Source organism: Bufo gargarizans, chromosome 9 (genome assembly GCF_014858855.1).
Source record: "Bufo gargarizans isolate SCDJY-AF-19 chromosome 9, ASM1485885v1, whole genome shotgun sequence".
Classification (NCBI taxonomy): Eukaryota; Metazoa; Chordata; class Amphibia; order Anura; family Bufonidae; genus Bufo; species Bufo gargarizans.
In genome coordinates, this window is record NC_058088.1 from 12,520,859 (window position 1) to 12,623,228 (window position 102,370).

At 46.9% G+C, this 102,370-nt stretch overlaps 4 protein-coding genes across 13 annotated transcripts; 1 reads left to right on the forward strand and 3 right to left on the reverse strand.

Moving 5' to 3' along the window:
• Nucleotides 1-210: 210 nt before the first annotated feature.
• Nucleotides 211-13,297, reverse strand: GNL1 (G protein nucleolar 1 (putative)). 3 transcript variants are annotated; one of them, XM_044306473.1, is made up of 13 exons: nucleotides 13,119-13,297; nucleotides 12,815-12,946; nucleotides 11,047-11,215; nucleotides 10,381-10,517; nucleotides 8,916-9,067; nucleotides 8,196-8,267; nucleotides 7,766-7,973; nucleotides 5,674-5,769; nucleotides 5,390-5,587; nucleotides 3,431-3,609; nucleotides 3,169-3,319; nucleotides 2,939-3,079; nucleotides 211-913 (listed from the first exon to the last, which is right to left on the reverse strand). In XM_044306473.1, exons 2-13 carry the CDS (start codon nucleotides 12,885-12,887, stop codon nucleotides 651-653), a joined length of 1,839 nt encoding a protein of 612 aa, XP_044162408.1. In that variant the 5' UTR covers nucleotides 12,888-12,946; nucleotides 13,119-13,297; the 3' UTR covers nucleotides 211-650. The 3 variants fall into 3 exon arrangements, with proteins under 3 accessions (XP_044162408.1, XP_044162410.1, XP_044162409.1); XM_044306475.1 differs by having other exon boundaries at nucleotides 13,188-13,284; XM_044306474.1 differs by lacking the exon at nucleotides 13,119-13,297 and having other exon boundaries at nucleotides 12,815-13,096.
• A 391-nt stretch (nucleotides 13,298-13,688) lies between these two features.
• On the forward strand, nucleotides 13,689-32,477 carry ABCF1 (ATP binding cassette subfamily F member 1). Of its 6 annotated transcripts, XM_044305508.1 has the most exons (33): nucleotides 13,689-13,892; nucleotides 15,365-15,411; nucleotides 16,559-16,645; nucleotides 17,000-17,138; nucleotides 17,853-17,881; nucleotides 18,011-18,127; nucleotides 18,416-18,472; nucleotides 18,556-18,609; nucleotides 18,823-18,912; nucleotides 18,996-19,049; nucleotides 19,272-19,358; nucleotides 19,442-19,495; nucleotides 19,638-19,727; nucleotides 24,118-24,171; nucleotides 24,287-24,370; nucleotides 24,659-24,721; nucleotides 25,292-25,390; nucleotides 25,572-25,694; nucleotides 26,224-26,324; nucleotides 26,403-26,488; nucleotides 26,566-26,705; nucleotides 26,789-26,937; nucleotides 28,036-28,119; nucleotides 28,229-28,353; nucleotides 28,457-28,569; nucleotides 28,766-28,937; nucleotides 29,016-29,090; nucleotides 29,921-29,991; nucleotides 30,306-30,338; nucleotides 30,424-30,592; nucleotides 30,676-30,740; nucleotides 31,383-31,455; nucleotides 32,124-32,477. In XM_044305508.1, the coding sequence occupies exons 1-33, from the start codon at nucleotides 13,841-13,843 to the stop codon at nucleotides 32,294-32,296; spliced, it is 3,009 nt and encodes a 1,002-aa protein (XP_044161443.1). In that variant the 5' UTR covers nucleotides 13,689-13,840; the 3' UTR covers nucleotides 32,297-32,477. The 6 variants fall into 6 exon arrangements, with proteins under 6 accessions (XP_044161443.1, XP_044161444.1, XP_044161445.1 ...); XM_044305509.1 differs by lacking the exons at nucleotides 18,996-19,049; nucleotides 19,272-19,358; XM_044305510.1 differs by lacking the exons at nucleotides 18,556-18,609; nucleotides 18,823-18,912.
• Nucleotides 32,478-37,731: 5,254 nt separating this feature from the next.
• C9H6orf136 (chromosome 9 C6orf136 homolog) lies at nucleotides 37,732-52,099 on the reverse strand. The gene is made up of 6 exons (XM_044305995.1): nucleotides 51,881-52,099; nucleotides 48,213-48,698; nucleotides 47,361-47,449; nucleotides 47,034-47,234; nucleotides 38,236-38,305; nucleotides 37,732-38,154 (listed from the first exon to the last, which is right to left on the reverse strand). The coding sequence occupies exons 1-6, from the start codon at nucleotides 51,989-51,991 to the stop codon at nucleotides 38,023-38,025; spliced, it is 1,089 nt and encodes a 362-aa protein (XP_044161930.1). The 5' UTR covers nucleotides 51,992-52,099; the 3' UTR covers nucleotides 37,732-38,022.
• A 2,010-nt stretch (nucleotides 52,100-54,109) lies between these two features.
• Nucleotides 54,110-78,925, reverse strand: ATAT1 (alpha tubulin acetyltransferase 1). Of its 3 annotated transcripts, XM_044305566.1 has the most exons (13): nucleotides 78,477-78,925; nucleotides 76,626-76,831; nucleotides 73,919-73,979; nucleotides 73,681-73,772; nucleotides 71,529-71,589; nucleotides 69,765-69,878; nucleotides 69,390-69,491; nucleotides 68,837-68,882; nucleotides 64,222-64,293; nucleotides 63,876-64,092; nucleotides 57,036-57,133; nucleotides 56,134-56,170; nucleotides 54,110-54,415 (listed from the first exon to the last, which is right to left on the reverse strand). In XM_044305566.1, exons 2-13 carry the CDS (start codon nucleotides 76,718-76,720, stop codon nucleotides 54,205-54,207), a joined length of 1,206 nt encoding a protein of 401 aa, XP_044161501.1. In that variant the 5' UTR covers nucleotides 76,721-76,831; nucleotides 78,477-78,925; the 3' UTR covers nucleotides 54,110-54,204. The 3 variants fall into 3 exon arrangements, with proteins under 3 accessions (XP_044161501.1, XP_044161502.1, XP_044161503.1); XM_044305568.1 differs by lacking the exon at nucleotides 56,134-56,170 and having other exon boundaries at nucleotides 54,236-54,415; XM_044305567.1 differs by lacking the exons at nucleotides 56,134-56,170; nucleotides 57,036-57,133.
• Nucleotides 78,926-102,370: the final 23,445 nt, after the last annotated feature.

Consider the following 102,370-nt stretch of genomic DNA (forward strand, 5'->3'; position numbering starts at 1 on the left):
AGTGAAAACATCATCACACCAGGTCCTGGAAATCAAAGTGCAGAGGGTGCGTCAATTGCACGGAAAGCAGAGCTTCTAGGAGTAATGGTAACGCCCCCGTTGCTCCTAGAGGCTCATTTGCATATATTAAGACCTTCTTTTTCTCAGCAGTGCGGGCACATATGAACATGGGACCAACACAGATGCCTTCAGCTGCCAAGTGCACATGTAACAGGTCAGCCAGTGTCATAGGTACAAAGCTGCTGACAGATGCCCTTTAAAATAAGTACATTGTACAATATTACTTGAACATGGCGAATGGAGCCCCTTTAAGAAGATCTGGCCTAATGAGGCCTCATCTTGTGTATCAGATGCTCATATGTGAATTATCCATCTCTGCTGCAAATGAAAAGACCCAATAAAACCTTCATAAATCTGTACACCTTTGCGCAGTGGTTGCAACATATGGCTCCTCAGCATGCTGGGAGTTGTAGTTGTTCTGAAGGGTGTCAAATAGCAGAGCAATGCTATGGAGTGTACAGGGAACAGTCAAGGGGCACATGTCGACTTCTCCTTGGAAAGCAGATTCCTGTGCAGTAAGTGAATCAGGGGAAGGCCATAGTCTCACCTTTACTCCAGGACAGGCCTCCTAATGTCACAGCCCAAGCTCCTCAACACTCGTCTTCTCCGAGGAGCGCGTAGGGGTTGACATCAGCAGTTTTAGTTTTGACCCCCTTCTTAGCCTGAGGCACAGCAGTGTCTTCATCTTCATCTTCCTCCTCATCAGCATCTCGGTCACGTTCTTCCTCTTCTTCCCCCGAGCTGGAGATCTCCTCTTCTTCTTCTCCGGCCGAGGAGGAGCGATTCTCGGACTGTCCTCGTGTCTGAACAAGGGAAACCATTTCCAGTGTTTCCGGGTGTTTCTGCCAAATTTCTTTAAGAGGGAAGATTATGTATTATACACCGAGCTCGTCGTACTTCACAAAGAATCAAATGGTATTTCACTTGCCAATCCCAGCAAAATATAACTGTACATACATTACTAAGGCTCCATTCACACGTCCGCAACGTGTTTTGCAGATACACGGATCCGCAAAACACGGAAAGCGGCAATGTGCGTTACGCATTTTGAGGGCCGCACATTGCCGGCACTATTAGAATATGCCTGTTCTTGTCCGCAATTGCGGACAAGAATAGGACATGTTCTATTTTTTTGCGGAACGGAAGTGCGGACCCGGATGTGCGGATCTGCAATTCCGTGTCCGGGCAGAACATCGTGCTGCCCCATAGGAATGAATGGGTCCGCAATTCCGTTCCGCAAAATGCAGAACGAAATTGCAGACGTGTAAATGGAGCCTTATCCTGTACTGATCCTGAGCTACATCCTGTATTATACTCCAGAGCTGCACTCACTATTCTGCTGGTGCAGTCACTGTGTACATACATTACATTACTTATCCTGTACTGATCCTGAGTTACATCTTATATTATACTCCTGAGCTGCGCTCACTATTCTGCTGGTGGAGTCATTGTGTACATACATTACTTATCCTGTACTGATCCTGAGTTACATCTTATATTATACTCCAGAGCTGCAATCACTATTCTGCTGGTGGAGTCACTGTGTACATACATTACGTATCCTGTCCTGATCCTGAGTTACATCCTGTATTATATCCAGAGCTGCACTCACTATTCTGCTGGTGCAGTCACTGTGTACATACATTACATTACTTATCCTGTACTGATCCTGAGTTACATTCTGTATTATACTCCAGAGCTGCACTCACTATTCTGCTGGTGCAGTCACTGTGTACATACATTACATTACTTATCCTGTACTGATCCTGAGTTACATTCTGTATTATACTCCAGAGCTGCACTCACTATTCTGCTGGTGCAGTCACTGTGTACATACATTACTTATCCTGTACTGATCCTGAGTTACATTCTGTATTATACTCCAAGGAGATTAAATCCAGCGGGGCAAAGGTCCTCTTTAAAGCGGGCCTGTCCCCTCTCCTGACATGTCCGTTTTAGTAAATTATATTCCACATTAAAAGATAATTCTGGATCATCTGTTCTTATGACTGTGTTGCACCATTCCTTTATTATTCCTGCCAAAACTTCATGAATAGAGGTACTACTAGGTGTCACCCGTTGGGGGTATGTCCCTGCACAGTCTGACACTGGCGGCACAGATTGGACAGTGACATACTGCATGCGGACATGTCCCCAGTGGACAATTCAATTCATAAACTTCTAGCTGGAACAATAGAGGAATAGAACAACACAGCGCCATAAGAATGATGAAAACGTGGAACAGAATTATTTACTAAAACAGACACGTTAGGAGCGGTGCCCGAACCTAAACCGAGCTCTGTGCAAGGCACACTAGAAGGTATCAGTTATGAAGCAGGCAGAATTGTGAACACAGCTCTGGAGTATAAAGCTTAGTTCACACATTGCGGTTCCGTTTTTTATTTTTATCGTGGCAAAGACAGCACTATATACAGGCAGAAAACAAACTTTAAAGGGCATCTGTCAGCAGGAACAGGCGTGCTGATTGATGGGAACAGGTGTGATGCCTGATGCTGTCAAAGTGCAGAGGACGCGGCAATGGCAGAGACAGCAGAGTCTCTAGGTGTAACGGCGACAACCCTGCTGCTCCTAGAGACTCGTTTGCATACAATGAGTATTTAAGAGGTCAGAGATAAGTAGTCCTCATCTGAGCTGCCTGACGGGAAACAGTAAAAATACAGAGCCTGGTACTAGAGATTCTCAAGCCTGTACAGAGAAAAGGGGTAATATTTTTAAATAAATAAAAGACCATTTGTAAAAATAATTTTTAGGTCAAAATGAGTAAAATGCAATAGTAAAAAAAACTGCGCCTAAGGTGTACATAGTCTTTAATAGTGAAATCCCAGGGAGGGGGAAGGAGGTAAGGTCAGACCCATACCTTTCTGATGGGAGTATCCAGGTGGCCTCATGCACAGGCAAAGCCGTCCGTCCACAGCAAGGCGCAACAGACTGTTGGCGGCCCGGTACGTGTCACTGCGGGAGGCTTTTGCAGTCTTGTAGCCGCGTTTATCTGCCCAGGCTGTGCGTGGAAGGAGAAGATGAGACGTTTTGTCAGTAGTGCCTCAGGCCCTGCTGAGGAATGTGTGACATACATGGACGGTAACTTACTTTCACAGATGCCCCATGCGGTCCAGCCCTTGTCCCCTCCATCTGGATTGTTAAGCTTAAGGAGCTTGGGAACTGGTATTCGACAGGACAGATATCCTACAGAAGTATAGGGCTCCTGAATCTGAGCGATGGGGTAGATCCCTGCAAGCAGCTGGAAGCGAGACACAGTATAAATGACCTGACCATTTATGGGGGCGTCCCACATATATGAAAGGGGTTAATACGTTCAGTAGATACCAGCTCCTCGGATACAGATATTCACCTGCTGTTGCTTATCTATAAGAGAAGGGAAGATGAGGCCGGGGCAGTCGCAGAGGCGCACTGTGGGCGTCAGGAAATACGTCTGGAAGTATTTGGTGTGACCCGGCGTCCGGGAAACACTGACGATCTTTTTTCCGACGAGCCCATTGATCAGAGAAGACTTTCCCACATTTGGGAACCCTGCCAAAGAAAGAAAAATGGCGGAGGGAAGATAAGTGTTACAAACGTCACTTTTACACCAGGGTACTTCTATGAACAGATGCTGTGGGGCAGTGGAACATAAGCTATTGTTTTCTGTCATCAGCCACTGCAAGCAGGAGAGAGACTGGCTGCAGCATATGCCAATGGGGCAACTAACAGGAAGTCCAGAGAAATCTCCCCTCACAATCACTAATTTATCCCCGCATATATCAGATAGTGAATAGTTGAGCGAACTCGTGTTTTAAGTTCGGCGTCTAAAGTTCACGTTATCGAAGAATCGAGTTATGGATTCTAAATTCCGTTATGGTCCGTGGTAGCGGAATCCATAATGCGATTCTTCGATAACCCGAACTTTAGACGCCGAACTTAAAACACAATTTCGCTCAACACTAACCCACACAGATGTCAATGATCTTACTTCCATCTAGAAGTCGTCGCTTTATGATTGATGAGGGCCCAAACTCCGGGGCCCTCACTCTCCTGAAATGAAGGGGCTGCCGCACTGGTGTAGCACTGCATTCGCTTTCCTGACATCCCCCCTGTCAGGGTTGAATGGGGCCAGCTGTACAGTGGGTGGTCAGGGAAAAACAGAGACTACACCAGTGCTGCAGCTTCTTCATTGTTCGGATCCTTACCAAGTGATGGCATATCCTAGCGATATAAAGGAATCCCGTTTAAAGGGCATCCGTCAGCAGTTTTGTACCTATGACACCGGCTGACCTGTTACAGGTGTGCTTGGCAGCTGAAAGCATCTGTGCTGGTCCCATGTTTATATGTGTCTGTATTGCTGCAAAAAATGATTTTTTCATATGCAAAAGAGCCTCTAAGAGCAACAAGGAAGTTGCCCTTAAACCTAGAAGCTCTGCTCTCTCTGCACTTTGACAGAGCCAGGCATTATAACATTTTCACAGCCTGGTCCTGTCAATAAAAGTGCAGAGGTCGAGGCAGTTGCAGAGAGAACAGAGCTTCTAATGGTCTTCTGTTGCTCCTAGAGAATCATTTGCATATACAAAAACCTAATCTTTCTCAGCAGTGCGGGCACATAGGAACATGGGACCAGCACAGATGCCTTCAGCTGCCAAGTGCACATGTAACAGGTCAGCCAGTGTCATAGGTACAAAACTGCTGACAGATGCCCTTTAAAGCGGTTGTGCCAAGTTTTTAAGTTATCTACTATCCACAGGATAGGAGATAACTATCTAATCGCTGGGGGGGGTCTAACCCTTGGGGCCCCACTGATCACTAGAACAGAGGGTCCCGTTCTAATGGAGCGGCAGGTCGTGCGGCACTGTACTCGGCTATCTCTGGCGCTCCTATAGAGAATGAATTAAGCGGCAGTGTGCATGCTCGACCTGCTGCTTCATCAGAACGGGACCCCGGTTCTTGTTATCGCTGGGGGTCTCCAACAGCTAGGTATCCCCTATACAATTTTGCCCACAACCCCTTTAATTCGTTCTGCTTTTAGATGTGTTGTCCCTTTAAATGAAAACACTATTTTAATGTCACAATGGACTGATGGTCTCTTCAATTCCTTTAAATATTGAAATCCGCCCACCCATCATCTGACCGCTGTGGCTTCCAGTATAACTGGCAATCAGCTGGGGGGGAGCAGTAGAGGGCCAGCAGGCACTGCGGGGGAAATGCACTATTCCGTGCCATATGAATGGCCGGCCGAGTAATAATAGGGCTCACTGCTCATCCCAAGAGCTTGTACTTTCCCCAATGAGTTACTGGGTGCCCCGCTTACACATAGTCTCACCTAAACAGCCGATGCTCAGCACCCCGTCCTTATAGCGTTCTCTGCTGGGTGCCCCCAGTTCTGCATCAGTGACCTGCTGGGCGACAACTACATCCGTCTCGTTATCGTCCTTCTCCTCGTGGTCGTCTTCCACTCCCGCGGCGTTGAGCAGAGCAGCCGAGTTTCTCTCGATCTTCTCTCTCCAGGACGTCAGGTCGACTGAAGGGGACAGGAAGCAATGTGAACAGACTGGAAGACTCCGGTGAGGAGCAAAGTCGATGTCTGCGAGGTTAGGAAGTCGCTACCTTTTCCAGCAGTGATGATCTCACAAGCTCGCAGGAGCTGACTGGGGCCCAGGGCTGCGTTCCAAACCCGACGCCTCTTCCGGCGCCTCTTAAACACTGATAGAAGACAAAGAGATCGGAGTAAGAAGCAGCCACATGGAGATCAGTACAGAGATGACCAGAGGGGGTGGTTAAAGGGATTTAGAACACATTAAAGGGGTTGTGTCGTCTTGGACAATGGGGGCATATCGCTAGGAGGTGGGACTTGCACCTATCTCATAAACTGAGCCTTAGAAGTCACGGAGGGCGCACTGCGCACGCACAGGCACTGCTCCCATTCATTTCTATGGGGCCGACGGAAATAGTTGAGCCAGCTCTGGCACCCTCACCTTATCAGACAATGGGGGCATTCCTAGCGATATGTAGTTATCTAAGGGCTTTTTTTATGGAGGGAAAATTATTATTTTTTAGACATAATTATTTAGAATTAACAGGATGTCCCGGCGACAGTGAGTGGCAGGAGATCTGTGAAACTGGCAACACATGGTTTGATCTGACAGGTTTTCCTTGTGGATCAATAGGCGTCTGTGTTGTTTCTGGTAATGGCCACACCCCTTGCCTCCAGGTGTTGCTTATGTGGCTATTTAACCTTCCTTATTTATAGTTGCTTCTCCCACTATGCAGTGCGGGTTATAGCTTCTGTGCCTGTGGATTGTTTGTGGTTGGATCTCGGCTGAGTTCCTGGTGCTTCCATAGCCTCTTTGAAGTTAAGTCTTTCCTTTCCCTTTTGTATTTCGTTTGGGTTCTGTGTTCTGTTGCATTTCCCTATTGTTTGTATTAGGCCTGAAGTAGACTCCTGTTCGTCTTTCCTTTTGGAGGAACAGCTAGTCTCGTCCCTGCCATTGGTACCAGGGTCCTATAGGGCTATATAGGACTCTAGGTATTCCTGTGAATGAACTCACCTACCTTCCCTAGTTCTCAGGCCTGATTCCCTGTTTCCCCCTTCCCTTCTATGGTCAGTGTGGTGTTTCCCTCCCACACCGAAGCGTGACAATATAGTAGCGTTTAAAAGGGGTTCTCTGGGATATTGATGACCTTCAGAATAGGTCAACAAACATATCAGATCAGTGACACCCGGCACACTTTACATTACCACACCTGCATGTACAATACACAGGGATCTGTTAGGACCCTTTTATACTGGAAGGTAAATCGGGGACAAACTTTCAAATGAACGCTTGTTCTCAATAACTGTCCCATGAGAATTTGCTGGCCACTGGTTTTAAATGTCGACCTGTCCTCATTATCCCCCAGAATCGGGCTGTGCAAAAGTACCTTGAAGGGGCTGTCCACGAGTTTATTTTTTGTTTGCAATCCCTCCCTTGCGCCATCAGCGCTGCGGAATATGTTGTCACTATATAAAGATTATTATTAAGAGATCTATACTTACCTTCTCCAGCTCTGCGGTTCCTAGGCTGTCTTCACTGGACTTCTGGTCCCCACCCGTCAACTCCTGCGTGGACAGGGTCACGTGGCCTCATTAGTGACATACCCTCAAGTGGCATATGACCCAGCAGTAATGTGCTGCTTGGTGATACATCACTGAGGAGGCCAGTCATTGGCTACTGTGGCACACAGAACCCCATTGGTGTGGAAGTTGACACTGGAAGTGCAGTGAAGATGGCCCAGAGCTGGAACGGAGCAGGTAACTATAGATCTCTTCACGGGTACTGCTGAGGGAAGGAATAAAAAATAAAAATAAATAAATAAATTTATATATATATATATAATAAAAAAAATTTGGACAACCCCTTTAAGGCATACCTATTACTTACAGTACACAGCCCTAGGGGCCTTTACTAGGCACAGAGGTGTCACGATTTTTTTGTGCATTGCCAGGGCTTATAGGGACAGGACAAAAGCAGCCCCTCCTATCGCTGCACTGTGATCAGCACTGAATGTGTTACTGCCGGAGGTATAGAAGCCAGGACTGGTGACAATGTATGGGCACGGAGGGGTTAATGAGGCAAGGATAGAGATAATGCAGGTTTAGAAGGGCAAGAAAGCCAGATCAGAAGGCACAGAGGTGTGGAAGCACATGTCTTGGTCCCACCTGCAGAGGGGTCCTGCTCCTCGTCAGGATGTCTTGGGTAGGAGGTGAAGCAGACCACATGGACTTGTGGGAACTTTTCCTGAAAATAATGCTTCCAAGCTACAACCAGCGACGGGGGAGCCAGGTCAATCTTATTGAGAACGAGGATCAAGGATCTGCCTAGTTCTTGAGTCACATAGTCATAGAGGGCAGGGGAGAAATGTAACACCTGCCAAAGATACCACACATGCAGTACAATTTAAAGGAGCACTCCACATACAACATAGTGCCGAGGGGGTGGAGCATGACACCAGGATAGAAGACCAAATGCACAAGTCATGCTCCGCCCCCTTAGAACACACACTTGTTCTGGAGTGTTCCTTTAAATGCACAATAATAATGTATTATCTTCATTCCCAGATGCCAAACGTGCACAGTCCGCAATACTGACCGGGTGCCGGATGTCTGTTATCAGCAGGACAACGTCTGACATTTCAAGGACTCTCCACAGTTGGCGCCATGTCTAATAATTTTAAAAAATAAAATAAAAAAAGACTACAATTAAAATTGCCAATATTTTATTTGCTTGACAATTTTAAAGGGAATGTGTCAGACTATTGTTTAAATCGCGTTTTTATTTTGAAAGAATTTTTGATGATATTTTTAGTTTTTTATGTCAATATTAATAATAATAGTAATTCTAAAATCCTGCAGTTTTTGCACAGATCACATTACTGCAGTTATCTCCTTATGATTACAAAGGCAGATAACACCTCTGTATGGATCACCCTGCTCCCTCCTGACCTCTTCACAGGTCACAGAGCATGCCTAGAAAACTCTACTGTGGAAGATGGGGTCAGCCCCTGTCCCTTGTGTCCATGGCAAGATGGCCGCCCCCATAATCATGGACAGGAAATAGATCTCTTTTTAAAATCTACAAGCAGAAAATTAAAACAGATTCGATAACAAAAAGGATATGTGTCGCCACCTGGTTTTAAGTGGCAAGAAACATTTTGTGTGACACATTCCCTTTAAGGGGCTATTAAACCGGGTCATCTGTCCAGGTTGCTGCTTATGAGATTTCAAAAAAGGCGCCAAACTTAAAGGCGTTGTGTCACTTCAGCAAATGGCATTTGTCATGTCATTACCGCCCTTATGGTTGATATCTCACCTCCAGGTTGTGGTCGAAGTAGCTAAGCTCCTGAGGGGTGTGCTTCTCATAAATCTTCTGCAGATACTCCTTAAAGGCCCGTTCCTCCTGGGACAGCACGGCCTCCTTGCTCATCTCGTAGCTCCAGGCCGGTCTTTTTGGGAAGTCCAGCACTGTGAGGAAACCATGATTAGTCTGTGATAAGTCAAGATCCCGCTGAAAATGAACAGTTATTGGCATAGCAGCCCCCCTAGTGTAAGACCTGGGCATGTGACGAACATCTTCCGTGGTCTTCATATGTCTGGGCTGTGGGGTAGGGTGGCATAACGGAAGCTTTTTCTTACAAATAAAAAAAAATCCATGTTTTGCCCAAATCTACATCGTCTGCCAAAAGCACGTGGGAAAATGTGTTATGGTCCAATGAGACCAAGGATGAACTTTCTGACCAAAAGAAGCTCACACCCTCAGAGAAGCATGGCGGAGGCGGCAGCTGGGACTTTAGACAAGGCAGTGCCAAATATCAGTCTATTCTGGCACAAAACCTTCAGGCGTCTGATAAGAAGCTGAAGAGAAATTTCAGCCTGACAACGAACCCAAGCAAACCTCCACATCAACAAAGGAACGGCGTCGCCTGAAGAAGAGCAAAGTTTTGGAAAGGTCCAGCCAGAGCCCAGACCCGAATCTGTGGGTGTACCTGAAGAGGGCGGTATACAGGAGATGCCCTCGAAATATGACCGAAGTGGAGCGCTTTATTGACACGTCAAAGGCTACGTCAACAAAGTATCAGTTTCAGGGTGCGCATATTTATGCAACCGCATTATTTTAGTTTTTTATTTTTCCACTCAGTTTGTATTTCTATTGTCTTATAGGCGACATTAAATGTGGAAAAAGTTCTGAAATGATTCTTCTAGGTCTGATTATTTTATTTTTTTCCACAGGGGTGTGTAGACTTTTTAGAGACACTGTGATCCATAAGGCCAAATTCTACTTTGCATTACTATATTATCGTTGGTGGACCACAGAAGTCAGAATTCTGTATGCACAGGCTCCTCTGCGCTGTTACAGGCGTGCGCGCTGTGCAACTGCTGGAACAGTCGCTGACTGGCGTCCTGGAATGTCCACGCTCAGCATGCTGCCAGCATTGTGTCCATGTCCTCGTCTGAGTGCTGACACACCAGAGGTCGGCTTACACAGGAAACCCTTCCAACTCGGTCCTATACAAATACCATTAACAGAAATCTCTGAGCAGCGCCAAAGGGGTCCGGGCTCCCGTACAGAGACCTTCAGTTCTGGAAATGATTGGGGGTCCGAAATGATGGTCTTCACCAACATCACATCCTCTACAAGGGTCATGTTGACTGAATTTACCCAGTTTTAACTACATGCGATATATATGGGAGAATTGCTGAACATGCAATTCCCCAATACAATCGTTATCACGGGTCTAGATTATATCAAGACATCACTATAGTCAGAGAAGCATTACCTGAGCCCGGCCTGTAAATCTTCTCTATGTCCACCTCGAGTTCTGCTTCCTCCACTGGCTCCAATATCTTCTCTTGAGCGACTTTCTTCCGGTGTTCAATTTCTTCTTTGCTCTCTCTTTCAAACTGCAGTCTGAACCTGAAAAAGCCACGTTAGAGGGTATCACGTACAGACCATCGAGATCAGAGTGGTGGAGGTCGGATTCCCTGCACCCCCCAGCAATCTGCAGACTTAAAGGGGTTTTCTCATCTCAGACAATGGGGGCATATCGCTAGGATTCCATTCATTTCTATGGGGCCGCCGAAAATAGCCGAGCGCTGGCATGCGCGGCACGCTCCCATTCACTTCTATGGGAGAGGCGGGGATTAGCGCTTGGTGGTGGACGGACCCCAGGAAATCTGGGGTCCTCCAGCCACAGCGCTCCCTGCACCTATCAGACAATGGGGGCATATCCTAGCGATATGCTCCCATTGTCTAAGATGGGAATACCCCTTTAAGGAGCTGCAGGGTTCCGGCAAGTGATGCAGCGCCTTCACTGGCTGTGCCTGGTATTACAGCTCAGTCGCTTGAATGGGACTTCGCTGCAGGGAGCTTTAATGCCAGGCAGAGCCAGGTGACGCCTCCGGCATAGAAGTATTGCACTGGTGTGAATGTGTACATGGCAGACCTGTTGGGGTCATAGCATTTCTCTCCAGGCCTGAAGACTTGCGGCTGCTGATTGATTTTCCTCACTTGGGGGCGGACGTTCTCGCCGTCTGAGGTGTCTGTGTTCTCCTCGCCACGTTCTCTGCTCTGGCTCCGGCTGTTTGACTCGGACCTGCCGGCTTCCAGCGGCCCTGGTAAGAAAAGGTACAGGTGAGTCATAGACACCAAATGTCAGTACCGGCGGTCCAATCAAAACCTATGGGCTGCTATCCGCGACAACCAGCAAAAGCTATCGCTATGGAGGGCGTCACCAAGCTCTTCTAGACTCCTCATTGGAATGTAGGTATAACGCGATACTTGTCGTTCAGGATTCTAGGAAAGCTGGGCCGACCCCTGACCTCCCAAGACACAAGGAGACCCCGGAACCGTCAGCTTGCACTATGAAAAGATTCCTCCTGGGAATGATGCGATTTAAGTTTAGGAGGTTTTACCTAAATAAAGCTTCACTGTGCATCCTCCTAATAGACTTTGTGTTGCAATTTCTCACTGTTTTCAAGACCCCTGCTTGCTGTCAGCGAAGAAGATCACTCTCACTTTCACCCACAAGCAGAAATCTTGAACAAGCTGAATGTTTCTCCCCGCTCACTTTTGCAACGTTGCAGTATTTAGTCTTACACGCTACCATTAAGTTCAATTTCCAGTTTCAAGATCTCTGCTTGCTGTCAGTGTACCAGAGGAAGAAAAACAATGGGGGGCATTTATAAAGACCAGCTTTTTACGCCAGTCTTTACTCCTCAATGCGCTGCTGCATTCGGTTAATTTAGGATGAGGCACATAAGGCTACTTCTCCCGTTTTTGCTGGATCCGGCAGGGCTCATCAAAAAACGCTTCCGTTACTGATAATACTGATCCAGTTGAATTATCTGCATCTCTAAAACCATTGAAAGTCAACGGGGGACGGATCCGTTTTCTATTGTGTCAGAGAAAACGGATCCGTCTCCATTGACTTGCATTGTGTATCATGCCCGATCCTTCTAGCTCCGCATCCCAGGACAGAAAGAAAACCGCAGCATGCAACTAAACGGAATAGAAGGCATTTTGGAGCATTCTGTTCTGTTCAGTTACGTTTTGTTCCCATTGACAATGAATGGGGACAAAACAGAAGCGTTTTTCTCCGGTATTGAGACCCTATGACGGATCTCAATACCGGAAAATAGAAACGCTAGTGTGAAAGTAGCCTCAATTAGACGCGCCTCCGGCAGCCCCTCAAAGGAGTAGTTTTTACTCCCGTTTTCAGGCATAAAAGACAGTAAAACAATTTGCTGGAGCCAATGTCCCAGGCCCGCTCCACTCCCAAGTGACGACGGCGGTGCAAAAATGCCCAGGCGACAAAATATTGTCGCACAAAGATTTAAAAAGTTGCAAAAAATGTTCATAAATGACCCCCCAGTATTTCTCATATCCGGTCTAGTCAATAAACAGTCTGGGGGAAAAGAAAAAAAAAAAAGTATCCCGACCGTATTTATTGGAGACAAAATGGCCACACGGACCCTCCGTCTGGCTACCGTAACCCTACCGCCAGCGTACACACACGTCACGTTCAGGATCCGCCCACAGCCTTAGGTTTGTCATGGTTTTTCACGCTACAGTCAATGGCAGCAAGCAAAGACCTTGAAAACAGCGCAGCTTTAAAACGCAAATCACACGAGAAAACCGGAAAACTCCTCCTTATTCGATAAGTTTCAAGGGTTTATGAAATTGCGCAGATATCCTTGTGGTGTGATACGTACCGCGCTTCCGCTCCCTCTTGTCTTGCAGCTGCTTTTTCTTCTGCTTGCTGCTGAACGGCTTCTTACGCGGCATCTTTTACACTCAGGATCTGAGGCAGTTCTCGCAGGTGACGATGTTACTGCGGCGGATATCTACGTAATAAAGCGGTATGAGCTGATAACTGATATGACGGATACTGCCCCCTGCCTCTGCTCGCTAAGACATCCCCCCACCACCTACTAGTCGAGTAATAGAGATTTCCTCAGTAATTATCGAACTTTTCAGCCCCCCTATCAGATCTATATCTGTGCAGTAGATACTGACCCCCACAGCTGTGTCCACAGGGTTAGGCCCTCTACCTCGTCTTTCCCCCTGACTAATAGCTCCACTAACAGAAGAATGTTTCCTTCCTGGACGGAGCCAGTGCCCTCCGAGGCCCTTCCTAGGTGCACAGCCAGTAACCCTGCATTGCCAGGTAAGAACTAAGCAGGACAATGTGCTTCTATTCGCCCTAGAAACAGGAAATGCCCGTAGTGCGTTCCACGCCTCCACCGCAGGACGCATTAGCCAATGTCCACGCAGAAAGCGTGTCACGCCTCCATGTTCCGTTTCAATCCTCCAATGAGGAGAAGCCTGTACGCCATTGCCTGTCAAATGACTTCTGTCAGCCAATGACACTGAGGAAGGTCAGGGAAACAAGGATTTCATGCGTTTCAAGCCTCGTATTCCGGGAGGGTCGAGAGGCGGGTCTTAGCCTCGTTTTCAGTGAACCTTTAGCCAATCACAAACTACAGGGATTGAGAACTTTGCTTCCCCCAAGTCTAAGCCAATGGTGTGTCTCCTATCATTAGGATACAGCGGGGACCAATGAAAGGTGAAATGTGATTGGTTTAGAGGGTTAGCAGGGGGCCGGGCTACTGGACAGGCTCTGTTCGCCGGTCGGTAGATTGGGCTGCGCCACGTGAGTAAGCGGGTTTTGTCCTGACATCACGGGAGGGCAGTGACGTCATTTCCACGAGGGTTCCTAAAATTTTGACGTCGTTAAGATGCCCAGGAAGCAGGATTTGGAAGACGAGGAGGAACAGGGGAAGGAGACCGGTGAGTACACCCTGAAGGGGCCAGGGGCCCTCTGAGAATAAGAGAGCAGGGGGGAATGTGGGGTGATGAGGAGAACCGAATTAGGGGGAGTCAGGGGTCAGGTTGTGTTGGCGCCAGCTGGCCAACGTCCCACACCGATGGAGGGTGTCGCGTGTCGAAACGCGTTTAATGATGTAATAAGTCACATGACCTGATATAGCGCTAACAGAAGTAAGATTTAAAGCGATAGCTGGGGGCCCCATTGGGGGGGGTACCTCACCGCTGTTCCGGAGGCGTTTCAGCGGAGTGGAGGTCACGCATGCGCAGTAGGATGCCATTCAAAGTCGAGCATTAAATACTGATGTCTTGTGCGTCAGTCATGGAGGTAAGATTTGGATCACTGAAGCTATAATGTGGATAAACTGCCCCGGGAGAGGTGTTAGAACAGCACTGTAAGTGGCAGACCAGTTTCTCCAATTTAAAGGGTTTCTGTCATCAGAAAAATCGTTATGTAGCTGGCTGAGATGAGCGATGTGGTAATGTCCGCAGAACATAACTGTATGACTTATATCTCCCTACCTGCCGTCATTCGCGCTAAAAAATGACTTTTATAATATGCAAATCAAGGTGATTGACATCCTCGGTCTCCTCCGTGCCCCGCAAATCCTGCGTCGTCCGTTTTAGTATTAAGGGAAGGCGCAGTGAGTGAAGGACGGCGGCAGGCGAGGAGATATAAGCCTATACCGTTATGTTCTGCTGACAGTCGCACATCGCTCATCTCCGCCAGATCTGATGACAGAAACCCTTTAATGAAAAATATACCAGAGTTTACAAGCAGTCCAGCTGCTCTGACGTATTACTGCTGGCGTCTCCTACTTCCGTTATAATGTACACGGTCGCCTGTGGCAAGTATACGTCAGGAAAGCAAAAACATGTGGGGAGATCCTTGCCTGCGCTGATACACTGTAGCAAAGTATCAGGACAGGAGGGAGATTTGGTCTGTTGTAGCAAACTCTCAGCTGCGGGAAGTGCCTGGTCTGTCTGTTCGGGTTTTTGTCTGCAAAATATGGACTATAATGTTCTAAACTGACAGCAAGCAGAGTTCTTGACAATGATGAAGAATGGAAACCTAAATTATATGAGAAAGTTGCAGAACTTTTAGAATTTTCATAAAGCTGGATCGACCATTTAATGCGTCAGCGTGTCCTCCGTGGTCCCGCAGCATGTGTGCGTTGCCCTAGATAATTGGCACAAATGATTGCGGCGTCTTCCTCTTGGTGGCTACCTGCCACCCAGTGGTCCATAACGGGCACCCGCACCAGTGGTACTGGAGGGTTGTCAGGGGAGTATAGGTAGTTATTCGGGGAGGTGGGGCAGTACCATATATGACATGATTGACCCCCACACCTCCCTCCTCCGCTGACTCAGCCTCAGCCCATCCTGATAACGGACCCTCCTCATCCTCTGATGTCGCTCTGCTTTTCACTTTTCAGATAAGGTCGTGAAGAAAGGAAAGAAAGACAAGAAGGGAAAGAAATCGGTAACTACTTACCTGTCTCTTCTTTCTTTTTTTTTATCTTGTTGAAATGTCCATAAAAAATAAATCTAAACACTAGTGCAGAGATGGAAGTGTTCACATATAGTGATGAGCGAACTTCTGTTTTAAGTTCGGCGTCTAAAGTTCGGCTTCCGGTTAGCGGAGAATCCCGATCTGGATCCGGATATGGATTCCGACTTCCGTTGTGGTCCGTGGTAGCGGAATCAATAATCGGCCATTATTGATTCCGCTACCACGGACCACAACGGAAGTCGGAATCCATATCCGGATCCAGATCGGGATTCTCCGCTAACCGGAAGCCGAACTTTAGACGCCGAACTTAAAACAGAAGTTCGCTCATCACTATTCACATATCAAAATCATGGAGCTTAATTGTTACTGAGAGCACTAGGCTCCATCTTTTCCAGCAGAAGTGGTCACAGACTACTGCCAGGTAGACAAGGCTCAGCGGCCATCCTATAACAGCAGGTCTCTATGCTCCTCCTGTGTCAGCAGTAGACTGCGGGTATATAGCTTCCTGCCAGCAGAGGGCGCCACTGGAACAGGCAGCAGGAGAGTGCATGGGGGAAGACCTAGGAAGCTGCAAAAACTGAGCAAAATAGAAAACTGGGGATAGAAGTGAGAGTTGTAGACTGAGGAAGTGTGGGAAGGAGAGTGCTGGGACTACTGGGGACAGGGGGAGTGCTGGGACTACTGGGGACAGGGGGAGTGCTGGGACTACTGGGGACAGGGGGAGTGCTGGGACTACTGGGGACAGGGGGAGTGCTGGGACTACTGGGGACAGGGGGAGTGCTGGGACTACTGGGGACAGGGGGAGTGCTGGGACTACTGGGGACAGGGGGGGAACAGCAGAAGTGGAGTAGTGGTGTCCATGCTACAATTGGGCACCGCTTCTTAATGTATACAACCCATAGAACTCGGTGGAGTTTGGAAATCCGGATCAGTATCTACAGCTGCCGTATGAAATGAAATAGACACAATACAGGGCTCCTTGCAGACCTGGGTGACAGGCGCTGCTATAAAATTGATGGGTGTAACTGGGTGTGTTTGCTCCAGTCCTCTCCCAGTTTGTTCCCAGTAGGTTGGGTGAGGGGCCAGACTGATCATCTGTTTTTGCTTTTTCTTGCAGTTTTTCGAGGAGTTGTCAGCAGATAATAAACAGGCACAAGAGGAGGAAGCTGCCAAGGAGCGAGAGAAGGAACAGCAGCTGCAGCAGGTGGGATACCAAGCACCGCAGGAGACCCCAGACCTTCCCAGCGGCCGGGGAGCTTGGGGACTGCTGTTGGCTTACTTACTGGAATCAGACCACACACCTGCAACTACTTCCCCACTATTTTCTAGCTCTCAGCACATCTTAGGAGTTGTAGTTTCCATTGTTTGCAGACCACTATAAGTATAGTATACTGTAGTGAATGTGCACAGCCAGTCTGTGCAGTAATGTCCCCCTGGGTCACTGCTGCCACTGCCAAGTCTTGCCCAGTGCCACCTTTACTGGTGCTGAATGTCTGCAGAAGTCGTAAACTCAGTGACTGGTTGTGTCTGATCACCAGCTTAATGTTCCCTTCCACAGCAAAAGAAGAAAGAGAAAAAGAAGAAGGACCGGTGGAAACAGAAGGGAGGTGATGATGATGAGGAGGACGAAGAGCGGGAGATCGCCGAGAAGCTGAAGAAACTGTCAGTGCAGCCCAGTGATGAAGAGGAAGATCCAGGTATAGTAAGCAGCTAATCCTGTATTGTAGTCCAGAGCTGCATCCACAATTCTGCTCACTGCTGGAAACAGTCAGTAAGTAGGTCTGTTGTCAGATCCCTTACAGTTTTGCTGAGATTCTAGGGGACAGTGACTGGTAGAATCTTCAATGTGCAGACCCTGAACAAGCAAGAGTGCTGGTAGATTACAGCTCTGGAGCCTACACTATAATACAGGCTACATAACGTGCTAAATGATGCAGAGATGAGTGAGCTGTATATTATAGGAGTTGTTCCAACCCAATATAAAAAGCTGCCCCGTGGCCTGCAAATGGTCCTCTACTCACCTCGCCGGTCCCCTGGAGCTCATGTCCCGCTGTCCTCCACTTCCTGCTTCTGCCCCAGGAAATGGCTGGTAGTTCCCCCTCAGCCAATCACTGTCTGCAGCAATGACCCGCCTCGGCTAGTGATTGGCTGAGCGTCATTCCCAGCTGTTTGCTGTTGTGTTGAGACAGGATTGGGAAGTGGAGAGCTGCAGGGGATCCGTGAGGTGAGTAAAAGCGCCTTTTATTTTTTTTTTACCATTTGCATACTTTGGGACTTGAATAACCCTTTAATGCACAGCCTGGAGGATGGGTACCCAGAAAACAGTGGTCATTACTGGGTCATGGTGTAGGATGAGGAGAGGGATCCCAGTAATTGCCATCTAAAATCGGTTACTTTTCTCCCTTTTGCAGAGCCTGCCCCCCGACATGGTAAAAAACAAGTAAGTGTCCCCATCGACAGAAATTTTAGATTTTTATTCATTTTGCATAGAATTTCCCCTATGAAGAGTTAGACGGCGAGCGCCGCAGCCTCTGCCCTCTTGCCCTGATGCCATCTGGTTATTTTACAGCCCTCAGGGAGAAATATTTTTGCGGCCCTTGGTGATGAGGACAGTGAAGAGGAGGAGGAGGAGGAGGAAGAGGAGGAGGAGCAGACGACAAAGAAAAATAAAGGCAAGAAAGTAAAGGTAATGTCTGAGAAGTGATGTGGCCCTTGCTGTTCTGTGGTGGGCTCTGCAGATCCCCTTACACAATAGATGCAGGCCGAATCGGCCAGTCCCATCCGACGTCTAGTGTGTATGGGGTGTCCTGACTCTTCCCCATTGGAAGATATTGGAGGGAAGAAGGGGTCGGGAAGTTGGATCTCAACATGCCCAATCCTTTCTTCTTGCAGGAGATGAGCAGCTATCAGAAAACATGCGCACGCTGAATTGGGAATGTGAACTTATTACATTTGTTTTAACCTGTTCTCATAGGAAGAAGAGAAAAAAACTAATAAAAAGGGAAAGAAAAACGAAACCAGCAAGCAGAAGGTAGAGCGCAGGCCGCGGTATGAGGCATGGTGTCTGGATCTCGGCATCTTTCTTGATCTTACTGTTCATGGTTCTTATTTCAGCCACCCAGCGAAGAAAGTGAGGAGGAACTGCCGAAGGAGAAATCTAAAGGCAAAGTGAGTACCGCAGTCGGCCCCCTCCGAGGACCTGTCTGAGCAGTCGGCCCCCTCCGAGGACCTGTCTGAGCAGTCGGCCCCCTCCGAGGACCTGTCTGAGCAGTCGGCCCCCTCCGAGGACCTGTCTGAGCAGTCGGCCCCCTCCCACCACTGGCAGTAGCTTCCTTCTGTAAGGGTGACCCGTAAAGACGAGGGTATTTATTCTCCTTACAGAAACCCCCGCCCAAGGCTCCTGAACTCAGCGACGAAGAAGAGAAGAAACCGAATAAAAAAGGAAAGAAAAATGAAACCAGCAAGCAGAAGGTAGAGCGCAGGCCGCGGTATGAGGCATGGTGCCTGGATTTCGGCATCTTTCTTGATCTTAGTGTTCACGGTTCTTATTTCAGCCACCGAGCGAAGAAAGTGAGGAGGAACTGCCGAAGGAGAAATCTAATGGCAAAGTGAGTACTGCCCCCCCCCCCGGATCGGTCTGAGCAGTCGTCCCATGGATCGGTCTAAGCAGTCAGCCCACCCCCAATCCCCCCAAGGATCGGTCTGAGCAGTTAGCCGCCGTCCCCCCCTCCGAGGATCGGTCTGAGCAGTCGGCCTTCTTCCCACCACTGGCAGTAGCTTCCTTCTGTAAGGGTGACCCGTAAAGACGAGGGTATTTATTCTCCTTACAGAAACCTCCGCCCAAGGCTCCTGAACTCAATGACGAAGAGAAGAAACCGAATAAAAAAGGAAAGAAAAATGAAACCAGCAAGCAGAAGGTAGAGCGCAGGCCGTGGTATGAGGCATGGTGTCTGGATCTCGGCATCTTTCTTGATCTTACTGTTCATGGTTTTTATTTCAGCCGCCCAGTGAAGAAAGTAAGGAAGAACTGCCGAAGGAGACATCTAAAGGCAAAGTGAGTACTGCCCCCCCAGGATCGGTCTGAGCGGTCAGCCCCCCCAGGATCGGTCTGAGCAGTCGGCCCCCTCCCACCACTGGCAGTAGCTTCCTTCTGTAAGGGTGACCTATAAAGACAAGGGTATTTATTCTCCTTACAGAAACCCCCGCCCAAGGCTCCCGATCTCGGCGACGAAGAAGAGAAGAAACCGAATAAAAAAGGAAAGAAAAATGAAACCAGAAAGCAGAAGGTAGAGCGCAGGCCGCGGTGTACAGCATTGTGCCTGGATCTCAGCTTCTTTCTTAATCTTAAAAGGGCATCTGTCAGCAGTTTTGTAGCCATGACACTGGCTGACCTGTTACATGTGCTCTTGGCAGCTGAAGACATCTGTGTTGGTCCCGTGTTCATATGTGCCCGCATTGCAGAGAAAGATGATGTTTTAATATATGCAAATGAGCCTCTGGGAGCAACGGGGGCGTTGCCATTACACCTAGAGGCTCTGCTCCCTCTGCAGCTGAGATGTCCTCTGCACTTTGACAGGACCAGGTGTGATGATGTTTTCACTGCCAGGACATGTCCGTCAAAGTGCAGAGGGCGCAGCAGTTGCAGAGAGAGCAGAGCCTTGAGGTGTAATGATAACGACTCCGTTGCTCCTAGAGGCTCATTTGCATTTATTAAAACATCATTTTTCTCAGCAATGCGGGCATATGAACATGGGACCAACACAGATGGGTACAAAACTGCTGACAGATTCCCTTTAACCTCCTAACAGTCATGTTAAAATTGGAAAAAACCCTCCCAAAAATGTCACTCTTTTTATTGCAGATTTTTAATGTGTGTCTGCAGTAAACCTTGTTGGGGATAATATTGCATTTTTAACCCCTTAGTGACAATTCATTTTAGTCTTAAAGGGGTTGTCTCATCACTCATCATGGACAATGGGGGCATATTGCTAGGATATGCCCCCATTGTCTTATAGGTGCGGGTCCCGCCGCTGGGACCCACACCTATATCGAGAAGGAGCCCTGCAATTTTTTTTTTCAAAATTATTTTGTTTTGCGGGATTAGTTGTAGGTTCTGTAGGAACCTTTTTGGGGTGTGTATATATAGTGTATTAAATAACTTTTTATTGTATTTTTAGGGGGAAAGGTAAAAAAAAGCAATTTTTACATTATTTTGTGGCATTTTATTTACAGCGTTCACTGTGTAGTATAAATAACATAACTTTATTATGTAGGTATATTTTTCCTTTCCTCCTGCAGCCTGTCACCTCTGCAGCTGCTTCCCCCTTCTCCGGGCTGACAGGGAGGGGGTGGAGCTGCTTTAACTGCCCATATCTCTGGTGGGCTTAGTATTGTTTGAAAGCTGGCATTTCAGCAATATCTTCAGTATATGGGAAGATATCACTGTTAGAAATCGGGATGCAGTGAATATAGCTGAAAGTAAAAGCAGGTTTTACCCGCAATTATTCCCGACTCTATTTCTAACAGTGATTTATCCTGTTTAGCTTGGACTAATGCTGTCAGTTCCATGCTTCTAGCTGCTACCACTCACGAGATATCCGCAGCTAAAGCTGCCCTCCTCTTCCACTTCTGCTCGAGCACAGCTTAGGTAGAACAGTTAAATACTTTTCCCCTCGCCCATGCGACCAGGACCTCCCATCCAGGACAGGAAACCTGAGAAGATAAAATGGTTCACACCCCCACCACACCTCAGTTCAGGTTTCCTGTCCTCCGGATAGTAGGTACCTGAGGAGCTCTGGCTCCTTCTACATTTGGTTCTCGCCTTCGGGGGCTGGGGAGGTCCGGGTTTACCCTACTGTAAAGGGACCTAGCCATGGCGGCGTCAGTCTCCTTGGGGAGCGCTGCTTGAGACTGATCTTCCTCTTGCATTCCCCCTTGCCTCCCGGGGAGCCGATGTGTCCGTGTTCAGGCGGCTCCTGGTTTGTTGCTGCGGGATGCCCAGCGTCCCGCTCTCTGGGTCGTACTGCGCATGCAGCGCAAGGACGGCCTATTCCAGCACTTAGGTGCCATATCCGGGCGCTTTCCGGAAGAGGTGGAGGCATCCCCTGGCATGGATTAGGCGCTCTAAGGAGACCTATTGGTTTAAAGGAGCCGAGGCGCGGAATATAAATGGGCGGCAGGAGAAGACAGCCAGCCTTAGATGCACACAGTGCTGTGCAGTGATGAACCAGGTGATGCAGGACGCGCCGACCCCTGGAACTCTAGAACCCTAAGAAATCGTCCTGGAAAACGAAGCTTAAAGAGTGTGGAGCATGTAGAGTAGCCTTAGCTGCCTCCTACGTTAAGCCGCTATGTCAAGCAGGTATAGATAAGTTGGTTATGGAAGAGTCTCACAACTTATCTAGAAATATGAGAGCTTTAGTACGGTCAGAGGTTAAAGCGTCCATTACATCACTTGGTTCGAAGTCGCCCAAGGTCTCCAGAAAGATCCACCTATAATGAGGACTCTGATTCAGTTTTTTCGATGACGAAGAGGATATAGAATCTGGCCAGGCTCCATCAGAGGATTCTTTCACTTTAGATGAGGACTCGGCAGGGAGGGCTTTTTTTTTCTCTACTGAAAGCTGTCAAAGCCACCATGCAATTAGAAGATGTAAAACAACCTAAATCTATTGCTGACCAGGTTTTCGAGGGTCTTGGTCCTAGAAAGCATAGTTTTCCCCATTCATAGAAATATGGAAGCCCTAATCAAAAGAGAATGGAAAAATCCTGATGGAAAATGTTTCATTCCAAACTCAGTAAAGAGCAATTACTCATTTAAGGAATCGGTAGCAAGAATATGGGATAAATCTCCCACCATAGATGCCCCGGTGGCAAAAATAACTAAAAGATCGGCTCTACCTTTTGATGACTTAGAAAGTTTAGCGGATCCTTTGAATAAGCAGGCAGACGTCTATCTTAGGTGTGCTTGGTAGTCTGCCTCAACTTGTCTTAGGCCGGCCTATGCCACCTCTTGGGTCTCCAGGTCCTTAAAGGGAACCTGTCACCGGGATTTTGTGTATAGAGCTGAGGACATGGGTTGCTAGATGGCCGCTAGTACATCCGCAATACCCAGTCCCCATAGCTCTGTGTGCTTTTATTGTGTAGAAAAACCAATTTGATACATATGCAAATTAACCTGAGATGAGTCCTGTATGTGAGATGATTCAGGGACAGGACTCATCTCATGTTAATTTGCATATGTATCAAATCTTTTTCTTTTCTTTTACACAATAAAAAGATTTGATACATATGCAAATTAACATGAGATGAGTCCTGTCCCTGAATCATCTCACGTACAGGACTCATCTCAGGTTAATTTGCATATGTATCAAATTGGTTTTTCTACACAATAAAAGCACACAGAGCTATGGGGACTGGGTATTGCGGATGTACTAGCGGCCATCTAGCAACCCATGTCCTCAGCTCTATACACAAAATCCAGGTGACAGGTTAACTTTAAGACTATGACTAGATCAACTGGAGACTCCTATTAGAGACAGAAAACCTAGAGAGGAACTGTTATCTTCCCTCCCTACTTTTTATAAGGCCGCAGACTTCCTGGCGGACGCTTCTACTGATGCGATCTGGTTTTCCGCTAGAGCAGCTGCTATGTCGACTCTAATGCAGCTAGACAGGCTATTTGGCTTAAATCATGGAAGGGGGATCAGGGTTCCAAATCTAGGCTCTGCTCTATTCCATGTGAAGGGTCTAGGTTGTTTGGCTCTTCCCTTGATGACCTCTTAGAGAAAGCGTCAGATAGAAAAAAAGGTTTCCAGATCCTCAGAAAATGCCTTATTTTTATTTTTTTTTCGTAAGCCCCAAGTCGTTTTTACAAGACAGAGGGGTAGACAGAGTGACAGGAGAGAGTAGGATAGATTTCCCAAAATAGATTTAGGCCCAAGGATAAACAACAATGACGCCAGATCTCAGGTGGGGGGAAGACTGTCACTTTTTCTCCCAACCTGGAAGGCAATATCTAAAAAAAGATGGGTCAAGGGGGTGGTTTGCTCTGTCCCCAAGACATAGTAGGGGAAAGGGGTTCTCCTCCCTGCTTTTTTTTTTTTTTTTTTTTTGTAAAAAAACAAACAAATGGGACATACAGAGTGATAATAAATCTAAAGACGCTAAAAAAATTCCTGATTTACAAAAAATTTCGGATGGAGACAATAAAATCGACTGTAGATCTCCTCTTCCAGGATTGCTGGATGGCAAGCTTGGATTTGGAGGACGCATCTTATCATGTCCCAATCCACGCGTCCTCCCAAAAGTATTTGAGAACAGCTGTCTGGGTTCGGGGAGAATTACTACATCTCCAGTACAAAGCACTACTACCTTTTGGGGTTTAGTAGGCCCCCAGACCCCCCCCCCCCCCCCCACCCTGTAATTTTTCTTCAGCTTATGTTTTATTCTCACATGGGTGCCATCATGGGTTTTAAGCAATCATTGTTTTCCCATCACCCATGACGGCGCCCCAAAAAAATCTCCTGAATGGGAGGTCCTGGTCGCATTTGTGCCGTCATGGGTTTCAAGAAAAACAGTTACCGTTACCGCTAAGAGCAATTATTGTTTTCCCACAGCTTGAGCTGAGCTTGGGCAAAACAGTTAGGTGGTTAATGTTCATGGTTCTTATTTCAGCCGCCCAGTGTAGAAAGTGAGGAGGAACTGCCGAAGGAGAAATCAAAAGGCAAAGTAAGTACCGCCCCCTGCTGGATCGGTCTGAGCAGTCAGCCCCTTCCACCACTGGAAATGGCTTCCTTCGGTAAGGGTGACCTGATGAGACAAGGAATATTTATTCTCCTGACAGAAGCCTCCGCCCAAAGCTCCGGATCTCAGCGATGAAGAGGAGAAGAAACCGAAGAAGGGCAATAAGAAGCCAAAACCACCCCAGGTGAGATCCCACCCTGTGTGGCTCTCCTAACGCTTCACAGACCCTTGTCCCAGAATGACCACTTATCCACAAGATAGGTGATAATTGCTCTCGTTGGTGGGGGTTTTCGAGACTGAGAGGTATTCCATGTTCTCTGCTTGAATGGGGAGACATAGTCGATATGTAGTCATTTTGGGACAATCCCTTTAACTGCAGGACAACCCCCAGTGTATATGTCCTGTCGGCGTATAGACCATGCCTAAGCTTGTGAGGACTCGTATAAAAATGTATTTTGTTTGTTCCTTTCAGAATCGTTTTGTTGCACTGGAGGATGACGACTATGATATGGGAAGTGCTGGATCTGAAGACAAGGTGAGCGTGGCCTAACCATAAGGTCAAGGCTTCTGATAAGTGTCAGTCACTGGAGTGTTCTTCTGTTTGCTGATGAACTGTTAGATCTGCTATATGTAGTCGCCATAAGGGAGAGCTCCCTATAGATGTAGGTGTGCAGCTGTCATTGAGCAGTTGGCTCCCCCTAGTGGTGGCTGCATGCAGATACATTTTTGCAATTTAAATGGGTTGTGCCAAGATTTTTCACCTATTCACAGGATACGTGATAACTGTCCTACTGGTGGGAAGCCAACCACTGGGACCTCCACTAATCATGACAGTAGAGGACCCACGTTCTTCATTTGAATGGAGCAGTGGTTGAGCCTGCTCAGTGCCACTTCATTCAGCCTTTACATGGCTGCCATGGACAGTGCTCTGCTATTTCCATCAGTCCCATAGAGATTAGGTGACACTAAAGCATTTAATGATAAAGGTTTGTCCTTTTGGAGACCCTCTAGTGGGGCCCCTCCAGGTTTTGTTACGGGGCCCTATGGTTTGATGAGATGGTCGGCTGTGCAGCTTTGATATGCTGACACCTGCTTTGTTTGACAGTCAGCTGATGAGGAAGGTGACGGAGAAGAAAAGCCTGCAGCGCCTGAGGATCCTTTTGCCAACATGAGTAAGAAGGAGAAGAAGAAAATGAAGAAACAGGTCAGTCTGAAGAAGATTGTCCATGAGTCTGTAATCGGGGGAAGTAATGTGTTTATTCTGCTGCCGGCCATCATCAATAGTTATTCGTGAAGATGTCTTTGATTTTTGATGCTTCCCGATTTTCATGAAGTATCGGCCTTACCACATGGCTCGCCGTTGTTTTCTCCTCTCTGCCATACAGATGGATTATGAGAAACAGGTGGCCACCATGAAGAAGGCAACAGCGGCAGAAAATGACTTCTCTGTGTCACAAGCGGAGCTCTCGTCTCGTCAGGCCATGCTGGAGAACGCCTCTGATATCAAGGTACGTGTGGTGACATTGGTCCACACAGTGATGTTTGTGCCCTATACGTTCTGGGCATCACCAGCTTATTTGTAAGACTGCAGTGTCTTTTACATTAAAGGGGGTGTCCGGGATTAGATAAACATGGCTGCTTATTTGCAAAAACAGCACCACCCCTGTCTGCAGGTTATGTTGCAGTGTTGCAGCTTTGCTCTAATGGATTGAGCTGCAATACCGGACACAACCCACGGACAGGGGTGGCACTGTTTTTTGAAGAAGGCAGCCATGTTTTTTTTTCTTATCCTGGACAACATGGTTTCCAAGATCTCTGCTTGCTGTCAGTAAAATGAGACTTTCACTGTTTCCTGCCTGAAAACCTGTTCTGCAAACACGGTGCTCGCACTGGTGCAGAGCTTGTGAAAGTGCAGATGAATGTCTTCATTTTATTAAAAGCAAGCAGAGCTACTGAAATTGAATATATTACACATTCATTTACATTACGCGTCGATACATATTATATTAATTTTTATATATTTTTTTTTCCCTTCAGCTGGAGAAATTCAGTATTTCTGCCCACGGCAAAGAACTGTTTGTTAACGCAGACCTGTACGTGGTGGCGGGCCGTCGCTATGGTTTAGTGGGGCCGAACGGGTAAGTGCGGGGGAGGTGGATCTCGCTTATCTGTGTCCATTGTGCTTCTCTCACACTCAGTTTTCTTTCATCTGTCAGGAAAGGGAAGACCACCCTCCTAAAACACATTGCCAACCGGGCCCTGAACATTCCCCCAAACATTGACGTGTTGCTATGTGAACAAGGTAAGAAAAGTCGGGTGCCAGTGTGGGCGCCGTCCGCTGCCCGTTTCATCATGTCCGTCTCATCTGCCTGCCTGCAGAGGTTGTGGCCGACGAAACCCCGGCCGTGCAGTCGGTTCTCAAAGCCGATACAAAACGTCTCAAGTTGCTGGAACAGGAGAAGAAGCTGCAGGCCAGGCTGGAGAAGGGAGATGACAGTGCAGCTGAGCGGCTGGAGAAGGTAACCCTGGGGGGGTTTAGAGGGGGAGGATGGTGGACATTACATTGAGGCAATGTATGACTATGCGTTCTATCACCTCCCAGGTCTATGAAGAGTTGCGAGCCACTGGGGCCGCCTCTGCTGAAGCCAAAGCTCGTAGGATCTTGGCTGGTTTGGGTTTTACCCCAGAGATGCAGGATCGGGAGACCAAGAGATTCAGTGGAGGCTGGAGGATGAGAGTGTCACTCGCCAGGTAACATTGGGGTCGGCTATGTAAGATTGGTGCCTTCAGCCAATCATATGTTCCCCTTTAGGCCCCTTTCACACGGGCAAGTTTTCCGTGCGGGTGCAATGCGTGAGGTGAACGTATTGCACCCGCACTGAATCCTGACCCATTCATTTCTATTGGGGTGTGCACATGAGCGGTGATTTTCACGCATCACTTGTGCGTTGAGTGAAACTGATGAGCTGTGGGATAAAGGACCTGTGGTGACGTCAGATCACATGCTCCATCACCACGGTGATGGACCATGTGATCTGACGTCACCACAGGTCATTTAGCCCACAGCTCATTATTCAAGAAGTAAAGAGACCGGGAACTACGCGATCAAGAGGAGAAGGTGAGTTAACTTTTTTTTTTTTTTAACCCCTCCAGCGCTGTTTTACTATGCATTCTGTATTCAGAATGCTATTATTTTCCCTTATAACCACGTTATAAGGGAAAATAATACAATCTTCAGAACATCAATCCCAAGCCCGAACTTCTGTGAAGAAGTTCAGGTTTGGGTACCAAACCTGCGCGATTTTTCTCACGCGAGTGCAAAACGCATTACAATGTTTTGAACTCATGCAGAAAAATCGCGCATTTTCCCGCAACGCACCCGCCTCTTATCCGGGCCAAAAATAAGACGCCTGTGTGAAAAAGGCCTTATGCTGTTTTACTGAGACACTGAGGGAGAAGCTGCATCCCGCCCGCCCCTACCCCCCACCCTTCATCTTTACAATGGTTTCAATACCTAGCACCCATTCACACGGAGGACTTTGCCATCGGAATTTTGGCTTGGACACTGCGCCAAAATTCTCGCAGCAGTGTAGTATTTGCCTCCTTACAATGGGAGGCCTCGTGCAGTTCATAGACTGGTGTGCAGACAGATTCCACTTGAAGCTGCGGCAGGTGTCTGCTCCCGATTTTGCTCCATTCGTAGCCATGAGCAGATCTGCGGCATTCAGAGTGAACAACCGCAGCAGAAACCACGGTGGTTTCTGCCCAGGTATAGACTCCGATGGCAGTGTCTAAATCCGCCATGTGAACGAACCCTTAGTAAGTTGCTCTTCATATTCTTCGTTTCAGGGCTCTCTTCATGGAACCGACACTCCTCATGTTGGATGAACCAACAAATCACTTGGATCTCAATGCCGTCATCTGGCTGAACAAGTGAGTTCCTTGCTAAAATCTTCATCCGCGGGTCCATTGTCCTGTCCATTCCGCCAGTCCTTGAATGTAATGAGCTGATTCCCTCCCTCCTTGATGTTTCTGCTTCCAGTTACCTCCAGGGCTGGAAGAAAACACTCCTCATAGTCTCCCACGACCAGGGTTTTTTGGATGATGTGTGTACGGACATAATGCACCTGGACGGACAGAAGCTGTATTATTACCGGGGAAATTACAGTGAGTGTTCATGGGCCGAGCGGGATTCTGGGTCTGATCCTGTATGTCCCTTCCCTCACTATATGCTCTGGGTCTGAACCTATGTAATTGTTTATCCTTGCAGTGACTTTTAAGAAGATGTATAAGCAGAAACAGAAGGAGATGCAGAAACAGTATGACAAGCAGGAGAAGAAACTAAAGGACTTAAAAGCAGGAGGGAAATCTGCCAAGCAGGCGGTAAGAGGCTTCCCCTTCTTATATACTGGGGATGTATGGCAAAAAAATCTGTTTGCAGTGCCTAGTACCCCCCAGAGGTGTAGGGTACCCTGTATTACTTAACGCTGAATCTATATGACATACCATGAGATGCTTGTTGGTGGAAGTCCCCTTTAAGAGACAGTCCTGCTCACATTAGAGTGTTCTCCACCCTTAGGAGAAGCAGACAAAAGAAGCCTTAACGAGAAAGCAGCAGAAATGTCGGAAGAAGAACGCAGACGAGGAGAGCAACGAAGCAGCCGAGTTACTAAAGAGACCAAAGGAATACACCGTGAAGTTCACCTTCCCGAACCCCCCACCGCTCAGCCCCCCCATTCTGGGTCTACATGGTAAGAGGGACACCAGTCTGTGCTCCGTATCTTACACCAGGCCTGCAGGACCCTGATCTGTTCCTTGTGTTCGTGCAGGGGTTGATTTTGGATATTCTGGACAGAAGTTGCTGTTTAAGAACCTGGAATTTGGCATAGACATGGACTCCAGAGGTGAGGCTGCACGAAGGCCGTGTCGCATGACTGAGTACTTCAGAAGGCTCTTCTTTTAATTCTGTTTCACTCCTATCCTGCCTCAGGATGAAACCAAAATAACGTATTCTTATTATCCTGGGAGGAGCTTTCTCCTGTATAACTACCATAATACGGCTCCTATGTACAAGGATATAACTACTATAATACTGCCCCCTATGTACAAGAATATAACTACTATAATACTGCCCCCTATGTACAAGGATATAACTACTATAATACTGCCCCCTATGTACAAGGATATAACTACTATAATACTGCCCCCTATGTACAAGGATATAACTACTATAATACTGCCCCCTATGTACAAGGATATAACTACTATAATACTGCCCCCTATGTACAAGGATATAACTACTATAATACTGCCCCCTATGTACAAGGATATAACTACTATAATACTGCTCCTATGTACAAGAATATAACTACTATAATACTGCTCCTGTGTACAAGGATATAACTACTATAATACTGCCCCCTATGTACAAGGATATAACTACTATAATACTGCCCCCTATGTACAAGAATATAACTACTATAATACTGCCCCCTATGTACAAGAATATAACTACTATAATACCGCTTCCTATGTACAGGAATATAACTACTATAATACCGCTTCCTATGTACAGGAATATAACTACTATAATACCGCCTCCTATGTACAGGAATATAACTACTATAATACCGCCTCCTATGTACAGGAATATAACTACTATAATACCACCCACTATGGATAATATGCACTTTTATATCTGATAGTAATAATTTTTTTCTTTTTGTCTCGTCAGTCTGTATCGTTGGCCCGAATGGTGTGGGGAAGAGTACTCTGCTCCTGCTGCTGACTGGTAAACTGACCCCTGTGAGTATAGGGTTGGAAATATCAGCAGTTTTTGGTTTCCAAAGGTTATCACTTGTGCAGAAATTAGCAAAAAGCCATTAATTGTGTAGCGCGCCCCCCCCCCCCCCCTTGTTTTTCTTGCTGACAGTTGGGCTTAAAAAAAATATTTTATTAATACTAAAACGGCGCACATTTTGCTGCAGATCTCCTCCTCCCAGTAGGTTGTACATTTCATTATAGACCATCCCAGTGCACCAAAGCCACGTTTGGGGTCCTGTAAAACACGGACCGATATCTGCTGCTGGAAATTAACCATTTAATGTTCCTCTTCACAGACCAAAGGAGAAATGAGGAAAAATCACCGACTGGTGAGTCCTGGGGTCTGCAGGGAGGACACGCCTCGTCTCGCTCCATATGTGTAACGCTGCATTGCTTCTCCTCTTGATCCCATAGAAAATTGGCTTCTTTAACCAGCAATATGCCGACCAGCTGAACATGGAGGAGACGGCGACCGAGTACCTGCAGCGAAACTTCAACCTCCCGTATCAGGATGCCAGGAAGTGCTTGGGGAGGTTCGGCCTGGAGAGTCACGCGCACACGATTCAGATCTGCAAACTTTCAGGTGAGTGAGACACTTTCCTCCCATCTCCCCAAATTATCCCCAGCTCAGTGGTACTAATGGCGGGTTTAATGTCCTCCTTGCAGGGGGGCAGAAGGCTCGAGTCGTCTTCGCCGAGTTATGTTGTCGGGAACCCGATGTCCTCATTCTGGTGAGTGCGTGCGGACCCCAGATGGGTTTTGCACACGGTGACGATATGGTAGGATTATTTAAACATAATGAAATCCTGCATATACGTAGGTTGTAATATTTGGTTTGAAAGCTAGATGGCGACAGAGGGGACGTCATGTATCTAGACCAGCGGTCAGTAACCTTCGGCACTCCAACTACAATTCCCAGTATGCTCCATTCACTTCTATGGGGGTTCTGAGAAAAGCAGAGCAAGTATGCATGCTGGGAGTTGTAGTTTCACAACAGCAGGAGTGCCGGAGGTTGCCTACTCCTGATCTAGACTGCGGCGTGCCGTAATCATCTGCTTTGGTTTTCCCGCAGTACAGTATCCTGTCCAGAAGGCATGTTATGAAGACCTTAGTGGCGGGATCCTATTGGCTGACTTGTATTTTTAGGGTGTAAGGGTAACACCCGGGTCTTTGGCTTAATAAAAGGGATCTTCTGCCGTTTCGGGACTCAAATACCACAATGAGTCGTGTCTTCTCATTATTTTGCCCCTAGACTAAATTTTAAGATTTGGAGCATTGCAGACAGCTTATTTAGGGATCATACAAAAATTCTCCCATGACAATGGGATGAACCTGTGATACTGACCCCATCTCTTCACTACTGCCCCCTACAGGATGAACCCACAAATAACTTGGATATCGAATCCATTGATGCTCTGGCTGAAGCGGTGAATGAATATAAAGGAGGTAAGTGGTCACAGTTGTTAGCACTGGAGCTTCCCTTTAAATCTTTTGAAGAAAGCATTTGATTAAAGGGGATTTCTGGGAGTACAATATTGATGGCCTGTTCTCAGGATACATTATTCAGTATCTGATCAGTGGGGGGTCTGACTCCCGGCACCCCCTCCCATCAGCTGTTTGCAGAGACCAAGGAGCTGAGGTAAGTGCTGCAGCCTCCTACTAGGCCAGTGATGTCTCCTTCATCAGTCACATGGTCTAAGTGAATAGTCCCGGGCTGCAGTACCAAGCACGGCCACTATACAATGTACGGCGCTATGCTTGATAAGCTGTGAGGAGGGTCTTCCTCCTTTGGGACTAAACTATATGAGCCAGATCAGCAAGACCCTAATAAGTAGGGTGTCTCTCTGTCCATGCATTACTAGGGTGGCCATCCGCTTGAACTGCTGCATGTAATGCTGAATGTCACCTCTAGTGGCCACTGCAGGAAGAATGAGCAGCTGACAGCAACTTCAGCTGTTGGTCAAGGTTCTCGGAAGCTGGATCGCCACCACAGTTCTGATGACCTAGTCCTTTAGGATGATGAGGGCGGGAGGGCAGGTTTCTAGAAATTTGCTGTTGCCAAAGGACTCTTAAGCTCGATGTCTCATTTTTAATCATGTGCCCTCTTTGTATAGCGGTGATCAATGTCAGCCACGATGCTCGCCTCATCACAGAGACAAACTGCCATCTGTGGGTGGTAGAGGATCAGACTGTCAACCAGATTGAAGGCGACTTTGACGACTACAAGAGGGAAGTCTTGGAGAGCCTGGGTGAGGTCATGGTCAACAAACCCAAAGAGAAGGAGTGACCGGTCACCTCCAGCGTGCCATAACCATCTGCCCACCTATGGACCCCACTGTGGAGGAGAGATGACGGGAGGAAGGGGCCCCACGTGGAGGAGAGATGACGGCAGGGGAGCCCCTGCCGCTTTTTAAATCTCATTTTGCTGCCTTGTTATGCAGAGAAGACAAATAAATATTTATATATTGGCTGCGGGGAGGTCTGTGAACATTGCCTGGGGAGACGTGATGCTGGGAAGGCATGAGCTGTGTCTTCCCTGCATTGACCTATCTACAGATCACTGTTGATCTCCTGTCCATTAGATCATAGTTGGCAGTGTCCTGAACTACAGCCAGGTCCATAAATATTGGGACGTTGACACAATTCTAACACTTTTAGCTCTATACACCACCACAATGGATTTGAAATGAAACGAACAAGATGTGCTGTAACTGCAGTGGCGTAACTACCGGGGAAGCGGCTGCTTCGGGGCCCGGCAGCGTGTCAGTCAAGTTTAATCTTTTTTATTTTTATGAAAATTACCTTCCTAACGTCCCCAAGAGGTTGGCCCTCAGGCCGTTTGTGGCCCGTCTTTTTTTTTTTTTTTCTTTTTTCCTAAGTGCGCCCTAGTCTCGCGCATGCCCCGATGTTACTCACGTCCGGGCCCGTGCGGTGTCCTGGCAGCAGCCTCAAGTAATGTAATCGTGATTACACTACTTGAGGCTGCTGCCATGACACCGCATGGGCCCGGACGTGAGTAACATCAGCGCATGCGCGAGACTACGGCGCACTTCGGAAAAAAAAAAGACTAGGACAGCAGTGAATAATTAACAGCGGGGCGGTGGTGGGCTTGGCGATAATGGGCACGACAACCTCTTGGGCACGTTAGGAAGGTAATTTGCATATAAATAAAAAAGATTAAACTTGACTGACACGCTGTCGGGCGCCGGGCCCCTTATCAGCCGCTGCCCGGTAGTTACGCCACTGCAGGTAAAGCACATCTTGTTTGTTTCATTTCAAATCCATTGTGGTGGTGTATAGAGCCAAAAATGTTAGAATTGTGTCCATGTCCCAATATTTATGGACCTGACTATATATAGTATACTGACTAGTCAAAATTTATTTCCATCTGTTTCTCATATGACGGTAGTAAAGCTGGGTGACAACCAATAAGACCACCGTTACAGCCGCCCCAGAGGTGGTCATCCAGAACTGCAAGCTTCGCACTTTAAGACATTTGGGAGGTTCTGGTTAAAAGCTATGGGCAACACCCAATACCTTAAGATGTGTTAACACACGTGGAGGTTTACCAAGTTAAATGCACCTGGTGTACATGCTTTACACTAGATTAGTTTGTTTAGGCACTTTATGAGTTTACTCATTTTGGGTTAAAAATCTTTTTTCCAATAGATCTTTATTAAAAATGTTCAGCCATTTCTGAGATACAGGGTTGAAAATCAGTCTCTTTGAATCCCATCATTCCGTTAATGTGAAGCTTTTCCTCTGATGTAAACACTTAGAGAAATAGATCATTCCTTTTAGGGCTCATGCACACACCTGTTGTTTTGGGTCCACATCCGAGCCGCCTTTTTTGAGGCTCTGGTGCGGACCCATTCACTTCAATGGGGACGCAAAAGATGCGGATAGCACTCTGTGAGCTAGAAAGCACCTGCTTGATAAATCTCCGCCTTAGGCCTCATGCACACACGGATGGCGTCCGTGCGTGTTGAAAAGCACGGACAGCCTTTAATATAAATGCCTATTCTTGTCTGCAAAGCGCAGACAAGAATAGGACATGTTATATATTTTTTTCAGCGGGGCCACGGAATGGAGCAGCGGATGCGGACTGCACACGGAATGCTGTCGGCATCTTTTGCAGCCCCATTGAAGTGAATAAGTCCCCATCCGAGCCGCCAAAACAGCGACTCAGATGCTGACCAAAACAATGGCCGTGTGCATGAGGCCTTAGAGCTCAATTCTTACCAAACTGATAAGAATATGGCTTAAATAAGGAGTGTTTGAGATCCGCTACATATGAGCCGCCAGACGATGGGATGCAAAGATAATGGAAACTGACAGCCTGCAAACAGACTGATTTTTATAACCCTGTATGTCAGACACTGCTAAAAATGTTTTTAATAACGATCTACTAAAAACATATTTTTAGCCCAAAATGAGTAAAATGCAATCATACAAAAATTTAAGGTAGCCATATTAAGTGTGTGCCTTACTATTATCTTCCTGTTGTAACAGTTCTGAGACTTCCTCCTCTGGTCTTCACTACTGAGCATGTGCAGCACAAGTTCTTTTTAGGGTACATTCACACAACCGTGTGTAGTCCCTTTCTGTTTTGTGGTCCGCAAATAACGGAACCGTGTGTCTGCATTTTGCAGACTAATGACTTCTGTTTTTTACGGTCTTTAAAAAACGGAAGGAAAAAAAAGTATTAATTCATAGTTGTCAAGGAAATAGATCTGCAAAAAAACACGATGACATACGGAAACCATTCTGCATGTCATCCACAATTTGTAGATCCATTGACCTGAATGGGGCTGCGGACCGATCTGTGCGGACAATAGTACAAGCTATATATTTTTGCGGACTAGAAAGGCAGGAACACTGATGCGGACAACATACTGAATGTTTTCCACGCATTTTATTCACCCCTAGGAATGAATGGATCCGCATCTATTCCGCAAGCTGCAGATAAAATTTTACGGTTGTGTGAATGTACCCTTAAAGGGGTTGTCCAGTCTTAGAAAACCATGGCTGCTTTTCTTCATAAGCAGCACCGTACCCGTCTACATGGACACTTGTGGTACTGTCTGTGGAAGAAACCAGTCATATTTTCCCAATACTAGACAACCCCTTTAACTTAAGATCTTAGAGCAGCAGCATGAAGATACTTAAAGGGGTTGTCAGAGTTATGAAAAAAAATTATATAGCACTGAAAATCTGATGGGCAGCAATATATAACTAAGCTAAGCAAGTTTCAGGCGAAAAAAAATATATATATATTTTTCCTCATTTCCCTGGTTCTTTTCTGGCCCTTTGTTTACATGCATTAAAAACAATCTCTGCCCCTCCCCCTGCTCTGCTAAGGGAGTGGATACAAGAGCTGCCCTGAGTGACATGTCTGCCTGCTGGGAGAATCAGCAGCATCTGGTATGTGTAGGACTACAAGTCCCAGCTGTACAATGATGCTGCTAAGGGAGTGAATACAAGAGCTGCCCTGAGCGCTGGGAGAATCAACAGCAACTTGTAAGTGTAGAACTACAAGTCCCACCTGGATAGGCTAAGTTCACATGGGCGAGATTTCTGCGCGGGTGCAATGCGGTAGGTGAACATATTGCACCCGCACTGAATCCGGCACCATTCACTTCAATGGGGCTGTGCACATGAGCGTTTTTTTTTCATGCATCACTTCTGCAATGCTTTAAAATCGCAGCATGCTCTGTATTCTGCGTTCGTAACGCAGGACAGGCCCCATAGAAATGAATGGGGATGCGTTAATAACGCATTGCATCCGCAAGCGGGTGCGATGCGTTTTTCACTGATGGTTGCTAAGAGATGTTGTTTGTTAACCTTCAGTTTTTTATCACGCGCGTGAAAAACACATCAAAACGCATTGCACCTGGAAAAAACTGAAGAACTAAACGCAATTGCAGACAAAACTGACTGAACTTGCTTGCAAAACAGTGCGAGTTTCACTGAACGCACCCTGAGCCAATCCGTCACGCCCGTGTGAACCCAGCCTAATGACACTGCTAATACACACAGGATCTTCCCCCTACCTTCTTGTGCAATGCTCTCTCTAGTCTGTCAGCTCCAGTGCCCAGCATTGTCTCCTCACTGCTGCAGCTAGCCAGTCTGTGTAGCTGAAGGGGTTAAGAATCCTAGGAGAGAGAGAGAGCAGACAGCCTGGCAGTGAAGGGGAGCTGTAAACAAACTTTATCAGAGCAGGGAGAGAAGCTGACATCACAGGTCATGTGACCTGCAGTCAAATCTGAGAAACCAGCCACTGGAGATAAAGTGAGTTAATTGGAAAGCTGTTAGATTTACCTAGTTAGGCCAAATGCACACGCCCTGGATTCCTGCTGAGAGCAGGAGCGCACGGCGTCATTGGTTTCTATGACGCCATGTGCTTCATGCCGCCGCTGCACTACAGTAATACACTGGTATAGATCATAAGTGTATTACTGAAGCGCACGGCGTCATAGAAACCAATGACTCAGCAGGAATCCAGGCCGTGTTACCACGGACCGCTCACAGCTGTCTGCATTCGGCCTTAGGAACATAAAACAAAAAATAATAACTCTGACAACCCCTTTAAAGGATAGCAAATCCATATATAGAATTCTTTTTTTTATTACAAAGTGACAGATATGCTTGCTCACAGGCCCCAGTGGGAAGAAAAGGTGTGGGCCAGTGCTGGCTAACCTCTGGCACTCCAGCTGTAGTGAAACTACAACTCCCAGCATGCCCCATTAATTTCTATGGCATTTTGAGAACAGCCAAGCAAGTGTACATCTTGGGAGTTGTAGTTTTACCACGGCTGGAGGTTATCACAGGTGTGGGCAATGTAAGTTTTTTTTTCTTTAATTCTACACAACTCCCTCCCAAGAGAACCCCTTTAACTGCGGCAGATGGAAATATTCTGCGGTGTCCCACCGTTTCTTATCGAGGTAGGCCTTTGTGCTTTTCTTTTGGTGAGGAAACCCCCCCCCCCCCCCCCCCAACATCGTATGTTAAAGGGATTGTCTGGACGGTAAAACTCAATTACTGACCACAGAACCCGTCGCTCCAATTCCTCCTTGCTGGTCTTTTCACGGTGCGGCCAGTGATCGGGGTGAGCGGTCACATTCAGTGTCAAGAGGGCTGGGGGTCTGGGATGACTTTTTTTTTATTATGTCATTATGACCCTCAATGGAGAACCTTTTAGGCCAGTGGTCAGCAAGCTTTGGAACTCCAGCTGCTGTGAAACTACAACTCCCAGCATGCACACTTGTTTGGCCATAGAGGTGAACAGCTGGCGTGCTGATTCCTGTGTCAGGCTCTTAGGAGGTGGGGGATTGATTCTCTACCGATGGAGGAACTGCAATGTTTCTTCCTTTTCCTTGATACTTTCATATTTTTTTTTTATCACACTACATGACACAGAGGGGGCAGAGCCATAGTTAGGGGATATCCTCTGTACGCTCAGCTGAAAGGCTGGCAGCTATAATGTTATCAAATAACGGAGGCATCTGCTCATCTTTACCAGTCCGCATTTGCAGATAAACGCAGGCTTCGCTCCCTTTGGTGCATGACTTTCCAGCACCTGCTCTGGATGCGCCCTCTGCTGGAGATTTGCCAGATTACAGCACAGGGATATCCAGGTGGTAAAGGATATGAAATAATCCTACTGATCATCGGCGATGTGGATGTAATCCCTGCTCTGTTGGTACATACTGGACAGACACAAACTTTGTTATAATTTAATTATGTACAGTATATGTTACACATCCACAGGCAAGTTTAAGGTTGCGCATGCAGACACAGCAGTGCAGAGTATTTCAGGGAGGGAGAGGGGAGCCTACCTCCTCTTGAGCTCTGATACAGATAAGACTCTACAGCTGGAGGATGGCAGAACAGACTATGAGGACAGGCTTCTTCTACCCCTGGAGAGATGCTCCTGTGACGCCGCTGTCTCCTCCGCCGTGTTATGTAGGACTTGCTAAGGGGCAGCTGCAGGGAGGGGAGGGGGTTTGGGAATCACAGTTCATGGGGCAGTTTAGGGCTAGAGAGAAGATTTAGAGCAGGTCGATCTTCTCCCAGCCCCAGAGCAAGCAAAGCGGCAGCCAAAATGGTCTTCTTGGTTACAGTGATGGGGGACGATGGCATTACCTGGAGGGAGGGGAACGACGTCAGTACAGAAATCTTCAGGACTTAATCAATAATTAACAACGTGGGGATCAAGCCACTTACCCGGTCTAGCTTGTGTAGACATATCAACCCGTCAGGAGCGAGCTGGAAGGTGGAGAAGGCATCATATGTCCTGGAAGCGACAGGAACATATTCAGTCTGTGATCAGGACGTACCAATGCAGCTACTGCTTTATGCCAACAGCGCCACCCTTGTCCACAGGCTGTGCCTGCTATTGCAACTCAGCCTCATTCAATTGATCCCTGGCACGGCCCGTGGACACAGTTGGTGCAGTTTCTGGAGGAAAGCAGCCGTGTATTTCTTATACGACCCCTCTACACCTGCATTTCTATTCTTCAACGGGTTTGTGTGAATTACAATAAAAGATTGCCAAGTGGCAGAGAAGGGGTTAAAATAATAAAGCAAGTTACTCTGCTCCTGTTACGCCAGCGAGCCTCATTGGACTCCTCTCCCTCACAGGGCTGGCACACGCTGCAAGGTATGGCAAGTCTGTATTAGAAGGGCTGGCACACGCTGCAAGGTATGGCAAGTCTGTATTAGAAGGGCTGGCACACGCTGCAAGGTATGGCAAGTCTATATTAGAAGGGCTGGCACACGCTGCAAGGTATGGCAAGTCTATATTAGAAGGGCTGGCACACCCTGCAAGGTATGGCAAGTCTATATTAGAAGGGCTGGCACACCCTGCAAGGTATGGCAAGTCTATATTAGAAGGGCGCCTTCACAGGCTGCAAGGTATGGCAAGTCTGTATTAGAAGGGCTGGCACACGCTGCAAGGTATGGCAAGTCTGTATTAGAAGGGCTGGCACACGCTGCAAGGTATGGCAAGTCTGTATTAGAAGGGCTGGCACACGCTGCAAGGTATGGCAAGTCTATATTAGAAGGGCGCCTTCACAGGCTGCAAGGTATGGCAAGTCTGTATTAGAAGGGCTGGCACACGCTGCAAGGTATGGCAAGTCTGTATTAGAAGGGCTGGCACACGCTGCAAGGTATGGCAAGTCTATATTAGAAGGGCTGGCACACCCTGCAAGGTATGGCAAGTCTATATTAGAAGGGCTGGCACACGCTGCAAGGTATGGCAAGTCTATATTAGAAGGGCGCCTTCACAGGCTGCAAGGTATGGCAAGTCTGTATTAGAAGGGCTGGCACACGCTGCAAGGTATGGCAAGTCTATATTAGAAGGGCGCCTTCACAGGCTGCAAGGTATGGCAAGTCTGTATTAGAAGGGCTGGCACACGCTGCAAGGTATGGCAAGTCTATATTAGAAGGGCTGGCACACGCTGCAAGGTATGGCAAGTCTGTATTAGAAGGGCTGGCACACGCTGCAAGGTATGGCAAGTCTGTATTAGAAGGGCTGGCACACGCTGCAAGGTATGGCAAGTCTATATTAGAAGGGCTGGCACACGCTGCAAGGTATGGCAAGTCTATATTAGAAGGGCTGGCACACGCTGCAAGGTATGGCAAGTCTGTATTAGAAGGGCTGGCACACGCTGCAAGGTATGGCAAGTCTGTATTAGAAGGGCTGGCACACGCTGCAAGGTATGGCAAGTCTATATTAGAAGGGCGCCTTCACAGGCTGCAAGGTATGGCAAGTCTGTATTAGAAGGGCGCCTTCACAGGCTGCAGAGAATTCTGCAACTGAAAATCAGTTCCATTCATTCGGATTTCTGCAAAACCCCAAATCATGTGAACGGAACTGATTTTCAGTCGGGGAATTTTCCCTAAAAGTACTGACTGCCAGCTCAAATGGGGGCAGCATAGTAGAGCTCACAGGTTCCCTTAAATTATTACCCTTTATAAATAAATAGGAATTAGGGCACTTTCACACTTGCATTAAACTTTTCCGGCTGCCGAGTTCCATCCTAGGGGCTCAATACCGGAAAAGAACTGATCAGGCATCTCCCCATGCATTCTGCAGTATTTTCTCCGTCCAAAATTCTGGAACACTTGCCGGAAAAACTGATCCGGTTTTGCAGTCTGTGCATGCGCAGACCTTTAAAATGCGAAAAAGATAAATGCCGGATCCGTTTTTCCGGATGACAACCAGAGAGACGGATCCGGTATTGCAATTCATTAGTGAGACTGATCCGGATCGGTCTACAAATGGTATCTGTTTGCATACAGATTGCCGGAATCCAGCAACGCAAGTGTGAAAGTAGCCTTAGACTTACCGGTAATTCGGTTTCCAGAGATTCCCTCATGACAGCACCACAGGAGGTTGTTCCCCTTAGACCTTTTCGGGGGGACAGGAATCAAATGGTCCCCACCCACCAGGATGGATGCAACCGATTCATTAAAATCATCAGAAAATCTTATATGCAATATTTACATAGGTAGATAGTAAGGGAGGGAATGTACGGGATCTGTCAGGAGGGAATCTCTGGGAACCAAATTACCAGTTAATCTAATTCCTATTTTCCAGCTCATCCCTCATGACAGCACCGGACGTACCAAATTATAATTTAGGGGGAGGGGGAGACCAAGTCTCAGATCTTTATCATTAGATGAAAATACCATTCCATAGGATCAGGAATAAACCTGAGACAAACTTTTTGATTCTGCCAGAAAACTAAATCTTGATGACAGAATTTGTGAATCCAGTCGTAACTCTGAAATGTCTCTTTATCTGCAGCCTTGATCAATGGTCCGACCTCTGTTTATAGACTTAAATATTTAATTAGAGGAAGAATAATTGTCTTATCAGACATCGGCCATAAAAAGGATGCCCTTTACCTGTAAGTCTATATGGTAAGTACCATTGTGTAAGAGCAACAAAACTAAACTTCCCCTTAGTGCTGGATGCAGTGTTTTTTCACAAAATTAATAATTACTAATGTCCAGAGGACTAACTTGCACCTATTAATCCAGCACCTACTCCTGTACCTAATACTTAACTTTTTTTAATATGCTTCTAATAGTGTTCATTGTAACTTTACTACATATTAAAATTCCAGTGCATCGCAGTCCTTACTCCTCTGTTCAGTTTACTATTGGGGTTTTCACCACCACATTCCTAATGCAAAGCGCCCTAACCCCTGAAGACGCCGGTCCACGGCGAAACATGTCGCCCCAATCAGTATAAGGGGAATTGCAATACTGAACTTACACTATACTGGCAGCGCGCAGCCGGCTAAGAAGTAGTGACCTGCACCCTGCATTAGGAATGTGGTGGTGAAAACCCCAATAGTAAACTGAACAGAGGAGTAAGGACTGCGATGCACTGGAATTTTAATATGTAGTAAAGTTACAATGAACACTATTAGAAGCATATTAATAAAAGTTAAGTATTAGGTACAGGAGTAGGTGCTGGATTAATAGGTGCAAGTTAGTCCTCTGGACATTGTGTAAGAGCGACTCACTCTAAATGTAGCATCATATATAACCACTGCACTGAGTAATAGTTTACTGTAGACCCCCCAATTACTATAGACCCCCCCACTGCAGTTCATTCCCAAGAGCCTAATCGTTAAACAGCTAACTTCGGGTGTCTACAAGATATACAGTTGCAAGAAAAAGTATGTGAACCCTTTGGAATGATATGGATTTCTGCACAAATTGGTCATAAACTGTGATCTGATCTTCATCTAAGTCACAACAATAGACAATCACAGTCTGCCTTAACTAATAACACACAAAGACTTCAATGTTACCATGTTTTTATTGAACACACCATGTAAACATTCACAGTGCAGGTGGAAAAAGTATGTGAACCCTTGGATTTAATAACTGGTTGAACCTCCTTTGGCAGCAATAACTTCAACCAAACGTTTCCTGTAGTTGCAGATCAGACGTGCACAACGGTCAGGAGTAATTCTTGACCATTCCTCTTTACAGAACTGTTTCAGTTCAGCAATATTCTTGGGATGTCTGGTGTGAATCGCTTTCTTGAGGTCATGCCACAGCATCTCAATCAGGTTGAGGTCAGGACTCTGACTGGGCAACTCCAGAAGGCGTATTTTCTTCTGTTTAAGCCATTCTGTTGCTGATTTACTTCTATGCTTTGGGTCGTTGTCCTGTTGCAACATCCATCTTCTGTTGAGCTTCAGCTGTAGGAAAGATGGCCTTAAGTTCTCCTGCAAAATGTCTTGATAAACTTGGGAATTCATTTTTCCTTCGATGATAGCAATCCGTCCAGGCCCTGACGCAGCAAAGCAGCCCCAAACCATGATGCCCTCACCACCATACTTCACAGTTGGGATAAGGTTTTGATGTTGGTGTGCTGCGCCTCTTTTTCTCCACACATAGTGTTGTGTGTCTCTTCCAAACAACTCAACTTTGGTTTCATCTGTCCACAGAATATTTTGCCAGTACTGCTGTGGAACATGCAGGTGCTCTTGTGAAAACTGTAAACGTGCAGCAATGTTTTTTTTGGACAGCAGTGGCTTCCTCTGTTGTATCCTCCCATGAAATCCATTCTTGTTTAGTGTTTTACGTATAGTAGATTCGCTAACAGGGATGTTAGCATATGCCAGAGACTTTTGTAAGTCTTTAGCTGACACTCTAGGATTCTTCTTCACCTCATTGAGCAGTCTGCGCTGTGCTCTTTTATAACCCTTTCCAGCTTTATGCAAGTCAACAATTCTTAATCGTAGGTCTTCTGAGAGCTCTTTTGTGCGAGGCATCATTCACATCAGGCAATGCTTCTTGTGAAAAGCAAACCCAGAACTGGTGTGTGTTTTTATAGGGCAGGGCAGCTGTAACCAACACCTCCAATCTCATCTCATTAACTGGACTCCAGTTGGCTGACACCTCACTCCAATTAGTTCTTGGAGATGTCATTAGTCTAGGGGTTCACATACTTTTTCCACCTGCACTGTGAATGTTTACATGGTGTGTTCAATAAAAACATGGTAACCTTTAATTCTGTGTGTTATTAGGTTAAGCAGACTGTGATTGTCTATTGTTGTGACTAAGATGAAGATCTGATCACATTTTATGACCAATTTGTGCAGAAATCCATATCATTCCAAAGGGTTCACATACTTTTTCTTGCAAATGTATGTAAGAAAACCGAGCCGAGCTGGCAGCACTGGCACATTGCAGCATGGACATCAACTATGAGGTAACCAAACTGCACCGTTAACTTCCTACCGGTCCATGACAAGCTTGGGATCCCGAACCAGGAGGTGTTGGTATGAACTCAAGGGAGAAGAAAGGAGAAAGAATCCTCCCGACGAAACCGGGCCAACCGAGAACCCACCTGCCCGCATAGCTTCAAGATCAGAGGCAGTTTTTAAGGGTTTCACAAGATCTTTACATGGCACTAGCCAGGAGACACAGGGACTGAGGAGTGGCAAAGGGTTATAGGACCTGAGCAGCGTACATAGCCGCAGCGTATACGTGTGAGCATGGCTGTAAGTGTGAATGTGGACAGAGGAATGCACAGTCTCTATTGCCATTTCGCAGCTCCCTGGGTTGGCGTGCAGTGAGGGGTGTCTCCTTCCCGGAGACGACAGAGGTGCCCTTGAGGTTATGGGTATTCGGTGCAATGAAGGCAGGGTCCCAAATGTTCATGACATCAGCACCCTGAGGTGCAAATAGATAGAATAACATAGAGAAGAGTTTAGTTGGGCATAAGTTGATTTAGTGAAATCCTTGACCTGAGGTAGATATACCAATTTATTGCTGTAATCCATACAAGAAGACTTTCCAGCCAGGATGGCGCTGCCTCCTATTATAACAGGTCTGGGTAGGATCTTTACCACATTTCAGTGCTCTGGTCACACTAATGTTCCTTAGCTTCAGGCTGACCCATACTATCTCCAGGTGTAGAGTATACTATACCCTATAACTCACAAGGCCCGTACACGTATATGTCTTGTACTCCTTGAATTACATACAATTTCTAGTAATATTGTTCCCGGAGGAATGTGGCTCCAATACAGCTTTGCGCTAAACTGTATATCGTAAACAGGCTACTTCTGTAACACTGAGTCCTTACCTGAGGTCTTCACATTAGGACCCCTTTAGCTTTAACTTAACTTCCTGCCTCCTACCTTGTTACTTTTATGTTTCATGACACCAGTGGGAGGCCCGCTTCCAGGCACAGAGGCCCTGAGGCGGCCCGCTTCCAGGCACAGAGGCCCTGAGGCGGCCCGCTTCCAGGCACAGAGGCCCTGAGGCGGCCCGCTTCCAGGCACAGAGGCCCTGAGGCGGCCCGCTTCCAGGCACAGAGGCCCTGAGGCGGCCCGCTTCCAGGCACAGAGGCCCTGAGGCGGCCCGCTTCCAGGCACAGAGGCCCTGAGGCGGCCCGCTTCCAGGCACAGAGGCCCTGAGGCGGCCCGCTTCCAGGCACAGAGGCCCTGAGGCGGCCCGCTTCCAGGCACAGAGGCCCTGAGGCGGCCCGCTTCCAGGCACAGAGGCCCTGAGGCGGCCCGCTTCCAGGCACAGAGGCCCTGAGGCGGCCCGCTTCCAGGCACAGAGGCCCTGAGGCGGCCCGCTTCCAGGCACAGAGGCCCTGAGGCGGCCCGCTTCCAGACACTGTGTACATTTTTCCTAGATAAGCAATCAAGTCAGACGTACTAAGCCAGGTTGCTAGCCTGAGAGATTTAAGTCTGCGACCTTGTGAATTAACTGCAGCCTGAAAATTTGAACTCCACATTTAGTCCTCATTAAAGAAACAGGTGATGCCACTATCATCTGAGCTCCCATTTAGAGCCACACACAGATTCTCAATTAAAGTAATTAGAACTGTTGAGGCAATCCAGCTGGTTAAACACAAGCATGGTTTACTTACCAGTCTTGCAGTATGTGCTGCCAAAGCAATGATGTCATGCAGCATCTGCCAACACCTGCATATGGAGCATTGGTAAGGAGACAAGGCCCCATCCAGCTGCCGACTGTTTCAGGAACAGCAGATCTAAGCTCCATGAACCCATAGCCGTCCATAGTGAGGTCACCACCAGCTGCATTACCCACTCATCAGGGTTAAGAGCAAGCCAGAGGGACCCACATAAGGGGTTTACTGGCACGGCCACTTTATAGGATAGGAAGGATGAGGATGAACCCACCGATCGAACCCAGGCCATCAGAGAACCCACCTATAGGCTCAGACTCCGCCAGGTGGGCTGATGAGGGACATCTTCCCTGAGAGGTGTTAGCAAAGCTATTCGAGGTCTGGAAGGAGAGGCCGGACACACCGATCCTAGTCCAAGCCTTACCCTTAGGTTCTAAAAGTTCTTGTAGAAACTCTTCAACCCTAGAGCAGGGAACCTCTCTGCATCTATCCCCTGTAGGGACAGGAAGAACGCCGGAGGGTGGGGGTGGGAAGGACCCTTTAACCTCTCTGTTTCTTGACCCAAGAAGGTCGAAGGGGAACAACCTCCTGTGGTGCCGTCATGAGGGATGAGCTGGAAAAAAAAACCCTGTCCGCTTGAACACAGTGGAGACAGGTGTCGTTACCCTCCACATAGTTAAGACCGGCAAACTTCAGCTGTCTGAATCATGACTGATCCCAGCGACAGCTGCCTTGGCCTTAGAGACGGCAGCATCAGCCACGGGGATGATGGGCCTCATTTATTAAAACTATCTAACAGCTATAACAACCAACCAGAGCTCACCTTTCATTTTTTGAGAACATTTCAAAAAATAAAAAGAGAGCTCTGATTGGTTGCCATAGGCAACTGGGACAGTTTTCCTGTTAGACAGTTTTGATAAATGAGGCCCAATGTGTTAGACTGTGGACGTCCAGCGCTCAGTCGTGGACAGCAACTACCACCTCATCATCCTCAACCATCTCAGCTCTATCGTTGGGACCACCAGTAATTTCACACTCGGCAAACTTGCTGTAGAAATTTCTCCCTTTCATGTGAATGGGGCCTGCAGTCAGGACAACCCGACTCGCAGATATGGAACAGATTTTCAATTGCAGAACTTTCTGCAACAAATCACTTGTGTGTGAATTCACCCCAACACCTGAGGAACTGAGCAGAAAGAATTAAAGGGGTTGTCCGCTTTTCCTATAGGATGACCCTGCCAATCAGCTGTGTGAAGAGAACTCAGCGTTGGGTTCTCTTCACCATTTACCTGCTCCCAGGGGACATTGCAGAGGTGATCGGTGTAATTACAGCGTCCTCCGTCCCATTGGGAGCCGTGCCATTAAGGGTCCATTCACACGTCTGCAGTGTTTTGCGGATACGCAAAACACCAGGCCGGCACCCCAATATAAAATATCTATTCTTGTCCACAGCTGCGGACAAGAATAGGACATGTTCTATTTCTTTCCGGAGCCGCGCGCCGGAAATGCGGATGCGGACAGCACACTGTGTGTTGTCTGCATCTCTTCCGGCCCCATTGAAAATGAATGGAGCCGCACCCATTCCGCATAATTGCGGAACGAATCCAGACCCATTATACGGACGCATGAATGGACCCTAAAGTGAATGGGATGGAGGAGCTGTAACCATACTGCTCGCTGCAGCAATGTCCACAGGTAAACAGTATGAGTGCTGCGTTCTCTTCATACAGCTGATCATGGGGTTGCTGACAATCGATCCCCCCCCCCCCCCTGTCGATCGGATATTGATTACCTGTCCTGAGGATAAGTCATCAATATAGGAAAAGAGGAGAAGTCCTCAGATAATTGAGCGTCATGGGAATATCTACTGGATCAGCCAGAAAAGTCGGCTCTGTTGGAGTCCACTGGTTTCGGGGTACCCACTCTCAGCAGGGACGTGGCCTTGTATACTTGGTGACTCTACATTGTCATCTATGGGAGATGTGGAGAGTGACCACTCTGCCTGATCCCCTATTTGCCATGGTGTAATGGAGCGTGACCACGTGGCCCTCCAGATCCTGTCTTCTACGAATCTACCCTATACCATAATGTATCGTCACCCGCTCACCTGTACAATTCACTCTTTTCGGTGCGGAAGAAGTACATGAAGAGGCCGTGCAGAGGGAGGCCGGTGAATGACCAGCGGGCCTGGATGGTATTGTTCTCCGGATGGGACGTCAGCTTCAGCACGGAGATCCGGGCGCTGGTGAAATAACACAGGAGCAGCAGCCGGGTGAGCGTCAGGAAGAGCTGGTACTTCACGAGGCCGCTGTGAGAGAGACACGAGACAGTGACTTGTACATGAACGGCCCCCTCTGTACATGGTGGATCTATGGTGGGCATCAACGGTCCCCAGATGTGAACCAGACATGACCTACAGCTGCTCTGCTCTTACCGAAAGTGCACGTGCAGCATATTACTGACAAACTCCACGTCCTTTCTGTATAATGAGTAATTTGCTGGCTTCCATAGGAAATTTGGCAACTGCAAAGCAAAAGGGAAACCGTCAGTAATGGAATAATCGTGCAGTCAGTGACTGGTCCAGAGAAACCCCACCAATAGAGAAGAACATTAATAGGCTTGGGTTCTCCAGGTGGATTTGTAGTCCGGCACCTACTAGGGACTGACCAGTGACATTCCTAAAAGCAATGACATCCAGGAGTGCAGTGCGGGGCCCCACGGTCCACGAGTGACTACATGGCCCCAGCTAGGTCTTACCCCCCTGTCCTTGTGACACCCCAACTGCTCCCCTCAGAGTCGCTCTAATCTATTACAAAGAGTGAACGCTTCATCTGCTCATCCAATTTAAAGGAATTGTCCAGGCTTGAAATAAAATGGCGGCTTTTTTCCCCCCAGTAACAGCGCCACCCTTGTCCGCAGGGTGTGCCTAGAACTACAGCTCAGCAGGATTCACTTAAGGGGGGGTTATCCAGGTAAAGATAATGATGACCTATCCACTGGATAAGTCAGCATTATCACATCGGCGGGGGTCCGAGTCCCAGGAGAGACAAAGCAGGGACTCAGACGCCCGCAGATCAGCTATTTCAAGGACGTCATATAGATTAGGAAGAGGGTGCGGCGATCGCAGCTGATTGGCGGGGGTCCCAGGAGTCGAGCCCCCGCTGATCTGATATTGATGACCTATATTAGACTGTAGGAGGAGAAACGGACGTCACGGAGGAGGGTGCCCCCAGCATAAGAGTTTGGGGGTCGGGGGCCCATCGATTTTCCCTACTTATGAACTCACCTCGTGCCGTAGCTTCTCGTGCATCACTGCCAAGTGCTGCTCCATGTCCGACTTGTCACTCCCCGGGACTTGGCCGGTCCCATCCCTCCTGCTGAGTGTAAACGCCAATAACCCTTCGTGTGCTGGTGGCAGGGGTAACACCATGGCCTGGTACGGGGTCCTACAGACTCCAGGTTCAAACAAGCTTCTGAAACAGTCCAGCTGCGAACTGCTGAGGTGCCAGCACTCTGGGTCAGTAGGGCACACGTGGCTGGGCTGGGCGCGGGGGAGGTACCCTGGTAGTGGATGTGGAGGCCATGTCTGCATCAAAAAGTCCTGCGGTGGTTCTTGGGCTTTGTCCTGCTCAGGTGCTGGTGGGCGCTTCTTGGGGCCTACGGGCCGGAGGAGTGCGGACAGAGAGGGAGCTGGCGGTGGCAAAGGTCGTCTAAGAGGAGCAGGGAGGCGGGGGCAGGGCCGGAGGTCTCGGTACAAGATGGCGTCTCGAGCCTGCAAGAAAAGGAGAGGTCACTGAGGAGACGACAGAGGGGCGACTATCAGGAAATTACAAGCAGGCAGGACTACATGTAGCAGCAGAGCTCGTCTAGGGGGTTATTTTAACCCCTTAAAGTGATTAAGCAAATGGCATTTATTGTGTAGAGAAAGTTAATACAAGGCACTTACTAATGTCTTGTGAGTGTCCATATTGCCTCCTTTGCTGGCTGGATTTTTCCCATCATATTATACACTGCTCCTTTCCATGGATATGACCACCTCTGCAGCACAGATACGAGGCGGTCAGGACGGGAGCTGCTGCGCATGCCTGCCCATGTGCGCTCCCGAAGTCCCGGCCACCAGAGAGGCCTGCACCTTCTCCTATAATCTGCAAGCACGACCACCGATACTGGATTGCAGGGTGGCCGTAACCATGGAAACAAGCAGTGTATAATGTGATAGAAAAATGAATCCAGCCAGCAAAGGAAGCAATATGGACAATCACAATACATTAGTAAGGACTCATTCACACGGGCGTCCTGGGTTTGCTCCGGATGCGTCGCGCGTGCACACAATTTCAGTCAGTTTTGACTGCGATTGCATTCAGTTGTTCAGTTTTTATCGCGTGGGTGCAATGCGTTTTGCACGCACGAGATAAAAAAACTGACTGTGGTACCCAGACCCGGACTTCTTCACTGACGTTTGGGTTCGGTGTTCTGTAGATTTTATTATTTTCCCTTATAACATGGTATAATGTCCATTGAGGGTTAAAAACTTAAATATTAACTTGCCTCCTCCACTTGTTCACGCAGCCGGCATCGTCTTCTTTCTTCTTCTTCTTTCAGGACCTGCAAAAGGACCTTTGATGACATAATCGCGCTCACCACGTAGTGAGCGCGATTATGTCATCAAAGGTCCTTTTGCAGGTCCTGAAAGAAGAAGAAAGAAGACGATGCCGGCTGTGCGAACAACAGGATTAGGCGAGTTAATTTATTTTATTTTTTTTTAACCCCTCAAGGCACATTTTACTAAGGCTACTTTCACATTAGCGTTTTTGTTTTCCGGCATACAGTTCCGTCCTAGGGGCTCTATACCGGAAAAGAACTGATCAGTTTTATCCCTATGCATTCTGAATGGAGAGTAATCCGTTCAGGATGCATCAGGATGTCTTCAGTTCAGTCTTTTTGACTGATCAGGATGGAGATAAAACCGCAGCATGCTACGGTTTTATCTCCGGCGAAAAAAACTAAAGACTTGCCTGAATGCCGTATCCGCCATTTTTTTCCCATAGGAATGTATTAGTGCCGGATCTGGCATTCAAAATACCGGCTCCGTCCTTCCGGTCTGCGCATGCACAGACCGAAAAAAGGTGAAAAAAAATAAATGCCGGATCCATTTTGCCGGATGACACCGGAAAGACAGATCCGGCATTTCAATGCATTTTTTTGACTGATCAGGATCCTGACCAGTCTTACTAATGCCAGTCGGTTGTCATACGTTTTGCCTGATCACTCTGCTGCAAGTGTGAAAGTAGCCCAAGCATTCTGTATTAAGAATGCAAATTATTTTCCCTTATAACCATGTTATAAGGGAAAATAATACAGGGAATACACTTTAATGGGGTCGGGGTTGCTCATCCCTATCATCTCCCAGCAACCATGTGTGAAAATCGCACCGCATCCGCACTTGCTTGTGGATGCTTGCGATTTTCACGCAGCCCCATTCACTTCTATGGGGTTTGCGTTGCGTGAAAAACGCACAATATAGAGCTTGCTGCGATTTTCATGCAACACACAAGTGATGCGTGAAAATCACCGCTCATGTGCACAGCCCCATAGAAGTGAATGGGTCCGGATTCAGTGCGGGTGCAATGCGTTCACCTCAAGCATTGCACCCGCGTGGAATTCTCACCCGTCTGAAAGGGGCCTAAGGGTCTTGTATTACCTTTCTCTACAAAAAAATGCCACTTGCTGAAGTGAGACAACCCCTTTAATGAATGCCAATATGCCGTTTAACAGACTTCGTTAAAGGTGCTAAAATGTAGGATCACGGGTGGTCTGACTGCTGAGACCCTCACTAAATCACAAAAATGGATGTCCCCGGGCCCTGTGTGACTGAAGCGGTGGTGCCCACGTGTGTCGGCCGCTCCCTGTGTATGACACTGAAGGTGTCCTCGTCAGTGTCGCAGAAAGGAATGGAAGGGTGGTCAGGCACGTGCACTACAATTGCATTCAGAAAAGAGGACTTGGGGGGCCGCTATCCCTTGTGACCCTCCGAAAACTGGGTAGAAAAGCACGTCTGAGGACGATTCGTTAATTAGGTTGTGAACGTACTGACAAATACAGCATTTGGGCTGAACATCTCCAAGTCCCAATGCACCAGACACATGTGACGGGGGCGTCACAGCCTTACTGACGAATACAGGGCGAGCCGCACCGGGGGCAGAGGCTGGCCGGCTGCTGGGAGGGGACGCCCGCACTACAGGACATATTGGGGTCCTTTCACACTGTTTGGCGGAGGATTTCCCAAAGCGTGTCATTGTCTGTACCAGGGATCAGCAACCGCCGGCGCTCCAGCTGTTCAGAAACTACAACTCCCAGAGTGTGCTCCATTCATCTCTATGGGAGTTAGAAGAGCAGCCAAGCATGTTTACATGCTGGGAGTTGTAGTTTCACCACAGCTGGAGTGCTGATTCCTGGTATCCGCCACCCATTTTTTTTTTTTTAAAGCATACGGTGTGGACCGGTGATGGGGTCCATAGATACGCGCTTGACGCTTTCCAAGTGCATATAGTTCGCGAATGGACCAAGCCCGTCCATACAGATGGCCGCCTGGCGTCTAACGCTCAATGCGCCCTCCAATGGTAACCTGCATAAACCTGCCCCAGCACAGGGGGCATCATGGGGGGACCCCCTCCAAGGTCTGTTTTGGGGGGCGCACAATGACTTATCACAGCAATGAAGACCCAAATACCAGGACTACATCAAAGTGTCCCCGTTGCCCCTGGCAACCAATCAGCGCTCAGCTGTCACCTTCCAACATGTGCTGGGAAAATGAAAGCTGGATCCCGATTGGTTGCCATACGCAACAAGGCTCCTGCCTCAGCTCCGACCTGTGGTCCCCAGTCAGGGTAGAAGGGGTTAATGTGACCTGAAGCTGCACCCTGGTGAGAGCAGCGGACACGGAGCACTCCTCACCCGCATGCTCTCCTGGAGTTTCCCCGCCGCTCCTCCAGCACCGCGGATCCCGCTCTTCCAGCGGCTGCCGAGCCCATGAGCTCCGCGGAGTCTCCTCACACACAGCGCCATCACACCCAGCACAGCGTCCCCTCCAGGCGGTGACCTGTACACTGGCGTGACGTCACTCCACTAAAACCGGCAACCGCCGAGGACAGAGCGCACCCGAGGAGGAGGGGCCATCCAATAGCGGAAGACGATGTAAATCTGCACCAGCCAATCGCACTGTTAAGCTCTCTGCCAGAAAATCCTAACGGGCCAATCAGAGCACGGAGGTGTGACTTTACAGTCCAATTAGAGAACCGGTAGCTGCCTGGTATCCGCCCTACACAGCTTTTGACCAATAGAAATGCAACGCTCAGCGGCACTTCCGCGGTCTGAGTTCTGGGTCTTACTCTAAAGCCGCCTTACCATTGGCTACTGCGTTATGTCAATATCTTCAGGGCGCTTTGATTGGTTAATAAAATAAACGGGGCGTTACGTAGCGCGCAGCCATCTTTAGTGAGGGCAAAGCACATGTCCTTCACTGACAGCAAAGGGGAAGGACACTGAGTGAATGGATGCAGTGTGGTGCGGGTGACACGTGAGGGGGAATATGGTAACCCGTGCATCCAATATATCTACAACTTGGCTGCAATACCCGCCTCAGCAGATTGTGCACTGTAGACTCCAGGAAAGCTGGGTGACAGCCTGTATGAAAAATAAAGGTTGTCACCCAGGCCTAGCTTTCCCAGCAATGACTCGGATTAAAGAGGTCCTTCATAGCTTCTACCCTTCAGAGAGTCTGCAGAATGATCATGGCTTCACAAATACTTACCATTCTGTCTCGCCGCCGATTCCGCAATCTGGGCGCTAGTCACATGACCGCCTGAGCCCCGGAGGACCCCTTTAACCAGTTCAAGACGGCGCTATTTCCCCCTCCCAGTCCATCAGCAGACCCATTCTTGTTTCTTTAGGACACGTGGAGTGGCGTGCGATTAAAACCTTTTTTTTTCTCTGTTTATTTGGATAATTAATAATTTTGCGTCTTTTTCGGTCAGGGCTTTATTTTCGTATTTAAAAGAAATGTAAAACAAAGGGGGGGGGGGGGAATAAAAGGTCACATGATCCCATCAGTGGGACCGGCGCAAGAAGCGTTGTGGCCGTCTCCTCCAATAAGGGGGCACAGCGACCACTCGCTGTAAAGTAGAACTCGCTCAGTTGCCCATAGCAACCAATCAGATTCCTCCTTTCATTCTTCACAGCTCCTTTGGAAAATGAAAGGTGGAATCTGACTGGTTGCTATGGGCAACTAAGCCAGTTCTACTTTACACCAGTTTGATGAATCCCCCCCCTCCCCCTGCGGGCACTTGATAAAACATCATTATTACCGGTCAAATCCGGGCATCCGTCATCATTATCAACCCTATTTAACCAGGCATACTGCCTTGCTAGGGTTGATCCTGATGCGTAAAACGATAACTTATTTAAGTCGCTCCTTTTTCCCGTTCCAGAAAAGTCACTTTTTACCAGTATGTAAACAACCAGAGCGCCTCCGACCCGTACTTCTGCGCCGCAGTCTACACTATTGGTGCATTCGCAGTGCATCTGGCCTCTGCTTTTCCAGCAGCGCAGAAGACAACTGCGCATGCGCCGACGATGTCATCCTCCACCTGGAAGAAGAGGCTCGGAGTTGATTTGGATAGAGGATGATGTCATTAGTGCACGCGCAGTTTTCACCTGTGCTGCTGGGAAACATGCGGCCGTACTGTAGACCACGGCAGAGGCCCGATTTTATAGAACCAAGTGAGGAGCCTGGTCCAGTCAATCACGGGGGGGGGGGGGGGGGGGGGGGGGGAGGCGGCGGCGGCGGCAAGAGGTGCTTCAAGGGGCACCGAAGACCTAATTTAGATAATCGGTAAAAAGTGACAAATCAGGAACGATAAAGTGGACAGACAGAAATAAGGTTTCGTTTTTACTCATCAGGATCAACCCTAGCAGGCATTATGCCTGGCTGAATAGGGTTGATGCTGATGACCGATGCTCTTATTCCCATCTTGGACATTGATGGCAAATCACTGGGATAGGCGCGAGTCAAACAATGGGCCAACCCCTTTAAATCATAACATTCTGGCTGCCTGCAGTCACCACTAGGGGGAGCTCACAATTATGGAGAAATCCCTGGACTAATGACACGTACAGTACAGATTATTAGAATGATAAATAAAAATGGTTTATTCCGATATAAAATATGAATTTATAATAAAAGTGTCCGTGCCACGTTTTATCCTCTGGGGTGCCCTCCGTCACCATGGGCGTGTTCCCCGCATCTCCTGCTTCCGCTTCACCCACTGTGCGTTCATGACTGTCCCCAGCACAGTCCATGATGGTTTCTCCTTGAAGTCATCGGGGCTGTAGGGTTGAGTCTGCTCCAGGACTTTTATTGGACTTTTTACGGCTTTGTCTGGCTGATTATTCCTGGTTAGGAGGTCGTCTCCAGCCGCTCCTCTGTGACCCCTGCAGAGAGGCCATTACAGACGGTAATAAAACAGGGAAGGGGCACAGCCTTTACACGTGTAATACTGGGGGGACTCTTTACAGTGTCCCCCGTTTGAACAGGATGGCACTGACCATGCTCCACTTAAAGTGGGCTTCCGAAACAAAAGACAAATACAGCACTCGGCCACCTCCAGCCGTCCTATCCAGTTGAACAGAGCGACGGTCGAGCATCCAAATAGGGGATCACTCCTCTCCCCCCCCCCCCCGGATTGGTGGGGGGTAACACAGTCAAACCCTCAAGGATCAGACACTTATCACCTAATTTGTGGATTAGAGATCAGTTTAATGGGGTTCTCCGGGAACCTCTGCAGCCAACTGGCTTCAGCAGTGACGTGGCCACAAATAGCACATTACAGCTGAAGCCAGTCATTGGTTGCCGCAGAGCACGTGACCATGCCCATGCTGTGCCAAATGTCAACACAGCAGGAACTGGAACATGGTCACAGCTTTGGCAGCGTGGAGGACAGGAGTGGCGGGGGGCAGGTAAGTATGAACCTTCAGTTTGGAGAGGCAGGCTGCAAAAAACAGAATTTTCCTGGAGAATCCCTTTAAATCTTGCAACTAACTCCGACTACCTGCAACCACCACTAGAGGGAGCTTACTCTATATGACTTCTCCAGAGCTGTACTAAACTTAATGCAGTGAGCTCCCCCTACTGGTGGCAACAGGTGAACAGAATTTTGATCATTAAAGGGATTCTGTCACCTCCCCTCAGCCAAAAAACGATTTAAAAGCAGCCATGCAGCACAGCTTACCTGGATTAGGCTGTGCTCTTTTATCTTGAAATCCGTCCAGCAGTTACTTAAAAAAACGACTTTGATCAATAAGGAAATGCGTCCTGAAGGTGCCCAGAGGGGCGTTTTTTTCTTCCTAGTGAGCCCAGTACCGCCCCTCTTTCAGTGCCCAGCCCGCCTTCCTTGTACTGTCTAACCGCCGCCCCCAGCCTGCCACAGCCTCCCCTCCCTCTCCTCCCCCTCCCTCACGCCGAACGAAGTCTCGCACAGGCGCAGTACCCACTGAGGGCTGCGCCTGTGCGATCATCAGGAGACTGAGGGCGGCAGCTTCATCTTCGTCACTGGGCATGCGCCGAGCCCAGTGACGTCCGATGCTCGCTCTTCCCTCAGTCAGCAGGGAAGAGCGAGCATCGGACGTCACTGGGCTCGGCGCATGCCCAGTGACGAAGATGAAGCTGCCGCCCTCAGTCTCCTGATGATCGCACAGGCGCAGCCCTCAGTGGGTACTGCGCCTGTGCGAGACTTCGTTCGGCGTGAGGGAGGGGGAGGAGAGGCTGTGGCAGGCTGGGGGCGGTTAGACAGTGCAAGGAAGGCGGGCTGGGCACTGTAAGAGGTGCGGTACTGGGCTCACTAAGAAGAAAAAAAACGCCCCTCTGGGCACCTTCAGGACGCATTTCCTTATCGATCAAAGTCGTTTTTTGAAGTAACTGCTGGACGGATTTCAAGATAAAAGAGCACAGCCTAATCCAGGTAAGCTGTGCTGCATGGCTGCTTTTAAATCGTTTTTTGGCTGAGGGGAGGTGACAGAATCCCTTTAACTTTTTTTAGTGCCAGGCACCGGAGCAGTGCCATGGTTTACCTTAGGGTGGGAAAAACAAGTCTAACCCCCCCCCCCCCCCCCCCCCCGCCCCAATAAAGTGTATTATATCAAGTGACTCTCACCTTTCTCCTGCTTCTTTTTGCTCTTCTTTAGTGTCCACTGGAGGAAGAGGATAGAAATATAGAATATACGAGTCAAATCACCTCTAAACACAAAGGACATAGAGGAAAGCAGGCGCTCATCCTATGTGCCGTAGAATGACAGCAACAAAGGGCCCATATCCTGAGAAGTGCAGGGGCCACAAGGCTCCTGTGAGCCCCTGAAACCCTTTGGTTCTGCAGAGATTTTCATTACAGGAAATATTGGACACAGCGGAGAAAAGCTTAAAATGATTGTGACGCCACCCCATAAAAATCTGTCACTATATCATCTAACACTACGACATCAGGTCATAGTAATTCTTTAATGTTAGTGAGAGAAAAATTTACTTGCAGTACCATGGCTGACCACATGGTGTGCTGTTCAAGAATGCTTTGATTTGGGCACATGTGATAATGTACGACAGTGCCACCTAGAGGTGGAAGTATAAAGTGCAGGAATTTTAATATTTTCCTTTTCAGCAAAATACTATACTATGTATCAGTGGAGGTAAAATGTAATCAGGCCGTTATCCTCACGGAGGATTGTCTAGGCTAGATTCAACAGTAGCAAACCCTCAGCTGTGAGAAGTATCAGATCTCTGTTGCTTTTGTGTCCATTCAGTGACAGCAAGCAGAGAAATACAATTTTTTGAGGAAATTGGTGAATTTCAAGGTGAGGAATAGTACAGAGTTGCAGATATGTTCATTATACAATGATTAAAGGGGTATTCCCAGATGAAGGCTTCACCCCTGAAAAGAAAAGGGGTCCCCCGACCCACCTGCGGCAGGAGGCTCCCCGGGCTTGTCGGGGCTCAAAGGTCATTTTGGGAATTCCCTCATCATTTGTATACGTGTGGAGGTGTATAGTATGAAGCTGCACCTACCTGTAGGTGGCGCCCTTTTCAGAAGCGGAGGGGAGGGACACGTGTGGCGGCTGTAGCAGTTCCTCTGAGCCATGAGTCCGCGGGAGAGGTTCATATCGCTGAGAGACAAAGCGACAGAGAGAGGGGCAGGGGAGGGATTGAGCAGGAGAGGGAAGTGGCGGGAAATGAAAGCGGAGCGACGTGAAATGCATGGAGAGCAGAGGACTGAAGAGACAAATGGCGTCATCAGCCCTGACAAGTGTCTGGAGAGACGTCCTCTACAGGTGACAAGACATCGATAAACACAGTCACATACTCAACATTCACAAAAACGGGCAGACAGCAGCAAAGGATTCTGGGAAATTGCTCTTTCCAATAGGAAACGGATGTAAAGTGGGTTCTGTACCTTTGATTACACTAAAAATAATGATATTGATGTACTTGCGCTTGCTCTGGGATTGCCATAGCAACCTCAACAGGCAAACATCCTGTCACATGACCTGCCTTGATTGTAACACATTTAGAAGAGTGGATGTGCATGCAGAGGACTTAGCTTAAGACAGGGCCCCAGGGCAAGCACAGCGGCGCGGGCCCCAGGGCAAGCACAGCGGCGCGGGCCCCAGGGCAAGCACAGCGGCGCGGGCCCCAGGGCAAGCACAGCGGCGCGGGCCCCAGGGCAAGCACAATAGTGCAGCCATGAAGAGATCAGGAGGCGAATAAGGTGAGTGAGTATTACAAAGTGTAAGAAGTTTTTAAAATAAAATTTACTGAGCTACAGATTTTTAAAGTACAGTCCTTCCAGGCACCTGTTTAGGTCACCTTTAAAGGGTGAAGCCCAAACTCCCCGTTACCAGATATGTAACCTGCTATATCAGCAAATTAGTCAAATGATTATATGGGCTGTCTGGTATTTTACAAGTGATAGTCTTTCCTTAGGATAGACTAGAAATATCTGATTGGTGGGGGTCCGACACCCTGCCCCCCGCCGACCAGTTGTTTTGCAGTAGCTCCGGTGCCAGAACTACAAAGCTCCATCTACTGTGTAGCGGACGGAGTCGGTAACTGCAGCGCTGTTCACATTGAAATGAATGGGAGCAACTCTGCGGTAACCAACTCCATCCGCTACACAATGGGCGCAGCTGTGCAATTCTGGCACCTGAGCTACTGTAAAACAACTGATCGACGGGGGGCAGGGTGTCGGACCACCGCCAGTCCGCTATTTGTGGTCTAAGGATAGACCATTACTTGTAAAATCCTGGACAAAGCCCTAGGGCACCAATGCCTGCAGTTTAGCACTACAGCTTATGGGTCTTGTCCAGCGTTATTTATCTACAGAATATCAAAGGGCCCTTCTCGGTTACATGTCTGGGAGTTCCCCTTTAAACATTACATTAGGGAATTTCATTTCAGAGGAATTGTCCATTACAATTTAATAGAACGGCTCAACTTCCAGGAGGAAAGCAGTCAGATAATATTCCTGCTGGGAAAGTGACCCAAAAATGGGACCTGGGATTGGTCTGACCGCAGGGTCTGCGCGGTCACCTCTACTATGACATAAATACATATCAGGCTCCACCGATGTCTTAGAATCCGTTAAAATTGTATGTAGACTTTTGTAGACACAAGATAAAAAAATGAGCATGCATCAATTAGAAATGTCCATTTAGTGTACACGGCTCCTAGGCAGACCTATGCGTCTCCATGGTTACGCTACAAACAAACCCTGATCCTACAGTCGTCTTCTACTCCATTATCTCCTGACCGCAGGACCAGACTACACGGCGTCTGCTTGTATTCTGCACCATGGAGTCACACAATTAGGCTCCATTCACACATCCGCAATTCCATTCCGCATTTTGCGGAACGGAATTGCGGACCCATACATTTCTATGGGGCCGCATGACGTGCAGCCCCGATCCGGAATTGTGGACCAGCACTTCCGGGTCCGCAATTCCGATCCTGAAAAAAATAGAACATGTCCTATTCTTGTCCGCAATAGCGGACAAGAATAGGCATATTCTCTTAGTGCCGGCAATGTGCGGTCCGCAAAACACACACGGATGTGTGAATGGACCCTTACTTACAGGGGAGCTTGGCGGGCTGTGGCTGATCCGCGGGGATGCTGGGAGTCGGAGTCAATATAGTAGACCTGAAATACTCCTTTAAGATACCCACTCACATTAACTCAGAAAGTGGAGACTCGCCCTCCGCCATTTATCTTCTGGCGGCCTCGCCCAGACACCCCCACAAGGCCATCTTTCCGTCTAACTTTGTGCATGACCATTACGGAAAAAACACCGAGCACTACACAGATCTCTTCATCATTTGCCTTCTTTATTGATCCAATCAAGTAGAATATGAACCGCCAAACTGTGCCCACCAGTCATCCCGCCGAACATGGAAATGGGCGTTGGGCACTGGCTGGCGCTTTAATAAGCCCTTCTTAAAAACGGAACATTGCAGAATTAAGGATATTATAAGTGTATAAAATGGTTAAATTAACATAAAAACCCCAACACATTCTTACAGCGGAGAGGACGGGCGTCCAGGAAGGGAGGGGGGGGGGGGGGTCACTGCTTGTCAATGGTGGTGGGATGAGCCAACGGCGACACCTAGTGGCTATGAAAAAAGGCTGTTCTACACACACAGAAAATACTGTCAGGGCATGCTGGGAAATGTAGTTCTGCAGAAGGTTGGAGACCTGGCGTGGACAGATTAGCGGGTAGCTCCCAGGGGCACAGTCCCCACTGCTCCTTGCCATCTTCAGATCCTCACAAGTGCAGCTGGCAGAGACTATAGCTCCCAATGGATGGCATCAAGCTGGAAAGGACATGTGTGAGGAGCCCAGTATACAGCCCCCTAGTGGAAGCTCCTAGCACGCAACAGTCTGACCCAGTAGAGACGTCTTATTGTGTGTAACGCTGCGGAGACGCTTCCGGAGTGTGACCGGTCTATAAAGCAAGGTTCTCATCCCCCTCATGGCCCAAGTTACGAAAATCTCTGGAGAATATAAAGTATTCTCTGAAAGTGCAAAATAATTAGCCCTTATTGTGGATCTCCGACCCCCGGTGTAGGAGGGATGTCATGAATACCAATTAATGACCAGGACGGACAATAGTCCATTTCAGCATATACCCCAGCAAGCAGCGACCTGTGGTCAGGCAGGAGAAGAAACTCTTCAAATTTAAAAATATAGGTTATTAAAGGGGTTTTCCGGGATTTCTGATAGTTCATCCTCAGGATAGGACATTACGGATTTTAGACGCTCTATGACACACATCTTTCATGCTCTGACACCTGTCCATGGAGCTCCATTTTGCTTCTTTCTGGCTAGTCTTGTCTCTTTCATGGAGTTTAGATTATAGGACAAAAAAAAAATTAAAAAAAATCCATATTTTTCTGTAAAAGATTTTTTATTTTAATGAGATCCTTAAAGGAGCATTCCAGGATCTTACTATTTGGGGCTTACTATCTCTCCTTGCGGAGAGAGCGCCTTTAAGGGGTTGTCTCATCACAGACGATGGGGGCATATTGCTAGGATAAGCCCCCATTGTCCGATAGGTGCGAGTCCCACAACCTATATTGAGAACGGAGCCCCAAAAGTGTCGGAGAGCGCATGCGCAGCCGCCATCCATCAACTGTCTATGGGGCCGTTGAAAATAGCCAGGTTTCCGTCGGGCCCATAGAAGTGTATGGGAGTGGTGGCCGGTGATGCGTGGTGCGCTCCCATTCACTTCTATGGGGAGGGCGCTTGGTAGTGGCCGGACCGGAGTCCTTCAGCCACAACTTTGCGAGGCTCCGTTTCCGATATGGGACCCGCACCTATAAGACAATGGGGGGCATAGCCTAGCGATATGCTCCCATTTTCTGAGATGAGACAACCCCTTTAATCAGCGTGAGGAGGCTTATAGGCCATGCATGCTCCTCTGGAATTCTGGGAAGCAAATGAGCTCTAAACAAGCTCTGCCTCTAATGCCACCAGATGTACGGCAGCTATCCTATAAGTCAGGCATGCTCAACCTGCGGCCCGCCAGCTGTTGTAAAACTACAACTCCCACAATGCCCTGCTGTAGGCTGCTCGGGCATGCTGGGAGTTGTAGTTTTGCAACAGCTGGAGGGCCGCAGGTTGAGCATGCCTGCTACAAGTCAATGTTTGACCCTTTATATAGGCCTTGAGACATGACTCGTATATTAAATAAGCCAGTACCTCATCTGCAGACAGCTGTGATTGCCCCTAGTCAGTGCAGAGCAGAGTACTGGCTTAACTGGGATTTTACTACTGATGGCCTATCCTGGTCTGACCTGACACCCTCGCCGATCAGCTCTCTCAAGACAGTTCTGCCGCCGTAACTCCACAGCGCTGTCCATGGTGTAGTGGAGGGAGCTGGTTACTGCAGCGCTGATGCTCTAGGGCCCCCGCAGAGCAGCTTATCGGCGGGGGTGCGGAGTGTTGGTTCCCCGCCAATCTAATACTGATGGCCTATCTGGAGGAAAGGCCATCAATAGTAAAATCCTGGACAACCCCTCTAATAAACTTTTTTTTTTAGGAATTTCTTGTCCGGCATAACCACATCTTAGTGTTTGTACGTCATTTCTCTGCCCTCCTCACACATAGTCTCTGATCCTCACACGACCTCCTTCTTTGCTCTCCTCTGCGTCTCACACGGTCGTCTATGGTCTCGATTTCTCACGTGTCTCTCCCCTACTCTGGAACGCACTATCGCAGAACATCAGACTCTCCCCCAACTTTAAAACCTTCAAAAGCAACCTGAAAGCCCAGGAAAGCCTGTCCCCTGCAATGACCCTGCTGCCACCGCACATCCAGACAAGCAGCTTCTGCCCTCACTTACTGTGTCCTTCCCCTCTCGCTTGTAGATTGTAAGCTCTCATGGTCCTCTCCCCCTCTGTCCGTCGCTGAATCCATGCAAATTGCGCTCGTTTTCCTTTTATATTCTGTATGGAAACCTTTATCACCTGTACAGCACCGACCACTTAATGGCACTTTATAATAAATAATACGAGACATGAGGGGTAACACATCATTAACCCCAAAAAAAAACACCAATTGGGCCCGACCGCCGTCCCCTCCTAAGCAAAAAGAGCCCACAAGCACACCAATAGCCAGGTCATTTCCCAAGTAGTAAGTTGGATGGAATTACTAATCTTGGTGGGTTCGGGACAATAAATAACATAAAAATGTAAAAACTAATATTTATTCACTTCACCAGGACACGACAGATTAACTTCTAAATATGAAATAAATAAAAAACCTATCTGCCTGTAGTATGAGAACCATGGCGCCACCCTGTGGTGGACAACGCTGACTGCATGCTCCGGATGGCTATTGTGCTCTGTACATGGCAGTGTATGCCACCGGCCCTTCCCTGCTGCTCGGATACAGTATAATGACTCCTTGGCAATACTCAGTCTTCCCCTACTGGGACCCCCGGCGCTCAGCCATAATCTATGGGGAAACCTGGCAGTAACTGCTCAATTCTCCTGCAGTGCCCCTAGAGGGGAAAGGAAGAATTACAGGGTTTCCATTCAAATCAATAGGTTGTCTGCGTAACGCCAGACAGGACGAGAGATGCTCTATGTAACTGCTCTGAACAGAAGAGACCCCTCTGGGTTTGTTTTAGCGTAGACAACCCCCTTTAATAACCACCGAGTTACGGAATTGCCAAGTCAGCAATGCAAGTTGTTTTCTAACTGGACAATTTTCCATTAGAAAATGCACTAAAATCTACTTGCATATACAGTTATGGGACCGACCTGCCATCTACGGCTACCATAGATCACGACGGGCTCATTTCCTCACCATTTTCAGGCAATGACCCCATGGACTGACCTCACGACATTGGCTCCTCTATATGTCCGACTCTTCTGACAATTTCTACAAAGTTCTGCAACGTCGTTCCTGTTTTTTGTTTTTTTTTCTCCCCCCTTGTTCCCAAAGTGAAAAAAAAAAAAAGTTATAAAATGTAAAATCCATTGAGAACCTCAGACGGGAATCGTAGGAAATAAAAGAAATTCTCAAGGAAACCAATTTCCAATAAGGAAATACTCATTAACGCTACAGTCACTGGTACTGTGCAGGTCTATGGGGAATGATGCAGGGGGGGGGGGGGGGGAACATACGACGGCGATGGAGATCGGATTGTATAAAAGATCGGGTTAATGGTGAATGCTCTGAGGGCGGCTGAGGGAGCTGAAGAGAGGAAAGGCAGGGAAGATAGAGGAAAGGAAGGAGAGACAAGAAGAAGAAAAGATCTATAGTGACAGACAGACGGAAACATTGAGATCTGCCAGTGCACAATCACTTGCGCCCTCTCACTCCACCGTCGGCACAACTGGATCTCCAAGTGGTGGCTACATAGGTTATACAAGAGGTAGGAAAGAGGATGGAAGCAGGACAGACCCTTCTTGCTTCACACAAGTTTATACAGGCCGGAATGGGAGTGATCGTACTTCACAGGTGTCAGAGAAAGAAGGGTTGGACATGTTGGATGCCAACATTCCTGATCCTTGGGTTCCACAAGAGATAAGCCACCAACAGAGGTTGTCTGGCAGCGGCTTATTCCCCTCGCTCATACATGCCCATGTGGCCGAGCTGAGGATGCATGTTGTACGGCGGTTGGGAGGAACAGCTGTCAGATGGCCAATCTATATGTGGATCCAGTTGTGCTCAACAAGTGTCCGATCAACTCTCTTACCTGGGAGGACTGTAAGACATTGCAAGCGTCAGCAGGCACACACACAACATCCCGACAACCTGGTCTACAGCTCCTTCTTCTGTAGAGCGCTCAGACATGTGATATCGGAGCGCTCTACCAGTACGAGCTGTCACCTAAACCCCATTACCTGGTCCTTCTCCTCTGGGAAGGATCCTCCTGTTCACCGCTGGCCGCTCTTTGGAGGGAGTGAGGTCTACAAGTTCTGAGCGACTTCACAAAGTCCTCTTCTCCAGGAATGTGTCTGGGGCAGGCCCGCGTGGGAGAAGAACCAAGACTGCTGGCACGGCTAAGAGAGGACTGCGCCTGGCTGAAGGGCCAAGGAAGGCCTTCCTCATGTTTCAAAACTTAAAGGAGGGAAAGAAAATTAATCGGCTTAGTCCCAAGAACTGACTTCAAAGTCCCCCCTCCCCAATCCCGGGGACTAGCTCACACAATACACAGAAACCAGGGCCCATCTATTCCCCAGTCCTTACAGTCTCTCTCAGACAGGGAGTACGGCTTGATCTCTCCTTCTGCTCGCTTGGGAGGCATTTTCCTTCCAGGGGCTGAAAAAAAGTGCAACAAAAAAAAAAAAAAAAACAAACACACATTATGAGACTTCACTGTCTGTGATAGGGGGGGCCCCGCACGTTTGGGTCCCGCTCATGCTCCGGGGTGCTATGCTAGGGGCAGGAAAATCTATATCAGGGGGAGAGAGAGGGACACTGAGTCCACTCTAGGGAAAGGCAGGGAACAGATATACAGGTTCATTTGAGCAAAACTGGGCCTCATTTATCAAAACAGTCAAACAAATTGGCCTTGTTGCCCATAGCAACCCATCACAGAATGGCTAAGCACAGTAAGGACAGATTTCATTTTCGTTTTGTTAAATGAGGCCCGTTTCATTACGGAGAAAACCCTGAGACAGACAGACCTACTAACCAGCAGCATAAATGGTTTGGATGGTGCTGTAATATATATTGGCACCACTAGGGGGCAATGTGTATAACAGCATCTATTAATCCAACTACGGTTCGCCCCCTGGTGGCGGCAACCTCCAAAATAAGTGTATGGGTAATCCTACTGGGGAGAAACACCCCGGAATTATTTATGCTACTGGTTTCTCTGGTTTCAACTGGTAATGTGACAAAATCCTGTGGAAGAGATCAATGTGATAATGACCCCCACAGCTAAAGAAAATGATAACCAGTACAGAAAAGAACAAGAAAGGAATCAAGGGGGTAAGGTGCACAAAATAGAAAAATCTGGGGGTTTGGGGTGGGGCTGCTCGTTTGCCTTACTGTCCAATTAGCAGGACGATCGTCGGGGTCCCTGTGAACAGTAGCGTCAGCTGCATGGAGTGAGGGATTGGAAGGTTATAAAGAGACTGGGTCATGAGTGGGACGAGAAGTAAAAACTGCAACATTATCTGCCTGGAGAATGGAGGCTGGGCAGCTGGAATCCAGAAGCGTACATACAAGACCGTATGGGATCCTTAAAGTGTAACAGTCAATTTTTATTTTATTTTTGTACTGTATCGGGGCAGTGATACTGAGCATTTTTGTAATATACTTTCATTACTGAAATCATACATTTCTATGAGAAAAATAGCTCTAAAGTGGCCCATTTTGAGCCTTAGTAACGCTCCTCTGTCTTCTGTTTACATAACTGTGGAGACACTGACTGTAAACAGAAGACAGAGGAGCGTTACTGAGGCTCAGAGTGGGCCACTTTAGAGCTATTTTTCTCATAGAAATGTATGATTTCAGTAATGAAAGTATATTACAAAAATGGTCAGTATCATTGGCCCGATACAGTACAAAAAAAATAAATAATAAAATGAATTACACCAATTGCAAGAATGGGGGCCCTGTACCCCCTGCAATGAACAGAGCGGCTGGTCATACCCTTAAATAGGTATTCTGGTTGGTTGAAGTTAACTATTAGATCGCTGGGACCCCCACCGATCACGAGAACCCCCGCTGAAATGAACGGATCGGCATATGTGCGGCCGCTCCATTGCTTTCTATGGGAATTCCGGAGCTAGGTGAGCGCTGTACTCTGCTATCTCTGGAACTCCCATAGAAATTTAAAAAGCAGCCACGCGCACGGAGCGCTCCGCTCCGTTCCGTTCAGGGGGGTTCCAGGGGGTACGGTGAACCCGTTCTTGTGATTGGTAGGGGTCCCAGTGGTAGGACCCCCACCTGTGGAAAGGGGATAAAACTTTCACCAACCGGAATAACCCTTTAATGACTGCTGATGCGCCTTTTTATGGCCTGCACACGTTACGGAATATGCACAGTGTAGTTTTAGGATTTCCGAATCTGCAGCATTGTCAATTATGTTTGTGGTTTTAGCTGCGGATTTCACCCTCTTCCAATGAAGGGCGAGATCTTAGGCAAATCCGCACCAAAAACTGCTGTTTTGGTGCAGAAACTCGGAAATTTGCGCGGATCTTACGTGCATTCACCCGCCCTTGTTTGTGGGCGGACCTATGGGACCTCCTTGAAGAAGAAGCCCTGCACGGATATCCAGCACAGCCCTGAAGCGGGGCCTTGGCTGTATTTCAACCCTTTGATCGTGACGTTTTGGCGCCTTTCTAGTCACTTTTTAAAAGAGGGCGGGGGTGTGGTGGGAGAGGTGCGGCCTCCGGAAGAACAACAGATTTACCAAAATTCATGCCTAAATCTCCCCCATGGAATATTAATCTCAATGAGATTACAAAACGTCTGCAATATTTAGGAGATTATTTCGTGGAAAATAAATTTTCGTGCCCACACATTACACTAAAAAAATGCAAACTTAGATAACAATCGCAATAGTCTGAAGACTTATGAGGGGTGGTCCAGGGTTTTTTAAGCGACATTGACGGAAGTCCGCACCGGCTTCAATGTGAAATAATAAATGACATTAAAAAAAAAGGCCTCTTTCACACGGGCGTCGCGTGTGAGGGCCGGACAAGATGCGGGTGCGTTGCGAGAAAATGCACGAGTGCAAAGCGTCTTAATGCGTTTTGCACGCACGTGAGAAAAATCTGCATAATAAAATCTACAGAACACCTAAGCCAAACCCGAACTTCTTCACAGAAGTTCGGGTTTGGGTTAGGTGTTCTGTAGATTTTATTATTTTCCCTTATAACATGGTCATAATTAATAAGTAAGAATAAGAAGTAAAATGTCCATTGAGGGGTTAAAAATAACAAATTTAACTCACCCCATCCACTTTGGTCGCGTAGCGGATCTCCTCTTCTTTCTTCAGGACCTGCTAGGCTTGATAATGTCACTGTGCTCATCACGTGGTCCATCACCATGGTGATGGACCATGTGATGAGCGCATTGACGTCACCACAGGTCCTTTACCCAGGTCCTGAAGAAAGTAGAAAGAAGAGGAGATCCGCTGCGCGATCAAGTGGATGGGGTGAGTTAAATTTGTTTATTATTTTTAACCCCTCCAGCCCTATTTTACTATGCATTCTGTATTAAGAATGCTATTATTTTCCCTTAGAACCATGTTATAAGGGAAAATAATAAAGATCGGGTCCCCATGCCGATCGTCTCCTAGCAACCGTGCGTGAAAAATCGCACCACATCCGCACTTGCTTGCGATTTTCAAGCAACCCCATTCACTTCTATGGGGCTTGCGTTGCGTCAAAAATGCACAATATAGAGCTTGCTGCGATTTTCACGCAACGCACAAGTGATGCGTCAAAATCGCCGCTTACGTGCACAGCCCCATTGAAGTGAATGGGTCCGAATTCAGTGCGGGTGCAAAGCGTTCACCTCGCGCATGGCACCCGCGCAGGAATTCTCACCCGTGTGAAAGAGGCCTAAATCTCACTTTGTCCTTCATTTGTGCTTCAAAAAAATTCATATATACAATAATCAGTGCTGAAAAAACACAACTGGCTCATTGGGAGGCCCAAACAAAGATGCTTTTCTAATGGCGAGTGTGGGATAAGTGGACGCTAGAGGTCTCTGAGGCCACTTATCCTGGGAGAACGCAATACGATTAGAGGAGTTTTACATCCACGTTGTCCATTCTTCCCCCCCCCCCATTTCTTCTGATATCAGAGGAAGTGGAGGGGGGGGGGGGTCTTCTTGTAGGCCAATTAGTTTTCAGTAAAGCATTAGGAATGTAGAAACCTTCGGAGGAATCTGGGCTCCACTGTACGACACAAGGATAGCAAACCTTAGCGTACGTTGCACACTATCTTCTGGGCTGCAGCCACTGGCTCATAGGCCAATATGTAAGCGGAGCATGTTCCCCTTCAGACGGCCCATGTCTCTAGGGTAGGGATGATCAACCTGCGGCTCTCCAGCTGTTGCAAAACTACAACTCCCAGTATGCCTACAGAAGGGATGGCCAACCTGTGGCAAAACTACAATTCCCACCATGTCCTGCTGTAGGAAGCCTGGGCATGCTGGGAGTTGTAGTTTTGCAACAGCTGGAGAGCCGGAGGTTGGCCATCCCTGCTCTAGGCGGTACCTGCAGTGTCACAGCATTGTGCCTTAAAGGGAGTGTGTCACCAGGAAGTTCAGTGACAAACCAGGCACACTGCCTAGTAGGTTTGGCTCAGCTGAATGTAATGGCACCTTTCACTTAGCGATCCATTGCTTCAAACTTTGAATCCATATGCAAATGAGCAGTTAAGTGCACCGAAGGCGGGCCCAAGACACTCTGTGCACCTTTTCTTCTGCCAGTCCCTCCCTCTACTGAGTCCTGCGCAGTCATCTCGCCTGGCTCTGTCAATCAAGAACAGAAGGAGGGGCTAGTAGAGGAAGCAGGTGGAGCACGGGTGCACAGAGTCCGTCTGGGGTGCACTTAACTGCCGATTTGCATATAGATTAAATGTACCTTTTTTTCTAGAATGAATGAACGGATCGCTAAGTGGAAGGTATCATTACATTCACAGATCTCCATTAAAAGGTGAGGTGCAGCGCAGGATTGCGTGATGCAATAAGACTTCAGAACAGTTGGCGTGGCTTTGATATGTTGATCAAGGGCCGTGTCTGGTGTTGCAGCATTCACTTGAATGGGATGACCTGCAATACCGGACACGGCCCATGGAGTGGCGCTGTTTCTTCTATCTCACATGAAGTCATCTCTTACCTTTCCTGTCTCTAAAAAAACCTTCAAAGACGACAAAATTGTTAACCTGAAAAGAAGAAAAAAAATATACATCAAATCCAAGAGTAACCAGAAGGGGCGCTCTACTGAGCCCCTCGGCCACTAAGAAACACTGAAAGGGCTGACAGGACCCCAATCAAGGCGTGGTTAGGTGGTCCTGGGGCCCCCACTGACTGAATCCCAAATGTCCGCGATCGGCATTACCGCCAGTTGTGGACATTAGACGCAGGTGCCCTGCTGTACGAAACATTTTTAAAGACCTGACATGTGATGCATTATTACGTCACATGTCAGAAAAGGATTAAAGAGTTAGTCCCATCTGGCAATTGATTGATGGCATGACGCTAGGCTATGCTATCAATGTCAGATAGGTGCGAGTCTCCTGATACCTGCACTTATCTCCAGAACGGCGCCCCCGAAGTAATGGACAGCACACCACGCTTGTGCGGCATGCTCTCCATTTACTGCTTCTGAAAATAGCAGAGTCAGCTGTTTTTGGAAATCCCATAGCGGTGAATAGGAGGGAATCTCTTACCTGCGGGATAGTGGAGTGAAGGTTGTAATGTTTCCGCAGGAAGGAAAGGAACTTCTCAGACGGTCGGTCAATGGCAAGATGCTGGGGCTCAACCTGCTCAGTCTGGAAGGAGAAGGAACACAAGGGGGGACAAGAGGCATCCATGAAATATTAAAGTGGCTGTGAAGGAATAGAAAAACATGACTGCTTTCTACCAGAAACATCATCTCAGCCGGATTGAGTCTGATATCGCAGACGGAACTGAATGTGGCAGAGCTGCAATGCCACGAACAACCTGTGGACTGGTGTGGCGCTGTTTTTAGAAGAAAGCTGCCATGTTTCACGGATAATATACAATCCACTCCACACATAGCGAGGTCCGTGTACGACACTTACTCTGAGCATGAAGGCGAATAGTTCCTTCCCAAATCCGTGACGCTGGAGGGATTCATGAATGTAGAAATCCAGAATACACAGCGGCTCTGCTTCTATATGGGATCCGGAGCGGTCCTAGGAGGGAGGCATCGCGTTATATACAGAAGTCTCCCCCAATGTCACCATTACCAACGCTGAGATTCTGAGGGAGGATTATAAGACGGAAAGCAGCCTAAAAGTGTCCCAAATCAGAGAGCTGGGTGACGTCTTTTGTCATTTTAAAGGGGTCTTCTGGGACTTAAAGGGAATGTGAAAGTGACCATAAGAAAAATCGCCAAAAAGTTATCTGCCAGTTAAAACCAGATAGTGACATCCTTTATTCTAACCGGTTTTTATTTTCTGATTGCAGATTTCTTTATTCTTCTTCTGAACAGGATTATGGGGGCGGCCATCTTGCCTGAGCTGCTGTTAACAGCATTTAGAAAACTGCTTTACGGCAGCCCCATGGTCCATAGACACAGTGGTCAGGAGGGGACCTCATTGACTTCTATGGGTGCGTTTTCTTGACATTCTCTGTGACCTGTGCAGAGGTCATTGTACAAGGAAAGAATAGAGAAGCTGTTGTGACTGGTGGATCTTGTCTTATCTGTACACAGAGGTGGTATCATTACAGGCAGGATCAGAGGGATAGATAAGCAGATAATTGGAGTGAAGTGATCTGTCCAGTGGCGCTTACTATTAGGCTTGGTGGCCAGTGCAAAAACTGCAAGATTTTATGGTTTTTCTTTAAATATAGTTATTGACATTGGTACATTAAAAATAAGATCATCCAAAATCCTTTAAAAAAAGTTACCACCTTGCCGAGATGGAAGCACATGCTCAGCACCATCTTTCAACTGCCAACACCCTGATCTTCTGTTAGAAGCGGTGACAGTTAGAAGGCACCCCCCCCCCCCGAGCACCTGAGCAATGACCCCCCCCCCTGAGCAATGACACCCCCCGCTGAGCAATGACACCCCCCGAGCACCTGAGCAATGACATCCCCCCCGAGCACCTGAGCAATGACCCCCCCCCCCGAGCAATGACCCCCCCCCCCCCGAGCACCTGAGCAATGACCCCCCCCCCCCCCCCGAGCATTCACCTCCCTCCCCTGAGCATTCACCTCCCTCCCCTGAGCATTCACCTCCCTCCCCTGAGCACCTGAGCAATCACCTCCCTCCCCTGAGCAATGACCCCCCCCCCTGAGCACCTGAGCAATGACACCCCACCCTCAGCACCTGAGCAATGACACCCCACCCTCAGCACCTGAGCAATGACACCCCACCCTGAGCAGTCAGCTTGAAAGAAAACAAGCAGAGCAATGAATGTGGAGATCTCTGGATCCATGTGAGGTACAGGGCTGGTTCTAGCTTTGTTAGAAAGAGAATGTCATGTACTATATGATGTCTGATTTTTAACATTAATCATGGGATCACCCCTTTAACTAGGGGTTAACTGCTTTATAAAATCCTCTGTTCAGGACCCTTACTTTTGGAAAGCAGTTACCGACAGGTTCTCTCGCTCTGGAGGACCTGTCCTGTCCTGCTTTATACAGACAACCCACTGATATGAATGGACACTGTGTAATGCTTCAATTCCCCTGTGGGGGCGCTGCAGGGAAAACGAACACTTACTTCCAAGCTTCCCTACAGAATACAGCTGATCAGCAGGGGGGGGGGGGGGGGGGGAAGCTTATTGTCAAGGGATTGTTCAAAGCAGAGAACCCCTTTAGTGTACGTGTCTTACCAGTACAAATAACTTCTTATATCCGACCTTGAGGAAACCGATCACAACTCCCCGGCCGGCCCTGAAACAAGATCAGTGATAGAGTCACAGTGATTGAGGGGCACACGTGTCAAGGAGTTATAATACCTGAACAAAAGCATTTCTAAGCTTCAGTCTAGAAAACCTTGGTGTAGTGCAGAGAATATGGCCACCATTACAGTTCGCACAAGGTTATAGTGGTTTTCCAGGACTTCTATATTGATGACTGGTGGCTGCCGTCTGACTCCCGATGATCAACTGTTTCAAGAAGCCACCTCCTCTTCACAGCATTCAAGCACAGCGCCACACAGTATACAGTGACGATACTAGGTATTGCAGCTGAACCTCATTCACTTATAGGCATTGTGTCGCAAAGCATATTCTACATTTTTCAAACCAGCCCCTGGATCTGAATACTTTTGTAGTTGCATGTAATTAATAATCTCGTATAGCCAAAGAGTTACTCAATAAAACCTATCTGTGCAGCGCCACCTGCTGTTTGTTCTTTTTCTTATTTTTTTTGTCCGTCTCACTGAGCTGGTCGCACGTGCTCAATTTTTTATTTATGTTCTGTTAGAAGCTGTAACAGTTACAGAGAGAGAGAGCTGCAGCAGAAAGGACATGCCCCCGCTGAGCAGACAGGCTGAAGATATATTAGCAGAGCATTTGCTTAAGTGAATGGGGAGATCTCTGGACCCATGTGAGGTACGGGGCTGGTTCTAGCTTTGTTAGAAAGAGATTGTTATGTACTATATGATGTCATTCTTTACATCAATCATGGAACAACCCCTTTAAATAAGACTAACTTGCACAAATACCATGTGACCAACTGACATGACAGCAAAGCCCGAAGAAGAGAGCGCAGTGCTGGCATAAGCGTTGCCGCCCCTTCCAACAGTTGACTGGTGCTGGGAGTTGGACCCCCACCGATCGATCACATACTGATAACCTAAGTGGAGGTGAGGTCATAAATCTTCCCAGAAACCCCCCGGAAGGCTGGGGTATGCAACACTACGTAACTAAGCATAAATGCCAGTTTTGTAGATTAGAAAAGCTGGGTGACAACCCCAGTGGGGAGCCATACTGTACTAAGAAAATGAAACCTTAAAGGGGTATTCCGGGTGTTTGAATGTATCAGCTATCCACAGGAGGAAAGGAGATCACTATTAGAATGGTAAGGGTCCTACCACTGGGACCCCCCCACCGATTGCAAGAATGGGGGCACTGTACCTCCTGCAATGAACAGAGTGGCTGGTCAGCTGCGTCACCATGTGGTCATACCCTTAGGGTCCATTCAGACATCCGTGTGTGTTTTGCGGATCCGCAAAACATGGACAGCAGCATTTTGCGGACCGCATATCGCCGGCACTAATAGAATATGCCTATTCTTGTCCGCGGACAAGAATAGGACATGTTCTATTTTTTTTTTTCGGGAACGGAATTGCGGATCCGCATCGTGCTGCCCCATGGAAATGAATGGGTCCGCAATTTTGTTCCGCAAAATGCGGAACGAAATTGCGGACGTGTGAATGGGGCCTTAAAAGGGGTATTCTGGTTCCACAGGATCGGGGATAACTATTAGATCATGGGGGTCCTACCGCTGGGGCCCTGTACCTCTTGCAGCCCCCTGAAATGAATGGAGCGGCTGGTCGGACATGCGTGGTACTTCCGGAGATAGTGGAGCTCTGCACTCGGCCATCTCTGGAATTGTTAGAGAAATGAATGGAGGGGCGCACATGCCCAACCAGCTGCTGCATTCATTTCAGGGGCTGCAAGAGGTACAGGGCCCCAGTGGTAGGACCCCCACCGATCTAATAGTTATCCCTTATCCTGTGGATAGGGGATAACTTCAAACAAACAACCGGATTACCCCTTTAAGGGTATGACCACATGGCGACACGGCCTCACTTCGGTTGCACAAGCCACATTGGTTCTAATGAAACTAATTAGGACGACACTGTTTAGCCAGTCCGTATATTCTTAATGAGCGCTCGGAGTCGCGGGTGCCGCGCAGCCGCATACAGCGCAGACCGACTGAATAGTGCGGTACTAATTATTTTGTGGAACTTGACTAAAGCGTGCCCAAAGAAGAATTGCTCTTGGATACGGCAGAACACAACACAGGGGCGCTCACGTTTTTGGGGTGCAGTCCTTTAGGATATAGAGATGATGCTGATTTGTTTGCATCCGAGACGCGCTGGTTATGGGAGCAGGTAATCGCTGGGCCTGAAACAGAAGAGGCAGATACGGAACATGAGGACCTGTCATGCTTCTATACGCGCCCTCTAGTGGAAGGGGCAAGAATTACAACATGCAGATTGTTATGGGGCAGGTCACACACATGGAGGGGAGGTCACTAGATTATACGTTACCTTCGCGGACGCCTTCCCAATCTCATCTATGACCGCCGTGATTTGTCTCTGGGCCTCAGAGCTGAAAGACAAAAACATAATAATGTGTGACCACAATACAGTCCACTGGACAGGTCTGTGCACCCCGGATTACAGCGCCAGCCCCATGGCGCCCTCCCACTAATTACAGCGCCAGCCCCATGGCGCCCTCCCACTAATTACAGCGCCAGCCCCATGGCGCCCTCCCACTAATTACAGCGCCAGCCCCATGGCGCCCTCCCACTAATTACAGCGCCAGCCCCATGGCGCCCTCCCACTAATTACAGCGCCAGCCCCATGGCGCCCTCCCACTAATTACAGCGCCAGCCCCATGGCGCCCTCCCACTAATTACAGCGCCAGCCCCATGGCGCCCTCCCACTAATTACAGCACCAGCCCCATGGCGCCCTCCCGCTAATTACAGCACTAGCCCCATGGCGCCCCCCCGCTAATTACAGCACCAGCCCCAGGGCCCTCCCACTAATTACAGCGCCATCCCCATGGCGCCCTCCCACTAATTACAGCGCCATCCCCATGGCGCCCTCCCACTAATTACAGCGCCAGCCCCATGGCGCCCTCCCACTAATTACAGCGCCAGCCCCATGGCGCCCTCCCACTAATTACAGCGCCAGCCCCATGGCGCCCTCCCACTAATTACAGCGCCAGCCCCATGGCGCCCTCCCACTAATTACAGCGCCAGCCCCATGGCGCCCTCTCACTAATTACAGCACTAGCCCCATGGCGCCCCCCGCTAATTACAGCACCAGCCCCAGGGCCCTCCCACTAATGAGAGCGCCAGCCTCAGGGCCCTCCCACTAGTGACAGCGCCAACTACAATACCAAGAGAACATATTACTGTACCAGCCAAAATTAACCGTGTGATTATGTTGGCAGCCATGGTACCGACATAACAGCACCGGCCAACATGACTAAAACACAGTGACCCCATAGAATTCCCTACCACAGTACCCCCATAACAGTACCAGATCACGTCTCCATCCAGTACATGTTCCTGTACTGCCCTGTACGGGTCACCAGTGGATGCTTCCTGTGCATTTAGAAAGCCCCGGTGATTAGTATTTATTTTCCTTGCAGCGCCACCACAGGTGAAATTAAGTATGGCATACTTTCCATTGAAATCAATGGGCTGTTTGCGTAATGCATGCTGGGTCCTAAAGCTCTCTAGCCACACTGGCTGAAAGGGTCCTGAATAGGAAAAGCTCTTTACTAACTCTACCATAGGAAAGATATATTATCAACCAATCATATTCAAGCTCTTATGAGTCCCTCAATATAAGTGTGGTACACCTGTACTTCATGATTGAGCCTCACCCGCTTACCCCCCCCCCCCCCCTCGAAGACACGAACAATAAATGTTATGTTGTTATCCAAGGTCTGTACTGTGAGAAGCACTGTCCCCCATGGGTCAGTCTGGTCTGTGAGGAGGATTGTCTCCAGGGCAGTCTGGTTTCTAAACTGAGGAGGTTTGTCTCCCGAGACAGTCTGTGAGGAGCATTGTCCCCCGGGCAGTTAGTGTGGTCTGGACTGTGAGGAGCATTGTCCCCTGAGAAGGTCAGTCTGGTCTGTACTGTGAGGAGCATTGTCCTCCGGGGTGGCGAGTCTGATCTGGACTATGAGGAGTAGTGTCCCAGAGCGGTCAATTTGGTCTGAAATCTGAAGAGCATTGTACTCTAATGTGGTCATTCTGATCTGGACCGTGATGAGTATTGTCCACCAGGGAAGTCAGTCTGGTCTGTACTGTGAGGAACATTGTCCCCCGGGGAGGTTAGCATTGTCTGGACTGTGAGGAGCATTGTGTCCCAGGGCGATCAGTCTGGCCTGAAATGTGAGGAGAATTGTCCTACAGGGTGGTCAGTATGGTCTGGACTGTGGGGAGCATTGTCCCCTGGGGCATTCAGTCTGGTCTGAACTTGAACTGTAAGGGTCATTGCCCTGCCCTGTGCAGTCAGTCTGGCCTCTACTGTGAGAAGTATTGTCCCCCAGGAAGGTCAGTCTAGTCTGGTCTGTGAGGAGCATTGCCCTCCAGGGTGGTTAGTCTGGTCTGGACTGTGGGGAGCATTGTCCTCTGGGTTGGTAAGTCTGGTCTGTACTGTGAGGAGTATTGTGCCCCGAGGTGGTCAGTCTGGTCTGTAGAGTGAGGAGTATTGTCCCTCGAGGCAGTCAGTTTGCTCTGGACTGTGAGGAGCATTGTCTTCCGGGGTGGTCAGTCTGGTTTGTAGTGTGAGGAGTATTGTCCCCTGGGGCGGTCAGTCTAGTGTGTACTGCGAGGAGCATTGTCCCCAAGGCGGTCAGTCTGGTCTGTACGGTGGGGAGCATTGACAGCCAGGGCGGTCAGTCTGGTCAGTACGGTGGGGAGCATTGACAGCCAGGGCGGTCAGTCTGGTCAGGACTGTGTAGACCCTCAGACCCTAACGCTAAAGTGAAAATTTCACATGCAGCCCTGGAAGTGCAACCGAAGCTCATGAAAACCAATCTGGGCTGTGACCATCAATGTTACATGACTTCAAGACGCAAGTGGTCATACAGACACCTGCCAGTGACGCCGTATTGTCCACCATTGTCAATCATGTAGTCACATGGCCCAGGAGCTCCTAGGCCACACCCCCGAGGAAGCCCTGCATACACCTCCTACAGTGATACTGGTCAGTTACTGGTGTGCTCCTACATACTTGGAGACGATAGGCCGCCGTTGTGGGAGCAGGCTCCTGTCCAGCTTGCTGATTGGCTCCAGGAAGATCTTGTGTATGTCAAATTCAAACTCCATCTTGGTTGTGGGGGTTAAATGGTGATGCTACAGTTCAGTCCCAGAAGATAGGTCTGGAGTTAGAGTCATATCCCACCAGTGCCTCCTCTTATGGAAAGCAGCGGAGCCCACCTGTAAGAGAGAAGAAGAAGTAAATAGATGTGTGCAGCTCTCCAGGAGCCCGAGGGAACTGCGCGCTTATCCACAAGCGCCATGTGAACAGCGCCAAATAAATAATCAAAGCATTTCTGTCAATTCAGAACTGGACAGAATGCAGCTGTTATCGGGCCCGGAGCGACGGGGGCACCTCAGGCTGGACCCACCCTTGATTTGGCCAAGGTGCTGAGTCTGCATTGGTGTTGCGCGTTGTTTGTTTTCACGGACAGCGCACATACCCATTGATTTTAATGTGTCTGATCAAACCAGGCCAGGGGGTCACAGGAAAAAACCCACAGAGACATGAACTACTTTGGTCAAAACACAACCACTGAAGTATCCAGGTCCGTGAAAAATCACTGACGCTACAAGAATGGCGTCCATGTTTTTCACTGACCACTGATGGGAGATGTTCTGGAAACTCATTCATCCGAGCAGCGTCCGTCAAACGGACACAGGAATGTGAACAAGGCCTTAGGCCCCAGTCACGCGACCGTATTTTTGGTCTGCATTCGTTCTGCATTTTTTGCGGATAGGATTCGCACCAATTCGTTTCAATGAGTCCGCAAAAAGTGCGAACAGGACATCGTGTGCCGTCCACATCCGTATGTCCATTCCGTAGCCCTGCAAAAAAATAAATGATAAAACGTCCTATACTTGTCCGAAAAGAATAGGCATTGCTACAATGTATCCTCAAAAAAACGGATGTAACACGGAAGTCACCTGTATTTGTTGTGGATCTGCATTTTGCGGTCCACAAAATACACACGGTCGTGTGAATGCACCCTTAGGGCTCATGCACACGACCATAAGTATTTTGCAAATCGCAAAAAAAAAACAAAAAAAACTGATGACGTCCATTTTGCATCCGTTTTCTTTTTTTGCGGATCCATTATAACAATGCCTAAGTATAGGGCATGTTCTATCTTTTTTGCGGAGCTGCAAAACTGACATACGGGTGCCGACGGCACACTGTCCGCTTTTTTTGAGGACCCACTGAAAAGATCCTCAAAGAAAATCCGTAAAAAAAAAAAAAGCAGATCAAAAATATGTGAGCCCTTAAAGGGATTGTCCACTCCTTTACTATTCATGACCTTCAATATTTGATCAGCAGGGGTCCGACTCCCCGCACCCCCGCCAATCAGTTATTGCAGAGGAGCTCTGTCCGTCTCTGCCGATTCCCGCTTGTCGGACACACAGGAAATGCCTGCTCAGCCAATCACGTGACGGTGACCACCTCAGCCAGTGATTGGGCGACTGGGTATTTCCTGTGTGTCAAGACGGTACCAGGAAGTAGAGTCTAATGGGGACCCGGGCAGCGGAGAACTGGGGCGGCAGGGGATGGCGGAGTACTGCTTTTTTTTTTAACCCTGCGGATACCAACATGTACGATTCTACATGACGCCCCCAACAATCCATTCAAACCCCCTCCAAGCAAGGGCTGTGCTGTCAGGGTAGTCAGGGGCCCCAGTTCTAGCACTAGGACCCTGAGTGATCAGACATCCTTCACCTATAGAGACTGACATGGCTGGAAGACCCCTTAAAGGCCACTACAAAGGAGGGGCGTGAACTAGCCATACTCCAGGTAGGTACTGCCACAGACCTGTAAGTGCACACTTACCGTTACGTATGGATAGAGCCGGTGTACACATGGGGCGGCTAATACTCCATACGGTCAGCCTGTCTACCACGTACATGGGGCGCCCCCGAGACAAAAGACAACCGGCTCCAGATAAAGAGGCGAGAAGGGGCCTGACCACGTGACCGCCGCTTCCTCCAATCAGCGACGGCGAGTCCGCTTCCACCTGGCAACCGCTTTCTTAGCAACAGGATTTGACGCCCATTGATTGGTTAAGAAGGAAAAAAAGCTTTGCGGCTGTGGTATTAAACCGTGGCCACGCCCTCCCGCTGGGCTGCTCACGTGACCTCCCCTTCTGTCAGTCAGAAAAAGGTTGTGGGGGGAGGGGCTAGGAACCGGGCGGCCATATGTTCCTGTCAGGGCTCTTCCTTAGTGATGAGAATACAGAGCATTCAGTGGAGGCTTCCGTTCTAAGGTCTCTGGAAAGGAGTTGTTGGCTTGCGAGGGTCACCCACCTGTACAGATGGTGGTTTCTATGGAAACACCATCTAAAGAATTAAAGGGGTTGTCAGACATCCCAACCTGCAAAAACTCATTTCAGGGAGGTGCACTTCTCATTTCAGGGAGGGTTTTTTTTTGGTTTTTTTCACGAACTTTTTATTACATTTTCCAAACATATGAAGTATCTGCACACTTTTCTCTATGGTGTGGAGGACCGGGATCATTACCCTGCCCCAAATTATCATATTTATATATATGATTAAAGCATCCAGGGGGTGTGAATTTAACACTGGGGTAAATAATATAATTAAAATGGAGGGTTAAATGTGTAAATGTATTAAAAAAAAAAAATACATCTCTTTCAATAGTTATATAGCTACTGAATGAGACAGAAGGGATGCCTTTAACATATATATCTCCTTGAGAAGCCAATTTGACCCTAAAGGGTTAATTCAACCTGTAATCTAAACTCTGTCCTGTCACTTCTCTTATCTCTCTGCTCTGCTATCTGACTGAGATAAACCTTTCCGGGAGATATTGTTTCACATGAGGGTGTCAGGGAGCCGCTATCTAATAGCGGGAGACTCCCTGAACCTCCGGGAGAGTTGAGATCCCTGGGTTGTTGGTGGGGCCGAGTGTGACGGTTTCCTGAGCGTAGGGTTGCCATCTCCCCCAACTGGCCAAGTTAAGCCACTCCCCCAAGGGGGGGGGGGTGTCGTTGTGGGGGCGTGGCTTAAGACACAGTCATAATGTAGCAGTATTTTAACAGTGCCCCCATTATCCCCCCCATTAATATTAATACCTCCATTAGTGCCCCCAGAATGGATAATGCCCCCCCATTAGTGCCCCCCAGTAATAGTAATACCTCCATTAGTACCCCCCAGAATTATTAATGCCAATATTAGTGCCCCCAGAAATAGTACTGCCCCATGAGTGCCCCTTAAAAATAGTAAATAAATAACTCACCTCCTCAATTAGATGGCGCTGCAGTGAACACTGGCTACTGACTGAAAGCTCAGGACCCGCGCTCCAGCATGATGACGTCTCGTAGGTCCTGTCCAGATGCGCTCACACCTGCCTGCTGCCATTCCTGAGCAAGCTCTGCACTGGTGGCACTCTGATCCTGCATCTGAATCCTCTTTAGGAGACGATTCTGGCGCTTGCTGGACTTTCTTGGACGCCCTGAAGCCTTCTTAACAAGAATTGAACCTCTTTCCTTGAAGTTCTTGATGATCCTATAAATTGTTGATTGAGGTGCAATCTTAGTAGCCACAATATCCTTGCCTGTGAAGCCATTTTTATGCAACACAATGATGGCTGCACGCGTTTCTTTGCAGGTCACCATGGTTAACAATCGCCCTCCTTTTAACAGGTCAAGTCTGCCATTTTAACCCAATCAGCCTGACATAATCATCTCCAGCCTTGTGCTCGTCAACATTCTGACCTGAGTTAACAAGACGATTACTGAAAAGATCTCAGCAGGTCCTTTAATGACAGCAATGAAATGCAGTGGAAAGTTTTTTGGGGATTAAGTTAATTTTCATGACAAAGAAGGACTATGCAATTCATCTGATCACTCTTCATAACATTCTGGAGTATATGCAAATTGCTATTATAAAAACTTAAGCAGCAACTTTTCCAATTTTCAATATTTATGTAATTCTCAAAACTTTTGGCCACGACTGTACAGAACTTACCCTGAGGGCTCATGCACACAAACTTATTTTTGGTCTGCATTTTTTGCAGGTTGGATGTGGACCCATTAACTTCAAAGTCTGTTCTGTGGCCCCTCAAAAAAATTAAGTATGTCTTATTCTTGTCTATTTTACGGACAAGGATAGGACAGATAGTTCTATAGCGGGCAGGAGGTTTCAGGAATACACACTGCCGATATCTGTGTTTTTGCGGATCTGCAATTTGCAGAATACAAAAATGGCTAACGGCCGTGTGCGTAAGCCCTAACTGAAGTCTGCATTACAGTTCCTCTGTGACGCTCCTATGAACATTAAAAAAAATCCTCTGCATTCTTGTCAGAAGAGCTTGTCAAACAGTGGCCTGATGTACAGTACCAGCCAAGACCCATTTCTGTAACCTCATCTGTTTCTTCCAATTTTTTTTTGTTTAGAACCCAAGTAGAGAATTTTTTTTTAGAGTCTCTGGACAATGGCAAAGTAAAGAAAGAGCTCACTATTAGATCTTTTGGGGGGCAAAAAAAAATCTTGAAACTTCAGGCCTCTTTAGATGTTTGACACCAGATGTATGGGTGTGCACATACGAGTCAGACTGAATAGAATTCTCTTCTGTATGGTCCAGGACACCGTCAGACACTTGGATCTTCTCATCAATAAAAGACGTCTGCACACTCGGGTTCAGAGAATTCCTACCAGATGTTTTTCCCCCAACCAGAATCCTGTTGTTCTTCATCTCCTCCATAGATTTATGGGAAAAGCTGGTATTAGAAGAAGTACCATCTTCACAGAAAGGTTCCTGGTAAACAGAAAATTCAAAATTTTGACTTTTCAATCAGTCATGGAGTTGAAAGAAAAGTTTTTGGTTTTTTTTTCGCCACAGCCATACTATATATCTCACGGATATCTACCTTTGCATTCCCCTATTACCGAACCACTGGAAATTCCCATGGTCATATTACACACAAACTCATTCTTCATCTGCAATTTACTTGTCGGGCCTTCAGCTTTTTATCTGCTCCAATAGTTTTGCCAGGATCACAGTATTACTAGAGGGTGTCACTGCCAGTTCTGTGAAAAGGTCTGGCAGACGTTCTTCTCTACCTCTTGTATGACGTTCTCTGTTTTGGTTTCACTTTGTCATCTCCTTTCCTTCTGCCAGGTGTCACTTATTTAGACTAATCGTCTTCCTTTATATTCCCTCCCATACTGCCTCACTTTGCGGTTTATACTACTTCCTGGATTAAGTGTTCACTGCTGGAGGCTGCTGCTGCTGTTTGCTCAGATACGTCTTTTCCCTTATTGTGTTTCCTTGCTGGCTTGATTCTAGGTGACACTGACTCCGTCCGTATTAAGTGCAGGGAGCCGGTGGTCGTGTCCCCTCACTATTATAGGGTTTTCAGGTGTCATACAGTCTTAGGTACGTGGGCATGCGATCGTCTACCATTGAGACCCTTGCATGTGCATTGCAGTCAGGGAGAGCTCTTAGGGTTTTAAAGGGCTCACCTATATGTTCCTTAGTTTGGGATCAAGCCAGTCGGTCGTTTATTTATAAGTTCCAGCTATCTGCGACTTCATCCGTGACATTATAAACCGCCTTAACCGTCTTAAGCATGGATCCGGTTTCAGCCTTGATTGACTGCATGCAAGGTCTTTCGCTGGGGGTAGCAGATCTCCGTAAAACTGTGTCTCAGTTTCAGGTGACCGGTTCTGCTGGCAATCATGGAGTTTGTTCCGAGCCTAAGATCTCGCTTCCGGATACATTTTCCGGGGGTAGTGAGAATTTTGTTCAGTTTAGAGAGGCTTGAAAACTCCATTATCGCCTACTTCCCCATTCTGTCACGGCCATGGTCATGGTCGTGACTCCTGAACCGCAATGCTGTTGCCTGCGGTTTGGTTTGGTTGTTCAACCACAGGTGAGGGCCGCTAGTGTGTTGCCTCACTTGTGGTTGCCGCGGGCAACAAGTTGTTTTGTATTGTCGCAGTATAGCAGCCTGAGCTGGTGCTAGGCAGCTTGCGGCAATGTTCATGCGGTTGCACCTAGCAACCTCTCTGTTAGGTGTGTGTGTATGTTATGCACTTTGTATGTCTGGTGTGCACGAAGTTTATGTTAGGTGTGCACTGTGACACTTCCCTTCACTGTGGCTGTCCGTGGCAACGTTTGGTATTGTGTACATGTGGTGGCACTGTCTCGGCCTTCTGGCTGACTCCCAGGACATGGTTGCCACCCATATCGTTGCCTGCGGTAACAGCTCCAGTGTGATCTTCATTTGGTCACTTCCCCTTTAAGTGGTTTCACTCCCTGGTTAGTGTTGGAAGGGTTAATTCCCTCTCCTGTGTGTGTCTGTGTGGGTGTGGCCACTTTGGGCTATAAAGCCTCTTTGGAGATCTGAAGCTGAGGGGTTCTTCAGCCATGCTTTGCTGGAGACACCCTCCTGGTAATTCCATCTGCCAGTGGGGGCCACCCTTGTGGTCATAAACAAATTGTTATAAATTGTAAATTGTTATACATTGTTATATGTTGTTATACACGATGTTATGAGCATGTGTTTGTATGTCATGTCTATTTCTTGCAGCGTATGATTTCCTGGCGTCCTGTGTGGTGTGTGTGCTCTGTCTATTGTGTTTGTGGACAGCAGCACTTATACTTGGGTCCCAGGCTCTGTGTCTGTGGCAGGTAGGTGTTAGTATTAGTTGCACTTACCTGCAATTGCCATATGACTGTTCTTGTGCCCCTTTCTTTATAGTTTGGCCATCTTTTAGACTCCTATTTCTCCATGTCCAGGAGGAACAGGTAGTCTCCTACCTTCAAGGTCGGCTCATGTCGCTAGGAGTTAGGGTCAGATTAGGGAAGCAATAGGAGGTGACCTGCTCCCTAATCCTGTCTTCCTGGCCTAGTCGTGACTACCATCTTCTGTCATCGCACGGCTGAGGGTTTTCCCCATCCTCAGCCGTGACACATTCCTCTGGTGATAAGGAGCAGAGGGTGGGGATCATCATCTCGCTGCTCAGGGATAACGCTCAGTCTTGGGCCTTTTCGCTGCCGGTGGGGCCCCTCCGATCGGTGGATGAATTTTTTGTAGCCCTGGGGCAGATATATGATGACCCGGATCGTATTGCTCTGGCTGAATCTAAACTGCGTCTTTTATGCCAGGGTAAACAGTCCGCAGAGATATATTGTTCTGAATTTCGGAGATGGGCAGCTGATACTGGTTGGAATGATGCTGCACTCCGAAGTCAATTTTGCCATGGTCTTTCTGGAAAGATTGAAAGATGCATTTGCTTTTCATGGGAGACCAGCGTCGTTAGAGTCTGCCATGTCTCTAGCTGTTCGTATTGACAGGCGCCTTAGAGAGAGAGAGAAGACTACTCTTTCCTGTCATATTCAGCCCAAGGACAGTGGGGCTGTCTCATTCAGTGCGCAGGGGTCTCAGTCTGTCTCAATCCCCTCTGAGGAGGAGGCCATGCAGCTGGGTTTGCTTGCCTCTGATAGTAGAGGATTCAGCTCTCAGAGGAGGGTTTGTTTCTGTTGTGGGGGTATAAATCATTTGGCTAATGTTTGCCCCTCTAGGAGATTCATAGAGTTTTCTGAGGGTAATAAAATAAAAACCTCTAAAAACTTTCTATTTGCTAGTATTGGCAAGGTTGATGCGGAAATTGAAGGTTTGCCGTTTGTTTGTAGTTTCCGCTTTCTCCTACCTGCCAGGGTGGTGCTAGACAGCAAGAACATTGTTTGTGAGATTTTTGTGGATAGTGGAGCAGCTGCCAATCTCATTGATAATCAATTTGCAACAACGCATGGTTTCCAGGTGCGCACTTTGGAAACGGATATACCTGTTTTTGCTATCGATTCCGCACTTTCTCAAAGATCATTAAAGGGCATAGTTCACAATATCCGTTTGACTGTGGGTGACGCTCATGTTGAGGATATGTCATGTTTCGTCTTAAGAGAATTACCTACTACTCTAGTGTTGGGGCTACCCTGGCTCACTAAAGATAACCCCACCATTGATTGGCAAGCAAGGCAAATAAATGGTTGGAGTGAGTTTTGCAAAGAGAATTGCCTCACGGCGTCTCTTTCAGAGGTTTCTACCAAGACTGTGCCATCTTTTCTCTCAGAATTTTCTGATGTGTTTTCCGAGAGTGGTGTCCAGGAGCTGCCCCCTCACTGGGAGTACGATTGCCCTATTAATCTCATCCCAGGCGCCAAGCTGCCAAAATCACGATTATACAATCTCTCCCAACCTGAAAGAGTCGCTATGCGTACTTACAGTACAGACCAAAAGTTTGGACACATCTTCTCATTCAAAGAGTTTTCTTTATTTTCATGACTATGAAAATTGTAGATTCACACTGAAGGCATCAAAACTATGAATTAACACATGTGGAATTATATACATAACAAAAAAGTGTGAAACAGCTGAAAATGTCATATTCTAGGTTCTTCAAAGTAGACACCTTTTGCTTTGATTACTGCTTTGCACACTCTTGGCATTCTCTTGATGAGCTTCAAGAGGTAGTCACCTGAAATGGTTTTCACTTCACAGGTGTGCCCTGTCAGGTTTAATAAGTGGGATTTCTTGCCTTATAAATGGGGTCGGGACCATCAGTTGTGTTGTGGAGAAGTCAGCTGGATACACAGCTGCTAGTCCTACTGAATAGACTGTTAGAATTTGTATTACGGCAAGAAAAAATCAGCCAAGTAAAGAAAAATGAGTGGCCATCATTACTTTAAGAAATGAAGGTCAGTCAGTCCGAAAAATTGGGAAAACTTTAAAAGTGTACCCAAGTGTAGTCACAAAAAACATCAAGCGCTACAAAGAAACTGGCTCACGTGCGGACCGCCCCAGGAACGGAAGAACAAGAGTCACCTCTGCTGCGGAGGATAAGTTCATCTGAGTCACCAGCCTCAGAAATCGCAGGTTAACAGCAGCTCAGATTAGAGACCAGGTCAATGCCACACAGAGTTCTAGCAGCAGACACATCTCTAGAACAATTGTTAAGAGGAGACTGTGTGAATCAGGCCTTCATGGAAGAATATCTGCTGGGAAACCACTGCTAAGGACAGGCAACAAGCAGAAGAGACTTGTTTGGGGCTAAAGAACACAAGGAATGAACATTAGACCAGTGGAAATCTGTGCTTTGGTCTGATGAGTCCAAATTTGAGATCTTTGGTTCCAACCACCGTGTCTTTGTGCGACGCAGAAAAGGTGAATGGATGGACTCTACATGCCTGGTTCCCACCCTGAAGCATGGAGGAGGAGGTGTGATGGTGTGGGGGTGCTTTGCTGGTGACACTGTTGGGGATTTATTCAAAATTGAAGGCATACTGAACCAGCATGGCTACCACAGCATCTTGCAGCGGCATGCTATTCCATCCGTTTTGCATTTAGTTGGACCATCATTTATTTTTCAACAGGACAATGACCCCAAACACACCTCCAGGCTGTGTAAGCGCTATTTAACCATGAAGGAGAGTGATGGGGTGCTGCGCCAGATGACCTGGCCTCCACAGTCACCGTACCTGAACCCAATTGAGATGGTTTGGGGTGAGCTGGACCGCAGAGTGAAGGCAAAAAGGGCCAACAAGTGCTAAGCATCTCTGGAAACTCCTTCAAGACTGTTGGAAGACCATTTCAGGTGACTACCTCTTGAAGCTCATCAAGAGAATGCCAAGAGTGTGCAAAGCAGTAATCAAAGCAAAAGGTGGCTACTTTGAAGAACCTAGAATATGACATATTGTATCAGTTGTTTCACACTTTTTTTATTATGTATATAATTCCACATGTGTTAATTCATAGTTTTGATGCCTTCAGTGTGAATCTACAATTTTCATAGTCATGAAAATAAAGAAAACTCTTTGAATGAGAAGGTGTGTCCAAACTTTTGGTCTGTACTGTATATCTCTGAGAGCCTGAGAAAGGGACACATCCGACCCTCGAAATCACCTGTTGCGGCTGGTTTTTTTTTTTGTTAAGAAAAAAGATGCTTCTTTAAGACCTTGTCTGGATTTCAGGGAGCTAAACCGTATCACGATTCGTGACCCTTATCCGCTTCCTCTGATCCCGGACCTATTTAACCAGATTGTTGGGGCTAAAGTTTTTTCTAAGTTGGATTTAAGAGGGGCATACAACCTAGTCAGGGTCAGGGAAGGGGGCGAATGGAAGACGGCCTTCAATACCCCTGAGGGTCATTTCGAGAATTTAGTTATGCCCTTTGGTTTGATGAATGCTCCGGCCGTCTTCAAACATTTTGTGAACAGCATTTTTTATCATTTAATGGGGAAATTTGTACTGGTGTATCTAGATGACATTTAGATTTTTTATCCTGATTTCAAGACTAATCGAGACCACCTACGTCAGGTCTTGCTGATTCTGCGGGAGAATAAATTGTAAGCTAAACTGGAAAAATGTGTGTTTGCGGTTCCGGAGATTCAATTTCTTGGTTTTCTTCTCTCCGCTTCTGGTTTTCGGATGGACCTTGAGAAGGTCCGCGCTGTGCTTGATTGGGAGCTTCCTGAGAATCAGAAGGCGCTGATGCGGTTTTTGGGTTTTGCCAATTATTACACAAAGTTCATTTTGAATTATTCCTCTGTTGTTAAGCCACTCGCTGTGACCACGGGGATCAGAAACTTCAAACCTTTGTTTTAATGCCCTCTTTGTTATCTGCCGGTGGGCGCAGCGGGGGAGGCTGCCAGGAGTGCGGTAGGAAGGGTGGGCGGTGCTTGGGGGGGCGGGCAGGCATGTGATCATCTGCCCGCCCCTTCTCTCAGGATAGCCGAGCGGTTTGAAGAGTGTCAGCACATTGCTGACACTCTGCTTGAAACGCCTGACATCTGTGCTGGCACAGATGCCATGCGTTTAACCCCTTCCATGCCGCGGTCCATAGGGACCGCTGTATGGAAAAGGTTAAGAGGGAGGGAGCTCCCTCCCTCTCCCATCAGGGGCTGCTGTGCCTTTTCAGCTCCCTCCCCATCACCCACTGCTCTGCTGTGGCAGCGAGTGATGGTTACCATGGCAAACGGATGCCTTTACAGGAGTCCGGCTGTCCATGGTACTGATCAGAGGCTGTCCATGGTGCTTATTAGACTTCTGCTAAAGGCAGAAGTCTAATCAGACTTTGTAAAGTGAAAATACAGTACAGTACACTATATAGTGTACTGTACTGTATTATACAGACATCAGACCCACTGGATCTTCAAGAACCAAGTGGGTCTGGGTCAAAAAATAAAAAAAAAGTTAAAATCAAAAAACACATTTATCACTGATTAAGGCTACTTTCACACTAGCGTTCGGCTGTCCGCTTGTGAGCTCCGTTTGAAGGGGCTCACAAGCGGACCCGAACACTTCCGTCCAGCCCTAATGCATTCTGAGTGGACGCGGATCCGCTCAGAATGCATCAGTCTGGCGGCGTTCAGCCTCTGCTCCGTTCAGCAGGGGGACACCTGAACGCTGCTTGCAGCGTTCGGGTGTCCGCCTGGCCGTGCGGAGGCGTGCGGATCCGTCCAGACTTACAATGTAAGTCAATGGGGACGGATCCGTTTGAAGATGACACACTGTGGCTCAATCTTCAAACGGATCCGTCCACCATTAACTTTCAATGTAAAAGTCTGGACGGATCCGCTCAGGCTACTTTCACACTTAGAAAATTTTATACAATATAATGCAGACGGATCCGTTCTGAACAGAGCCACCGTCTGCATTATATGAGCGGATCCGTTCAGAACGGATCCGCTCTGAACGCTAGTGTGAAAGTAGCCTAAAAATGAAAAAAATAAAATTCCCTACACATGTTTGATATCACCGCGTCCGTAACGACCTGATCTATAAAACGGTCATGTTACTTTACTCGCACGGTGAACGCCATAAAAAATAAAAATAAAAAACTATGATGAAATAGAAATTTTGCCCACCTTACTTCCCAAAAAAGGTAATAAAAGTGATCAAAAAAGTCGTATGTACGCCAAAATAGTACCAATCAAACCGTCACCTCATCCCGCAAAGAATTGAGACCCTACCTAAGATAATCGCCCAAAAACTGAAAAAACAATCGCCCTAAAACATGATTTATTTATTTTTGTTTCAAAAATAAAATAATTGTGTAAAACTTACATAAATAAAAAAAAGTATACATATTAGGTATTGCCGCATCCATAATAACCTGCTCTATAAAAATATAACATGACCTAACCCCTCAGGTGAATACCGTAAAAAAAAACGGTGTAAAAAAAGCAATTTTTTGTCACCTTACATCACAAAAAGTGTAATAGCAAGCGATCAAAAAGTCATACGCACCCCAAAATTGTGCCAATCAAACCGTCATCTCATCCCGCAAAAATCATACCCTACCCAAGATATTTTCCCCAAAACTGAAAAAACTATGGCTCTCAGACTATGGAGACACTAAAATATGATTTTTTTTTTGTTTCAAAAATGAAATCATTGTGTAAAACTTACATAAATAAAAAAAATAGTATACATATTAGGTATCGCCGCATCCGTGACAACCTGCTCTATAAAAATATTACATGATCTAACCTGTCAGATGAATTTAGAAAATAACAAAAAATAAAAACGGTGCCAAAATAGCTATTTCTTGTTACCTTGCCTCACAAAAAGTGTGATAAAGAGCAACCAAAAAGTCATATGCACCCCAAAATAGTGCCAATCAAACCATCATCTCATCCCGCAAAAAATGAGAGCCTACCTAAGATAATCGCCCAAAAACTGAAAAAACTATGTCTCTCAGACTATGGAGACTAAAACATGATTTATTTATTTTTTTCAAAAATGATATTATTGTGTAGAACTTACATAAATAAAAAAAAGTATACATATTAGGTATCGCCGCATCCGTATCGACCGGCTCTATAAAAATATTACATAACCTAACCCCTCAGATGAACACCGTAAAAAATTTAAAATAAAAACTGTGCTAAATAAACTATTTTTTGTCACCTTACATCAAAAAAAGTGTAATAGCAAGCGATCAAAAAGTCACACACACCCCAAAATAGTGCCAATAAAACCGTCATCTCATCACGCAAAAATCATACCCTACCCAAGGTAATCGGTAAGCTCTCAGACTATAGAAACACTAAAACATGATTTTTTTTAATTCAAAAATGAAATCATTGTGTAAAACTTACATAAATAAAAAAGTATACATATTAGGTATCGCCACGTACGTGACAACTTGGTCTATAAAAATATCACATGACCTAACCTGTCAGATGAATGTTGTAAATAACAAAAAATAATAACGGTGCCAAAACAGCTATTTCTTGTTATCTTGCCTCACAAAAAGTGTAATATAGAGCTACCAAAAATCATATGTACCCTAAACTAGTACCAACAAAACTTCCACCCTATCCCGTTGTTTCTAAAATGGCGTCACTTTTTTGGAGTTTCTACTCTAGGGGTGCATCAGGGGGGCTTCAAATGGGACATGGTGTAAAAAAAAAACAGTCGAGCAAAATCTGCCTTCCAAAAACATTCCTTTCCTTCTGCGCCCTGCCGTGTGCCCGTACAGCAGTTTACGACCACATATGGGGTGTTTCTGTAAACTACAGAATCAGGGCCATAAATATTGAGTTTTGTTTGGCTGTTAATCCTTGCTTTGTTTCTTTTAAAAAATGGATTAAAATTTAAAATTTGCCCAAAAATTGAAATTCTGAAATTTCATCTCCATTTGCCAATAACTCTTGTGGAACACCTAAAGGGTTAACGACGTTTGTAAAATCAGTTTTTAATACCTTGAGGGGTGTAGTTTCTTAGATGGGGTCACTTTTATGGAGTTTCTACTCTAGGGTTGCATCAGGGGGGCTTCAAATGGGAAATGGTGTAAAATAAAACAGTCCAGCAAAACCTGCCTTCCTAAAAACGTATGGCATTCCTTTCCTTCTGCGCCCTGCCGTGTGCCCATACAGTAGTTTGCGACCACATATGGGGTGTTTCTGTAAACTACAGAATCAGGGCCATAAATATTGAGTTTTCTTTGGCTGTTAACCCTTGCTTTGTAAAAGTAAAAAAAATATTAAAATGGAAAATCTGCCAAAAAAAATGACATTTTTAAATTGTATCTCTATTTTCCATTAATTCTTGTGGAATCAATTTTGAATACCTTTGAGGGGTGTAGTTTCTTAGATGGGGTCACTTTTATGGAGTTTCTACTCTAGGGGTGCATCAGGGGGGCTTCAAATGGGACATGGTGTAAAATCAAATGGGACATGGTGTAAAAAAAAAAAAAAACAGTCCAGCAAAACCTGCCTTCCAGAAACCGTATGGCATTCCTTTCCTTCTGCGCCCTGCCGTGTGCCCATACAGCGGTTTACGGCCACATATGGGGGTATTTCTGTAAACTACAGAATCAGAGCCATAATTATTGAGTTTGGTTTGGCTGTTAACCCTTGCTTTGTAACTGAAATGTTTTTTATTAAAATGGAAAATCTGCCAACATTTTTTGAAATTGTATCTCTATTTTCCATTAATTCTCTAACACCTAAAGGGTTAACAAAGTTTGTAAAATCAGTTTTGAATACCTTGAGGGGTGTAGTTTCTAGAATGAGGTCATTTTTTGGTGGTTTCTATTATGTAAGCCTCGCAAAGTGACTTCAGACCTGAACTGGTCCCTAAAAATTGGGTTTTTGAAAATTTCTGAAAAATTTCAAGATTTGCTTCTAAACTTCTAAGCCTTGTAACATCCCCAAAAAATAAAATATCATTCCCAAAATGATCCAAACATGAAGTAGACATATGGGGAATGTAAAGTAATAACAATTTTTGGAGGTATTACTATGTATTATAGAAGTAGAGAAATTGAAACTTGGAAATTTGACATTTTTAATTTTTTTGTGACAAATTTGGTATTTTTTTATAAATAAAAATGAATTTTTTTAACTTAATTTTACCAATGTCATGAAGTACAATATGTGACGAAAAAACTATCTCAGACTGGCCTGGATAAGTCAAAGCGTTTTAAAGTTATCACCACTTAAAGTGACACTGGTCAGATTTGTAAAAAATGGCCTGGTCCTTAAGGTGAAATAAGGCTGAGTCCTTAAAGGGAACCTGTCATGTGAATATTTGATTATAATCTAACTAATTGTATACAATCATTAACTACTAAAAAGTACCTTAGATGTATTCACTTACTGGTGTGACAGATAGGCTACCTCATAATATACACACAAAGATGCCACACGCCGCATGCTAATGAGCTGATTTGAGTCCAGCGTGATGTCATTGAGTCCAGCGTATATTTAATTCAGAGATATAGCCACTCCCCTGCCCACCTGCTGCTGATTCATAAGGAAAATAACTGTCAATCAGCAGCAGGTAGGCGGGGAGAGTCAGGAGCTCATGAATATTCAGGATTCACCATTATGAGCTGGAGCTTTTTAATACAAGATGTTCGCAGATTGACTGGGTCAATTAAAGAAAGTGACCCAGCATTTCGCTAAGAGAATCAGTCACTTATTTATGTTGCTTTTAGTTAGGACACCATAAAACTGGTGACAGGTTCCCTTTAAGGAGTTAAAAATGCCTATGGGTTAGGGTATAGGTCCCCAAATTGGGAATCTGGGGAATTCAAACAACTGTTTTATGATGCAATGCCTATGCAACTTAAACTTAGCCTAGCTAGAGATCTTGATCTCAAAGCTCCATTCGACAGATTGGTGATGGCTGCAACTTCCCTGTATAACATCAGTGAGTGCCATGCTACGGGTGAGAGGAGATACAAAAGGTCCCCAAAACAAAATGTAGCAGAAGCTAAGATAAACCCAAACCTGGGATTTGAAACACAGCCACGCAGGTACCCTCCGTCGACAGGACCTTTCCAACAAACACAGCGACAACAGGTAGGACCCAAGCAAACAAAGCCTCATAGCCCCAACGGGTCAGAGGGGAATAATAATGGAGACAAAAGGTTTAACTATTGTCCCCAATATTACAATAGGGGTCCCCTGAGATACAGATGCTGGAATAACAGGCCCAGTCAACAGAAGGAAGGTAGGCCTGAACTCTCTTCTTCACCTGGAAGTCGGTCTCCCACTTCTAGTAAGGGTACACCACAAAACCAAACTGCGCAAATCAAATGGTCGGTTTGATCAGTTGGCAGATCAAGTGGCTAAATTAACTAAAATAGTTATTAAGATGTCCCAGGTGTCCATGGAAAAAGAACCTGAGCCTTTTTTAGGGGCGGCTGCAGGGCCCAGTTCAGCCCTATAAAGCAGGCAGGGCGGGGCCAGAGCTCACGCCAACGCAAGGCTACTGAGCTGATTATAGAAGAATCTAATGTGATTTCTAATCCTATATTGCCCTGCAGAGTTCCTGAAGCTAAAATTGAGGCTGAAGAGGAAGTGTCTAACTTGTTGTCTATCTTGCAATCTAACCATGTTGATTCATGCACTAATGTGTCTTCTCCAGTGAGTGATCCCATCATCTCATCGACAATCTGTGAGCTTGCCGTCTGTAAACTTTGATATAATCCAGTTCTCCCCAAAGGTGGGGGCTGCTGCCGCGTGCAGTAAGAATGTCCGGGTTTCTCCAGAAGTCGCATCACTGCAAAAGGATCAAATCCTTAAAAAGCGTCAGATGAGTGAACATCCTAATTTCTTATGTGATTTGTTTCAGGTTAGAGGCCGATATTTTGTTGATTCTTATCTTCAAGATAAACTTATCGGGCCAATTAAGGGTTTACTTGACACAGGATCACAAGCCACCATATTGTCATATAGTTATTTCCAACAGGTATTAGAGGTGACAGCAAAGAGGCCAAAGTTGAAATTGTTTGATGGCTCTTTGATAAGTGTATGCGGAGATACTTTGCAGGTAAGAGGTACAGCATAGTTAAAATTTAAATTGGCAAGAAGGTAATTAGACATCCCACACTCATTGTGGACCTTCCCTATGATCGGCTGATGATAGGAATCGACCTCCTGAAAAGATTGAGTTCCATAGTAGACTTCATCAATGAAGAAATTTGGACTCAGGTAAAGGCACCTATTGCCTATGAGTATTCTTGCAATGCACAACCCCACCATAGTTGCCATGTGATTGAAGAAAGGCTTAACTCTGTTGAAGTTAGTTTTAGGAACGACTGGATGCAGGATGTCACAATCCTGAAAAATGGTAAGCCTGGAGAAGAAGTCAATGGTACCGCTCATACCATAACCATCCAGAAGGACAGAATTGAAAAGGTAACCTTGGATAGGGATGTCTTAACTATTTCTCTTGTAGGGGGAAATTATGAAGTTGCGTACCTAAACCGAGCATACTCAATCCATGGTACGGATTGAGAAAGTTAATGATAACTTATTGATTCCTATACAGGTGAACAATATAGCCCAGGTGAAATATGCCAAGTTGGATCTAAAATCCGAAGCCAGTTATATAAGCCTAGATCTCTTAAAACAGGTCACCAACCCTAAAGTGATTAAAGGTTCCTCTCCACAGGACCAATGGATTCATGATCTGGATGGAGATTGTCAAAGGCATAATGTGATTGCAAGATGTCTATTGTCTATTTCCATAGGAGATAAGACTACGGAACATTTGTTCATCGTGTTGAATGAACCACGGTACCAGATATACATAGGTAATGATCTTCTACACCGATTTGCCGTGCAGATTGATCTGGTCAACAATACTCTATGGTCCAGAATACCTGGAAACCCAGAGGGGTTCCAGGATGAAGAGCAAGCCTTGAGGTAGGGACAACAGATGCCCTATGCCAGTGATGGCTAACCTTGGCACTCCAGCTGTGGTGAAACTACGACTCCCAGCATGCTCCATTTATTTCTATAGAGTTCTGAGAGCAGCCAAGCAAGGGGGGCATCTTGGGAGTTGTAGTTTTACCACAGCTGGAGTGCCAAGGTTAGCCATCACTGCCCTATGCCATAAGTATCATGGTTGCTGATGAGGTTAAAATCCCTGAAGGGTGCAAGTCATTTATTCTTCCCATTCAAGTAAAGCAGGGGCAAAAATTGAAGAATGCAGATGCTTTGATCTATTTGTCTAACCGGATACAGCAACTCGGCCTGAAGGTAAAGTCCACTCCTATGGTAAACATCCATCAGGATCCATTGCATATGGTAATTCATAATATGGCTCTCCATAGAGTATCCTTACAAAAAGGTACCATTATTGGCCTAGGTATGGATTCGGAGTATTACACTTTTGGATTCCAGAATGACGTCATTGGACTTATTCCCGATGAATACTTGACAGAAGAGCAAGTAATGGAACAACATTTTTCCTCAACACCTGAGGGGCTAATTTAATATCTACTCTGTTTATCCTTTCAGTTCTGAAGAAGGTACATGCCACATTGAAGAATCATCTTTGGTTTTCAACCAAGAGATCGATGAAAATGAGTATGAGTCATGCCAACAAGGAAAAGAGAAGGTACACAATACTCAAAACGATTTAACCAGTGAGCTTGAAGAAGCTTACGAGTTAAGTCAACCTGAAATCTTCCCAGAATCCCAAATCTCTATAGCCGACGCATGTTCTGATGAATCAGAGCGTCAACAGCTAAAGGGGCTCTTCGCAGAATTCCAGGACATGTTTGCTAAGGACTCCTATGACTGTGGGGAAACTGACCTGCACGTTGCAATAATCCAGACGGATCCCATAGCACCCACTGTATATGTCAAACAGTACCGTCTTCCGCTGGTAGCTTCTGAGTCGCTATCGGAAATCGTCAAGAACTTGGAGAAGCGGGGAATCATCCATCCGGTGCACAGCTCGTTCAACCATTCTATACTTGGGATTCTCAAACCAAATGGTCAATTTCACCTCTGTTCGGACCTACGGCAGTTAAATAAACGGGTATATATGTCCGGATAGCCCGTGCCATATATTGACCAGTGTTTGGCACAGATACAGGGGTCCAAAATGTTCACTGCTCTTGACAGTGCGCAAGGATATTGGACGATAAAGGTGGACGAGAAGAATCAATCAAATTGGCCTCACATTTGGGAAGCAGCAATATGCCTGGACCCAATTGCTTTTCGGGTACATTAATGCAGGCCATGAGTTTGCTATGTTCATGCATAAGGCGATGCCTGATGCCACCGAACGAGGTGCTTTATCCTATGTGGATGATGTCCTGATCAAAAGCACGACTTGAACACATTGCGGAACTGAGGCATGTGCTAACCCAACTGAGGAAAGCTGGTGTGAAGCTTTCTTTGCAGAAGGCTCAATGGTGTCGTACCAAAGTCAATTTCCTAGGTCACGAAATCACTGCTGATGGAATCAACCAGCAGAAAAGGAAAGTGGAAGCAGTGACCAATACGAAGTCACCTACAAATCTCAAGGAGTTGAGATCCTTCCTGGGTATGATGAACTATTCACGTAAGTTCATAGACAACTATGCCGAGATTATGAAACCTCTTTTGCAGTTGCTGAAGAAAGGCGTGAAATGGGAATGGAGTAAAGGCCACGAGCAAGCTGTGAATGAGGTCAAAGCCAGACTCACCCAAGCTCCATGCCTTGTGAACTCAGAAGGTGGGAAACCTTTCTTCACTGAAACAGGCTTCACCAACAAAAGCGTGAGCGCAGTCCTCTTAAAGAAACAGGGAAACCTGAATAAGATCATCACCTATGCCAGCAAGTCCTTATCACCTGTTGAGGTAAAATTTAATGACTGTGAAAAAGCATTATTGTCAACAGTGTGGGCTATATTTCAGGAGTTTTATCCAAGGTGAAAAGATCATTGTGGAAACTGCACACCAACCACTGCAATATTTGCAAAGTGATCGAATCAAGGATGGGAATATGTCAAACAGCAGGATAACCGCCTGTATGATGTCCTTAATGGGATGGCCATTGGAAATCAGGTACAAACAAAATAATAAGAATCCAGTTGCTCAAGGATTAGCTGAGCTTCATGATTGTACCAATGCAGGACATAAAGATGAATCAACCGGAAATGATTTCCTGGAACAACAATCTTTATCTCTATACAAGTCTTATGAAGAAGAGTATTGCAAATTCTTACCATGTGTATATGTAGACGGCTGTTCTTTCCATACCAATGAAGAAACTGAACGTACACTGGTTGCAGGTATCGGAGTCTTGTGGAATAATATATTCCCAGATGTGTCCGTGGGGTACAAAATTGGTCCCAAAAGTAGCCAGGTCGCAGAGCTTACCGCTGTGTATAAAGCCTTACAAATGGCTATTGAATCTGGTATTAAAGAGTTTGTTATAATCACAGATTCTAATTATGTTAGCAACAGCTTTGTGGAGTACTTCCCTGGATGGAAAAGGTCTAACATGGTAAGAAGCAACAAGCCTGTCAAGCATGGTAAAATGTTTTGTAGGATCTACAAGATGGTTACCGCCCATGGTATCACCATTTACTGTAAAAAGGTAAAAGGCCATTCAAAATATCTAGGTGTGGATAAGGAAGGGAATGATTTGGCAGATTCCCTTGCCAAACAAGGAGCCATTAATGGAGAAGTCCTGAACTTTGATAACCTTATAGGAACTGTTCAAGTGGAGGCAATGACAAGAAGACAGGCCCAAAAAGAGGCCGAAGCCAATGTGGTGCAGTGGAGCCAAATTCCCCTAGTGAGAATCTCATCGAGAGTCAAAAGTGGGATCTAGTCATTAGTATCTTTTACAATCACATTGAAGATCCACAGAATTGTCCCATAACTGTGGAAGACTGTGCAGGTAAAGAGTTATGGATTTTGATGAAGGGTAAGTTCCAATTCTCATTACAGGATGGACTGTTGGTAAGAACCTCAAAGAATGGTATCTCACAATGAGTGGTACTCGAGGCATTCCAAAGTTTGATGTTACAGCACACCCATGACGCCCCAACAGCTGGTCATTGAGGTGAGAAGTTAATGTATGAATTATTATGGGTTTGCGCTTATTGGCCTCATATGTTGCAAGACGTCCGCACGTATTGTCAAGGATGTTTAATATGTCCTCAATTCCAGCCGCAAGCACCCACTCATCGGGCACCGCTGATCAAAAGGGGGATGTCCATGCCATGGTCAGACATCCAAATTGACTTTATTGGACAGTAACAACTTCATCAAAAGGCAACATATATATGTTAACCGTGACTTGTTTGTTCACAAAATGGGTGGAATGTTTGCCTTGCAGAACATGCAGTTCAAGTGTGCGCGCGTCTCTACTTATTAACCACATATTTTCCAGGTTTGGGCTTCCCCAAGGCATTGAATCCGATCGTGGAAGTCATTTGACTAGTGAGGTGATGACAAAAATGTGGGGGATACTGGGAATAAAAAGAAAGCTACATATAGCTTATCGGCCAGCCTCTAGTGGTGGAGTAGAACGCTACAACCAAACCATTGTCAACATTCAAAAGAAATTTGTCAATTAATCCGGTAAAGAATGGGATGTGAAGTTGCCTTTGGTTCTCATGGCCATCAGAGCCACCCCAAGCGCAGAAACCAAACTTTCTCCCTTCAAAATGATCACAGGCAGGAAGATGGTATTACCCCAGCATTTACTCTACTGGACAACAGACCACAATTTGATAAACGCTTCAACAGCTCATTAATACATGGAGAATCTACGCAAGCACCTTCAGCATGCTTTTGCGTTTTCCCAGGGGAATATAGAGAAAGCAGAAGTAAGCGCCGAAACCTACTATGATCTAAAGACTACTCAAAAGGAGTACCAGATTTCTGATCGGGTTTATCTCTATAACTTTTCCTGGGATCAGGTGAAGGAAAGGAAGTTCCTGCCTTCCTGGAAGGGACCCTGTGTCGTTATTGACAAATTGTCATCTGTGGTCTACAAGATCAAAATTTCTAAGGGGGATGAATTTATAGAGAAATGGGTGCATATTAATCAATTACGTGTTTGTCATCCTAGGTCACAACTTCGCCAAATGGAAGCATTACCGGATGCTGAGGAGTAAAGAGATATCAAGGTTCCAGCTAAAGGCAGAAATCCAGGATTGGTATAATATAAACAAACAAGTGTACTAACAAATCCTCATGTATTTTGCTCTGTAGCTAATTAGCTCTTGAATCACTTCTGAACCAAGAACTTGCTCTGTTCATGAAAGAAAACTATGCCAAATCGAAGATGCATTCATTTTAATGTAAATTTGTTTTCCCTTAGTCCTAACAGCCAATGCCAAGGTGGACAGATTCTGCTCCCTCTACAAGGAGGACAATCCTCTGGCGATAGACGCTCTGTCTATCAGGCTAGCTTACATATTACATCCAATTTCCATGATAGCAAGGGTATTGACGAAAATCAAGCAAGACCAGACCCCGGTCATTGCGATAATACCATTCTGGCCGAAGAGGGTCTTGGTTCACCCAGCTCATGAAGATGAGTCAGGGAACATTTTGGAGACTCCCCCCAATGCAGGACCTAGTGTATCAGGACACAGGTTCCTGCCTAGATCTGAGGAAACTCAATCTGACAGCCTTGAGCTTGACAGGTCCCTACTAGAAGCTAGAGGGATTTCTGGGGAGGTCTTGAGAACCATTTCACACTCCTTTTTAGGCAGACCTTTAGCTAAAGACCCCCTACTCAGGAGGTTCCTCAAAGGAGCCGAAAGATTAAAACCTAGAATCCTGAGACCTATCCCTGAATGGGATTTATCTATGGTTCTGAAGGGGATATCCTCTCCCCCCTTTGAACCCTTGGAAAATGTGGACCTTAGAAGGTCACATTTCTACTGGCCATAACTTCGGCCAAGAGGATTGGAGAACTTCAAGCCTTGGCGGCCGCTGAGCCTTATACCCTTTTCCTCCAGGACAGAGTTCTGTTCTGGTTTCTATCGACCTTTGTCCCCAAGGTACCATAATTTAGAAATACTAATAAGACCATCACCTTACCGGTTTTATGTCCCTCTCCCTCATCTCCAGAGGAAGAAGCCCTCCATTCCTTGGACATTTCAAGAAATCTCAGAATCTACCTGAACAGAACTGCGGATTTCAGAAGATCCGAACACCTCCTGCTGTCCTTGTCGGGGAAAAACAAAGGTCTAAAGGCCTCTAAACTCTCTTTGAGTAGATGGGTAAAAGAGGCAATCCATGAAGCTTTTCTAGCTATGGGGTTGGCTCCGCCATCCTTTGTCACTGCCCACTCTACAAGGGCAGTATCTACTTTGTATGTGGAGAAAAGTTTGGTTCTGCAAGAAAAAATCTGTGCTGCAGCCTCTTGGAGCTCCCACAGCACCTTTATAAAGCATTACCTGCCTAGATTCTAGGCGCTCTGAGAGAGTGGCATTTGGACGTACCAATCTCAGTGCCGCTCTCTTATAAAATTAAAAAAAAGAGAACGGGGAACCATCCCAATTTGTCTGTTGCTCCTTGCTAGGTCCCCACTTGTGCTGCTGGTTAGGACGTAAGGGAAGCGTTAATGTTAACGTAAATTTGTTTTCCCTTAGTCCCAACAGCAGCACACAAATTTTCCACCCTATTTTTCTTTTGTGTACTTGTTGATAAAGCACTGGTTGAAGGGCGGGCGTCCCTTCATAGGGGGTGGGTTAATTGTTTAATTATCTTGGTAGTAATTTTGATCAATAAAAATTCCACCTGTCCTACCAGTTTTACAGGGGAGAACTCCCCACTTGTGCTGCTGGTTAGGACGTAAGGGAAATATGACTTATTTCAGTGTAGGGTTGATAAAAGTTATTTTTCTTGCTAAAAGGAAAAGTTGAAAGATGTGTGCTCATATTTGTCATACAATATATTACAGGCGCAAGATGACATAAAAAATTGTTGCCGTTATCTACATCTTGGGGAAGGAGTTCCACATTGAACCGATCGCTGTATCAGGTCCTTCATCTGGGATCATGCTGCAGAATACCACGGGATTCATCTTGACAAATAAAAGGGATTCTATCCCAGAAGAGCTACATCAGTTTGGATCCACGCATCTCTGTTGAAAGACAGTTCAACGTTTCCGAGATTCAGTCTCTAGAGATAAAGATGTGGTATCAAATGCACATTGGTTATTCCCAAGAACGGATCACACAGATCCTGGAGCAGACAAGAAAGACCCCTGAGGGAACAGTTTTCCACGAGTCAACGACCAAAGCGCCATATCTTTGGCCTAATAGGCGCTGTCGTTGCTACCGGTGTATCAGCTGCTAATTCCATCTCTATTAAGCGTTGGAACTTGAGATCGGTTCGCTAAAAAGAACCTGATGACATTAATGCAGAGATGGAAAATTAGAAGCAACATTAATCGAACTTATATCCGTTGTGGGGGACACTATCGTCACCACCAACTTACATTCAAAGTTATTGACCCACTCAAATCTTCATAAGAGTAACAAACAATTTAAACAAAAACTTATATTCCTAAAGGAGCGTATTGACCCTAACCATCCAAGCGATATGTTGGATGCAAGTTCTCAGAAAGACTTTAGCAAAGCTCTGGCTGGAACATTACAGACCAAGTACAAACACCCCGGTTCTGGAGGAACCAGTATGAAAAGCCCTTTTTGACATTCCAATATAATCCAATTTTATCTCAATGGATTATATTGTAATGAAGAGGGATTTGTTTTTGTTTTTTTTCATAAGTGTATAAAACCTTTATCTAAATATCCTAGTTATAGTGGATTTGATTATATCTATAAGAGGCCATATTGTTATATTAGTCACTTTGTATATATTTTAAAGATGGCCTAGAGAGAGTTCATGGGAAGGACGGTTCAGATAATTTCTTCTCATGAATGTACCAGTCTGAAAAGAGGCTTTCTTGTGTCCATATAAATTTATGGCTGAGATAAGAGTAGGCTCTAGAAGCAGCTGGTGCTAATTAACTACAGTTTGGTATCTATTAATGAGGCAGAAAATCTTTGGTACCTATATACACTTATAATCAACCTTAGTTTTGTATAAGAAAATCAATAAGACATATGTATTGTTTTATATTGTTACATCTTATTAAGGACATTTATGTATTTGCCATTGTATATATTCTTAGGAATACATATATTCCTATTATATGATGAAGACAGTTTGGGTATGGACTTTTTTAATGAGTATCTGTAAAGATGTGGCGTTTTTACTCACAATCAATTAACCGTTGGTATAGCAGAGGAGGCACAGATATCTCTGAGAAAACAAGCTCATAATTTTATTATCTATAACATAAATTTAGAAGTGTGAAAAACATTCAAGGGGCGCCTAGAAGTCTGTCCTGAATTGTAGTGTCAGAATGAATCCCTCTAGCTTTGATTTAGGTTCTAGATTAGATGTCAAATGTATAGAATACAAGATGAAGTCAGACTTGCGTAGTTAACTCTATAGTATGATGCTAATAGCTTATACAACAGTGCCACCTAGATATGAGTAGGTGACATTACAACAGGAGCAGAAGTGCATTTTGGGTGATGTAGTGACATCACCACCCTTATCACATGTACACGCCTATCCGACAGTGATTGGAACGTTCCAAACTAGGAAGGTGTGTCTAACTGATAAGTTTGTGGATAATAACCCACAGAGGTAGAAAAAAAAAAAAAGGAGCACCAACAAGAAAGAGAGACCCCAGGATAAAAATCCCGATGACCAGAATGTACCTTAGAGTTGACTTCCCTTCGTCTCTGCACATCATCTGCATTCTCGGTAACGTATAACTTTATTTTGTGTAGTATTGACATAAATTAATCAGCCTGATATTTAGCAAACTACCCGCTGTTAGCGCCTGCATAGTTGTTAAAAGGTGCTACATCTATATAACTATTCAGTAGCGATGCAAATTACTGAATCAAAGATCT

Excerpts from the sequence above, each read along its gene's own strand:
- GNL1 (XM_044306473.1), bottom strand. The coding sequence starts at position 12,887 with ATGCCGCGTAAGAAGCCGTTCAGCAGCAAGCAGAAGAAAAAGCAGCTG. Across the intron at positions 10,518-11,046 it reads AAATGCTATGACCCCAACAG|GTTCAGACTGCAGTTTGAAA; the intron begins GTCTGCCATGTA and ends TGGCTTTTTCAG. Across the intron at positions 914-2,938 it reads TGGATACTCCCATCAGAAAG|AAATTTGGCAGAAACACCCG; the intron begins GTATGGGTCTGA and ends TCCCTCTTAAAG.
- ABCF1 (XM_044305508.1), top strand. The coding sequence starts at position 13,841 with ATGCCCAGGAAGCAGGATTTGGAAGACGAGGAGGAACAGGGGAAGGAG. Across the intron at positions 19,728-24,117 it reads ATGAAACCAGAAAGCAGAAG|CCGCCCAGTGTAGAAAGTGA; the intron begins GTAGAGCGCAGG and ends TTCTTATTTCAG. Across the intron at positions 30,741-31,382 it reads AACCCGATGTCCTCATTCTG|GATGAACCCACAAATAACTT; the intron begins GTGAGTGCGTGC and ends TGCCCCCTACAG.
- C9H6orf136 (XM_044305995.1), bottom strand. The coding sequence starts at position 51,991 with ATGGCGCTGTGTGTGAGGAGACTCCGCGGAGCTCATGGGCTCGGCAGC. Across the intron at positions 47,235-47,360 it reads ATGCTGCACGTGCACTTTCG|CGGCCTCGTGAAGTACCAGC; the intron begins GTAAGAGCAGAG and ends TCTCTCTCACAG. Across the intron at positions 38,155-38,235 it reads GTCTACACAAGCTAGACCGG|GTAATGCCATCGTCCCCCAT; the intron begins GTAAGTGGCTTG and ends CCCTCCCTCCAG.
- ATAT1 (XM_044305566.1), bottom strand. The coding sequence starts at position 76,720 with ATGGAGTTTGAATTTGACATACACAAGATCTTCCTGGAGCCAATCAGC. Across the intron at positions 64,294-68,836 it reads TTTTTTTAGAGACAGGAAAG|CCCCTGGAAGGAAAATGCCT; the intron begins GTAAGAGATGAC and ends ACTTTTTTTCAG. Across the intron at positions 56,171-57,035 it reads GAAAAGGGCGCCACCTACAG|TGGACACTAAAGAAGAGCAA; the intron begins GTAGGTGCAGCT and ends CTCTTCCTCCAG.